At 54.6% G+C, this 141495-nt stretch overlaps 2 protein-coding genes across 2 annotated transcripts; one reads left to right on the top strand and one right to left on the bottom strand.

Annotated features, from left to right (window-relative positions):
• The first annotated feature begins 37019 nt into the window (after positions 1–37019).
• On the top strand, positions 37020–80813 carry LOC121497619 (phosphofructokinase, platelet). The gene is made up of 22 exons (XM_041767367.1): positions 37020–37222; positions 47234–47307; positions 55722–55799; positions 58725–58914; positions 59805–59970; positions 60992–61036; positions 61201–61309; positions 63923–64018; positions 64869–64961; positions 65362–65487; positions 65824–65888; positions 66308–66377; positions 66497–66643; positions 67968–68038; positions 68785–68872; positions 69370–69522; positions 74540–74704; positions 75008–75069; positions 75334–75445; positions 76277–76376; positions 80052–80154; positions 80427–80813. The coding sequence occupies exons 1-22, from the start codon at positions 37111–37113 to the stop codon at positions 80572–80574; spliced, it is 2373 nt and encodes a 790-aa protein (XP_041623301.1). The 5' UTR covers positions 37020–37110; the 3' UTR covers positions 80575–80813.
• A 707-nt stretch (positions 80814–81520) lies between these two features.
• PITRM1 (pitrilysin metallopeptidase 1) lies at positions 81521–125524 on the bottom strand. Its single transcript, XM_041768157.1, has 27 exons — positions 125394–125524; positions 121021–121120; positions 119385–119491; positions 118701–118852; positions 118002–118116; positions 117831–117927; positions 116491–116651; positions 109567–109693; positions 109197–109285; positions 108271–108399; positions 107520–107633; positions 107245–107341; positions 106358–106492; positions 94905–95043; positions 90754–90870; positions 89517–89649; positions 88304–88424; positions 88132–88208; positions 87759–87924; positions 87425–87525; positions 85852–85972; positions 85165–85236; positions 84581–84693; positions 83432–83557; positions 82566–82711; positions 82039–82141; positions 81521–81943 (listed from the first exon to the last, which is right to left on the bottom strand). Exons 1-27 carry the CDS (start codon positions 125444–125446, stop codon positions 81850–81852), a joined length of 3105 nt encoding a protein of 1034 aa, XP_041624091.1. The 5' UTR covers positions 125447–125524; the 3' UTR covers positions 81521–81849.
• Positions 125525–141495: the final 15971 nt, after the last annotated feature.

Raw genomic sequence — 141495 nt, 5'->3', positions numbered from 1 at the left:
GGAGGAAAAAAAACCCATCAAGTGTGCCTATATTTAAGGAGCACGCCACGGCCTTTGCAAACCTAATGAAAATACGAGACACCTGGGTTGTATCAGATGCAGAGAGAACTGGATCTGGCCCAGGCCCGCTCACCCGTCGAAAGTCTGCTTCTGAGGACAGATGTGCAGAGGCTCCCTCAGGGGCGCGTCTGGAGCCCGGGTACCAAGGACCCACGCGATGCACAAAGCAGTGCTTGGGGTTGTGCAATCCCTGCCTGCTCCCCGCTAGCCTCCCGGAGAAGAACCAAGCCACCGACCGCCCTCATCCCTGTAGGTGCTCCTTCCTGGGTGCTCACGGGCACCCCCGATGGCAGAGAACTGCAAACAATGTAATTCTTCCTCCCCCCCGAAATCCCAGTGGCGGTGAAGTGCCATCACCCTGACTTTGGGCGCGCCTGCAGCCCTTTGGGGGCAGCTCCTTATTTCCTGGCAAAGCCCCTGTGCAGTCGGAGGAGGTCAGGTGAATTTTTAAAAGTTAGTAGCTGAAAATTAAACAAACATTAAAATGCCAAGAATGTTTCTCGCTGGGGAAGTCCGCACGGATGTCCTCTGGCGCCCCCAGCTCTGTCCCTTCCTTAGAGCCACTCCATGCCCACTGCTTCCTGAACACATCAGAGATTCGGCGGCCTTTGCAGACTTTCGAGTGCGGAATCCACGGGATGGGTTTAGATTTCTCCAGCCTCTGTACCTGGGTCCCGCCCGCCTCCGCCAACAGCGTCCCTACGTCCCTCATCCCTCGGGTCTCCAGTGAGTGACTTGCCGAGCATTCCAGCGAAGTTTCCTAGGAAGAGTGCGCCGCGTCCAACCCTCTGATCTCCTGGTTCAGGAATTTATCCCACATTTAGTGAAACTGTGAAGTGGCCTCCTATTCAGTGAAACCACGAACTATCCAATATTTAAGCTCTGAAATGATAAATCATCTAATATTTAGTTAAACTCTGAAATTATGAATGGCCCTCGCACTTGGCTAAATTATAAAATTATATGAAATACAGAAGATGCTGACGTGGGAACAAACTGCCGTTCAGGAATAATTATGGCAAGAGGTCCAGGCCGACGTGGGGAGCCGCTCCCCCAGCATGGAGCTCCCTGGGCCTCGGGCGGGGCTCTGAGGGGTGCTCGCTGTGCCGGGCTCTGTCTCCCCATCACACGGGGCTTCTGGGGCATAACACAAACCTGGTTCTTGAGGCCATTTCACACCCTGGCTTCCATGACACAGTAAATGTCCAGGAAATAGTCATTTGAATAAATAAGTAATGCTAATAACCCTGCACACTCCCATTCGATGGGCTGCACACCCGCTAGAGGCTCTCTTTGCAAGGCTAGAAAGAGGTTGGAGACCGGTTTACTATTTGGTGTGCCTCATGTCCACTGAATTTCTGGGGATTCCAAAAAAATATGACACTTGGACTTCCACTTAAAAAAATAATAATAATTAGGGCAGCCCCAGTGGTGCAGCGGTTTAGCCCCTCTTTCAGCCCAGGACGTGATCCTGGAAACCTGGGATCGAGTCCTGCGTCAAGCTCCCTGCATGGAGCCTGCTTCTCCCTCTGCCTCTTTCTCTCTCTCTCTTTCTAATAAATAAATAAATAATAATAATAATAATAATAATAATAATAATTAGCCAATAGGTTTTCTGAATCACTGGGGGCATACATTTTAGAATAGCAGGTGTTGGCTGGCTCTGCACCCCCGATGCTCCCAGGCACGCGGTGATGCGAGTCCCCGGTCGCCATGAAGTTGTAACAGAGGCTTTACCTTCTGCTGAGGACACAGCATTTAGTTTAAGTGTCACCCTATGTCTACACGTTTTTATAATCGAGACGGTTTTCAAATATTTGAGAATTCAGTGGAAGAAATAAAAGACTCAGAGAGATGAAAAATGAACTTTAAGTTTTGCACAATCGTCATAGACATCATAAACCCACTATTTCTTAAATCAATGCCGGAAGAAGGAGGAGAGATTTTAATCCTAGGACTTTATCATTTGTTGCGGGATGGCCTCGGCGCCTCTCCTAATGTCAGGACACCAGCCCCGAGGTGGTGCTTGTATTATGGTACTTAGGGATGTAATGAGGGGGTTTATTTTAATTGTTTGCCCTTTCATCAGAAAGGTGCAGGTGGACCTGGGGACTGTCGGTGGACTTATGCACAGGCCCGGCCTCTGACCCAGCAGGGAGCAGGTTCCCACCATCCGTGGAGGGAGGGGGCGCAGGACTGTGGAAGCTGGGGGACTGTTCTCCCAATGATTCCCACGCCCCACTCCCTGCGTGGCTCCAGGTGCGGGGTCTCCCCACACACCATCCCCTCTGGCCTCTGCTCCTGGGTCTCTCCCCTGGAGCAGCAGGTGCTCAGCAAAGCCTCAGGATTCCAGGGCAGGCGTGGAGAGCAAACCCCGACAGAGACGGACCCAGCGACCGGACAGTCTGATTGTTCTTCAATAAGAGAGAAACTGTGCAGCGTCCGTCTACCCGTCCAGACAGACATTGAGGGTCGCCCCCAAGTCGCTCCGAGGAGCCCTCACCAGCTGTGGCCCGCAGCAAGGCCCCAGGGCTCCCGTGCTGCATGGCCACCTGGCTCCCTGCTGGGCCACGCGCCCAGGTGGGGTCAGCGGCTCCATCCCGGGCTCCTGCAGCTGCCGTCCAGCTTCACCAGGGCAGGCTACACCAGCGGCCATGGGGTAGGGAGGCCTGGGCTCAGCACAGACACAGGTGGAGCAGGACAGTCCTGTGTCTCGGACCCTCCCCCTCCCCCCCAAAGGCCCCCCACAGGCCCCCCACGGCCTGCCGCCTGCACCGCCCCAGCCTCCATGGCCATGGGGGGCGGGGCTCCATCTCTGTGTCCGTGGGGCGGTGGGACCCACCATCACCTGGCACCTGCCTGGGGCGAGGTGGCCCCACATCCCCAGGGAGCAGCACACCTGGACGCTCTCCTTTAAGGGCACCTGAGCTCCCTTCTCCCCATTTAGACAAGGCCCTGCTTCAGGCAGGTGCACAGGTTCGTGGGCTGGGCAGGCTTGCGCAGGGGGCCCTGGGTGGACCACCCGAGCCAACTGCCCCCACCGCTGGAAGTAGAAGCCAGCCAGGTCACCCAGTAGCACTGTGTGCCTCTGTCTCCCCGCATGTCAACCAGTACAAGAAGCGAGAGCAGCTTGCCCTCCCCCACAGGTGCAGTCAGCCGTGTATGTCACCTCGCCTGGGCCACCCGGCGTCCCGTGTCAGGTCAAACATGATTGGCAGGTGTGTCTCCCAAGACGGCTGGTCCTGGAGGACACCAGCATTGAGTCTGGGGACTCAGCAGATCAGAGTCAGAGGTGCCGTGTGGGTCCCTCCACTCAGTGGGGACTCGGGAGCACCAAGCGCACCCCCTGCCCACCCGCCCTGCAGGATATCACTCTTTGACCCGGTGCCCCTGGTTCTCAGGCTGCAGTTACACCCTCAGCTCCCAGGCCTCACCCATCGCCTGTGCTCCCCTCTCCAGCACGCCTGCAGACAGTGTGTGGGGGGGTGGTGTCCCAGCCTCCAGAATGAAAGAACCTCGACATGTGTCCATCTCCCCCTGGCTTCTCTGCACCCGAATCTCCATGACCCTCTCTCACCTGCACCCCTGCCCCTGCCCCGCCCTGGAACAGTACACAGACCCCTTGGGGCTGGAAAACTCAGCTGCTCTCCCCACATCGCCCTCTCCATCCTCTGGTTTCCTGCTTCCAGAACATGATCCAAGATGACGGGATGCAGGGCAAGCCATCCCCCTGCAGGGACCACAGTGCAGGCCGAGGGCCCCCCACTCCTTCGCTCAGCACATATTACCTCCAGCATCAAAAATGCAAATTATTCTGTGAAATTGGTGGCTGTTCGTCTCAGGCTCCACATTAGCTGGTAACCAAGCTCAGGAAAAGCAGCTCAGAGGGATGCTGGGTGCTGGGTCTTCCGTCTCTCCACCCCGGGGTTTGTGATAAACCCACTGGCTCCTGCGGGGTCCTTCCTGTGTGTTCCCAACACCCACACCTGCCCGGCAGGAACACACCGGTGGTCTGTGCCCCTGTTCCAGTTGATGGTCATATCTCACTCTCTGGACCCAGGGCGTGGCCCAGGAGGACAACTGACCAGCAAAACCGTCCCTGCCATGTGTGAGAGCAAAGGCACAGAGAAGCAGAAGCCGGACTCTAATCCAGCCAAGCCCCCACCAGGACCACCTGAGGCTGGAGCCGAGCACTGAGCTGAGCACTGAGCAACCCCAACCACAAAGCCGCATTGCTCTATCTCAAACTGTGTTTCTGTAACATCCTATGAGGAGCCCTTGCTAACAGAGGTGCAGAGCAGAGGCATCTCCACTGTCCGTGGCCTCCCAGGTGCGTTCCTGACGGAGACAGCCTGTGGCTTTACATAACCAGACACCAACTGCAGTTAGAGCCCAGGCCACGCATCAAATTCCCTATCGTGTTGCTCTAAAAATACAATACGAAGATCTCAAGCTATATGATGGAGGACAGCTGAAAAATATTCATTAAAATATTCTGAATATATATATATTACATATATAATTAGCTCGCACGCCCTAAATACTAAGTATACCAACCTAAGAAACAGTATGCATAAGAGTTTTTTTTTCAAAATTCCAAAAATTTTTTTTTCCAAAAATTTTTCAAATTTCAAAAGCTATGTGATTTCAAGACATTTTTTTTTGCATTTTTTTCAAGACATTTTTTTAAATGCCCGCACGTGTCATTAGCACTTATTTTTTCAGAGTACCTTTTTTTTAAATTCCACTACTAAATTGGCAAACTATAAATATGCCTTGAGATATGCAGATGCAGATATAGAGATAGAGCATAAGAAAAACACCTACTGCGGAGCACATACTGGGTATACATGAGAGAGAGGGAATGGCGCAGAGAAGCCAGGTTCTATAAAGAGGATATGTGACAATTCTCGTTATGATGAGCTTTCATTGTAAGGAAAACATGTACGCCAACAACAATATCAATCATAAACTAAGTGGACTCCAAATAGTTTTTTCATCAGCTCACCTACATAAAGTCAGCCCAAACCAGTCCCTGGTTGGAAGAAAATCTCCGCTTCATGTTCCTGGGACGGGGAAGAAGGCGGCTCGACCTCTCTCTCCACAGGCTCTCTGATTTCCCCAGACTCAAAAGCAATCCGTGGAAAGTAATCTCCTTCTAGAAATTACATTTAAGAAAACACAGAGGCTTATTTGGGACCCCAGCCTAGTGCTGGGCTGGGTAGCTGATTCCACATACACTAAGCTGTGGCTGTAGCCTGGGATTTGCAGTTGTGGCCCCGAGTGTGGTCAAGGGTCATCTCACAAGTCCAAAGGCACGCTTCAGAGACAGGAGCTGTGTCCCTCTGCAGGGGAGGCTTTGCAGGGCTTCACTGCTTCCCAAGGCACATGAGGGAGTCAGGGGTCCAGAGAGAAATGAGGGGAGTCAGGGGACCAGAGGGGCATGTGGGGTGTCAGGGGTCCAGAGGGCCTTGTGGGGTGTCAGGGTTCCCGTGCACAGTGCAGTTCTACCTCCGCCCTGCCACAGTCCCCCCTCCCAGGTCCCCCGACCCCCACGGGGAGCTCTCGGGGGTGTTTATCCTGATGGACTTTGGGGTTTACCAGTTGCCAGAGATGTTCCCTTGTCAGTGACGGATCCTGTACTTACCATCTCTCTGGGAGGTTTCAGGTGGAGGGTGGACCGACCCCACTGGGGCCGCCCTCACTGCAGGTCAGGTGTGCTCACAGCAAAGCCCCTGCCACCTCGCAGGCTCGGGGAGCGTCCAGGTCACAGCGCCTCCCAGACCCGAACAGCGCAAGGTCCCGGCGTCCCGAGTTCATCAAAATGAAGGAAACAACAAAAAACTGCCTGACATCCTGGTGCCGTTCCCGTGAAAACTAGTGTTTCTTAGCACAAACAGGGACATTTGGCTTTTAAGCCAAGTGAGGCCAAGTTTACGGTTAGAAGTCGGTAACATCCGGCCAGTGGCCGAAGCTACAAGGCTACCGGGAGGGTGTTTGGGGATAGCACCTGGAAAGCCAATTCCCAAACCGGGTGGGAGCGGACCGCCGCCGCGCGCCTTATCTCAGACCCCCGACACTGCACCGCTCTCTGTTTTGAGTGTCCGACCATGTGGTCTTTAGCATGCTCGTCAACACACGCCACAATCACAGCGGTCGATTTTGGAACATTTTATGTCACCCCAAAAAGCAATCGCATCCCCTTTAGCCACTCTCTGGTCCCTTCCCTGCCCTTCTCACAAGCTGAAGGCCACCATGGACCTCCTTGCTGTCCCTGTAGACTCTCTTCCTCGGGATATCTGCCATCAGTGGATTTGCATCTATGGTCCCTCGTGCTGGACTTCTCTCACCAAGCACCATGTGTGGGAGCCCATCCACGTGTGTCCTTTCTCTGCGCATCATTCCGTCTTATGGAAGAAGAATATTCTACTGCAGAAATACAGCACATATTGTTCTCCCGTTCACTGAATGTTAGACATCTGGGTTGTTTCTACATCCTGGGAATTACCAGGAGGGGCCTTCAGGGCCGCGTCCCTGTGCCGACACGTGCTCTTATGTCTCTTGGGTTGATACCTAGGAGCAGAATTGCTGGGGCGTACGTCAACGACATCCAATTGTTTGCAGAGCCACCGGATGGCTTTCCAGATGGCTTCACCAGTTTGCCTCTCTACCGTTAATGTGCGAGGGCTCCCATTCGGCCACAACCCCCCCAACATGTGTTTCTTACCTTTGGTTCAAGTCACTTGAGAGAGTCTGACGTCCTACGTCACCACGCTTCTGATTCACATTTTTGAGATGGCTAACAAGGTCGAGAACCTTTTCCTGTGTGTACTGGCCCTTTGTGTCTTTTCTCTTTTTTTTTTTCTTTTTTTTAAAGATTTTATTTATTTGTTAATGAGAGACACGCAGAGAGAGGCAGAGACACAGGCAGAGGGAGAAGCAGGCTCCGTGTAGGGAGCCCGAGGTGGGACTCGATCCCGGGTCTCCAGGATCACGCCCTGGGCCGCAGGTGGTGCTAAACCGCTGGGCTACCCAGGCTGCCCCCTTTGTGTCTTTTCTATGGAGAAATAAATCCTCAGGGATTTTGCCCATGTTTAACTTGGGTATTTGTCTTTTTATTACTGAATTGTGAGTGTTCTTTGTATATTCAACATACAAGTTCCTTGTCAGATATAGGGTTTGCAAATACTTTTCTCCCATTCTGAGAGCTGTCTTTTTATTTATTTATTTATTTATTTATTTATTTATTTATTTATTTATTTACTTACTTACTTACTTACTTACTTACTTACTTACTTTGGCAGCACGAAAGTTTTTAGTTTTGTTTTTTTATTGTCGTGTCTTTTTTTAAGGATTTTTTTTTTAATGGAGAGAGAGAGCATGCATACTTGAGGCAGGGGGCAGGGGCAGAGGGAAAAGAGACAGAGGCTCTGAAGCACTCTCTACACCCAGTGTAGAGCCTGATGTGGGGCTCAACCTTGGAGATCCTGACCTGAGCCAAAACCAAGAGTCAGACTCTAAACCAACAGAGCCCGCCCCCCACCCTCCAAGGTCCTGCTGTGTCTTGATGGCTGTTGCTTGTCAGTAAATTCTCAAATCAGGAAATAGGAATCCTCCCATTTTCTTCTGGGTCACACTTGCAGTGACACAGGAATTCTCGAGTCGGCCTATTTCCACAGCGAGGAGAGCTGGGATTCTGAATGCCCTGGTGCCGACTCCGTAGGGCATTTTGGGGAGCATCGGCATCTTCACAGTGTGAGGCCTTCCAACCATTAACATGGGATCTTTCCCTGCTTATGTTGATTTTATTGAACTTCTGTCCACAGTGTTTTGTGGTTTTCAACACATACATTTTGCACCGCTTTTTGTTAAGTTTACTCCCAAATATTCTATTCTTTTTGATGTTATTGTGTTTAAAATATCATTTCCAGGGACACCTGGATGGCTCAGTAGTTGAGCATATGCCTTCGGCTCAGAGCGTGACCCCAGGGTCCCAGGATCGAGTCCCCCATTGGGCTCCCTGCATGGAGCCTGCTTCTCTCTCTGCCTGTGTCTCTGCCTCTCTCATGAACAAATAAATAAAATATTTGAAAGTAAAATACCGTTTTGTATTGTATCATAAGTACAATTGATTTTAATTTATTGATCACAATGTATCCCGCAACCTTGCTCACCTCATTTATTACTTCTAATAATTATTCACTGGATTCCTCAGGATCTTCTGTATAAAAATCATTGATTCTTATTATTTTCTGTATCGAATAAACGTCCCTGTTGTGTAGACTGTTTGCCAGGCAGGGTGATAAGCTCTCTACAAGCATGAACTATTAATCCTGCCACAGACCCACGGGGCAGGGGTCATGTCTGTCCTCCTGCCCCAGCCGAGGAAGCTGTGTGCTGCCCATCTGAGGTCAGGGCAAGGACTGTGACATCCACTTGCAGCTCATGCCCTCCGTCCCCGTGCTTGCCCGATGGATCTTTACGCAGCCGCTCTGCATGCCCTTGTCCACCTTCCTGCCCCTGCTCTCCCATCCTGCAGGACTTATCCTGCCCCAGGATCACAAGCCCCCGCGCGGTGGGGAGCAGTCGGTTTCCTGGGGTTCCCCTGACGCAACAACCCTCCTCTCAGGGTCAGTGGTCAGCAGCTGACCTGCAGTCCATGCCGTAGTGCAACACACACAGTCCAAGCTTGGCCCGCGTGGCTGTGCCACCCGCCTGGGTCTGCGTCCCCGTGCGCCGTGACACCGCTGCGCTGTTGCAGGAAGGGCTCCCGTCTTTCCAGCGGAGGTGTGTAGAAGACCCTAAGTGAATAAAGAAAATTGAATCCTTCCGTCCACGTAGTGACTGCTGCCCTGAGCCAGCAGCCCCTCAGTCCGGGTGGAGGATGGAGGTAACAGGTCAGGGCCGGGCTGCTGCGTGGTCCCCAGAGCACCTGCCGTCTTGTCTGCAGCCTGCACCCCAGGCACCGGCAAGCCCGCGGCCATTGGCTGGCGAGGCTGCTGCTCCAGTTACCACTCACAGGGGTGCTCACGTTTGCTTTGGAAAAATGCGGGATGCCTGGTGGCTCATGGGGCACCTGGGGGCTCAGGGGCTGAGCACCTGCCTTCAACTCAGGGCGTGACCCCGGGGGTCCCGGAATCGAGTCCCACATCGGGCTCCCTGCAGGGAGCCTGCTTCTCCCTCTACCTATGTCCCTGCCTCTCTCTTTGTGTCTCTCATGAATAAATAAAATAAAATAAAATAAAATAAAATAAAATAAAATAAAATAAAAACAAGATTTAAACAGCGGTGTCAGTGCCTCTTGAGATCTAGCTCACCTGCCCAAGGACCATAACCCCTACTGTCTGTTCTTCCCAGCCTGATGTTTCACTACTTTCCCATAAGCAAGTACCCCTTCCAGGACTTTCTTCCCTTTACCCGCCGCTCCTGGAACAGACAGATTTGGACCCGCTGCCTGTCCTGGCCTCGGCTCCCAGCTCGTCGCCCACGTTGGGACCCCCATCTCCGGGCACCAGCGGAGCCGCGGCCAGATTGTCAGCGGGAAGTGCATCAGCAGCAGAAACTCCGAATCCTGGGGGCGCTCCCAAGGGATCACCGACTTGGGGTGCAGCGTGTAGGCAAACATCCGATGACCGATCGGATGCTTCACTTCTGAAGGCCTGTCGCGTCCGGGGCAGCAGCCCAACCTCCTTCTTACACACGTATGCATACAGGTGCTTGTATGTGCTCATAACTTACGCCGTGGGCTCCTCTGGTCGTGTCAAATCTGAGATCTGCTCGTTTCTCACATGGGAACCTTCTAGGCAGGGCCGGTGAGGTCACGTTGGCTCTTGTTTTTGCTGCAAGTAACAAAACGCCTGCTGAGTGGGAGTCATGGGTGAGGAGATGTAACCACCCCGTAACACAAGGTTCACAGGGAGGAGGTTCCGGAAGGGTCCGTCCTGGGTCAGCATCTCGGAGATGCTCTCGACCTCTGACTCACGGTCACAGAGGCAGCCATAGCTCCGGACATCACGTCCTCAAACCAAGAGGATGGAAGAAATCATTCCCCCCTGCACACTTCGCACGGGGACCTTTGGCCACGGTGGCATTGTGCACTCACCCCCAAGACAAGCGCTAGCAAAGGGAGGCCCAGTTGGCATGAGGCGCTCAGACTAATCACAGCCCAGTCCTGGGATGGTGCAGGTGGCGGGGGGGCACTGGTTATCTTCAGGTCGTCACCCCTCCTCCTACGTGAGCAAAACCAGGGCCGTAATGGGAGCGAGGAGCTGCGGGGAGACAGCGGGTGGGTGTGCAGCCTGCACGGTCCACGCGGGCAACGGCCGGGAGCCCCTCTTACCTCTGCCCAGAGCCCCTGCACCGCCAACGCCCCTGTGCATTTCCAAGCACAGCTCATATCCCACCGCCCACCAGGGACCAATCACCTGGGTCTCTGCCGTCCACACTGCCACAGCCCGAATGTGACCGTAGTGAATAAACGCCGGCTCCTGGGTGGGGATCATGAAATCTGAAGCTTCCAGGTCCCCGCAACGTTACAGGCACAACGTGGGGAGGTCGGGCTCTCAGGGGTCCCCTCCCGTAGAGCAAGCTGCCAGGACGCCTGCCCCCCGAGCCCTGAGCTACAGAGGAAGGGCACAAAGCCCCGGCTCGCATGAGCCCCCGTTGCAGTTCCATCCTCGGTGCCGCAGGCCGTGCCCTGCAAGGCCCAGGTCACGGCCCGGGTCACGGCTGCTGCCCCCCGGGAGGGGGTGCCTGGCCGCTCCACACAAACGTCAGCTTTCGTGGGGTGAGGCCCCAGCGCGCAGCGGGCACCCGACCTCACGCGGATTCAGTGAACCTTTGAAAGATCGAGTTTTAATATGTCTTCAGGAGTAACCCACCCTGAAGTGACCCGGAAGCTCCGTCATTCATTCAAACATCAGTTGTTCTCTTTCAAGGGCCAAGCACCCGGGATACAAGGCTGATGAGAGACGCCCTGCCTCTCGCCGTCTGGAAACACGTGGGGCCAACGCGGCCTGAAGCTGGCCGCTCAAATCCCCGAGGCCACGCCGTGCAAGGACCCTAAACTTCCACTTCCTGAGACGTTGATTGAGCAAGACCATGGTTTTCCAGCGACCGCACACTCTTATCTTTGATCTAGGATTTTTAGACTTCCTGGAAGGTGCCTCGATACGCTGTACCAGTAGCAGAGGTGACTAATGAATTGAGCGAGCAATTGTGCGATTTATGGGGAAATGGTACTTGCTTTTGGGAACCGAAAGCGTGATGTTGGCAAAACAAAAACAAAAACAAAAACCTTACAAAGCCCAGACAAGAAGGCTAAGATTGAAAGGAATGTGGCCAACATGGTTTTTTATTTAAGATTTTATTTATTTATTCATGAGAGACACAGAGAGAGAGCAGAGACACAGGCAGTGGGAGAAGCAGGCTCCATGCAGGGAGCCCGATGTGGGACTCGATCCCAGGACCCCGGGGTAACGCCCTGGGCCGAAGGCAGGCACCAAGCCACTGAGTCACCCAGGCTTCCCCATTTTTTAAATGTTATTTTATTTTATTTTATTTTATTTTATTTTATTTCATTTCATTTTATTTATTTTAAATTCAGTTTGCCAACATATAGTATAACCCCCAGCGTTCATCCCATCAAGTGCCCTCCTGTCACCCAGCCACCCCATTCCCCCAGCCCAGAAATGCTCTTCTTAGGTGATAGTGTCACAGCAGCAACACCATTGTCAGTCCTGATTCCTGATAAAGTGTATTTTTAAAGACAAAACCTGGCAGATTTCCTCCTAATTATCCTAACAGTGGTGCTCCTGTTCAGCCCTACTGCATCCCATAGAAAAGCAGGTGTGAGCCATTTCACATCCTCTGTTGTGAGTCTGGTCCCATGAGCCACCCACGCTCACCCAGCCAGTAAACAGCAGGGCGGACTCCAAGCCCCGGTCAGCTGCAAGGCAGGCCCCCGCCCATCCCACCACCCGACGGGGCTCTGTTCCATGCTGAGTCTTTCCATGGCACTCCTGCACCGCCTAAACCACTAAGTACCACCTCATCTAGGTTCCACAAAAATGTTATCAGTTTGAGAAAAGGCCATTCTATCAGCCAGGTTTCCCCTAGAGAAATAGGACTAACAGGATAAATACAGAGAACAATCAATGGAGTGATAGATAAAGAGATTTAAGTTAAGGAATTGACTTATAGGATTGTGGAGACTTGGTCAATCCAACCCCCCAAACTTCACATCTTGTAGTCCTGGGCTGGGGGGGGTGGGAGGTGCTGCTGGCAGGCTGAGACCCAGGGAAGACTTACAGCTGGAGCTCAAAGCCCGCCACCTGCTGCAAAACTCCCTCTTGATCAGGGGAGGTCAGTCTTTGTTCCACGCAGGCCTTCAACTAGTTGGGTGAGGCCCACCCACGGGGAAAAAAAATCTGCCTTCCTGAAGTCTACCAATTTAAATGTTAATCTCATACAAAGACGTCCTCACGGAAACATCGGGAATAACATCTGACCACATATGTGGCCACCATTTGCCCGGCCAGATTGACCTATGAAACCAACCATCACAGCTGGGGAGGAAAATGACGGCATAAAAAAAAGTCACAAGAAGAAGGGAAAATGGGCTGTGAAAGGACTACACTCGCAAGCGCGGATACAGCGAGCTGCTTTTCATTTATTCATTTAGTCCGTAGCCTCTGGTTTTCCCAGCCAGACCGGGCGACCGCAGGGAAGCAAGCAAAGTGCATTTGAAGGGAGAGGAAGACGTCGAGTTGGAAATCTCTGAAACGGCCATCCTTCGGTGTAGACCAGGGGGTTTCCCGGCCCATGAGTCTTCCTTCCCCTCTACTCTTCTAGCACAATTTTCCATGAATCAGGAAGGTGGGATCTACCGAGGGACAAATGTGGTGATGGTACCTCATTCCAGCCACGTGGGACCCACGAGGACACAGCCTCGCTCCGTTCCTGGCTGCTGGAGGTGTCATGTGGGGATGGGAGGAAGTGGGTGACCCCGGCTCCAGGGACCGGAGGATATTCCTGGAAACACCACATCGGGATGCTCATTTGACTTTGAACCTGTGACGTATTACTATCGGGTGTGGCGTTGGGGAAGTAGGGGCGAGGGGGGCAGGAGAAAACCAGGGAGAGCAGAGGAAAAGATGCCCCATGCCGTGATGCGTGCGGGAGCCATGAGAAACACCCAGGTCAACCTGGACTTGGCCTTTTGTAATGTCTGGAAATGGGAGAAAATAGTTTCCGGTCCCCAAAACAGGGAGGAGCTGGCCCGAGGCACCAGGCTGCAGGCGGGGGGACATGAAATAAGCACGTGCACCCCTGCACCTCAGGCAGACACACGCGGACGGATAAACAGCTTTCAGGTCTCACTTGAAAAAATATATAAAATATATATATTTTAATATATATTAAAATATACATATTACAATTATGTAATATAAAATATTATATTTTATATATAATATATATATATATGTATTTGGCAATATATAGCCAAATAAGCTTTTTCTTTTCCTTCTCCCATCAGCTGTCATAAACGGAGAGGGAAATGAAAAGGACAGACACAATTTAAAAAAAAGAAAACACAGAAATTTGGTCTGGCCCGACCTTCTACAGACCTGGAGATTCTGTAGACCTCAACTATCCAAAAACTCCACGGGTGACTGGAATGATGCACCCCTGCCCCGCGCCACCAAGATGTCTGAGACCTAGTCCTGGGAACCTGATGGGAACATGTGCCCTGAGGGCTTTATAGATGGGATTATATTTAAAATTTTTTTAATTAAGTATTTTAAAATGATAAGATTATTGCAGATGATCAAGATGGGCCCATTGGGATCCTGGGGTCTTGAGAGCGGAGAGATCAGGGATGAGACGAAGCGACCCGCCCAGCTCTGAAGATCCAAAAAGCAGGTGGCTTCTGGAAGCTGGAGGAGAGAAGGAAACACAATCCACACCCCCCGCCCGCACCGAAGGAAGGTACCAGCCTGCTGACACCTGAAGCTTATCGCAGTGAACCCCACTGTGATCTTCTGACCCCCCAGGACCACAGGGTACCAAGTTTGTGTGGGTTTTTTTTTGTGTGTGTGTGTGTGTGTGCACATATTTTGAATTGCGAGCTCATCTTCAGGGGCCTTGATAATGCCACGTAGTCCAAGGCGTGGGAACGTCCTTTCGGGGAGGTTTGAGCCCTGCTCCTGGCAGGCATCACGGACAGAGTTTCTCCGTTATAGGCTGCACGGGAAGTGTCAATGTCAAATCCAAGTCCGCCCAAGAGGCAAAGTCAATATTTATGAGATTTCCCAAGGGAGACTTTATTTCCATCGGGGACGGCAACCCGCGTGCCCCGCTCTGCCCCTCTGCTGGCTTACTTCTTATCACCCCACCTCTTGCCCTGAGGGACAGACGCTCGGAGGGCCCCAGGCCTCGCAGTCTCCTTGACTTCCGGAGGCCGCAGGCAGGTAAAAGCCCATCTGTACAGAAACCACAACCCTGACGTCATGGGCTCACCACAAGGCCTCGACAGCATCTGCTCATCCACTTTCCAGCCTGATTTTCACTCTCTCTGTCTCCTCTGCCCCCAGGGATTCTCCTTTCCTTCTTGAGAACTTAGCAGAGAAGTCACATCCCTCCCCTCCCCCACACCCTTTATACTGAATCCAACGTTTCCAAGTGTTTGTAGCAGAAGGGGTGTTTCAAGTGGCTTGGTTTACCAGGAATAGAACCTGCCAGAAATACAACTGCATATTCTCTTCTTTAAAAAAAAATTATTTATTTTAGAAAGAAAGTGCACACACGAAAGAGAGAGAGAGAGCCAGCATGTCAGTGGGGGGTGGAGGGGCAGAGGGAGAAGGAGAGAGAGAATCTTAAGGAGACTCCATGCTGAGCGCAGAGCCCCACCTGGGCCTTGATCTCCCACCCCTGAGATCGCGACCAGAGCCAAAACCAGGAGTCAGATGCTTAACCGACTCAGCCACCCAGCCACCCAGCCACCCCTATTTTTTTGTAGGCTGACCCCCCACTTAATGGGAAGCCCAGTGTGGAGCTGGAACTCATGACCCTGACATCATGACTTGAGCTGAGATCGAGAGTTGGACACCACACACAGAGCCACTCAGGTGCCCCTGAACCCCATATTATTTTCTTCATAAAACTTTATAGAGCCCTTTCTAGGTTCAAGTTTTGCTTACTTTTGTTGGTATTTTGTTGTGCCAAGAAACGGAATACTGTCTTTGCTGTGAGTTGCTGCCCTGTGGGAGGACGACTGATTTTTATATGATTTTAAACCATTATTACCAGACATAAGTCGCTTCAATAAACGATGAGGTGATTGCAGTTTGTGCTGCTTCGAATCACCACATTTGTGATCATTTGTCGCTGGGGCCATCGGCCGCTGATACACTGAGGGGCTGCATGGCTTCCCACGGTCGCCGGGTCACGGCTTAGTCCAGAGGAAGGACTCGACTGTGAGTGAGCCTGGGGAGAGCCTCCAACCAAGACCGCTGCGGAAGCAATGACGTGACGTACGAGGCTGAAGGTTGCCTCAGCTTCACACAGCTGGGGTATCGGGGTACCCGGAGTACCCGCGGTCACTCTGTGCAGCCTGCTTACCTCCAGGAGCCTCGTTCCTGCCTGAGCCCCAGGACCGCACCGTGGATGCCATCACCGACGCGGGGGCCAGGTGGGAGCTCCAGATGCACCTGCTACTTGGCCTCTCTGTGCCACAAGCTCTTCCTCTGCAAAATGAGGATATTGACGCGAGCTGCTCTAACAGGTTGTCGTGACCTTCGGCGTCCGAGAAGCTTTTGGTGCGGAACCCGCGTGTCTCGGAACCCGGTGGCAGCTGGCGCTCGTAACGGCCGGCGTCCTGCGAGTCACAACTATTTCCAGGAAAAGCAACGCTTTACTGATTTAGGACCTGCTATGAAAATCCATGAAAAACGAATAGAGACAGTTTTATCATTTTTGCAACCGAAGTGCACCCTTCCTCACGATTCCACCCCGTCGTTTGGCTTCATTGCTGATGAGTCGCACCGTTTCTAGGATACCCGGTTCGTAATGACTCCACCTCAGGGGCTTTAGATGTCCTCAGAAAGAAGCTCGTCTGCCGCCCACGCATCTCCACTCGCTATTCACACTCCCTGGGAGTAGAGGTAGTGACACCGAGAAAGCGGCTTCAGATTCCATCAGCACAGGGGCCTGGGCAGCCGGAAGGCGCGCGGGTCCTGGTCCTCGCAAAGCGACACACCTGCCACGCGGAATGTGTCCTCGGCCAGAGATCGTCTCCTTTGCTCACTCACAGGTGGAAAGAAGGGGTCTCAGAATTTTAAATATGTCCTTCGCGTGGCTTTCAACCCTTGAAGACTCTTCGGGATGACTGTCTGGCTACCTTCCCTTTTACTGTTATAATTCTACTGTTTGCGTAAATGTCCTCGATGGCTTTCAGGGAGCGTTGATGGGTCAATTCCTCCATTCTTATATAAAATTTCGTCTAAAATGTTTTAGATAAAAGCATTTTGGGGGGCTCTGTTGGAAGGGCACGCACCTCTGGAGCTTGGGGTTGTGGGTTAGAGTCCCACGTTGGGCGAAGAGATTACTTAAACTTTTTTAAAAAAAAGCTTCTGTTGGTTTAAAAGCTATCTTAATAACATAGGCCTTATGTGTGACAACTAGAGGGTGATATCTTCCCCCTATCTCATAAAGACACACGAGGTACATTGGTGTGAAAGGGAGTAACGCAAATAATTAAATTACGTTCTAGCCGGAAACGCAAGGCTGCTCGGGCGAGTCCCATTACACCGCATCCTGACGCCCCAAACCGACCAATCGGGCAGCGTCACCTGCTAATGCTAATATTAACTGTCGTATAGTGAAGAAGATTCACTTAAGGGCCTTGGTCCTGGGGCTGGCTCCGCGACTCCACGATAAACTGGGGATCTTACCTGAGTAGCTGCCTAAGGTGATGGCTTCTAACATGGGAAACTCTCGTGGAGTAAGAGGAAGACCGAGTGCCCGGCCGCAGGGTGGCCGGTAGATCAGGGACTGCGGCGCACAGCAGGCATGCCCAGGTGGGAGGAGAGGCCAGGTGAGAGAGCACTTGCGCAGAGGCACGGGCGCTGGGGCACGGGTGGGGTACAGGCAGGGAGTAGTGGGGTGCAGGGGGTGCAGTGGGGGTAGGTGGTGCACAGTGGGGCAGGTGGGGGGCAGGTGGAGTGCAGTGGGGGCAGGTGGGTGCAGGTGGGGCTCAGTAGGGGCAGGTAGGGTGCAAGTGGAGTGCAGGTAGAGGGCAGGTGGGGCACAGTGGAGGCAGGTGGAGCGCAGGTGGGCTACAAGTGGGGCACCGGTGGGGTGCAGATGGAGTGCAGGGGGGGGAGGTGGGTGCAGATGGAGCTCAGTAGGGGCAGGTGGAGTGCAGGTAGAGGGCAGTTGGGGCACAGTGGGGTGCAGGTAGGGTACACATGAGGTGCTGGTGGGGTGCAGGTGGGGAACAATGGGGGCAGGTGGGGTGCAGGTGGAGTGCAGGGGGGCAGGTGGGGCACAGTGGGGGCAGGTGGAGTGTAGGTGGAGTTCAGGGGGGCAGGTGGGGCACAGTTGGGTGCAGGTGGGGGGCAGGTGGGGAGCAGGTGGGCCACAGGTGTGGTGCGGGATGCATGTGGGGGCAGGTGGGGGGCAAGTCAAGCACAGTTGGGGTGCAGTGAGGGGAGCATGGGTGGGGTGCAGTGGGGTGCAGGTGGAGCACAGTTGGGGCACAGTTGGGGGCAGGTGGAGCATGGGTGGGGTGCAGTGGGGGGCAGGTGGGGCACAGGTCAGGCACAGGTGGGCCGCTCCCGTGTGGGAAATGCTGACGTCCCCAGCTCTCTGCTGCGTGGACGGCCCGGGGATGAGGTGCGGGAAGCACACACACGGTAGACCCTTGAGGCAGCTCCTGCCGCCTCCTGCCGGCCTCGCCCCCCGCTTCCACTCGCACCGGACCCACCAACCCACAGGTCAGGCCGTGAACACCTCTCCCCCTATGTCCCTCTCGGGCCCCTCACCCCGGGACCTTCCTCTCTCCACCTGCACCTCACGGGCACCTGTCGCGGCCCCAGGGCAGGCGGTGAAAGCAGGGACCACGCAGTCCCTCAGCATGTCCGTGACCAGACATCCCTGGTGCGCGGGACTCAGCCGCGAGATGCGCTTGTTGGAAAATGAGGGAGGCGTGAGCGAGGCCCAAGGTGATCAAATCGTATCCACGAGTAAAGCCGTGCTTCTGCTTGAGCATACACGCTGCACTTGCACACATGCTGCACACACACGCTGCACACGCACGCACGCCCGGCTCAGCCAGTTCCGGGAAAATGATCGTGTCCTGGCACCAATTTTATTTTATTTTAAAGGTTTTATTTATTTACTCATGAGAGACACAGAGAGAGAGAGAGGCAGAGACCCAGGCAGAGGGAGAAGCAGGCTCCACGCAGGAGCCCAATGCGGGACTCGATCCTAGGACCTGGGGTCACGCTCTGGGCCGAGGGCAGACGCTCCACCCCTGAGCCTTGAGAGGGCTTTAAAATCAGTGCCAGGGGGTGCCTGGGGGGCTCAGTGGTTGAGGGAGGTGACAGATTGTGTTGTTCGCTCTGGGACCCTTGAACCAGACTAAGAGTCATCAGGGTCAGGCAGTCGTTGCTCACAGTCCCAAGGCCACTGGCCGCGCCTGCGACTTCGGCTGGCTCTGGGGGAGCAGGGTGGCCGTGTAGGCCCTGCTCGCAGCACTGAGCTTTGCATCCGGATCAGCCCTGGTGCTGCTCCAGCTGTGGGTTGAAACGCGGGGGAAGCCGGTCTACTTGGGTCCACACGCATGGTGCAGTGTACACTGAATGAGCACGGCCGCCCGCGTGTCATCACCCCTCAGGAAAGGACAGAAGCCACCATGCCGGGGTGAGCACAACCCACGTCACTGCCCCGCGCCCTCCCTCCCGGAGGAGTCAGTGATCGCGGGGCATGGGCAGGAGCGAGTCTGTGGGCACGGGCCATGTCAGGGGCCACCAGGGCCGGGGGCGGGGGGTCCCGGGATGGGCAGCCGGGCACCCTCCTGACCGTGCTCCCCGAGCGGCCCGGGAGCCTGTGCGCCCTGCAAGGAGGGGGACGGGGTCCCTGTGGGAGGGGCCGGGACACAGGGTACGACGAGGCCCTGCCCTGGGGGTGCACGCCAGGTGCACTGCAGTAAACGGACTGGCCTCTGGGGGACCCGCATGGTCTACACCTCCCCGAGGGGACCCACACAGTTTACACAGTCCACACCTCCCCGAGAGGACTTGCACAGTCTATACCTCCCCTGGGGACCCACATGGTCTACACAGTCTACACCTCCCCAAGGGAACTGACACGGTCTATATCTCCCTGAAGGAACTGACATGGTCTACACTGTCCGCACCTCCCCAAGGGGACCTGCACAGTCTACACAGTCCACACCTCCCCAAGGGAACTGACATGGTCTATATCTCCCTGAGGGAAACTGCACAGTCTATACATCCCCAAGGGGACCCACATGGTCTATACAGTCCACACCTCCCCGAGGGGAGCTGCATGGTCTACACCTCTTGGAGGGAACCTGCACGGTCTACACAGTCTACACCTCCCCAAGGGGACTCACATGGTCTACAAATCCCTGAGGGGACCCGCAGGGTCTACACAGTCTACACCTCCCCCAGGGAACTGACACGGTCTATATCTCCCTGAGGGAAACAGCACAGTCTATACCTCCCTGAAGGAACTGACATGGTCTACATAGTCCACACACCCACCCCCCAGGGAGTCCTAAGGACTCATCTATACCTCCCTGAGGGAACCCACATGGTCTACACAGTCTACACCTCCCCCAGGGAACTGCCACGGTCTATATCTCCCTGAGGGAACCCGCACAGTCTAAGGAACTGACATGGTCTACACTGTCCGCACCTCCCCAAGGGGACCCACACAGTCTACACAGTCTACCCCTCCCTGAGAGAGCAGACACCGTGTACACCTTCTGATTCTATCAGCCTAGGATCTCCACAGTGTTCGCCGGATGTGATTTACAAACATAAGTGACACGGCAGGAAAAGAGGTGGCAAAGGAGAGTCAACTGGCGATTAGTTTTCCGTTCTGTAGTAAAGCCCCACGTCTCTGAGCACAGCCGTGATCCCCCGTGAAGAGGAATTTGAACGGTGTAAATTCTTTCTAGGACCAGATAAATACCACAGATTCTTAGGAAAGAATCTCAGTTATCTCAAGGTCAAATAAACCGGGATCCTTGTGCTACAGGGCGGAAGTTACGATGCGGTTAGGGGATCAAGCTGGAAGTTCCCCTTGGTTACCACATGACTTCAAAATAGTCTTTTTAATAAGAATATTGGGGAACCGCAAGGAGTGGAGGGAGTCAGAATGACCCGTTACCCTGAGCACCAGGGAACAACACAGTGCAGACGTCACCATCCGGCCCTTGTGGCTCATCGCTGGGTTCCATTTCCTCCCTGTGACTAAAATAGCTAAAACTTTCTTGGAGACCAGGAACATTCCATGCAGACATTTCTCATCTTCCCTTTAAAAGAGTAAGATGACCTGAAATGAGTAAACAGCAAGATGCCCGGTGTCCTCGCTGACCACTGGGGAACCCAAACGCCCCTCTGACCGTTATACTGACCCCTCCCAAGGCGTCGCACATTTTGTGTGTGTCTGTGTCCTTTTAAACCAAGTTATTCTTTTAAACGAACCTCTAGACATCTCTCCCCTCCCCCCATCTTGATGTTTAATGGGCCAAATCCTTCTATAAACATGGGAACCTCGTGTCCAGCGGGAACGCTCAGCGGGAAAGGCATTCATCATGAGTCAGCATCTCCTTAAAAAGTTTATCCAAAGGGCCCGGAGTAATAATTAATTCATATCCCGCAGTAATAATTAATTTAGATCCTGGAGTAATAATTAATTCATATCCCTCTAAAGCAGATACGGCCTTTGTTAGATCCAGAGAAACACTTAGGGCGGAGCCACGATGGTCTGAAAAATAAATGCACTGGAAACACTCAAACAGAAAGCATCTTCCTAAAGTCCCAATTCCTGCAGGAGGGGTTGTGACCTGATGTTTTATATCCTTTAGCACCAGAGTCTTCATCGGCAGGCGGCGTCAACCCCGCACATCTAAAGCCGTTTATTTAAGTGAGAACTTCGTGAAAATAGAGACCACAACGTCCTCATAGTACCAAGTAGGACACGGGCCGTAAAGATAGTAAATAGCCCTCGATTCCACGCACTCACTTCTTCTCAGTAAAGAATCGGTGATTCAGGGCACCTGGGTGGCTCTGTGGTTGAGCGTCTGCCTTAGGCTCAGGACGTGATCCTGGAGTCCCGGGATCGAGTCCCGCCTCGGGCTCCCTGCATGGAGCCTGCTTCTCTTCTCCCTCTGCCTGTGTCTCTCTGTGTGTCTCTCATGAAGAGATAAATAAAATCTTAAGAAAAAAAAATGAATCAGCGATTAGCTGCATGTACGGTCCCTCCAGGAACGTTCTCCACTGGTCAAGATTATGTTCCCTCGGTGTCCTACATGTGTCCCGGACCTCACACCACTGACACACCTACTTCTCCTTCCGAGATTCTCATCTTAAGTGTAGTCTTTGCCTTATAAACTCGTGCCAAGTGGAGTCTGTAGATCCCGTTGGTTTATGCTAAGCTGTGCTTCCCTTCCATATGTTCTAGAAGATTTCAGACATGATTTGCAAGCATTATGCATCTCCACCCCCAGTGTATTCCCTCTGTTCCCCTTCGGGGATCTGTTTCCTTCTTTCTGTTATGGCAACAAGGGTGGGGTTTTAGGCTTATTTTTACCAGGAAACCACTTCCTACCCAAGAGAGGAACCTCCAATGAGTCATTGGAATAGTGCTGTGACCTGTCCTATGTGACACAGTAGCCCCTCTCGGAATCTCCCTCGCACCCCACGCTACTGAGGAACATCACTGATCACGTAGAGCTCAATGTCATGCGGGTTAAGCATATTATAAAGCATCTCAGACTCAGTAAGTACGTCCCCATATGGGCTGCCAGATGCATAATGAGAACCGTTCACTCCAGGGCTCCAAGGAGCAGCAGGGCCTTGGCATTCCAAGCGAGACCTTCAACCTACACGTGGCAGGTATTCCTTTTTTTTTTTTTTTTTTTTTTTTTTTTTTTTAGCAGAACGAACACCATCTGCGCTGGGAAGCCATCCACTTCACAACCTGGGAGACTCTCCAGCAAATCCGAGACCCTGGAGAGAAATACCGTCGTTCTGCGCTGACAAGCGATGGACGCTATGTGTTTTTTAGGAGTTTATGATGGCGTAGGTTTTCTCCTGGAAAGCATCTCGTGTGGGTATATTGTTTTATCAACACGTAAGCAATAACGAGCCGCTTTTTCACGGCCGACGTGGCGGCGTGGGAGCATAAAAAGCAGGGCCGTGTAGTCTCAGCCTTGAAGATCGGAGTTTAATGGAAATGGAGCACCGGTCTCTTCACCTCATTCGGAAGGGACTGCACACATAGCTCCAGGCTAGTTGGCAAGTACTTCCTGTGTGAAGAAAAGAATCCTTCCTGGAAGTGCTTTTTTTTATTTTTTAAGATTTTATTTATTCATTCATGAGAGACACAGAAAGAGGCAAAGACACAGGCAGAGGGAGAAGCAGGCTCCATGCAGGGAGCCCGATATGGGACTGGATCCCAGGACCCCGGGGTCACAACCTGAGCCACAGGAAGACGCTCAGCCACGGAGCCACCCAGGTGCCCCTGGAAGTGTATTTTTAAGTGTAGGTGTTATCATTGTTCAGGATGGTGGGGTGAACCGATGGGGAGGACTGTTGTTGAAAAGATGGTTTACTGATGGCAGGGGTGGGGGGACCCTAAAGCCTCACAGGCCCAGCAGGAAGTATCAGGGTGGCCGGGAGGCAGTGAGAGCCATGGGGAATGTGGGCAGCAGCCCTTACCGTGCTTTCCACCAGAAGGAACCCAAGAGGCCTGCACAGGGTAGGGCTGGCTCGTTTGAGTAACATCCTCCTCAGTAGGTGGGTTTGGGGAGGAGCTGTGCCCAGCGGTGGTCGGGTACTGGCCCTGCAGAGCGGAGGGCTAGGGACAGTGGCCCAGGATGTAACAGGTAACAAAGGAGGGCCGGGGTCCCGGTGGGTTTGCTTCCAAAAGGTGAGCCCCCAGGCAAGTCCCTCGCCAGCTATGGGGCGGCCTAACTGCAGGGGCCAGCCCGTTGCCAGACCCCAAAAGTCAAAGCATCAGCATCAAACCACATGTTTACCCCACTAGGGCAGCGCACAGCAGCCAGGGCCTGGGAGGCTCCCGGCGTTTCAGAGCCTGCGGGGCGGGGGAGTCTTCAGGAAGAGACGAGAAAATGGGATTTCCGCAAAAGGCATAAAAGAAATGATAAGCCAGTCCCCAGCTCGGGAGGGATGTGAGGAGGAAAATACAGAAAACACAGCAATTCCAGGGAGGCTTGGGGTGACTCAGTAGTTGAGCACCTGCCTTTGGCTCAAGGCGTGACCCCGGGGTCCTGGGATTGCGTCCTGCAAGGAGCCTGCTGCTCCCTCTGCCTGTGTCTCTGCCTCTCTCTCTGCGTCTCTGGTGAATAAATAAATAAAATCTTAAAAAAAAAAAAAAAAGAAAGAAAGAAAGAAACAGCAATTCCAGATACTGGAAGCTTCCAGACGATGGGACAGTTGAGCGTAGTTTACACTCTAGAAGCTTCATCTGGATGCACCACCAAGGTCACCTAATGGAAGCCACAAATGTGTAATGAGGAATAAAAAATTAATATTATCCATGACTGCCTGATAAAAATAAAAGCAGCAAAGGTGCGCCATGAATAGAAAGTGGTGCCCAAATGCTTCGATTATAGGTAATCTGAAGTTAGGATTCATTTTTTATTATTTATTTATTTATTTATTTATTTATTTATTTATTTATTTATTTATTTTTTGGTGCACCTCCACCACTCCACAGGGTCTTGGGACACTGCGAGATGGGGGGAGGTACTGGTGTTTTTTTATTTTTTGTAGAGGTGGTCCCTGTCCTCCAGGAGCTTACAGTGGGAGGGTGCAAAGGGGTTTGGAAGGGATCTGGTATTGTCATCATTGTGGATGCTGCTTCTCCGGGGGCCTACCGGCCCCTCACTGACCTTGGCAAGTGCTCCTCTGGCGAGAGAGCACAGGGGACCCCCCATTCTTGTGCGGCACTGGCTCCCATGCTGGCTGAGAAGCACAGGAGCACCCGGTGACACAGCTGCCCAGGGCTCGGGGCTGGGGCCTCAGTCGGGGCCCCCTGCCAGCGCTCTCCCAACACATGCCGCCCGGTCCTCGACACCTCGTATGCCAGCCACTGCAGGGAGCACCTGGACACCTTGCTTCTGCAATGGGCTGTGTCCCTGGAGGATTTTGAAAAGCGAATCCTACCCAGTAAATGCAGCATTCCGGGAACACCTGCAGCAGCTCACGGGACGTGTACCAGCCGACGATGAGCGGCTCAGCGGAGGCTGCCGCCACGGCCGCCAAGGTTCCGGGAGCGGCGCGTGAGGGGCTGAGGGCGAGCGCGGTTCGCCGAGGTCCGCCGATCTCTCGGAGTCCACTGTTGGGCGCACTCTGAACTTAGTATTTATTTGTTTGTTTGTTTATTTATTTATTTTAAGATTTATTTATTTGTGATAGACACAGAGAGAGACAGAGAGAGAGAGAGGTAGAGACACAGGAGGAGGGAGAAGCAGGCTCCATGCCGGGATCCCGACGCGGGACTCGATCTCCGGACTCCAGGATCGCCCCCCAGGCCAAAGGCAGGCGCCAAACCGCTGAGCCACACGGGGATCCCCAGGATTTATTTTTAAAGCTTTCTTTATTTCATGGAGCGATGGACTGTCCTAGAACGGCCAGCTGGCCTCGGACCCCAGGACCGTGGACGGGGTCCCGGGGGTGAGCTCCTGGCTCTGGGTCCCACCGTCCCATCACTGCTGTGAGACCTGCAAAGTCTGTGACCTCCGTGCAGCTCCGCGTCCTCCGCCATAAAATGTGGGTCCTGCACGAGGGTCTAAGGGTTACGTGCCATGGCGTGTGCCAACTGCTCAGAGCCATGTTTCACATGCAGCATGTGTGCAGCCCGCCTGAGCTCCCTGGAGGTTGCAATGCTGTGATCCCGGCGTCTGTAGCGAGCTCCCCGTGTGTCCTCAACCATCCCAGGCCCAGATTCGCTCACATAGAAGCAGCCACGGTGACGGGCGACGGCCTCCCCCAAGGTCGCAGCACACAGGGCGTGAGATGTGATAGAGCGGCCCGCACGCCCACGTGCCAGACGTGTGGCGCGGTGAATCCGGGATGCCCGACACACGTCTACATGCCTCAGAGAAGCGAAACAAGAAACAAAAAAGACAGTGGAAGGGGGCCCGGGGCCGCCTGTGCCTCTGGTTGTCTACACGTCAAGATGCGTGTTCCGGGTTTGTGGGGAAGAGAAAGCCGTCACTTTCCGCGTAGGCACGCAATCGGGAGGATTTCTCACCTCTCTGGGGACTGGCGCCGTGACCACGCGGCCCTCCTCGCTCTAACTTCCCGACGACGACCATTTCTCGTGACCCTGCACAGCACGTTTTTAACTCTCCAAGTCGGGGGGCAGGTGACACGCAGGGCCTTGGTCTTCCTGTCTCCCTGGTGGGCACGGAGCAGAGCAGGGCGGCTCAGACCGGGGGGAGCTCAGGACTCGGTGAAGTGGGCCCCGCACCACCCCCGTCGTGGATGAAGCCGATTCGGAGAAACAAGCAGCACCGGAGTGCCAGCCGCGGTTCCTCAGGAAGCTTGTGTCTCGAAGGGTTCAAACGTGACCTGGTGGAGAGGACACACAGAGCAAGATTCACAGGACCTTGTTCAGAGCTTTCTAGAAGTCCTGACATGGGCGGCAGGAGGGGTGGATGGAAGGGAAGGGCACGTGGCTCCGCGGTGGAGCGTGGGGCACAGACTCGCCACATGGTCACTTCGTCATCGGCAAGGGGGAAGACTTGGGGGGCGGGGGGCTGTGTGGCCTGTTCACTGCCAACAGGAGGAATGCAGCAAGGGGGTGGGACGCATGGGCTCTCCCGCACGCGGCGTCCAGAAAGTCACTGTGAACCTCAACACTTCCCATCTTCCAGGTAAAAGCTGGGAGACAGGACGCCCGGGCGGGGGCGGGGGCAGGGCTCAGTGGTGGAGCGTCTGCCTTCGGCCTAGAGTGTGACCCCGGGCTCCCGGGATCGAGTCCTGCATGGAGCCTGCTTCCCCCTCTGCCTGTGTCTCCGCCTCTCTCTGTGTGTCTCTCATGAATGAATAAATAAATCTTTAAAAAATAATAATAAAGAAGCTAACGTGCAGTGATTGAAGTGCTTCTCGCATCTTACGGGGCATGAAGGCACCTGGAGAAGGGAGCGGCCGGGGAGCCCGGGGCCTGCATCCCCGGGGGTGGGGAGGCAGCTCCCAGGAGCACAGAGCACACTGCACACTTGCAGTAGGGAGGGTGCGGGAGGCGGTGGGGACACATGCAGACGCGCTCCCACGGTCGTTTTTTAAAAGTAGGATCTGCCTCCAGGGCCAAGCCCAACGCGGGGCTCGAACTCACCACCGTGTGAGACCTGAGCCGAGATCAAGAGCAACACGCTTAGCCGACCAAGCCACCCAGGAGCCCCACGGAGGGTCGTTTTTAATAACGGGATAGAAACCTGAAAAATTATACAATACCATGTGGCACGCAGCGCCTTTTCCTGACTGCCGTGAAGAACCGTGGCTTTGTGCAGCTCGGCGCATCCCAGGGTGCTCCGTGGGGAGACTCCTGGCTGGATCCGAGCCGCGCCCAGCAGCTGGCCAGTGGGCCAGAAACGAATGCAATCCCAGGTCAGCTCGATCACCATTTTGCTTTCTGGCTGTTCTAGTCGTCCTAATACTTGGATAGAGCTTCTTTATTTGAAATTGCTTTTTATGTATGTATGTATGTGCTTTCTACACCCCAGCTTCAGCTGGCTGGGGAAAGCGCCAAGAGGGTGAGTCTGGTTTCCCATGTGGGACCGCGCTCGCACCTCGGGTACCCATGGTGAGTCCCATGCTGGGCAGCGGGGGTACTGCGGACCCCGGTGCCAAAAACTCAGCCCGGTCCCCAGATGGCCCAGTGAGGCTGCCTCAGAGGGTGGCATCCTGTCCCGAGCGTGGAGACGTCCTGACCCTGGGCCCACGCGCCCCTGCGGCTTGCAGCCATCTGCCCCACCCGCGAGGGGGACAACGTGCGGGGTCCCAACTCAGGGCCCTGGGGACCTCTCACAGCGTCCCCGAGAGGAGGCTGCCCCATTTGTTGGAGACCATGAAACCCAGGAAAGGGCCCCCACCCACAGGTGTCACAGGCCACGCGTGCGCACCCACGGCCACCCACTCCATCGCCCTGACTTCCCGGCATCACCAGGGACACACCACCCACCACCCGTCTGGGCACCAGGACGCACCCCCCGCCCTCCTGCTGCTGAAGCCTGGGGACCCTGCTTTGTGAGGCGGGGATTGCACCCCAGCCCGAGCCGCTCCCCTGCTCCCCCCTCTCCACCTCTGGAACAGGCCTGATGTGGAGGGGACCCAGCCACCCTGCCACCCCCTGCCCCAGCCCTGCATCTTCCCCCCACAGCCCTGCTCCTCCCTTGCCACTGGCTCCCCCAACCCTGCTCCCTGCCCGCCGCTGCCGCTGCTGCCCTGCTCAGCCTCATAAGGAAGTCCCTGCCCAGGATGACGTCAGCCCCGGCCCAGGCGCTGTGGAGGGGGGGCCTGGCGGTCACACACGGGTTTCCTCCTTGCTGGAGGCCACCGCCCCCCACAGCCCCCCTCCTCCCTGGAAGAGCAGGGCGGAAGTCTGGGAGGGAGGGGCCTCACCCCTGCCCGCAGCCCTGGCGCTGGGAGTCCCCACCCCTGGCCACCCAGGGGCCCAGGGCGCAATGGGTCAAGGGGCAGCTCCCGCCCTTCACCTCTCAGCCCCTCCCCTCCCCTCCAACTCAGTGCCCCTGTAGACTGGGAAAAGGGCTCTCCTTCTGCCCCCCCACCCCCGCTATCCCTGCTCCCCCTGCTCCCCCCCTGCTCTCCCCGTCCTCCCCCCTGCTTCCCCTACTCTCCCAGCGCCCTCTCTCCACAGGGCCGCAGGCAGCCTCTCCTAGCGCCTGCAGACAACTCTCCCGGCCCCTCCCTGCACCCTGTGCCCACCCCCTGCACACATCCTCCTGCCCACATCATTCCCCCTGGGTCACATCACCAGGTCTGGAAGCCAGTGACACCCCCAGGACCAGCTGAGACCCTCAGACCTCCCTGCAAGGCTGCCCCCACTCCATGCTGGCCAGGTGGCCGCCAGAGGCTCAGCGGCCTGGAGACAGGACGGCGCAGAAGTGGGGACGCGGCCCGAGGCCCTGAAACGCTGGCAACCGGCTGCCCTGTGGCCGGGAGCCCGGTGTCCACTGCCAGGGGTGCCCCGAGTCCCGCTGCCCGGCCTCGGGGCAGCCGGGGGTACAAATCCGTTGTTCACCTCCCTCGTGTGTGCGCGGGGACACGCGCCTGCACACGCACCTGCACACACACTCACACACACACATGCACACGCGGTAACGAAGCCGCAGAAGGAGCCCGGGAAAGCGGCAACCTTGAGTGCCCTCAGGAGCTCCCACCCGACCCATCTGCTCCTGGGATCCCAGTCCCTTCTGGCACATCACCGAGCCACAGCCAGCGAGATGGGAAATAAGCTCCGATCCTAAGATCCTCGTTTTTAAAATAGAGAGTAAGAGCAGAAGCAGAGCGGCCTGAGCCTTGTCACAGCCCAGGAAAGCACAGCACACGAGCTGCTCCGGCTGCTCCCCAACATGCTTCGAAGGAAGGCTCGGACGGCCCGTGCCGGGTCCCTGGACCCCTGGGCGAGCCTGATCCTCTCTGCCTCTGTCTCTCTCTGCGTCTCTCTCCGTGTCCCCAGTTAGCCCTCTGGGGGAAACTCCTTCAAGACAACGCAGCATCCTTCCTACGCATCCCCGTGTTCCACACCGCCCCTGCTCTGGACATTGCTTTGCAGTTACTTTGCCCGCCTCGAAAGCCCGCGCTACTTGTTTGATCTCTGGGATTCCAAATCGCTAGAAGTCAAGAAAAATACCATCTGCACACACCTTATCCCCAACCCGAGACTTCATGGCCAGAGCACCTGCCTCCCCGGTCGGCCTGCCGGTGGCCAGCGTGCCCGCAGGGTTCATTTCAGTGCCTACACTTGCTGCTCACAGCCGATTCTTTTTATTTTGTCTATTGTTTTGTTTGTTTGTCTGCCTTAAAAAAAAAAACAAGAATGAGTTTTAAGAGGAAGTTTCTGAACCCTCTGCTGAGGTCAATCTTGGAGCTGAGAGCAAGCCCAGGGACCAGGCAGCCAGGGGCGGTGCCTCCTCGCCAAGGCCAGGCGGCCGGGCGGGGGGACAAAGGTCCCTGTGTGCGGTTCCCCCGGGCCCCGGGTGCCCCAGGCAGCATGCGCTGGCCAGCCAGGCGGAGGTCGAGTGAGGCAAGGACAGGACGGCCTCCCGGAGCGGCCGGGCCCGAATCCGAATCCCCGTGATTCTCCTCAGGGAGGATGGAGACTCCGCCCGCGGGGCCGGCCCGCCTTCCCCCTCGTTCCCGGGGCCCGGGCCACCGCAGGCCAGTGCTGGCGTCTGATGGCCCTGGACCAAGGGGCGCGGGCATCCCCCGCAGCGCCCCGACTGCCCGCCAGGGGGGACCAAGGAACCATCATCACATCTCTGGTGACCAACCACACCATCTCCAAAATACTGTTGTCTTCCTCGCCCAGACCGCGGTGCCTCGGCCTGTTCCTGCCCAGCCTCCCGGGTCCCCACGCGGGGACGTGGAGCAGGTGCCGACGCGGCCGCGCAAGCACAGAGCCAAGGAGGTCTGGAGCACAGACCCCTAGGCCTTTTTCCCCGGGACCTACCAGTCAGGCAGTTGCCTTCGGGGAGACGGTTTGCAGATTACAAATACGGGGGAGCAGTGGGCGTCCCGGGGGCCGGGGTCTCCCTCCCGCCTAGGCGCTGCACCGGGACCCGTACCCCCGTCCCTGGGCTGGTGTCTGCTGGACAGGTGCACCCGGTTGTGGGGAGAGCCTCCTCTCTCCCTGCCTGCAGCGGGGACATCTCCGTCTCCAAGGCTCTTTAAGCAAAAAAGATAATAAAATAAAGAATTAGGATAGTAGGTAATACATTAAGTAAAACTAGACTTTTTTTTTTTTTAAGAAAGGGCTCTGGAATTTCTTTTTTTTTGGGGGGGAATTTCTTTTATTGGCACTTAAAGCATATGGTAATGGGCCTATAGGACTCAGTTTAAGGGCGAATGTTGAGGAAACAGTGACAATGACTCTACCTAATAATAGCAGCGGGAGGGGGCCGTCTCGGTTGTCCTTCCCCGTATGATGCCCGCCCCCTGTTTGTTCAGTGACCCGATGCCCCTGTATCAGCAGCCGTGGCGGGCAGATCAGAGCTGGCCGGCGTGGCGAGTCCGGGGTGGCTGCGAGCCCCCGGGCCAGCAGCCCTGAGTCAGGATGGGGTTAGCCACGAAGGGCAGCTGCAGCATTGTGAGGGGCCGGGAGACGGCAGGGCGCTGGTGGCCAAAATGACCCGCGGGACCTCGCGGGAAGAACGGTGTTGATTCATGCAAGAGAGCCACCGGCCCCAGTGAAACCCCAGCGGGGAGAGGGTGTGGGGGGCGGGCAGGGCTGTGGGAGACAGCACCCCGGCCTCACCGCAGCTGAGAAACAAGGACCAGACTCACCACTTTCAAGAGCTTTCTTGTTGGTTGGTTGGTCCTTGAGGCAGGGAGGTGTTTGCAGACACAGGGGGCGGGAGGGAGTGTGGCTGCGAGTGTGCAAGGAAGGGGCCCCATACGCTACCAGGTCTGGTGGCCCCTGGAAGTGGGGGGCACCCGGCAGGAGGCAGGCGGGTGGCAGCCGGAGCCAGGTGCGCTTCTGCATCCTCCTACTGCAGGGGTGTGTCTCTCCCTCCCTCTCTCTCTGCACCCCTCCAGTCTCCTAAGCTAACTAAGCAAGCTGGCTGTCCACGGGATGACCCTTCACCTGCACCCTGTCTGCAGAGGCCAGGGGCCTGGGAGCCTGGGAGCCTGAGAGCGGGGGGTTGGGTGCCTGGGGGGCTGGGGGGCTGGCCAGCATGGCCCTCACCTGCACCCTGACCACAGAGGCCTGAGCGCTGGGAGCCTGGGTGCCTGGGGGGCTGGGAGTCTGGGGGGCTGGCCAGTACCTTGTACCCCTGGCACTGAGCCCCTGGTGACCTGGTGGGTGGAGTGCCAGGGAAAGCCAAGTGGGGCCCCTGGGCCCACCGCCTGTCGGGACCCAGGTGAGGAGGGAGGCCACTCCAGGAGGGACAAGCAGGTCCCCAGGACAAGGCCTGTGCAGAAGGCATCCCTGAGAGCACGTCCCATGGCTGCAACAGTCCCTTGCTCCACAATAGAAGTGCCTCGGATGAGAGGACAAACAGCCAACCCGATGGGCCAGGGCTGGAGGGAGACGCTCATCAAAGAGCAGTGTGCCCCGGGGTGTTCCCATGCCCCCCCTCAGTGGGAGAAACAGGAGCTCTCAGGTGCTCGGACAGGAGGGGGGTCTGAGCACCAATGGGCAACAGACTCCGGCCCAACACCTGCTTCCTTCCCAGGGCGTAGGACGCTCATTCCCATTACCCTGGACTTGCACCCCACCAGCTGGGCTTGGCCGCCTAGGAAAAGAGGGCTTGCAGGTGGGCAGCCAGGGACCATTCAGAGTTGGAGATGTGTGCCCCGGGGCCTGCGGCCGCCGCTCTGCCCTCCGCCATCAGCCCTGGGCCGCCCGGCCAGTTGCCAGGCGCGGAGTGCCCCGGACTGTGTGCAGCAGGTGCTAGTTACGTGTGCACATACGTACTCTTGGGCAGAGCAAGAGGTCCGTGGCTTGCATCAGAATCTCAGGCAGCGTACCCCCAAAATGTTAAAAATCACCTGCTGGATGCTGGCATGTGCCACTAAGACACATATGGCCCACGTGCCCGTTTGCAAACTGAAACAGGGTTATTGTCGATGGCTTTGCGTTCAGATGTTTCAGGCTGTTTGTCCCGGAACGCCTCAGCCGTGAATCATTTCAGCTGGACCCACGCGAACCGGGTATTATCGATCCAAACTTTCAGGCGCCCATGGAGGACGCAGGTCTGCGGAGACGCTTTGCAAACCAGCGCTCAGATTTTCGCATTTCTCAGCCGGAGCAGGACCTCACCTGGCCTTAGGGAGGGACTCGACTCCTCAGGGTTCTCTGGAGAAACAGAACCCGTGGGATATACTTATACACACACACGGGGAGGGTGATCACGCGGATCTGAGGCTCGCGCGGCTCTGGAGGCGCAGGCTAGGGATCCAGGAAGGCCGTGTGGGATCCTCGTGCAAACCCACAGGCCGAGGACCAGCGGTGCAGGAGGACAGGGCGTCCTGGGGTGCAGGAGGACAGGGCGTCCTGGCTCGGCAGCAAGACCAGATTCTCCTTCCCTCTGCCTTTTTATTATGTTCTCGGGCCTCAGGGTGCCGGCCGAGGTCCCCCACACTGGGGAGGGGAATCTGCTTCCCTGAGTCACTGGATTCAAATGAGAATCCCGTCCAGAGACACACCCAGAGTAATGTTTAACCGAACATCTGGGCGGCCTCTGCCCAGCCAGCCCGACACAGAAAGTCACCCGTCAGTCCTTCACGTGGCTCGAATCACAATTTCCTTTTCCAGCTGGGAGATGCCTCTGCAACTTCGTTTTCAAGACAGCTACCCCTCGTTCCCTCTGCTTTCTGGGGAAAGAGCCCCGGCAGCCACGGGAGTGCTCAGGCGATGCTCCTCTTCGGGGACAGCCCCTCCACCCCTCACCCCCACCCTCACCATTACTGGGGCCTCCGGCTAGGCCAGCCCTGCTGGAAGGAGGAGGCCTGGCCGCCGCCAACCTACCCCGTGAAGGAAATACCGTTGCCCCGTGAGAGGCTCCAGTCTCTGGATGGAGTTTGCCTCGAAGGTGGAAACTCGGAACAGCCACATACTTGGCAGAAATAGTGAGACTGGCTTCCGCTCCCTTGCCCCCGCTGCCTCCCAGTTTCTAGAGATTCTCATTGGCTCTGGAGGACGAGATTGTGCATCAAGGTCTTGGAAAGCATCCAAGTGTTCTATATATAATGCAAAGTTTAGCTATTAGGCACGGAGCACAATTATTTTTAAGTGTGGACAAGGACACTGAAAGACAACCGGCCCAGGGAGGTGGGGGCGGCGGCAATGCCTAGTTTAGCAGATGACTGGGCGTTGTGCGTGGACTTTCTAGGAAGGAGGAGAGGGAATGCGGGGCATGTGGTCAGGCTAGGCCAGGTGGTGTGTGTGCAGATTAGCTCGGAGCTAGCGGGACGGGACGGGACGGGACGGCTGGAAGGCTGGAAGCCGAGGCAACTGCCAGGATGAGGGGCAGAGTTCAAGCCTGCAGGCCCAGGACCGGGAGGGAGGACCGAGATGCTTCCTCCAGCAGCCCCGAGGAAAGCGGATCTGCCCGGACCCCAGGAGTGTGTGCAGAGGCCGACCCTTCCCCTGGGGGAGCCTTCAGTTGGGCCTTCAGACCTGGCCCACACTGGATATTAGCGATCACATATTTATTCCAGCACAATAATTGACAACTATTCCAGTGTAGACTTTTGCCATAATTTATTTAACCCACTGTCGTGTTTGGACCCCGTGTATAGCCACTGTTCTCTACGTTATGGAAAATTCAAAGACAAATGACCCATCTCTAACTTTACATTATAAAATACCAATTGTGTAAGAAGGTAAGGGCCTCGAGCTCAGATTAAAGCTCAGCGTGCACCCACTTTTGCAAGTGCAGGATGCTCTAGGAAGGAGCGATTCTAGAGCATGAGTCCTAGGTGGGAGGTGCGGGGGGGGGGGGTGCAGGACCTCTGGGCGCAGTCTGGCTCCGCTCCCCTGCCCTGGGAGAGTGAGGGGCACCCACCTGCCACCCCCAGAAGGCCCAGCGTTCCTTTCCAGCAGCCCCCGCCCTGCTCAGAGCAGTCACTCTCAGGCTTTGCAATCCTACGTAAGACACCGGGAGCTTGCTAAAAGCACATATTCTCGGGGAAGCACCCCAAAGCTGGACTTCAGCGGTTCTGGTGGGGCTGCGGAAATCAGGCCAGGGTGGTTCTGACGCCCGCGGGGTTACAGAGGCACCAATAATTCCGGCCGAGGAGAGGTCAGCCCTCCAGCCTGGTCTTTCTCTTTTACAATAAATGTTGTTTATCGCTCAGAGGGGCGAGCTCGAGGATGAGGGGTAGCTGGGAGGGCCGAGCACCCACTAAAGGTGCGTGCCCCCACTGTTCCCCTGGGGTGGCCCAAGTAGCTTGTTTGTGTTGCTATTACAGACTTTCCGGGTTAACTCAGCAAGTCTTTCCTCGAGCTCTTTTTCCCTCTCGTGCCCACCCGACAAACCTCTATTGCGCATCCACCTGCAGGCTGAGGCCTTCCAGAGGGAGAACTATGGGTGGGGGATTTCTGAGCCACGCTTTTTGGGGTCGCCTGTACTCCAAGCACAGAACTGTGTGCCGGGTGACAGGAGGCCCCGGAAAGGGCCCAGCTCCAAGTCCTAAGCAGGGGCCTGGCCCTGAGCTGAGCTCTGTGCAGAGTGGGCGTGGGGGTTCATGCATCGCCTGAGGGTACTGGATGGCCATGTTCTAGGTTTGGAGATTCCCAGCAGAGCTGGCACAGGTCTGGGTCCCCAGGTGAGAATTTAGGTCTAATCTCCCCGCTAATCTTTCCTGCCCCCCCCCACAGGCTTCTCCGCATCCCAATCCGGCTTAGGGTGGCGCCAGGGCCCCTCCAGTCACCTCCTGCTCCTCCTCCAGCGGGGAGCAGACCCGGGTCTCCTCCCCAGCCAGCGACGCCCACTTTTGCCCACCAGCTGGGGGACCCCTGCAGGTGCACCCAGCCCAGGGCTGCAGGCCAGGCCCGGAGTAGGCTACTCCGAGGAGAAGCTGGGGGCTCTGCGGTCGGGGTCCCGGCCCCCCAGCACCTCCCCGCGGGCCCCCCCCCCCCCCCCCCCCGCCCACCTCCGGTGCCCCGGGTGCCCCACCCGGGGGCTATTCCCGGGCGCCCCGGAAGCTCCCCGCTCCCTCCCCCACCAGCGCCTGCGACCCAGGCCCTTGGCGAGGCTCCTTCCGCGGATACGGCCCCCGGGGCTGTGCCCGCCCCTCTCAGGTGCTCCGCCCACCTGCCGGGCTTTCCTGGCCCCCGGGGCCCGCCGGCCCACCCGGTCCTCCTCCCAACAGCGGTGCACCCCCACCTGCTGCACACTGCCCTGCTCCCTCCGCCCCCCCACCTGCGGCGCTCCCCCTGACGGGTCCTCCTGCCCACCTCCCCTCGTACACACCCACCTGCTGCACACCCCCCTGCGACAGTGCGCCCCCCACCTGCTGCACACACCCCTGCGACACTGTGCCCCCCGCAGCACATCCCCCTGCGACGATGTGCGCCCCCACCTGCTGCACACCCCCCTGCGACAGTGAGCCCTCCCCTGCTGCACACTCCCTGCGGACAGTGAGCCCTCCCCTGCTGCACACCCCCCTGCGACAGTGAGCCCTCCCCTGCTGCACACTCCCTGCGGACAGTGAGCCCTCCCCTGCTGCACACCCCCCTGCGACAGTGAGCCCTCCCCTGCTGCACACTCCCTGCGGACAGTGAGCCCTCCCCTGCTGCACACCCCCCTGCGACAGTGAGCCCTCCCCTGCTGCACACTCCCTGCGGACAGTGAGCCCTCCCCTGCTGCACACCTTCCTGCGACAGTGTGCCCCCCACCTGCTGCACACCCCTGCGACAGTGAGCCCTCCCCTGCTGCACACCCCCTGCGACAGTGTGCCCCCCACCTGCTGCACACCCCCTGCGACAGTGAGTCCTCCCCTGCTGCACACCCCCTGCGACAGTGTGCCCCCCACCTGCTGCACACCCCCCTGCGACAGTGAGCCCTCCCCTGCTGCACACCCCCTGCGACAGTGAGCCCTCCCCTGCTGCACACCCCCCTGCGACAGTGTGCCCCCCACCTGCTGCACACCCCCTGCGACAGTGAGCCCTCCCCTGCTGCACACCCCTGCGACAGTGTGCCCCCCACCTGCTGCACACCCCTGCGACAGTGAGCCCTCCCCTGCTGCACACCCCCTGCGACAGTGTGCCCCCCACCTGCTGCACACCCCCTGCGACAGTGAGCCCTCCCCTGCTGCACACCCCCTGCGACAGTGTGCCCCCCACCTGCTGCACACCCCCTGCGACACTGCGCCCTCCCCTGCTGCACACCCCCCTGCGACCTCCCCTGCTGCACACCCCCCTGCGACAGTGTGCCCCCCACCTGCTGCACACCCCCTGCGACAGTGAGCCCTCCCCTGCTGCACACCCCCCTGCGACAGTGAGTCCTCCCCTGCTGCACACCCCCTGCGACAGTGTGCCCCCCACCTGCTGCACACCCCCTGCGACAGTGAGCCCTCCCCTGCTGCACACCCCCCTGCGACAGTGAGCCCTCCCCTGCTGCACACCCCCCTGCGACAGTGAGTCCTCCCCTGCTGCACACCCCCCTGCGACACTGTGCCCCCCACCTGCTGCACACTGCCCTGGTCCATCCGCCCCCCTCCCGCGGCGCTCCCCCTGCCTCCATCCCCCCACCTGCGGCGCTCCCCTCCGCCGGGAGCTGCCCCCCTCCCGCGGTGCCGCCCCGCCTCCACCCGCCCCCGCCTCCGAGCGCCCCACCCCGCCCTCCCGCGCCCCGGAGCCCGCCCCAGGCCGCCCATTGGCGCGCGCCGAGCGGACGGGGCGGAGGGTTCGGAGCGGCGGCGCGGGCGGGGCGGGGCCGGGCCCCCCTCCCTCCCTGCCTCCCTCCCTCCCTCCCTCCCTCCCTGCCTGCCTCCCTCCCTCCCTGCCTGCCTGCCTGCCTGCGTGCCGCGCTCCGCTCCCGCTCCCGCCCCGGCGCCGGTCCGCCTGCTCGCCATGGCGGGGGAAGAGGCCTCCGAGAGCAAGGTGTCCTTGCGGACGTTCCTGGAGCACCTGTCCGGGGCCGGCAAGGCCATCGGCGTGCTGACCAGCGGCGGGGATGCCCAAGGTGCGCGGCGCCCGACCCCGCCCGCGGGGATGGGGATGCGGGGGCCCGGGGGAGGGGCCGGGCCGGGCCGGGGGCGGCGGGGGCGGCGGGGGCGGCGGGGGCAGGCGCGGGGGCTTCCCGGAGGAGGCGAGGGGAGCGGGCCCGCGGGGCGGGCGGGGCGGCGGGGAAGCCCGGGGGCCGCGGGGACCTTGCGGGCGGGGGGGATGCGGCGGCTCCTCTAGCGGGAAGACCAGTTACTTTCCCCTCCACGTTTAGTTTTTAGACTGAGGCTGGCGGCGGGGCCTCCGGGCCAGCCCCGTCCGAGTCGGGGGGATGGGGGGTCCCCTCGGGGGCCCGAGCCGCGCGGCCCCCGCCCCCACCGCGCGGGAACAACGGCCGGGTGCCCGGCGCGCGGCTCGGGCGGGGTCCCCGCTGTGGCCTGGAGGGGCGCGGGGGCGCGGGGGGGGGCCGCAGGGGCGCGAGGGGGCGCAGAGGCGCGGGGGGGCACGGAGGGGCGCAAGGGCGCAGGGGGGGCGCGGGGGCGGGGCGCGGCGGGCGCGGGGTCCTGGCCGGGGATGCCCCGCGGGGCGCTGTCCGCCGCCCTCCCGACCCAACGGAACCCTGACATGGGTGCCTAGGCCCGCCCGCCGGCAGGAGGCGGGCACCCCGGGCGCGCCCCGCAGCGCCCCTGCTCGTCCCCGCCACGTGGGGCAGCCCGGGGGGGCGCCCAGCCCCGGCCCGCGGACACCCGCGGACACGCGCGGAGACCACCTCCACCGCCTAGAGGGGAGGGTGACGGGGCCACGCCCGGGCCGGCGCCGCGAGCACGTGGGGGCGCCCCGGATGCAGGTGCACCCCCGGAGGAGCCAGCCCCGCCAGCCAGCGGAGGGCCGCCGTGGGGCGGGGCGCGTCCCGGGAGCGCACAGACCGCTTGGGGACGCCTCCCCAGCCGGGTTCGGTCATTTCCTCCCCTTGCTTCCGCCCTGGTGCCCGGCTCTCCCAGGCTTCCAGGTCACGCCAGGTGCAGGGATGCAGGGATGCTCGGGCGCCGCGTCGCCCACCCCGCCCCCCGCGCGCGTGACCTTCCCGGCGCCCTTGAGCCGGGCGGGGCGGGCGCGGGGGCGGCAGGTCGGGGCGCGGTGGCCGCAGCCCCGCCCGCCGCGCGTCTACGTGATGCCCGGCCAGTCGCCGCCCTGCGCCCTGCGCCCCGCGCCCCGCGCCCTCGGCATGGGCGGCGCGCGCCCTGGCGTCCTAGTAACGGGCCCCGGTGTAGACATTGCCCTTCCCGGGGAAGGAAACCGTTGGAGAGCACAGGCCCCGACCAACGGGGAAGTCCGGGAAGCCCGGGAAGCCCGGAGCCGCACCTGAGAGCACCCCAGGGCGCGCCACGTGGGGCCTGGTGGGGTGCGGCGGCTTCCCTGTCACATGGCCTAGCAAGCACTTGCGTCCGGAGACCTGCCTGCCCCAGCACAAATTAGGAAGCATCTGCTTTTTTTTTTCTTCCAAGGTTCTATTTATTTATTCATGGCAGAGGCAGAGACACAGGCAGAGACAGAAGCAGGCTCCATGCAGGGGGAGCCCATGTGGGACTCCAGGTCACACCCTGAGCCGAAGGCAAATAGGTGCTCAACCACTGAGCCCCCCTGGGTGCCCCAAAGTAGGAAGCATTTTGAGTGAATCTTAACCTGAAAGAAATGCGTCTTTGGCAGAGGAAGAGAAGGAGGCTCTAAGCAGCAGGCTTTAAGGCCAGTTTCCAGGTGATTTTACAATTAAGGTGTTGTGTCTGTTTAAAAAAAAAATTTAAAAAAAATATATAGTGGGTCATTCTGAATTCCTGTCCTGGGCTTTGCTCAGCTACCTGGTAGTTGACGTGCAGGCCGCGGAGATGCTGGGGCAACACACAGAGTCAGCACTTTCCGCTGCTTAGCCTGGCTCAGCCACTTGGGAGTAGTTACGATACAGGCCAGTAAGGCTGCACGCCTTACGTGCAGTGGGACGGGATAGTCTGAGAAGCAAAATTACAGGAGAAGGCTGCGCTGTTGGTGTGAGGTCAGGGGAGGTGACAGATGCTCCCGACTTGGCACCTCTGGGCCGCCCCAGGGAGAGCCCAACGTGCCCCAGGGCCCCACTCCAAGGGTGGGCCGCTGGCTTGGGGTTTTTCTTGGACTGTATGCAAAGCGCCATCTCTTGCTTTTATCTAACTGTCTTAGACCTGCCGGAGCCTCTGGATGTGTTTCCTCTGGAGAAAGGTGATCCCGACGTGTGCTCAGAGGGTCTGGTCTTAGCAGCAACACGTTCACAGACTCTTAGATGAGGTTATTCCGACAGAGATAATGTGTCAGACGCTTGGTTCTTTTGCCATTTTGGGCTGAGTCCAGATTCTGTCAGCAGAATTTCCCTGAGATTGGAGAGTTCCGCCCCTCAATAAAGACGCGAGTCTTGATCTCAGGTTTTCCGATCAAATGTGAAATTATGGTAAGATTCCACGGGGGATGGAAGCTAGTAAACAGCAGCGACCGTCTATTGGGCACGCTTTGGGTTCCGGGAGCCTTATGGTTCTCCCCAGGCCTGCTCACATTGCTCCCAGATAGGTACGTCCTCACTGTGGAGGATTGGGAGAAAGACCCACAAGGACATACGCGACCTGGTCCGGGCTACACAGGTCCTCTGTGGCAGGCGACAGGCTTTAAACCGACTTCTGTGGGGTCTGGATCCCACCTCCTTCCCAGTAGGGCCACGCTCTTCAGGCGAGGTTGTAAAGTTAAAGTCCAGGTTTTAAAGGGTTTTTTTTTTTTTTTAATATATGTATGTATTTATGTATTGCAGGGCGGGAGGCGGGGAAGTCGAGAGAATCCCAAACAGACTCCTTGCTGACACAGACCCCACCTGGGGCTCCATCTTTAGGCCCTGAGATCCGGACCTGAGCCCGGCTTAACCCTCTGAGCCCCCTGGGGAACTTCCCACCCCGATGATTTTTAAACAGCTTTGGTATCAGAGCAGAAAACATCTTTTTTTTTTTTTTTTTTTTTTTTTACTGCAACATCCTTGCGCCCAATGAAGTGCTTTGTTTTCCAATCGAATTTAGTAATGACGAAAAAAAACCGAAGAGGATCCTGCCTCAGCCCCGCCCCCGAAGGCAGAGTCTTTCCAGGGCTAGTTATTTTTCTCAAGCTTCGGGTTTCTTCTGCTGTCGCAAGGAATGCCTGCAAGTTTAAACTGAACTTGCACCTTGCTGGGTGGAGGGGCGGAGGGACGGACAGCCTTTCCGTGACTAAGTAGCCGCCCTCGAGCAAGGTTGTGTCACTCACCGAACATGAATCACTGACTACAGACCATGGGTCCCGGTGCAAAGGAGCAGGAGGGGAAATGAGTGTCCTGGGGGGCAGCATGGCTGGGAAAGTCTGGCTGGGAAGGTCGAGCCCTCCCTCCCTCGCCTCGGGGCAAGCGGACGGAGCAGGGAGAGGTCCGACAGGACATCGGACCTCGACAGGACATCGGACCTCGGGAGCAGCGGGGGGCTGGTGGCGGGCTGCTAGCTTACGCCCGGTGCCTGCCGAGGCCAGTGAGCTTTGCCAGGACCCGGTGCCTTGCGTTCTCAGTGGCAGTGGGGTCGGGACCCAAGAGCCTCTTCCTGGAGGCCTCTGTGGCGGCCGGCCCGTGTGCCACCCCGGCAGGCTCTCCTGTCTGTTGTGCGGTCGGTCCCCTGAATCCCGCGAAGCCCTGTGGGCCGCTCCCCTTTCATAAAATGAGGGGCGACTGCCAGCTCTGGCCGCTTCCCTTTCCCATTAAGTCATTTCAGTGACCTGGGCCATTGCTCCTCAGAAGCTCCCTTCCACCTGCTCAGCGGTACCTGGGAAGAGCAGGTGCCCCGAGCTCTCCTGCCGCCGTCACAGATGCCAGGCGCCCGTCACAGATGCCAGGCGCCCGTCGCTGGCCGGGGCCCAGGTGCTCCTGCGGCTGACTACGCGCTCCTCGAACACCTCCAGGGGGCGCCTTCCCGTGCGCTCGCCCCGAGCCCGGCGGGCAGCTTCCCGTGGGCGTCTCATCTCCCCAGGGCCCCTTCCGGGCCTGGAACTCTGTACGCACGGTCTGTACTGGGATTTTTTTTCCCCCACGTAACATTTAATGGTTAATTTAGCAAGTATGGGTGCGTCTAGGAGGCAGCATGTTGGGGTTAGAGCATTAACCCCGTGAGTGCCGTGGGACTGCAGCCACTGCCCCGTTTCCCTGCGGGGCCGGTCCGGGCGACTCCTAGGAGCTGGACACCCTGAGGTCCGAAAACCCCAGACCTGCCTTACGGGGAACAAACGGCTTCGGTTCAGGACGGACACCTTTCGTCGGGGAGAACTGGGGCCTGCGGGACTCGGGAAGGAAGCCGTCCCCGTTAGAAAGGAGGCGGCGGCCGGCAACGCGGGGAAGGCAGGTGCCGGGACCCCAAACTGCACACCCCACGTGGTTGTGATGAGGTCGGGAGGGCCTCCTGTCAAGCGGGAGGCTGAGGTGCCGTCCGACTCCCTCTCCGCAGGCCTGGGCTGGCGCTCCGGTTCCACGCGCGGCCGAGCGCCTGCCAGGAAGCCCCCGTGTCCTTCGCCCCACGCGTCCCCGCCACCCTTGGCTTAGCTCCCTGGGAATTCCCGCAGTTGTGCTTGTCAGGGCAAGCCACAGCAGGCCCGTGGTGGAGCCGCCTGGGGGACCAGAAGACTGACTGATGGGCCCCTCCCTGGTTCTCCTCGGGGCGGCGGGCAGGCCTCTTTCTCGTTTGCAGAATGAAGGACTGTCCTCCTTCCTTCTCCCCAGTGAACGTCTTCCGTGGAAGGAGGAGGATAGAAGGGGGAAGGCAGCGCCCAGCCCAGGGCCCTGCAGGCCCGACGCCCCCAGGGGCTCACACGCTCCCTCCGGGTTGTATAGCGGCCGCCCCGGGGTCCTGGTGAGGTGCACATTCTGGTTTTGTGGGTCTTGCTGCGGCCTGAGAACCACAGCTGCTGCCTGTGTCCTGGGTCCCTGGGGCAGTTTCATGGGGTGGCTTTCTGACCTCGAGGAGGACCTCGACTGCAAGGTTCATGACTGTGGGACCCCTTGTGTACAAAGTTGCAAATATGTGACTAGGCTGGACGTCCCTTCTGGGCAGAAAATGGTGGGAAGGGTGCTGTAGGGCCACTGGCCGCAGCCCCTCCTCCTCGTTGGCTCAGCTCTGGCTTAGTATTCCTGGGGTTCGTTTCCCCTTTTTCTGCCCTCATCCCCCCCGGCGCCGAGGGCACAGCTAGTGCCCAGCAGCCTGGCGAGGGCGAGGGCGGGGGCGAGGTGGGTGCCTGGGGCCGGGAGGAGGACTCAGGGCCCGTTGGGTGAGGCTGTGGGTAGGGGCAGGCAGGGAGGACTTTGGATTTACCTTGTAGGGGCAGGGAAGCCACCTGGGCGGACCGGGTGCTTCTGATAAGGGCAGCAGAGCAGCCGGGAGGGGAAGGTGACATCATCACGTCTGGGAAGGAAAAGAAACCGGAGAAGTTCCTTGTGAATGTTCCTCTCGCGCAGCCTAGGGTTTCCGGGCCTCCCAGGATAAGCGTCATCAGCGAGATCATCAGCGAGATCCGTCAGGCCCGCACCGCGGCGGGGAGCACCCAGGGGCCCTGCTGCGTGCACGTGGCCAAGTCCGGGAGGCGTGCAGGGACGCTGGCAGGGCCTGCAGGAGCCGCCTGTGCAGATGTCCCCTCGGCTGGTCGTCCGGTTTTTGGGCGTCAGGGCTTCTCCAGGGCCCCGCGCCGGCTCCCCGCGTCCCCCGCTGTCCCGCCCCGAGTCCCCCAGCCCTGCTGTGCTTTGGATGCTTCTCCTCGGCACTTGCCAGGGCGGCGGCGCCGTGTGCCCGTCGGGCCCTGTTCGCTGCCCCCTGGAGCCGGGCAGGCCACGCTTGCCGATGTGTCAGTGACAGGGTGCCCCTTCCGCGGGCGTCGGGTGGGCTTGCGGTGAGCCAGCCTGCCCTCGAACACCCGTCGCAGGCTGCCCTCTGACCTTTCACGCCTTCGCCCCGGGGGGGGGGGGGGGGGGGGGGCAGCGCCTTGTGTGCAGCAGGATGCAGGTAGCCCTGCCTTGGCCGCTGATGGGGCGCGGGCGTCCTTGGGACTCCTCCGTTGTTAAAGGGGGAAGCTTTTATGAAGGACTCGAGGAGCAAGGGCTGGATGAGGGGCTCTAAGTTTGTTTCCTGACATCTCTGCCTCGGTCCGAAGCTGAGGTCTACAGGATTTCAGGGGGAAGCCAGTGCGGCTAAACAACCTCACTCGATTTCGAAAAGGACTTTAATTAGTGAGGGAGCGGTCACGAGGCGGTGGCCTTGGGGGAGGGGGGTACGTAACTCCAGAGGGTCGGAAGGGTGAAGTGAGGAGCCTCACAGGAAGTGAGGAGGATGGGGATGAGCCCCTGTTACTTTATCAGCATCAACAGACTCCTCGCTCCTTGCAGATTGGCCTCCCTTGGAGCAGACCTCTGGAGGCGTTTGGAAACGGGGCCACTGCACTCTGTGACCTCGGGAAGGAAGGATGTTTTTTTCTCTTTTTTAAATTATTTAAATTATTATTATTTAAAAAAAATATTTATTCATGAGAGAGAGAGAGAGAGGCAGAGGCACAGGCAGAGGGAGAAGCAGGCTCCCTGTGGGGAACCCAATGCGGGACTTGATCCCGGGACTCCGGGGTCACGCCCTGGGCTGAAGGCAGGCGCTAAACTGCTGAGCCACCCAGGGATCCCCTATTTAAATTATGTTTTTAAATGGTTTTTTAAAAAACATCATTTAAGTTATTTTTTTTTAATTATTTTTTTAACCGTCTTTACTTTCACTGCAGCGTAGTTACATTCGTGTTGGACATCCAGGACAGTGATTGGTTCCGCAATTCCTTTCTGTCATTCATTTTTTTTTTCCTAAGTTCTTATTTTAATTGAGGAAGGAATGGTCTTCATGGCCGCCGGCCCTCACCTGCAGGGGCTTCCCGGTCCCTGACATCCGGGGAGCTCTTGGGGCACCTGTTCCATCTGTTGGGTTGAAGGGAGGATCTCACGGCTCAGCTGCTAGTGTTTCCAAATTCTAAGATTCTGACTTGGTAGCAGGATGATGTTTGCCTGTGGGAATCGTTAGGAGAGTTGTTGTTGTTGATTTTTTTTTTTTTTAAGATTTTATTTATTTGAGCGAGCAAGTGAGAGCAAGAGAGCCCATACAGGGAGGGGCAGGGGGAGAGGGAGAAGCAGAAGCAGGACCCAATCCCAGGACCTCGGGGACCATGACCTGAGCCCCAGGCAGAGGCTTCCAGGACGGATCCACCCCAGGAGAGTCGTAAATTCCCAGATCTAGTGCTGAAACAAAAGTGAAAGCGCAAGGAATGGATGCGGCGTCCAAGCTGTGTGTGACCGAGGCCCCGGGGTCGAGGGGGGCGCGGGCGGTTCTGTAAGGCTAGATTTATGTCCTGGAGGGTCGGCTCCTCGCAGCCGTCCCCCACAGCTGTCCCCTGTCCTGGGTCCTCCTCCCCAGTCCCCCTGTCCCCGTCCCCCTCAGGGCCACGTCCCCACCTGGCCCCACCCCGTTCCCAGGACCAGCTGACCCAGCACAGGCCCCGCCCCAAACTGGGAAGCCCTCCCTTGGGGCCCGGCAGGCGGTTTCGTTCCTCGCTCCTCTGGGGCCATCCTACAGCAGGGCAGGTGCGCCCGCCCCAAGGGAATCTGCTCGCCTTTTAAGTGAAGATAAAATAGAGACTAAGCTTCTCCCTCCAGAGGGGCCGTTTGTTCATTTTGCTCCCCTGGCTCTCAGGTTGCCTGTGGGGACCAGACTTCCTCTTCCCCCCTGCCCCACCTGCTGCAGAGCTGGAGACGCGACCTACCTCCCAGGCCCCTAGCCGGGCAGGTGGGCCCCAGCTAGGGGAGGCCCCTTGGTTTAAGCAAAGTGCACTCACTTGCAAATGAAAAAAATCTGAGCAGGGCTGGGGGGTAGTTGTTTGCTAGAGGATGAGCAGCCCTTGCCCTCCCAGGAACCTCCTCTCCCCACCAGGGAAGCCCCCCCAGCCCCCGCACCCCAGGGACGCCCACAGCCGCAGGTGACCCGGCGAGCCCCCCTCTCAGGTGAGTGCAGGTTAACACCAAGAGGCCAGGCTGGGACTCAGGCGCAGGGCTGGCGTGAAGGTCTGCGGATCTCCGTGACCTGGGTCTCCGGGGGTCACTCGTCACAGTTTCCTCCTGCCGTGTCTTACGTTCTCTAGAAACTCCCCGTGAAGGGAGACCTTTACAAGAGGACCCCCCCCCACCTCCCCCTACCTCCGGAGCCAGCGTCCTCGTGAGGAAAGGGTGCTCAGGTGGGCTCAGGCCTGCAGGTGCCAGTCCCCCAGGGATGGTGTTCTCGTGGTGGAGCGTTTGGGGTTAATCTCCCTGGGATGGGGGCCGCGGAGCCAGGCCTAGAATCCTGGGGTCTGTCGGAACGGACGGTGAGCAGCTGTGCTCCTCCATCCGTAAGGCCTCGGGGTGAGGCCACAGGCCGCGTGCACACCTGGCCGGGCCATGGAGAGCGCACCTGTCCAGGTGCAGATGCATGAGTGCCCCACACGGTGTGCGCACGGGCACGGGGTGGCCCTTCCAGGGTAAGAGGGCGGAGTGGGGGGCTGCCTCCCCCCGCAGGTGTGGCTGCCTGCATGCAGGCCCCGTGGAGGCCACATTGGTGCCCGTGGGTTCCCACCCGGTAACCTCTGGAGAACCGGAGGGGCACGCTCGGGCTGGTGCCGGGACGGTGCAGCCGTGGGGCTCCGTGGCCGGCTGCGGGGGCAGCCCAGGGGAAAGGACGCAGGCCAGCGTTTCCTTCGAACTTATTTTTAAATGTTTTATTTGTAAGTCACTTCTACGCCCAGTGTGTGGGCCTTGAACGTGCAGCCCCGAGGTCTAGAATCACGGCCCCTCCGACCAAGCCCGCCAGGTGCCCCCAGTCCGTGCTCTAAAGACTTTATTTTCTGGAGCCGTTTTGGCCCGTTCATACCTGAATGGAAGGTACAAAGAGGACCCGTGCCCCTGCGTGCTCGGCTCCCCCACTGCACGGCCCACCTCGGGGACGCGGACGCGCCCTCCTACCCCGGAGCCACCGCCAGAGTTGCTGCTGCCGGGGGAGGGGGGGGGCGTCCCGTGGGTTTGGACAGATGTGGTCGGACCCCGGCCACCGTGCAGCGGCGGCAAGGACCGGTCGCTACGGCCCCTGCCCCCCCCCCCCCCCCCCGCAGCCCCGCATCTCATCGCCGTCTCCATAGTTTTGCCTTTTCCAGAATCTTTAAAAAAAAAAAAAACAAGAAGAATGTATTTGTAAGTCACTCTGGCCACAGCGTGAGTGACGTTAGAGGGACATGGTGGGATCCGGAGCTGGTGTGGGGGGAAATGTCCGTTTCAGGAGAGCGGGATGGGGCGGGCCTCCGCACAGGTGCACGCGCAGAGGGTGTGAGCGTGGCACAGTGGCCGCTCGCGCCTGGATGCAGGGAGTCTAGGGTCTGGAGGGCCGAGCACCCGTTAGTAGGTCGTTCAGATTCGAGAACGTGAGGTGACGAGGCCCCCGGACGTGCACCTGTCCGCGTCTGCGTCGACCTCTCGGGTGACGAGCCCGGACTGATGCTGAGCGCGCACAGCTTGTCCGGCTACGGGACTCGCAGCTTTTCACAGCCGTGGCCTGAGGAGTCGTTTACTGCAGTAGCTGCTCATGAAATCCCATGTTCTTCTCTCCCCCTCGTGTCACGGGAACTGTCATTTTCTGTATTTACGGGAGTTTGGCTTGCTGACAACCTTGCGTCCTCCCCCGGGACTCAAGGACGGGGCGCCCTGGCCTGTGGCCCCGCGGGGTGGCGCCTGGGTCTGCCTGCGGTGGCTCTGGGGCGCCTGGGCTCCTCACGGTGACGCTCCGCAGGCCCGAGACACGGACCCCCGAGGGACGCCCCAGGCCCGTCGTCCAGGTGGGGAGCCTTCGGGTGGGTCCGAGGGCAGCGCCAGAGTTGCCCCGGCTGGTCACTGACGACTGTCCCGTTTCCTCCGCAGGTATGAATGCTGCCGTCCGAGCTGTCGTGCGCATGGGCATATACGTGGGAGCCAAAGTGTACTTCATCTACGAGGTTGGTGCTGCGTCTCCCTGTGGCTTAGTCTGGCTTGGGGACCTGTGCCTTGCATGGGCCCGGGCTCTGCGACCTGGCATCAGGTGGCGGGAGATGGGATCCAGGTGGGGGGGCCTTTGGGGAGGGGGTGGCGCTCCCTGGTCCAGGTGCGGGGTGGGGGGACTCACAGGGATGTGGGGTGGGGGGGCTCCCTGGTCCAGGTGTAGGGAGTGGGGGTGGGGGGGCTTGCGGAGATGCAGGGTGGGGGGCTCCCTGGTCCAGATGCGGGGTGGGGGGGGCTTGCAGGGATGTGGGGTGGGGGGCTCCAGATGCTGGTCTATGAGATGGAGGGCCGGGGATGCAGCAGGAAGGGACAGCATACCGGGACAGCATAATGCCCTTTTGTCTGCACCTGGTGGTCTTGGGGGATGGATGTCTTCATCTGCAGCCCCCCTCCTCCCCTCCCCCCTCCTCTTCCCCCCCCCCACAGTCCCCAGGACCCTCTCTATCCCCCTGGTGACCCCCCATCCCCCCAGTGACCCTTCTGTCCCCAGGATCCTCTCCGTCCCCCTGGTGACCCCCCCCCCCGTCCCCCCAGTGCCCCTCCGTCCCCAGGCGGCTGCACGCTGTGGGTCACAGCCCACATTGCCCGTGTCCTGATGCAGGAGGCCTGCTCTGGATGTAGACCTCTGGGATGACCCTGATCCCAACCCTGGGCACTGGTGACTGTCCCTCATGCCGGGTTTGGTGCCGTGGGCCACAGCAGTTTCTGACGCTGGTTGCGGGTGCCTGTCCTGCGGCCCGGCCCCACCCGAGCCCGGGAGCTGGTGTGGAGCCGGTGCCTGCGGCGTGTGTTTCTGCCCCGGGAGGAGGCCATTAGTGGGCCGCCACTCCCTGGGCCGCGCACCGCGTGCGGGAGGGAGTTTGCTTTGCCTGCTGCCCTGGGTGGCCTCCCCGCGCGGCGCTTCTGACGCGGGGTTGCCGTTGCTCCCGTTTGGGCAACGGGAAGGCCACGGGCCCCGCGGAGCATTTGCAGGCCATCGCTCGGTCCCCCTGTGTCGGGCGCATCGGGGTCACAGCTGCCGCTGGCCGGCGCGGAGGAGCGCCCCGCTGCCCCGTCCCTGGTCCCCCATCATCCCCCGTCCTCCCCCCTCCCGTCCCCTCCATTCCATGTTCAGGGTCCCACGGGCGGGCACACGTGTGTGCATTCCCGCGGCGGCTGCTGGCCGTGTGCGCACAGAGCGCTCTGCCTCCTGATCTCGCTCCACAGCCTCCTGGGGAGGCTTGTGTTCGCCCGAGAGTCGCAGGGATGCCATACCCCAGGCCTGATGGCAGCTTCTGAGGCTCGGGCTTGGGGAAGGCTCTCTCGGAGGGCGGATGTGCCGGCGCCCTGGCTCCTGTGGCCCACGGGCCCGCAGTGCCTGTCGCCGTGGCCGGTGATGCTGCGGAGCTGCCGTTGGGTCCCCGCCCCACTGGGCTTCACGGGGCGCGGGGGTGGCGGTGGGGGGACAAGCAAGTCCTATCCGGTATTTCACAGTTAAAGGAATGGACCCGTGGCTCGTCGGTAAAAGGAAGTCTGCATTTTCCACGTCTTTGTCACTGGTGGGGCTGGGGCGACAGCTCACGTGCCCAGTGGAGCCCGTAGCAGGGCTGTGATCCACCCCCGGGGACGTGTCAGGAGATGTTTAATGATGGTCCCGTTATCGGGGTGGGAGTGGCGCTCCTGGCATCTCGGGCGTGGACACCGGGGCTGGTGCTCCCGGGCCGCTGAGCCCAGAGAAGCTCCCACATCGAGGAATTCGTGATTTTGCCCCAGTGTCCGCGGTGCCGAGGTCGGGAAGCCCCACGGTAGGGCTGGATGTGCCCTTGGCGTGCGTGTCGTGGAGTGCACGGGGTGGGCCTGGCGGCCGTGCACCTGCTGAGTGTTTGGGTGTGGAAACTGGAGACACAGCGACTTCCACACTAATCCTTCTCAGACTGGACTTTTTTTTTAAGATTTTATTTATTTATTCATGAGACACACACAGAGGCAGAGACACGGGCAGAGGGAGAAGCAGGCTCCACGCAGGGAGCCTAAGGCGGGACTCGATCCCGGGACCCCGGGTCACACCTGAGCTGATGGCAGCTGCTCCACCACGGAGCCACCCAGGGGCCCTTAGTTTTATCTTCTTAAACTTCATTCAGGCATCTGTTCCACACGTTTTGCTCGTTTATTGTCTTTTTTTTTTTTTTTTTGTGGCAAGGAAAGGGTTGATTCAAGAGGCAGCGAGACACAGAGACAAGGAGGTGGGAGGGAAAAAGCCTCAAGTCCACCTCCCAAAACAGGGGGAGGACCAGGAGCTGCGGTCACAGACATCCTGATGAAAAGGGTGGGGAAGCGTGACTCTTCATGTGTGAGGATGGAACGTGCGTCCGAGCAGATACATCCCTGACCCACGCCCCGTGCTCGGGGGAAACCTGGCCCCCCGCGGGGGGCGGCCATCCGAGGACCCGGGGGGCGACCATGGGCACGACCCAGGAGCCGGGGCTGCGGGCTGGGGTCGGCCCGCCTGGACGGCCGCGAGGGTCTCTGTGGAACGTGCCGACACCCCCGGACCATTGAACAGGGTGCTGCTCTGTAGACACAGGGTTCTTGGGTTTTTTCCTTCCAGAAAGTCTGTGGGAGGTGTGTTGAGCGGGAAACGCTGGCATCTCTGCTCGGGGCCTGGCAGCGGGTTTGTTTGTCTGGCTGCAGCCGGGCCTGCTGCAGATCTGGGCCAGGCCTGCGCGGGCTGGGCTGGCCCGGCCCTTGGGCACCATCGGGGGAGGACGGCCGCAGGATTAACCCGTTCCTTGCACCTGTTGATGCCCCCCCCTCCGGGCGAGGGTTTTCCCCGCAGAACCTACGGGTGTCTTCGGCCCCTTGGGGATGATGGTGGCACCTCTGTCCCTCAGCCTGGCAAGACTCTGGTCTGCAGACGCCCTGGCTTCTGGGGGACCGGGGAGGAGACCCACTGGTGTCTGTTTCTGTGGTCTCCCGGCGGGAATAGGAGGCCCGTCCTGCTTCATGCAATTAGCAGGCTCGAAGTCCTTGTAGCTGAAGGTTTTCCTACAGATTGACAACGGGTATAGCTGTTTATTTTTTTAAGATTTTATTTACTTATTCATGAGACACACAGAGAGGTAGAGACCCAGGCAGAGGGAGAATCAGGCTCCATGCAGGGAGCCCGACGTGGGACTCAATGCCGGTACCCCGGGGTGACAACCTGGGCTGAAGGCGGTGCTAAACCAGGTGCCCCCAGTTCTTGCCCTATCATTGGGACTAGCTTAAAAGTCTTTTCCTCTTTGAAATGACGCCTCCCAGTTGGGCCTGGGCATTGGTCCTGTGTCTCCATCTCCCTGTCTTCTGAACCCCGAGGAAAGGCTGGTGTCGTGCCCGGTGGGCAGCTGATGGGGCTAAGACAGGAGCCTGAGCACGTGGGGTCAGGCCTTCCCCCTGCAGGTGGACCACCTGCCCCTGCCGCCCTGAGTGGCTTCTCCTGGGATCCCGGCTCCCTGCCCCGGGGCTCCCTCCACCCAGGGGCTCCCTCCACCTGGGACCTCCCTCCACCCAGGGGCTCCCTCGGCCCAGACCTCCCTCCACCCAGGGCTCCCTCCACCCGGGGCCTCCCTCCACCCGGGGCCTCCCTCGGGCTCCTGTCTACACAGGACACCGGGGCTCCCCCGGAGGGGCACGGGGCCTAGCAGCCCGGGTCCTGTGCATCAGGCCCCACGTCATCCTCGGCGAACAAGCCTGAACGTGTCCGCCCGATTCCTACCTGCTTCCCCTTGTGGACAGAAGCCGTCTGTTGGCCGTGGACGTGTGGCTGGCGCTGCGGGCTGCCTGCTTTCACAATTTTTGAAGTAAGACCTGCCCTGCTCGCGGCAGAGAAACCCCGACAGCCCCACCCCCCCTTTCCCGGTGAGGCTGCGGGTCCTCACGCGATGGGGCTGGTTCCCGCCCGGCCTGACCTCCTGTCCTGGGGGGTCCCCGGGTCCCCCTGGGTGTTGGGTCGCGCCCGAGCCCAAGCTCCTGGTCCGCCGCCTGCGGGGGGGTGGGATGGGGGGCAGGCCAGGGAGACCCGGGACCCTGGGGGGCGTGTGGGCCCCTTCTCGGCCTCCCCCTGCCCCCGGTGCCCGCAGGCCCGGCAAGGTGACCAGAACCACGTTGCCCCGTGAACTGGACGTTTCACACGTCGCCACTTCTGCATTTCAACTTCCTGAAAGTTGGAGCCTCTTGACCACAAAACGTCTAAGAATAGTAACGGGATCGGACGTGTGGTTAAACGTCCCCCGTGCTGCTGGCAGGCGTGGAGGGTGGTCGCCGAGAGCGGCCCGGCCGCTGGGTCCCCGCGCGGATGCCCCAGGGCCGTGGCTGCTGTGCAAGGGGACGCCGAGCCCCTCCCTGGGCCCCTGCCCTGCGCGCCGCCGCCATGGCCTGGGCTTCGCCCCGGCTTGGCCACCTCAACCCTGGCGTTTGAGTTGCTAGGGGGTCCTCGTGTCACCCCGGGGGCTGGCTGAGCGGCCGGCGGGGGGCAGGCTCTCCCACCCGAGGATGCAGACCTGCCGTGTCCTGCCGTGGCCTCAGGATTCTCCATGTACCTGGAACTGGGTATCCCCAGCTTTGGCGTCCAAGCCACCTGACGACGCCGGGTGGCCCCCTAAATCCTGCCGGCCCGTTGTCAGGTTTCTGGGGCGCAGGGCTTTGCTGTGACCGCCCGGCTTCTAACCTGTTTTGGCGCCTCCGAGCCGGTCCACACGTCAGGGGGACCAAGCAGAGGCGACTGTGTAGACGGCGCCCCGCGGTCATGGACTCCGAGAGCAGAGGAGGCTGCCAGGCATCCGGAGCGCCCTGGAGGGGGGGTGCCCTGGGGTGGGGGGTGCCCGGCGGCGGGTGGGCGTGGGCAGGACCTGGACCTGAGGCTCTGCGGTCAACTCACGCAGCCATACAGTCGCGAGTCCCTGACTTGGAAGCCAGCGCCCACCCGGGGGCCCCTGCCGCCCCTTTCCCGCCTGCCTAGTCCGGCCTCGCCGTGTGCTCGCTCTCGGGTTCTGGCAGCGCCGTGTTGTAGCGTAGAAGGAGGGAAGCACAAGCAGTTATGTCCCCTGGGCAGCAAAGCCCTGGGGAGAGGTCTGGCATCCGTCACCGCGATACCCAGAGGCTGCTCCCCTGGCAGTCGGGATGCCCGCCTCTCTGCCTGTGGGCTGCTGACCCAGTAATCCAGGAAATCAGGTCTGGGAAAAAAACCATTATCAGGTGTGAGGTGACAGGTGTGTTCCTCAAACATGGCACAGGACTGGGTCCTTGATTTAGACCCTACGTGGTGGGAGGTCCCTTCTCCGAGGAGGCCACCCGCCGTGGACAGGCTCTGATGCAGGATGTGCTCACCAGGCGCCCCAAAACCCAGGCCACCGTGACCCCGAAGTGCAGCGCGGTCTCCAGAGGACGCCGTATCGGGGGACCTGGTGTACTTTGCTCAGGATGCTCTTCAAAGTCCTGTCCGAGCGTGTGGCGCGTGCTCAGGTGTCCCCGGAGGCCCCGGAGCAGGTTCCTGCAGGGCGATGTGGCCACTTGGGCCCACCATGTGTGCGGGGTGGGGACTGTTACTCCGGGTGAAAAACTACGTGTGGCTCTTCGGGGTGTTCTGTGGTTTTCTTCCTCCGTGAGTCACAGAACTGGCTCTGCAGGCAAATTCCAAGGAGAATCATAGAAAAATATTTCAGGCTCTGGTTGCGTTGGAGTAAGTGCTCGAACCTGCAAGGAGACGTCAGGGGAGAACTGCTCATCCGGATTTATAGTTCAGGGGACGCTCGCGTAGGCCAGTCCTCTCTTATTCAGTGACCTCTTCCCTGAAAGCGGAAGACCGCTGAGAATCGCAGTTGGGAGGGATTTTCAGATGTCCCCCCCCCCCAGCTCCAGGAGCCTGCGGAGGGGGTGTCGCTTCCTGCCCCCGCGCGGCCAGGAGCGCCCTCTCGGGTCCCTGGGTCACTGAGTGGCCCTTTATCACCAGTTGTTCGAGGCACCTCTAAACCCCAGGGCATAAAGTACCTCTGGAGAACATTCTACGATTGGAGGTACGTGGTGTGATCGCAGCGCGGTTCTCCACGTTCCTGCTCCCGCAGAAAGGGGTTTCTACGTGTTTTTATTAAGTCTGTGTTGACGTGCAGAGCAGTGACTGCGGGGGTGGACTTCTGGGTTCCCAGTGCGGCACCTGCCGAGCAGACTGTGGATGGTGCTTGTCGCCGGGGCACGGGCGGGCGCTGGCTCCGATGCGCTTGCTGGAATCGCTCTTGGGGCCTTGTGTGTCCTGTCGGCGCTGCGGGGTCCGGGGGAGCCTGCAGAAAGTCTTCCAGCAGCTGGGGCGCCTGCTTTTGCCAAAGCCTGTGGGTGTGCACCTGCCCCGCTCTGCCCCGACGGCCTGCGTGCACCTGCCCTCCTGGGCTCCCCAGGACTGGCTTCTCCCCTCCGCCCCCTGCGGCCGGGGTGCTAGGACCTCAGGCCTCTGCGTAGGGCTGCGTCTGTGTCCAGGGTCTGGAGGTCCACAGGCCTGCTCACGTGGGGTGTCCCCACCCAGGCCTCCGAGGAGGGAGCTGCAGGGGAGAGGGCGAGCTGCAGCGCGTGCACAGATGGCACAGATGGCGGGGAGCTGCTGATGGGAGCCTGCGGTGTGGGGTGTGCAGAGCGTGGGCCGGTCTCTGTCTGGGTCCCCCGCCTGTCCTGTCCGCTTACTGTCATCCAGGGCCCCGCTTGTTCCTGCTGACGATCCCTGGGACTCAGAGGGGGGACGGCTGGCTTTGGGTGCCCCGTCCCTGAGTGGCGTCTGTGCTTGGGCAGCTCACACACGGGCCCGGCGTGGATACAGCCTCTCTCACCAGCCGGCTTTCCAGGGCCGGGCCTGGATCCCACCACACTCCTGCATGTGACAGCCGCGGCAGCTCAGCACATTATCTGGAGCGGGTGGAAACTGCCCGGTGCATGGCCGGGCTGCTCTGGGGGCTGCGGGAGCCAGAGCCCCAGAGTCCGTCCTCCGTCCGGGGGCGCGGGAAGGCCTGCTGGCTCCACCACGAGCCCGCCCTCGGCCTCTCCGTGCTCCTTCGTCCTGTGCACCTGTCCCTTTGCTGCTTGGCACACGTGCTGCTTATGTGAGGAGGACACGCGCAGGCATGTGCGTATTTATCCATACATACTGTGTATAAAATACCACAGGGCTGCAAGGTCTAATGTATCCTCTACAACGTACGCTCCGTGTAACATATAAAATATTGTAATTGTATCGATAGGTTATAAGTAGGTGAACATCCAAGACACATTACATGTCACACAACGTGTATCTATGTGACCTGAGACACATGCATCCACAGACGCGGGTGCTGATGGAAGCCTCGTTTATGTGTGACACAGGAAGGGGGACGGAGGCTCTGACTGAACGTCGAGAGCAGGTTCATCCCGTGTAACTTCCAGAAGTCCAGGGAACGCGCTGTCTACGGTGTAGAGAGAATCCTGTAACCCCACGTTTCACGACGTAAAGCTACCGTGACGCGTTCTGTACACTGAACACCCTGTGGATGCGCGTTGCACATTAGACGACGCGGTCTGTGCTGGACTTCTGGTGGGGCGGGCATAGTAGGAGCGCGCATCCCTGGCCCCGAAAGGCAGCCGCGGTCCCCTGGCCCCGTGGGCCGCCTCGAAGACCCCTTCCCTCCCCTTCCTTCTTGACCTCCCCTGGTTAGGACATCCGAGTCCCCGCTGATGACCCGCTAGGTCCGTTCCTTTGTAAGGTTGAGTGTCCTGGGGAGAGTCACGCAGGTAAAGGCGCTCGTGGGTGTTCCCAGATTCCTCTGCCGTCGCGCGGCCTGCGGGGGAAGCCCAGGGAGAGCCCCTGTGCTTGGGGTCTGAAGGGCCCGGCCCTCGGGCTTCTGGGGAAAGTGGAGGCTGACGCCACCCCTGGGGAGCCTGCAGCCCAGACCTGGAAGGTAGGGAGGACCGCTGGCTGCGCTGCTTTCTCAGACGCACCATGGGGGAGCATGGATCACCAGGGGAAACTGAGGCCTCCACAGGCATGCGCTCTTGTGTGCAGTGTGATTGCACTGTTTGCACGGGAGTTTGTTAAACTACAGACGCTTTTTGGGTAAGTTTCCCCCCATTTGAGGCGCTCAGGCGCTGTGGGGTGACAGGCACACTGTCTCGTTCCCCCCGGTACCTGGGACGGGTCTGGCAAGAAGGTCCCACGTGTCGCACCCATTAGCCGGCTTTCGTGCACCTTCGATGTGTGGGGCCAGCACTGCTCTCGCACTGCTTCTAACCCCGGGGCCCTCGGGGCTCAGAGTTCTCGTCGTCCGCACCCACGGGGTTCGCAGGTCCACCTGACGGCTCAGCAGTCACCCCGTCTCACGAGGATTCCCGCTCTCGCCCACAGGGTTACCAGGGCATGGTCGACGGCGGCAGCAACATCGTGGAGGCCGACTGGGAAAGCGTCTCGAGCATCCTGCAAGTGGTACGTGCGGAGTCCGGTGCTCCGGGTCCCTAAAGCCCGCCCCGTCCCAGCTGCAAACCTTTCGTGCGGAGGCGGCGGCGGCACGTGACACGCGTGAGCCTGCTGCCCACGCTCCTCTCCCCTCCTCGCCCGGTGAGGAAACAGCCTTGCTTTGTCCTTCGGTTCAAGTCCTCAAGGAGCTTTGCTGCAGGATCACAGGGAGTCAGAGAATGAGCCCTGTGGACACACAGGGTGATGCAGAGGTTCAGGAGGTGCGGGTGGGGCCAATGGGTCCCGGGTCCCTAGCGGGTGGCCCCGGGGCTGTGAGGGGCCGTGAGCTCCTGTCTGGCTTTGCCCTTCGCCTTCTGGCCGCGCCCTGTCCCTGTGCCTCCACCTGCCAGGGGCATAGGGGCGCGGTTGGGGGAGTCGGGCTCCCCAGGCTCCTGGGGCAGGACCGGGTGGGCGAGCAGTGGCTGACTGTACACCGTGTGATGAGGGGGACGGGGACCCGCGGCGGGGAGGGGGCTGCGCCTGGATGAGGTTCCTGCTCAGCACGAAGCCCCGGGGCGGCCCCGAGGTCCCGGAGGATGGTCACACGCTGCCTGCCCCCAGGATCCGCCCGTGGGCAGCCAGCCACGCCGGGATTTGACCTGAAGCTACGGCTCTCGTGTGGGTTTCCCAGGTCAGCTTTTCCATCCTGCGGATGGAGCAGTGTTCCTGCCGCCAAGGGTCCTTAGCGGCCGCCAGCCTTCCCTGGGGTCCTCCTAGTGGTTTTGGGGTTTGCCTTTGTTTTAAGAGCGGATGAGCCCCAAGGAGGCTTGGGTGTGTTGGTGCCTCGTTCTCGGCCAATGCCCCCGCCCCCTGGATTCTCCATCACTTGGTGTCAGTGCAAGCAGGCCTGGGAACGGTCCCCCCGGGTGGCCTCCCAGGGCCTCCCAGGGCCTTAGAGGAACACAGCCTCCCTGTTCCAGCCTGAGCTGTCGGGGCTAATTGCTCTGATGTGCACAAGAATGAGGCAAGTACCAGCTGCAGGCAGAGCAATTGCTTACTTTGAACTTAAAAGAAATCTGCCTGGTTGTTTCCTGCCTGCAAATTCCCCAAACACTAGCTCAGGGAAGCCTCCAGGCCTGGTGGGAGGCGGATTACCAGGCGGATTACGTGGGAAGAACGGACTTGACAATAAGCTCTTCACTGGCGGTTGGACCTGTTGAGACGTACCCGTTAATATTTTAAGAGGAGGGAGCCACGAGCTGGCACAGCCGTGCCGTGGGCGCCTGCGCAACAGCGCGGATCCTGTTCCTGTGGTGTCCGGGTGTAAGTGGAACACGTTCCCCCGTAAGAGGCGGGGGGACCCGCGCGGCCAGGACGGCGTGCACACCTCCGGGGGGACCCGCTGGCTGACGTGGGTCGGCCGCCGAGAGATGGACATGCGTCACCCCCTACCTGGGGACCTAAGCTCAGCTCAGAAGCAGGACACGCCGGTGGCTGCCAGGGGCTGGGGTGGGGGGCGGGGTGCAGACAGGGACCCGCTGCTGGACGCCAGTCCCCAACTTCAGGCAGAAGGTGAACAGCTTCTGGAACGTACAGCGTGGTGGCTGCGGTTAAGGACCCTGCATTGTACCCTTGAAAGTTGCTGAGAATAAATCTTCGCTGTCGACACACACAGATAGGAGCCCGAGGTGACGGACGAGCTCGTGAGCTGGAGCATGGTGATCACCCTACGGGGCGAGTGTAAAATCGTCACGCCTCGCGCCTTCGGGACGTCCATGCTGCTGCACGATAACTATGACCTTGGACGTTGCTAAAAACATAGGCCTTAGACGTTCCCACGGCAGAAAGGCCGACGATGCGGCTGCTGAGAACACCCGTCATGGCACCCGGCACCTCGCACCCCCGGACCCGCAGCACGTTCTGGATCGGCTGGCGCCCGTCACCCCAAGGGGGGTGATGGCAGGTGTACCCTGTAAGCTGGTGGGGCCTGCGCTTGGACCCCTGTGCCCTGTTCTCCTGGGGAGGCGGACCGGCCGGTGAGGCCTCTGCGGGGAGCACTACTTGCCAGCATCAGGGCGGCGTCTTCCGAGGTCCCGACCCTAAACCCCATGCGGGGGGCACCTTGTGCTGGGCGCTGTCCCCACCCGGCGACACAGGACAGGCCGGCAATCTCTGCACCTTCCTCAGCCGCAGCTTCCCGCCAAGCCCCCAGCATGTGACCTCCTGGGTGTGCACCAGCTGCCCGGGCAGCTTCCAGTGGGGCGAAATCCCGTGACCCTCCGATGGCTCCCGGTCAGGTCTGATCCAGGGAACCGGCCTGCGCGCCAGGCCGTGACCCGGGTGACCTAGACCCACCGTCCCCACGGCCCTCCCGCCGCTCCCCGTGCTTACGACCTTGGCGTGTCCTTGGAGGAGGACGCACCGCCGAGGTTTGTGAGCACATCGCGGGGAATGTGAAGTGTCCTGCTCTTTTCTCCCAATGCCTGGGAATCTTTCGTGATCGAAAGACCAAGTGTGAGGAGTCCTGGTCTCTTGCTCGCGGCAGTTTGCATGATCCGACTTGAGTTTCCTGAGACTTGGCCTTGGAGAGGTGGGGCGGGGCGCCTGGGCAAACAGAAATCCTCTGGCTCCCAGGTCCCCGCTTTGCCTGCACGCACGGCGAGCTCTGGCGGACAGGGCTGTGCCATCTGGGCCCGAGGGAGGCCGGGCGGCGGGGTCTGGCCACCTCTACCCCAGGCCCCCCGGGAGGCTGGGGCGCCTCCGGACTCTCCTCCTCGGCATTTACCTGACGTCCTGGGCCCGGTGCTGAGCCCCTGTCCGCTGTACCCACACCTGAACACATGGGCCCAGGGGAGCCCAGATTTTGCGGGTCCCGCAGGTGGCACATGTGCCAGCTCAGCTGCTTCCTGTCCCGCGGGAGGAAGGTTGATAAACGCCACGTCCTTTGTCTTCCAGGGAGGGACCATTATCGGCAGTGCCCGTTGCAAAGCTTTCCGGACTCGGGAGGGTCGCCTGAAAGCCGCGTGTAACTTGGTTCAGCGGGGCATCACCAACCTGTGTGTGATCGGCGGGGACGGGAGCCTCACGGGAGCCAACATCTTCCGGAAGGAGTGGAGCGGGCTGCTGGAGGAACTGGCCCAACACGGTACAGCCCGGGCCTGCGCGTTGCGCCTCTGGGCTCTCCGTTGCCCCCAGAGAGCTCCGAGCTCTTGCATCCACCCAGCCAACTGCGCAGATGCACGTGCTGGGGATGGCGCGATCGCCCGGTTCCCCCTCTCCGGGCCCTGCACTCTGTGCCTTGGGAACAGCAGTTCCTGCGCAACTGCTCCCCACTGGGCACCGCCCATCTGACCTGGTTCTGGGTGGTGCTCACGGCGCCCTGAGATAGGCTTCCCGGGGGTCCCCATGCGGGGACGTGGGGGGTGAGGGGAGGGCGCGTGGGCTCCCGAGTGTCCGCTTGTTGCCAGGACGTGAGCGGAGATGCAGTCGCGCTCCACTGTTGGGTTCCCTGTCACCAGCCAGGCCACGAGGGCCAACCCCCGCCCCGGAACCCTCCGTGTTCAGGTGTGAACGAGGCAGAGGCAGTCGGTCGCCCCTAGCCCCGGGTCTGTCCGGGAGTGCAGGTGGCCATCGGCCGTTGTGGTGGTGGCTCGGGTGGCCCTGGTCCCCCCACCCCTGGCGCCCCGCTGACTGCCCCTCCCGATTGCACACCCACAACCGGACAGTCCTTGCCATGAGCCGGCGGGTACATCCCCGCCACCAGCAGCCCCAGCGTGGCCGGGAACACACGCCCCCAGGAGCCCCTCTGACGGGGCCGCGTCCTCCCCGGAGGGACATGTGCTGGGGCCGCTGCCCGATGCCGGCACAGACAGGCCTTCCTTCCTGTTAGTGTCAGGACCTCACGCGCCCGTCGCCCCACGTGTGCAGAACGAGGTGGTTCGAAATGGCAGGCCGGCGGCTGCCGCCCGGTGCTCAGCAGCCCGCTGCGGGGGCGTCGGGCGGCTCCTGGTCACGCGGGGCCCGTTTCCCACGCAGGTGAGATTGATAAGGAGCAGGTGCAGAAGCACGCATACCTCAACGTCGTGGGCATGGTGGGCTCCATCGACAATGACTTCTGCGGGACGGACATGACCATCGGCACCGACTCCGCCTTGCACAGGATCATCGAGGTCGTTGACGCCATCATGACCACCGCCCAGAGGTAACGCACGTGCAGGGCCCCGGGAAGGGCATGGGGCTGACACGTGCTGTGGTGTGGACGTCCGTGTCGGCCCTAGGAGGTTCCCCAGATGGATGTTCTGTGCTGCAGTGTAGACATCCATGTTGGCTCTGGAAGTTTCCCCAGATGGATGTTCTGTGCCGCGGTATAGATGTCCCTGGGCGTCCCCGGTGGGGTGATCGGATACAGCGTTGCTCCTGAAGGTCCAAAACCAGAGCTAGAAAACTGTTTCCTGTTGACTTTTATCTTCGACTTAAAAAGTTACTACTACCCCCAATTTTAGAAAAAACGACCCCAACGGGACCCCAGCAAGGTCCCCATGGGAACAGCAGGCCAGCCATGGCTCCGGGCCTGGCTCGGTGGGCACTCGAGGACACTGCGGGCACAGGAAAGTGCCACTTCCCGTCCGTGATCCAGTGGCTTTCGGCGCCTGGGGGCCACGGAGGCGGCCGGCTCACTGTCCTGCGTGTGCTGAGCAATGCGGCGGGTGCCTGGGGGTGTGAGCGTGTGTGGGCAACACGCTGGGCGGGTGTAACCCTGAGGCCCCTTTGCCCATACAACCTCGAGATGCTAGCACAGTGACACCTGCTTGCTTTAGCAGAGATCGGGCCCTCTGGATGCTCAGCTGTGTGCTGTCATCATGGGGCAGGTGCCTGCGGCCCACAGGGGCAGGTGCCATCATGGGGCAGGTGCTTGTGGCCCATATGGGGCAGGTGCCATCACCAGGCAGGTGCCCACGGCCATCACGGGACAGGTGCCATCACGGGGCAGGTGCCATCACGGGGCAGGTGGCCGCAGCCCCCAGGGTCCAGGTGCCATCACAGAGCAGGTGCCCGCGGCCCCCAGGGGCCAGGTGCCATCACGGGGCAGGTGCCCATGGCTCACAGGTACCCGCCGACATGAGGCAGGCTTTCTGCACAGCTGGCAAGGAAAGCACATGCCTCTTTGCCTGTCACGTGGGCTCCGTGGTGGTAAACGGACGTTTCCTTTGTCTCTCTTGCAGCCACCAGAGGACCTTTGTTCTCGAGGTTATGGGGAGACACTGCGGGTACGTACGCGTCGCTGCCTTGGCGTGGCCCCTGGAGAGCCCTGCGCCCCACAGCACCGATGCCGCCCGGTGGAGCCCACAGTCCCCGATGCGCGTCTGCCCCGGTGGCCTCTGCGCTGTGGTTCCTGGCGGCAGCCTGACATGGCCACTGCTGCTCCGGACAGGTACCTCGCCCTGGTGAGCGCCTTGGCCTGCGGCGCCGACTGGGTGTTCCTCCCGGAATCGCCGCCAGAAGAGGGTTGGCAGGAGAACATGTGCATCAAGCTCTCAGAGGTAACGTGCGTGTCCCTCGACGGCCGGGGCTGCTGGTCCCACCGCCCGACTGCGACGCGTGGCGGCCTGGGGGATTCCCTGTTGGCTCGGGGTCACACAGGTGGAGACTTTGCGGTTCGGACGTTCTGGAGCGAGTCCGAGCGGTGTTGTGGGATGTGCGTGACCTGGCTACCCGTGTGTCCCCAGCGGCGGGTGTGCGTCAGGCGGGGTGGGGTTCCCGTGGCTCTGACCAGGCCTCTCCGTGTGTGGCCCGTGGTAGCCTGTGTGCCCCGCTCTGTGTCCCCGGGGGACAGCTTCCCGGGGGACGGCTTCCCGGGGGACGGCTTCCCGGGGGACGGCTCCGTGGGGGGTGTGCGAGGTTCGCTCCCAGTGCAGAAGCCCCGGCGGGTGCTGCATTTCCCTCCCGTGTCATCACCATCAGCGGGTGGCCCAGGCGAGTCACGGACGTATTCAGCAAGCACACGCGCTCTGCGTGCTGGGAGACCCTGCCACCACCTTCCAGGTGACAGGGTCCAAGAGAGGCGTTTGGGGGACGTACCGAAAAGCTTTGCTGACCTTCAATGAGGTGGGGAACTGCTGGAAGGCCCCGTGCGCTTGGGGCCGAGGCTTGGCGGCTGTGGACGGGTCAGGGCACGCGCGCCCAGTCCCTGGGATCACCGACCACGTGCTCAAGCCGCTGTGCTGTCCTGGTTCTGGCTGGGGACGAGGGCAGCGCTCCCCGGCGGCCGCGGCGGGGCCATGGCTGCCTGACGGGGTGGCATTGGTCTTGGACGGTACCTTTGTGTGGCCTGAGGATATGTGCTGAGTCTGCAGTCGCAGGGACGCTCCTGTGGTCCCACTCCTCAGGGGCTGTGCCTGTGCCCGCCAGCTGTCCTCCCGCCCCCGTGATGCCCCCGGGCCTGGTCCAGGGCCCCTGGGGTCAGGCCAAGTCCTGCAGACAGCACCCGGAGACGAGGAAACAGGCCCGCTGCACAGATGTGCACGGGGGTGAAGGTGGGGGGGAGGGGGGAGGGGGTGCGTGATGATGGAGCTGGGGGGAGGGGGTGCACAGGGGTGGAGGCCGGGGGGTCAGGGGTCGGGGGTGCACGATGGTGGAGCTGGGGGGACAGGGGAGGGTGTGGGTTGGGGGAGGGCACACTCGGTGGCGGAGGTGGTGGGGGGAGGGTGCACACAGGGTGGAGGTCAGGGCCTGTGGCAGGGCTGACACCCTATTTGGGTTTAGGAGCTGAGCTTTAGGTGCCCGTTGTTGCCGTGACCGCATGGTCTCGTCTGCAGACTCCGTGGGTTTCAGATCCATGCGTTCCCGTCCGCGGGGACGGCGGGAGCGTGTTGCGCCCCTGCCCCACGCGGGGCCGAGCCGAGATCACCGCATCTGTAATGAATTCTCATTGCTCACTGCGAGTCTTCCTGAACATTTTGTCAGGCCCGGGCCCTCGCCCCACGTCCCAGGCATTTCCACCTGAGGGTAGGCACCCCGGGCCTAGGGCTGGTCTTGGCTTCACCCCCCAGAGGGGCTTTGGGCTCAGTGCCCTGCGTCCGAGTCCTGACTCCCCACGGGCTGTGGGTCCCGCTGCTGCCCAAGCGCTTCCCCAGCACTGCGGGGGGGCGGGGGGTGGTCCAGGTGCTGGGCACCTGTGGGGCCAGGGGCCTATCTTCCCGCACGGTGGAGAGGACGCTATTCCTCTGGGAGCCTCTGGAAAGTGTGGTGTGTGGACGCTGTGGCTCTGGGGCCCATCCCACGTTCACGGACACGTCACAGCCACTCTGGAAGCCACTGCTTTACACCTTTTAGAAAATACTTGTGACCAGCAAGTTCTTCGAAGTTGAGCATGTTTATGTCTATTCAAAGACAAACCAGCGAGCGCGTGATGCCCGAGGAGGCACCGGGTGGGCCTGCGTGGAACCACCCCCTGGGTGACGCGCCCCAGGTGCCACGGGCAGGGGCAGCTTCAGGCACTGGCCGCTCTGGGGCCCATGGCCTCCACGGGAGGGGCCGTGACGTGGGATGTGATGGAGAGCAGATGGGCCGAGGAGGATTTCCGGGCGCTGCTGGGTGATGGCCGCCGGGGCCTGTGAGGCGGCAGGTGCGGGTGTGGGTGCAGGTGCGGGTGTGGGTGCAGGTGTAGGCGCAGGTGCGGGCGCAGGTGCGGGCGCGGGTGCAGGTGTGGGTGCAGGTGCAGGTGCAGGTGTGCCCCTCTGCCGTCCCTCCCCACCCTCCTGACTCCTGCCTCCTGTGCACCCAGGCCCTGTGCTCTGGCCGTGGGGGCTGGGAAGTCCGGCTTTCCTGGATAGGTCTGCAGGGGCGTGGCGGGCCGCGCTGGCTGCTGGAGGAGCTTGGAGGCCTGGCCTGCGGTATAGACGCGCTGCGGGGGCCCAGGGCTGAGCTCACTGCCTCCTTGGGCCGGATGGCAAAGGAGCGCGGCCGCGCCTGGGGCCATGTGTCCCTCCTGCCGCCTCCACCTACCCGCCTAGGTAGTCGGAAACCCCGCTTGCGAAATCCGGTGAAGGTTTCCCCCTGGACAGAGGCCAGCTCGCCCAGGGCAAAGGGCCCTGGGCCTGTCTGTCGTGGAGACGGTTTGGGGGTTGAGGCGGCTCATTTTCTGCTTCCCCTAGAACCGTGCCCGGAAAAAGAGACTGAATATCATCATCGTGGCCGAGGGCGCCATAGACACCCAGAATAAGCCTATCACCTCCGAACAGATCAAGGAGGTGAGTGTGTCCGTCGGTTGCGGTTCTCCTTAGTGGCCAGCTGGGGACGCAGCCTCCCGTGGCGCGCGGGGTCCGCCCTTGGAGCGGGTGTGGTCATCATGAAAGCGCTTTCTGTCCTTCCTGGGGTTTGGAGATGCTTCTGTAATGACTCCAGACTCTAAGCTTGAGTCTTAGGGTCGCGAATAGTCCCAGAGGCCCGAGGGAGATGGAGGGGGCGGAGGGCGGGGTCCCAGGGGCGGGCCGTCCACTTGGGCAGGCGACGGCACACGTTCCTGACAGACAGACACACAGACACACAGACGGGAGGGCTGCGGCGGAAGCCGTCCCTCACGGCCGAGGACGCCGTGCGCCTGGGTTTGCAGCCTGGCGTCCGGGTGTGGCCAGTACCAAGTCCGGGGAAGGGGTCAGGGCAAAGGTTCTCCTTCCCCCCCGGGACGAAGCTGAGACGGACGGGGTCATGAAGGGCAGAGCAAGGGGCCCCCGGCTTCCACAACCCCGGCCTGCTGTCCTCCTCCTGCGAGGACGGTGGCCCAGCCGCTGGTGGCACCCCACCCGAGGGACGCCACGGTTGACCAGAGCGATGGTCAGGGAGATGTTTCCGTTTCTTTATTTTTGATCACCTTACTTATGTTCGTTTGCAAGGCAGGACAGGTCAGGATTTTATTTTTTGGTAATAAAGACATTCTTTAAAAAAAAAAAAAGCTCAACATTAAACCTTCTAGAAAGTGAAGATTGGAAAATAGGATTTGTTTCCACGTCAGTGGGAAGCAGGAAGGGGAGGGGAAGGATGACTGCCCCTCGCACCCTCTTGCGAGCCGAGCCCCTGTGTTAACGCTCTGTGTCTCCGCAGCTTGTGGTCACCCAGCTGGGATACGATACGCGGGTGACCATCCTTGGGCACGTGCAGAGAGGAGGGACTCCCTCGGCCTTCGACCGGATTCTGGTGAGGATGCAAATGGTCAGGTGCCCTCCCTGGGGGCGAGAGGGGACAGTCTGTGCCTGCGCTGGGGTGGCCCATCCAGGACGTGCAGACGCCGCCCGGCCCCCAGTCTCGCAGATGCAGGGAGACCCCAGACCTGGGGGCCGAGGGTGGCCGGGACCCCGGGAACAGAGCCCCCGTGTGGTTTGTGCACGCAGGCCCTGGGGTCAGCAGAGGCCCAGGCCAGGAGGACGGGAGGCAGGGAGGCAGCTGGAGTCTGGCTGAATAATGGGGGACAGGTCTCTGCCCACAGATCCACCTGCTGAGGGTGCAGTCGTGCATCTGTGGAATGGGGGCCAGGTGTGGGGGTGCTGCTGCCTTGGCCTTTGACCCGGTCTGTGACCTTCGTGATTGTCCTTTCCAGGCCAGTCGCATGGGGGTGGAGGCCGTGGTTGCCCTCCTCCAGGCCACCCCGGAGACGCCGGCCTGCGTGGTGTCGCTGAGCGGGAACCAGGCGGTGCGCCTGCCCCTGGTGGAGTGCGTGCAGATGGTGAGCTGCAGCGTCCACGCGCTCGCCGTCCTGTCTGTAGTCTGTGGCTGGTCGGTGCCACGTGGGTTTCCACAAGCTTCCCCAGGACCCGGGCGGCCCCCAACGTGGGGCGGGAGGTGGATCTGGGACCTCCCGCCCGGCGTTGCTGGCCGCGGCCTCACATCCCTCTTAGTGGCCTGAGCCGGGCGGGCCTGGCTTGTCCCTGGCAACCGCCGGGCGGTGGCAGGTGTCGGGCTGGCAGCCTTGGAGGGTCGGCGTGCGGGAGGCGGCCAGCACAGCGGCCCATTCACAGGCGTCTGAGCCTTGACACAGTCTCTCTTGCATGTTTGTTTGAAGACCCAGGACGTGCAGAAGGCCATGGACGAGAGGAGATTCAAGGATGCCGTGCGGCTCCGCGGCAGGTGACCTTCTGTAGGGCCCTGCGTCCCTGGGGCCTTTGCTGCTGCGGGGCTGCTGAGATGTGCTCCGGGGCTGCGCCCCTTCCGGCTGCCGGGACGCGATGGGTAGCCGGGGGCACGCGCTGGTTTGCTGTCTCTGTTCTGGCCGGTGGGGTGGAGGAGAGGTTAGCGCGGTGACATGGAAAGTTGCCCAAGGATGGCGTTTTGAGAGACACTTGGGTGTCCGAGAGACCAGGTTTCTCGGCCGCGTACACGGCACGCTCCTTATGTAACGGAATACCGGGGCCTTGGCGCGGGGTGACGCCAGGGCCTGCTGCTTGCCCCGAGCGCCGCGGGCAGGTGCCTGGACCGTCCACATCTGGCTCAGGTGACCTCCCAGGGGAGCCCTTCTAACTTTGGCCTGTGGCGCCCTGTCCTTCCAGGAGCTTCGAGACCAACCTGAACACCTACAAGCGGCTCGCCATTAAGTTGCCGGATGATCAGATTGTGAAGGTAGGGGACACCCCCCCACCGTGTTCTCCGCGGACCCTCCCCCACAGCCTCCGGGGCCGTGCGCCTAGCATGTGCCCGGGGCGTGGGGTGGGGACGCACCGTGCCCTCTCATCTTGCAGAGCAACTGTAATGTGGCCGTCATAAACGTGGGGGCGCCTGCCGCTGGGATGAACGCCGCCGTGCGCTCGGCCGTGCGGGTGGGCATCGCCGATGGCCACAAGATGCTCGCCATCTACGACGGCTTTGAGGGCTTCGCCAAAGGCCAGGTGAGGCCCCGGGGGATGTTGCGGGAAACAGGAGCTGCCTTCCCAGCCTCACACCAGGGCTCCGTCGGGTGGTGAACACAGCCGCTGCCCTCGGGGATGACTTGTCTGGGGCCTCGTCCTGGGCCCTGCCCTGACGCTCGGCATGGAGCGCACCACGCGGTTTTCTCCAGGAGCCGTAGGCAGTGGGGCTCGTGGGCTCCGGCCTTAGGTGGGGAGGGGACCTGGGACGCTGCAGGCCAAGTGCATGAGGCCGGCAAGCACTCGGACAGAAGCTTTGGTGGAAAAAACGAACAAACGCATGTTGAGCGCTTACTGCATACACTTCCTGCTCCTACGGGATGTGCACACGTTAACTCGTTGAAATCTCATGGTAAACCCGCAGTATTAGCCCCCTTCTCCTTACGTGGAAACTGAGGCACAGAGACACTGGTGAACGTGACCTGGGTCACGGGCCACAGCGTGCCCCGCGGGACGACATTGGTTGTCTTACCTCCCGGCAATGCAGAGTCCTTACGCCCGGGAAGCCGGCTCTGGGAGAAAGCACAGCGCCCTCTGCGGGCGGGGGTGCAGCCTCGGGAGGCGGAGCACAGGGTGTGGGCAGCGAGCAGGGCCAGCGCCCACGGGGCACAGAGCAGGGTCCGCCCTGGGACCCTCAGACGCACGCCCCTGGAAAGGGGGTCTCAGGCTGGGGACGGAGGCGCCGAGCTCGTGGCCACGAGGGTGTGCCGGCAGGGGAGGGGCAGCGCCAGGGCGCTGGGGTTGGGACGGTGGGCTCAGGGGGCGCAGCAGCGGGGGTTTGGGGGGCGCAGGGGAGAGGTGGAAGGGGCGGGGGCTTGTAGGTGACTGGGAGGACTTGGCTTTTGCTCGGGGAACACAGGGTTTAGGGCAGGATGGGGACAGGTGGAGGGGTCGCGGGACGGCCTGGGGGGAGGCGTCCGGGGAGCAGCGGGGCCGTAGGGAGCATGGGCCGAAGACGGAGCTGGGGGGAAATCGGCAGAGGGTACCCCCAGCGCGCCGGTTGGAGGATGAGACTTTCGCCCTGAGGAGCGAGGCGGGAGGGGCCCCAGGAGCGCGGGTGCACACCTGGCTGGCCGCCGCTGGGTCCCTCGCGTCTCCTCCAGCCTTATTGAAGGGGCAGTCTTTTACGTAGACCAAGATGCACCTGATTCCCATGGGTAGAGCGTGGCCACACCTGGGTCTGCTGTGCGCGGCGGGACGTGGGGGGCGGGCTTCACCCCGGGGCCGCCCGAGCTGCTCAGTCTCGTGATGGGGGCGGGTCCCTCGTTGGTTGCTTCCCATGAGACCGTGTGTGTGTGCTCCTCAGGTGAAGGAAATCGGCTGGGGGGATGTCGGAGGCTGGACCGGCCAAGGAGGCTCCATCCTCGGGACCAAACGGTAAATCCCCGGGTCCATCCTGCCCCATGCTCAGGAAGGGGGACCCCCGTCGTAGACCAGCAGCTGCCCCTGTTCGCTCCGGGAAGGCATCCCAAAGGGCAATGGCGTGGGCTCCCGGGCCAGCACCCCCCGCCAGAGCCCTGGGTTGTGCTTGGGGGGTCCCCGATGTGTGCCCTGGGGCAGAGATGAGGCCCACGACGTGGGGGCTGTCCTCCCGGGGTCCTTGACCGCTGGGGCTGTGCAGGCCCCGTGGTGGGTGCAGCAGGGCCTCGCAGAGCCCGGCCGGGGTGCTGTGTGGGCCGCAGGCTCCCTTGGGAGCAGGAGTGTGCATCGCGGGCCCCAGGCCCCCCACCACCTGCGCCCCCACACGCAGCTGCTGGTCCCTACGCGTGGGCCCTGCTAATGGTTCTAGGTGATAGAGCAGGAGAGGCGTGAGTGGGAGCGCGTGGGGCTTCAGGTGGGCGCAGCTCGCACCAGACTCCAAATAGGAAGTTTCTGTTCAAATAGTTACTGCGAATGTTCACACGCTGTTGTGGTGCAGTTTGTGTTCTTTCCCGATGAGGCAGTAGGATTCTTTTAGGTCCGGCTGCCGCGCGTTTCTTCCCATCTATTGATGGAGCGATTGATTTTTGAATACAGCGGAGCCTTGCTTCCCTGGCGCTGCTCCTGGGGACCGCGGGCCAGGGCGGGGGGGCGGGGGGCTCGGTGGGGCTGGCTGGCCTCACGTCCCCCCCAACTGCCTCTAGCACGTTGCCCGGGAAGTTTCTGGAGGACATCGCCCAGCAGATGCGCACCCACAGCATCAACGCACTGCTCATCATCGGCGGGTTCGAGGTACGTCCCCGTGGCTGCCCCTGCGGGCCCCTTAGGACCGGAGGGCTGGGGTGAGCTGTGCGCAGGCTTCCGGGTGGGGTGGGGGCACCCCTGGGCCCCGGGAAGCTGTGGTGGGGTGCTCCCCTGGTGGCAGCCACTGACCCGGGAGCCAGAGCGGGATCCCGGTCCAGTGCGTCCCGGCCCGGCATGTTCTGTGGTGTTTCCAGGGGCAGGAACGGGCGTCCCCCTGCAGCTGAGGCCCGGAGCCAGGACAGGGCGGGGCATCCCGTGCCCGTTGGACCCCATTCCTTAACGGGTCTATTTAACCAAGATCGGTCCCATAGTAACTTTCCCATTTGCTTTGAAGAAAACGTTAAGGATCTCCAATAACACGACCCTTGCGGACAGGAGACATGGTGTCACTTCCCTGTGACCCTAACGCCTTACTGTGTTTTTAACGGCCCCTTTGCACCCCTCCCACCTCCCCCCCGCCCCCACCCCTGCACACTGGCTGACAGGCCTACTTGGGCCTGCTGGAGCTGTCAGCCGCCCGCGACAAGTACGAGGAGTTCTGTGTCCCCATGGTAATGGTCCCAGCCACTGTCTCCAACAACGTGCCCGGCTCCGATTTCAGCATCGGCGCGGACACCGCCCTGAACACCATCACTGACGTAAGTGGGCGTGGCCAGCAAAGCAGGTGCCGCAGACACTAACCCAAGGGCGCCTGGCCCACTTTTATCTGCCAGCGCACTAGAGACCGGAGTGACAGCTGGGTCTGTTTCCAGAAAGGTCTTTTTTAAAAAAAAAAAAAAAAAAAAAAAACCTGATGATTTTAATCCAATGCCCAGAGCTGTGGCTTCTTGCCACCTCTTCTCCTGCCCCGTGGCCAGGATGCCGTGTGCCCGCTAAGGCCCATCGAGTGACAGGGAGCATCTATAGCTCAAGTACTTGTGTATTAGGGTTTTGTGATTTGAATACTCGTTAAAGTCAGTGTAGTTTTTTTTTTTTTTTTTTGTCGGGGCCAAGTTCACTTCACTCCTGTGACGTGATTTATTGTGATAAATCCTGGGTCTGATGGCCGTGCATGGATGTTTGAGGTCTTGTGACTTTGTTCACCGACCTGAGTCCCTGTGGCATCCATCCTGCGTCTTGCCACAGGGCAGTAGCAGGACAGACCCGGCCCGTGTTACCACGCGTGTAGGCCACGCTGTGGAGATGGCGCAGGAGCTTCAGGTACGTTTCTTCTTCTTTATAATCTGGCGTCTGAACTTTTGCCACAGATTCCCCAGTATTTTTCTTGTGAATGTTGCTCTCGGATTTTCCTCGACCCTGTGGGCTCAAACCTGTCTCTAGTGCCGGTACATAAAAGAAATGCTTTTTAAATAAAAATCGAATGGTAAGGAATGCCTCGCGCTTGCGTTTTTCTGTTTTGTCCTGTTTCGCTTTTCTGTGCTCCTTAAACTTTCTGTGGTTTCTTTACTAAAAAGCTCTGCCCCGTGTCTCCGGGGTCTCCGCCGCTGGAGCGGCCCTGTTGGCACCACTAACCCGTTGCTGGGCCACCGCGCGCCCCGTCCTGGTGACTGTTGCTCCTGCTCTGGCCACTGTGAGCCGATTCTGCTCCTGACCGGCTGCGCCTGCCGCGGGAGGGTCGATGTCCATCCCTCACTGTCCGTGACCTCACCAGTGCTTTACTGCCCTTTCCTCTGCCCTTGGCTGGAGTTTGCTTACGCACAGTAGAAGCAAGTGGAAGTTCGTGTTTCCTCGTTGTCATCTGATTGGAACCCCCGGGGTGGGTGGGGCCTCGGGGCTGTCTGGGGCCCTGGCCCCGGCTGGTGTTCGTCTCCCTGCCACATCCGACGCGCCCTCTCTGGCACCTGCCAGGCTCCTCCGCTACGAGACATGTTTTCCAGGTTATAAAGATCAGCTACATGGGTGTTGCTCAAAATTTGAAAACTGAAACATGTAGGGAAGCTCTAAGTGATCCTGGTGCCTTGCTCCCTGTGGAGGGATTTGGAAATTTGTCCTGTGATGTCTTGAATTTGGTTTCTCCTCTGAGTTGCTCAAAGCCAGTTACCCAGTTATAGTGGGCAGCTTTGTGTTGGTGCTGGTGCCAGGCCCACCCTCACTGGGCGAGTAGGTGTGCGCCAAAGCCCCAAGCCCATGGGTGACCTGCCCGGCACCGTGGTCCTGGTCCTGCCTGTGACCTGGGTGGGAGCCTGGGTGCCCGCTGCGGAGCGTGGGGAGACGGTCCTGGTGCTGTAGGGGCCCTGGTGTGGGCATGGCGTGTGCACATCCCTTGGTTTCCTGCAGGGTTGTGTTTTTATGAGCCGCAGTGAAGGCGTGTCTTCCTCAGGAGGTTCGGATCTGGGTTGGAACCCGGCAGGGCTGGCCCCAGGGGCCTGAGGTGATGGGTCACTGGGCGGTCCATGTCCCTCCCCATCTGCTCTGCAGGATCCAAGAGGCCCTCGGGGACCAGGGGCCAGAGTGAGTTCACCGTGGGTTTGTGCGCCTCCCTCAGGACCTCCTTCCCAGATGGGCCACCCGTGGGCCTGTGGCCTCGTGTCCAGATGTGGCTGTGCTGAGGGCCGAGCGCCGGTGGTGTTTGGGTTTGGCCCCCGGGGTGCGTTGGCGATGCCGAGCGATGATGCTGGCCCCCGACCTCAGCACGGCCCTGCCGCCCACAGTGCCGAGGCCCTGGGAGGTAGCCTTGCCGCAGGGACTGTCGCGTTCCTGGGCTCCTCCGTCACTGTCCTCACGGGTGGCTTCCTTCTGCCAGTGTGAATGCTCCACTTCCCGGTGTCCCTCAGAATGGACGGAGCTCTGTGCGTGTCGTGCGTCGTGGAGGCTGCAGGCCCGGCCCCTTGGAGCAGGGGTCCAGAGAGCCGTCCTCCCATGGCTGCGTTGGGGTCCCCAGAAGTGGCACGATGCGCCCCAGTCTGCACCGAGGCTGAGGTGCCGCGAATGCCAGAGGGTGGCTGCTGCCCTGCTGGCCCCCCCCAGGTCACGCGGGGAGTCGGAGCCAGGGTTGTTCTCCGCGGGGCCTGTCGCCTCCACGCGCTGTGCGCTCAGAGCTCCAAGCTGTGCGTCGCTGCCCCCGGGCCTTGGGCCACAGTCCTGGTGCCGGCCCGTCCTGGCAGGCTGTCCCATCCCCGCAGGAGGGCCTGGTGGCTTCCCGAAGATCTAAGGGAAGGAGGAGGAGCAACAGGAACCAGGACGGAGGGCGTTCCTGGGGTTCTAACCCGGGTTCGGAGGTGCCAGCCGCCGCCTGCCTGCCTGAGCTCCACGCGCGGCCGCAGACGGAGGGGCCGGGGGGTGCCCCCATGCGTGGTGCCAGCCACTCTGTGCGCTACCCGGACAGGTCCCCACGCCTGCCCCGGCCGCCGCCCCAGGAGCGGGGTGTTTGGGGAGCACGCGCCCCCCGAGGCCAGCTCCGCCTCCAGCTGTGCGTGGCCCCGCAGCGGGCCGGTGCTCAGGGCAGGGGTGGGGGGAGTCCCGAGCCAAGGGGCGCGCGTGGCCGTGGGGCGATGGTGGGGGGCGGACACTAACGAGCACTTCCACTAACCCTGGCCTGCACCTGGCCACAGCCCATGTCCTTGGCATCCCGGGCAGTGGGGGTCCCGGGGGCCTGAGGAGCGAAGAGGCTCGCGGCTCCTGGGCCCTCTGACGGCACCAGCCCACCTCCCAGGCGCCAAGGACCGGCCGCCGCCTCCGGCCCCTGCTTTGCTGCCCGCCTGCTCGCGCCGCCTTCCCCGGGGCCCCCCCCCGGACACCTCCCACATCCCGGGAGCCCCGGGGCGCCCCGCTGACTGGCCTCCCGCCGCTCCAGGCTTTCCAGAGCTCGCTCCTGCTGGCCGAGGCACGCGAGCAGCACCGGGAGTTTTGTGTGCCCGTGTGCGTCCTGCCCACCACCATGAGCAACAGCGTCCCGGGCACGGAGCTGAGCCTGGGCTGTGACACTAGCCTCAATGTCGTGATGGAGGTAAGCGGGCCCTCGCTGCCCCGTTTGCTCCGGGTCCTTCCCGCCCCGCGAGGACGGCCGGAGCTGGCCCGCCTGACGCCGCGCAAGGAGCGAGCCCCGGTCGTGGCTGAACAGGACTCGGGCGGCTGGAAGGCGGAGGGCCCCCAGCACCCTGGGGGGTCTCCTGCGGCCCGAGGCTCATGTGGGGGGGGGCAGCTAGCCCGCCCCGGGTGTCCGGAGGCCCGAGGGGGAAGCTCCCGGGAGGACAGGCGTGGCCGCGGCTGGGATGCACCCTCGGCTGTGCAGGTGGAGGCAGGCCCCGCTGGTGCCCCCGGTCGCTGGGGTCCGTGTTGTCTGGGGTGGAGGCTATCTGGGGCGCGGTCCCCCAACACACACAGGAGGGAAGGTGGCCAGGGGTGGGCCGGCTGCAGAGCCTGCAGCGCTCACCCTGGGGGCTGGAGAGGCCTGGAAGTGTGCAGCCAGGGTCCAGGTGGGGGTTCTGAGCTGGACCATGGGGAGGGGGCAGCTCTGTCCTGAGCGCCCAGTGCCCCAGCCATTACCCTGTGACGTGGCACCTGCACCTGGAGCCTTCTGCTCATTCTTGCACCAGATCCTCCCCAGGGTGGCGGCTCCCATGGGCCCCGCATGTGACCGTGGACTTGCCTGTGTGTGTGTGGCCAACGCAGCCACGGAGCACCGTGAGGTGCCAGGCGTCACCCCGCTCTGAGGCTCCCTGCGTCCGTTGCGCTTCTCCGGGGGCATCTCAGTGGCCAGATGGGACGCCCCGCCCCGCCCCCATGCTTAGCAGACCGCTTACTTGTTGGGAAGGCCCCTGTCATGGGGGCTAAGCATGGGCTCCCGGGCTCAGCACGACCCCGTCCTCACGTCCAGGTCCACGGGCTCTGCGTTAGCCCCACGCCAAGCTCCACCTAATCTCGTCGTGTGTGTCCTTAAAGCTCGAGTGTGATGATGTGTTAGTGCTGGAACCGTGACTCCACGCTTGGACCATTGTGCTCGGAGAGCCGTGGCCGCCGCCGTGGGGCGTCTACTTTGGGGGGCGGGGGCTGCCACCGTGGATGGGGCCGACTGGGCCAGGCCAGGGACACGAGCAGCCCTGGAGTCCTCCCCGTCCCCCAGAGGTCCCCCTGCCAGCACCACCGGCGGGTCGGGGCTGCGTCTGGTGCCGTGACTTTGGTCGGCGGTGGTCTTCGTAACCGAGGGCCGTGGCTGCACGTGCTGGCGGAGGACCGGGCAGTCTGGGGGCGCCGTCCCGCATGCTGAGAGCAAGGCTGCAGTTGGAGCTGGTGCCCGACGTGGGCTGCCCCGGGAGCACCCGCGGTGCTCTGCAGGGGTGTGGCGGTGGAGGGTGGTGCACGGCCGAGTCTGCTGCCCACCTCCGGCTTTTGTGGCGGGCGTTTCCTCAGAAGACCCCCGGGGGCCTGTGTGCAGGAGCCACATCCCGTTCCGGGACGTAGCGTTTAGGGTTAGGATGAGGGCGCCCAGAGCGCAGGTCACCGGGAGCTTTCAGAAGCCGACCCAAGGGACGTGCCCGTGAAATCCTGGGGTACTGCGAGGCCGCGAGGGCAGCTGGAGTGAGCCGGGCGCGGGCGCCCCATGGCAGGCGGTGTCAGGGCACGGGGACGGTGACCACACCAGCCGTGGGCAGGGCCCCCAGCCGCGGTACCTGGCCGCCCCCGCGGGGGCATGACCGTGTTCTTCTCTGTGGCCAGACGTGCGACCGCATCAAACAGTCGGCCAGCGGGACCAAGCGGCGCGTGTTCATCATCGAGACCATGGGGGGCTACTGTGGCTACCTGGCCAACATGGGGGCCCTCGCCGCGGGAGCCGATGCCGCCTACATCTTTGAGGAGCCGTTTGACATCCGAGATCTGCAGGTACGGCCATGCGTTGGGGCCCCTGGGTGAGGGTTCTCGGGGCCCCGATGGGGTTGGCTCTGAGGGGCGGGCAACGGGGGTGACGGTGCACCAAGTTTCACGCGCTTTCAATGACCCCGTCACCACGTGGAGGGGCACATGCTGATGCGGGTTGGACGGGTGTCTGTGTGGGAGGGTCCGTGGTGGCTGGAGAAGATCCCTGGAGTGCCACGGCCTGCCCGCCGGGGTGGCGGGACGCCAAGGACACAGCACGCAGGGTGGCACCTATGAGGCCGAGCCACCTGAATGCCTGCTCTTCCCCAGTCCAACGTGGAGCACCTAACGGAGAAAATGAAGACCACCATTCAGAGGGGACTCGTGCTCAGGTAGGGACACCCCGTCCCCACCCCTGCCCATGGAGCCCCTTCCCGGGCCCGGCTCAGGGCGGCCGTTGCACAGCGTGCTGCAGGCTGCGTACACGGGCGTACCCACAGGGTACAATGAGTCCAGGGTCGCTTCGTAGTTGCTGCTAAGGCTACACCAAGTCATTTCTCTGAGGCACTGGCATGTCCAAGGAAGGGCGGTGGAGTCGGGCGGGCGTGGGGCCGGCTGGGCGCTCCCCCGACGGCCCGCGCCCGCGCTCCCTGCAGGAACGAGAGCTGCAGCGAGAACTACACCACGGACTTCATCTACCAGCTGTACTCCGAGGAGGGCAAGGGCGTGTTCGACTGCAGGAAGAACGTGCTGGGCCACATGCAACAGGTGTGGCCCGTCCCGGGCGCTTGGTGGGAGGCCTTGTTAGCCCCGGGGAGCGTCGGCGCGGGAGACACGGTCGTCGTCACCTCAGCATCTACTTCGCTCCCTTACGGTTCCGTTTAACAGTCCCGCCCCACTCCGCAGCCCTACAAATCATGTGTGTGGGCGGGTGGGCAGTTTTCAGGCAAAGCATTGATGGGTAGAGTTGACGCCCACTGATTGGGGAAACCTGATCAAATTGGGTACGTCATTGGATAGCGGGCCTTAGTGACTGTGATGCGTGAGGTTTGCACACCATCAGAGTGCTCTGGGGGTGCTCGGCAGACCACAAAGCCGGCGGCGGGCAAGGGTGACAGGCCCGTCCCGGTGCAAGCACTGCCTCCCGGCCCCGCCGTCCTGGGTCGGCTCGTGTGCTCCCAGGGCCCCGGCTCTTGGTGCGTGCCGAGATGGTGGGCGTCTGTATTTCTGTGGGGGCTAGCCCCCAGGTGGGTCAGAACCTGATGGAAACTGGGACTGGCTCCCCCCCCAAAACAAGACAAAGTAACCCTGATGGACGATTGGAAGCTGTGAGCTGCCAGGGGTGCAGGCGGGGGTCCGGGGGGGTGGGGGACAAGCACAGGGATGCGGGCCTTGGGCCGAGCTCCAGCCACAGGCCCCAACGGCAGAAGGGCAGGGAAGACGAGCAACAACAAAAGTCCAGAACCCCCACGCTGCTGTCTAGAGTGGAGTCTCTTAAGCAAGCATGTGACCTGAATTGTGTTACGTGCCCGTACCTCCCAGAGCAATCTGCAAAAGGGGTGGGCGGGCGCGGCGCTGACCTCCCGTAACTGCCCACAGGGTGGAGCGCCCTCACCGTTCGATAGAAACTTCGGAACCAAAATCTCCGCCAGAGCCATGCAGTGGATCAGCATGAAACTGAAGGAGTCTCCGGGCAAAGGTGCGGGGCAGTGTGGGGCGGTGCGGGGGGGTGGAGGGGCTCCTCATGAGCACGCACCCAGCTCTGGGCTGCACATGGCACGCCACGGCCTGACTGCACTTGGTGGCGGGGGGCGGGGGGGCTCCTCATCTGCGTGCACCCAGCCCCGGGCTGCACGCGGCACACCGTGGACCCAGTGCACTTGGCGGTGGTTTGGGGTGGGGGGGGCTCCTCATGGGCACGCACCCAGGCCTGGGCCGCACGTGGCTCGCTGCCGCCCGACTGCACTTGCTGCGTGACCCTCTGTCCAGGCCGCCCCTAGGTGTGAGTGGCTGGGCTGAGGCCGTGCTGTGTTCCTGCTCCGTGGTGCCCAGGTAGCTGCACGTGGGGCTCCTTTCCGGGAGGATGCTGCCCCTACCCGGGTCTCCCCGGCGGCACCTTGGACAGACACAGGGACTCTTCTTTTCAGAGACACCCGGGAACTGGCAGATGTCTGTGCGGTACCCTCCACCCCCCCACCCCCTGCCGCCCCACGAGGCCTCCAAGTTGCCACCCTGTAGCCCTGCTGCCTGGGTGATGCCTCGGCAGCGGCAGGCTCCCACGCCTGAGCGGGTGTGTGTTTAGGCGTATGGAAGCCCGGGCGCGGTCCCTGTGCAGGGCATTGGGGGCCCGGCTGGTGTTGGGGCGCGGGGGCCAGCGCCCCAAGCCCTGCCCTGCATCCCCACGTCCCCATGCACAGGCCCACTGTAGGGAGTGCAGCCTCTCTCCTCCTGTCCAGGCACCACGTGACCTGTCCCTTTCGGGCTGTCGCTGTGACATGGCAGTTTCACCGTGGCCTTGAGGGGAACCTTCCAGAGCGAGGAGGGAAAGCCAGCCGCCCTCAGGCTGCCTTCAGGCTCTCACTGCTCCTGTGAGCTCTGCCGGCATTTTGCCTACCTTTCCTTTCCTGCGAACACATACCTTATTGACTTTTTCTTGCTTTTGAACCGTATTTTGATTGCGGAAGCTTGCCCTGTTTCATGTTCTGCTCCCGCCTTGGTGCAGACAGGCCTCGTGGGGCTGGTCGTGCTGTGCAGGACATCTCCTAGTGATGTCCTCTCAGTCTTTCTGTAGACAGTGAACATTTTTCTTTGTGGTTTGAGCTCTTTTTTGCCAAAAACACTTGGATGCGTTACTACTTTGATCCACTTGATGTGAAGTCTGAGGTCTGATTTCATGTGGATGATCCCTTACTTGGGAACCGTTTGTTGAGAAATCTAATCTCCACAGACCAGGTACCTGTGAACTTGGCGGGACGACCTGGGTTGCGGGGTTCATGGCTGGGCCATCAGTGTTGATCGTTGGTATCCCAGCCTTGTAGACGACTCCTGATAGCTGGTAAGGTGAGGCCCTTCCCCCGGGGCTGCTTCTGGTTTCAGTTTCTCTTGGCCTTTTGTGCCGACGCAGAAATGGAACCAGACTGTCACGGTCCTCCAAAAACTCTTTTGGATGTTTTGATTGAGGGAATTACATTTAATCAATAAATCATTTGCAGGAGGAACTGACATTTAAAAAAACATACTGTTTTTTAAAGATTTTATTTATTCGTGAGAGACCCAGAGAGAGGCAGAGACACAGGCAGAGGGAGAAGCAGGCTCCCTGCGGGGAGCCCGATGCGGGACTTGATCCCAGGACCCCGGGGTCACACCCTGAGCCGAAGGCAGACACTTAAACGCTGAGCCACCCAGGCATCCCTTAAAAATATTTTCTAATTCATGGACTCTCTCTCCATATATTCAGGCCTTTCTTTATCTCTTATGAAAGCGTATAGATCTTGCATGTCTTTTGCTAAGTTTATTCCTGACCTGAAGTCTTAAAAAATGTGTTGTAAGTGGCATTTTTCTTTTTTTTATTGTTGGTCTGTGGAAACATAATTTTTGTACACAGTTTGCAATCCACAACTTCCTACACACTGAATTCCAGCCCTTATTTGTGGACGTTTTGTTTCTCACAGCCATGGACGTATGCCCGTCCCGTATACAACCTTTTACTTCTTCCTTGCTACTTGTGGGCAGGTGCGTGTTGCTCCAGAGAAATCCCGAAGAGGTGCAGTGAGAGCAGAGCTCCCGTCCAGGCCTCAGCCCTGGTGGCACCGGGAATGCTTCCAGGGTTGTTATTTAACGGAGGTCTTTATGTTAGTCACACCCGTAGGTCTGTGAGAAACTGGGGATCGTAATGCTGGTGTTTGTTACGTAGTCTTTTGATCACAAAAGGATATTTTGGGTTTCCTTCGCTATGTCATGAGAACATTTCATGAGCCAGAATGGCATGACGAAGCAATTAATTCACACAGACTCCTGAGCATCCCCAAGGCCCCAGAATCCCTCAGGACGCATGCATTGCTCACGGATGCAGGAGGCTTATCTCAAGGTTGAGCCGGGCGCTCACAGGCACAGCCCAGGCAGCTGCATGTGCAGACGCCGCCTGCAGTTCCCAGGGAAGGCGCGGGGTGGCACCACTCCCGCTGCCCCCAGGACCTCGCTGTTTTTTTTTTTTTTTTTTTTTTTTTTTTTTTTTGTAAAACTGAAAATCCTCTCTGGATTCCTTTCAGTTGGCGCAAACAGGTACCAGTGCAGGTCTTCCGTGAAAGCGGGGGATACCCGTACACCCTTTAGCGTTGACCGAGGTGGGCACTTCCTTTAACTGATGAGCTGCTGTCGAGCCCAACCTTGCTTCCCGGGGTGCACCGCCTCCCGGGGTGGGGGTGGGGGGGTCTGTGTGCGGCTCCTGCACCGTCTCCCGTGACGGCCTCCTGCTCCAGAGACTTGCCCTCTTGTCCTGTCCCTGTCAGAAGAGTCTGTGAGACGGCAGTTGTACTTTGCTTTCTGGACGCCTGACAACTCCCCTGGGACAGCGTCGGGCCTCCTGCTTCCCTTGGGAGAGTGGACTTCGGAGTTTCCAGTGTTTCCAGAAACAACAAAGCAGCTCTGTAATCAGTTTCAGTCTGCTTTCTAGGAAATGTCCTGGCTCCCGTGGCACACTTAGCCCCCTTTACTGCAGACGCATCCTGACCTCACTGCTCACCAGTCTGTGTGTTTAGTTTTACATCCAACCCTTGACTTAAAAAGCAGCGAGGCAAACGATCCAGCCTCATTTTAGTCTTCAGAGAGCTGACTCTGCCTCAAGGTTTGGGTGTTCTCACTTGGCCTGAGGATGCTCCTCCCCTGCCCTTGCAGCCTCCCCCATGTCCCTCAGGAGCACAGGCTTCCTGTGCTAGGTCACTGGAGCTGGCGCTTTGTGTGGAGGAAGCGGGTGCTCCCACGGCGTGTGCAGCGAGACACCTGCTCACCGCCTGGAAGCACGTTCCGGCCTGAGCTCTGGGGGCGCTGCCAAGGGCAGGTCACCGGCCCCTCTGGGTGTGAGTATGCAGCGAGAGGGGCCACACTGGCCCGGGCGCCTCCTCTCTGCCCTCTGTCTGTAGTCCCAGGGCTTCAGCGGTACCGGAGGGTGCCCACGGCCCCCGAGGAAGCGCAGTCGTGCTGCGATTCCCTGGGCCTCGCCCCCACCTCGTCTGAGGGTCCCGGGCAGTGCGGGGCCTGGCTTCCCGCCGCAGCTCTTCTCTGCCCCCTGCCGCCAGCAAGCCTCCGTGTCTCCCTCACCTCTCCTGTGCCTAGCAGGCCCGATTATTTGTTCTGACATTTTTTCCATCTTTTACAGGAAAAAGATTTGTGACCGATGATTCCATCTGCGTGCTGGGAATAAGCAAAAGAAATCTTTTCTTCCAACCGGTGACAGAGCTAAAGAAGGAAACCGACTTCGAGTAAGTAAACAAGCCGTCTCCGGGGGACCCCACGTGGCTGGAGTTGGGGTCCTAACTGCTGAGCCCAGCAACTCCAGGAAGTAGCTCTAGGAAAGCAACTTAGACAAGCCTTTTAGGAGCGGGGGAGGGTGGGAATTTCTGGGAAGATACGGAGTGGGCTCACATAGCTTAGGAAAGCCGCCCTGTCGTCCAGCGCCGCGTCCGCCCCCGACGCCAGAGCCGTGCTCCGGGCCATGGCCGGCCGTCCTGACCGCCGCTCCTCCTGTCCGCAGGCACAGGATCCCCAAAGAGCAGTGGTGGCTGAAGCTGCGGCCGCTCATGAAGATCCTGGCCAAGTATGAGGCCAGCTACGAGGTCTCCGACTCCGGCCAGCTGGAGCATGTGCACCACCGAGGCCACGAGGAACCCGCTGCCATCTAGACACCATCCGCCCCGTGCTGCAGTGGACTTCCATTTGCTGCCTGGTTTTCTAGCACTTAAGTTATTTATCGGCACTTTTCTGCGAGTATTGTCGACGTGAATACCCAGTCACAGAGCCCCTGTCCTGTCTCCTCCACCCCCTCGGGCCCTGAGACTCCAGCACGAGCTGTGTTCCGTGTTCCGTACTGTGTCCTGCTTTACCACGTGCGTGGCCAGTAGAATTAAACATTGAGCTACAATCCCAATCGTGGTACTCTATTTTTTTACACAGGGATTTAGAGCCTCTCCATTGAGGCTTTCCCGGCAGTTTTATGGGCAGGGATGAGTGAGCTAGGCCCTCTGCACGAACAAAGTTGTCACAGTGTGCAGAGGGCCCTGCACTGGACACCAGCCAGGTGGGGCAACCCAACTCGAGTGAGGCCAGGGGTAGAATTAAAAACAGGAACTGGGGATGTGTTTTGAGAACAAGGTGAGTTTGGAGCCTCACTGCACACGGAGGCAGGCCGAGGCCCTCCTGCCGAGGAAGCTCATGGCTGTATAGGGGAGGACCCAGGGGAGGGCCCCATAGGGCTGTGGGCCATCCCAGCCAGGGGGACACGGAGAGCCTGGCTTCCCTGGGCACAGGGAGCTGGCGAACTAGGCATCTGTTTCTGCCTCTCCTGTCGCCTGAGACGCACAGGGAGCTGCAGAGTCGAGTTCCATCAGGGACCTGAGGGTGGCGTGGCCATGAGAGCCAGCGGACGCTCCCTCCCCCAAAGACAGTGGGAGAAGCTTAATGTGCTTATTAATCCTTCAGGCCACCCATCTGTTACAGACTTCCCCAGCGTCTGTGGTGTGACCACACCGGTTTCACAAATCAACAGTCGGTTTACTTGTTTTTCAGTAAAGGCCCCAAGAACTTCTCTAGCAAAACGTCACTTAAAATAATGACTAAATCACAGGTAGGTCAGGTCAGAGTTGTCTTTTATTTTTACGTTTTAAAAATAAGTTAAGTGTTCCAGGTAAAATAAACATATCCATTTCTTAGAATAATTTGTGCATCTCTAGCATTTAATACATGATGATTTCAATTCATTTCTTCATGATTTTTCCTTCGAGGACAGAAGAGCTTGGTCTAACCGGGCCACACAAAATTTTAAGAATGATGTGAGCAAAATGTGCAGGGAACCAGTATCTTCTCTCACCTTTCCAACTAAATGAGCTCAGGCTTCATTTTCAGGAGCCTCACATGCCCGCCGGTGCCACTCAACCCCTGCGTACAGTCAGAACTGCTCACTATCTTACTATCCAAGACGGGTCCTTAGCAATCTCTGTGTTCTCTGGTCCAAGCAGAGCCAACCCATGTGTGCTCTTCCCAACGCCAAGGTACCTGGAAGGCAGGCGGGGACACGTCAGGGTGTTTCCCACATTAGGAGCCTTGGAGGCCACAGGGGAGCCCTGAACACTGGGCCACGCAGTACGTACTTGGTGCTCACGTTGATGAGACCCTCGCGGCTGACGGCGAAGAGCTGCTCCCGGTGCGCCTGCTTCATCTCATCCGAGAGGCCACACAGAAAGTGGTCCAGCCCTGACCATGGACACGGAAATTCAGAGCAGCTGGCAGGGGCAGCTGAGCCCATTCTAAGGGCACCCGAGGGACACACACCCAGAGGTCACGATGGTGACCTTCACATTCGCACCCAGCCTCTCCCCTCGGGTGTGGAAGCCAAGTCAGAGTGGCTTCCTCCCCCAGACTCGGGCCACCCGCCCTGGGGTGCTCCTGGGGCCCCTGGGCCTCTCATCACTCAAGCTCTGAGAGGACAGGATTCCACACTCCATGAGTGGCCAACATGAGATGTCCCAGCCTGGGTGCTGAGAAGCTCAAGGGGGATGTCTACGCATCCTAAAGGAGGGTCGGAGGGGTTTGAGGACAGGCACACAGCTCAGGGGAGCTCAGGGCAGGTGCTTGGGCAACACCACTTCTCAGGTGGTTTGTTGCTTATTCCAAATACCTCTGTCTGAAGGAGCCACGGGGGCGTCCACGACGGAGAAAACAGAAAGCTTTGCTTCGTCAATGTCCTGCTGCGTGAACCTCCCTGCCTTGGCCCACTCCACAGCCTCAGAGAAAGATTGCAGCGTCTCTGTTGAACGTGGATCCCTAGGAGGGCAGAGACACCCATGACCTACTTCACCACAGATTAAATGCACCTGATTTCACAGACATGGGAAGTCAAGTAGACAGGGAAGGAAACTCACGTGCAGAAGCTAAGAGTAAAACCCCTCACTTCCTTCAGACGCACCCAGAATAGACACATAACCCCCCACATGGGCCGGCGAGCCCGGACACCCTTCCTTCCTGCTCTGCTCACGGCAGCACGTGCCCCCTGCAGGTGCCGCGGAGGTACGGGTCAAAGCCGTGCTCTTGTCCTCCTGTAGGCGCAGACGCGTCCTCTAAGGGTCCCAGGACGTGACCAGGGGGAAGCAGGGAGACTGCGTCAGGGGCAGCAGCCTCATCCCGCCCCTGGGGTATTCTAAGGCATATGCTCAGAAGCCTTCTAGAAAAGGGGCGAGAAGAGTCAGGGGCCGTGACAACAAAGCGCCCAGCACCCACACTGGGCCCGACAGGAGCCCGTGAAGCTCTCGGCTTGTCTGTAACTAAATCTCGGTGTTTGGTAACAGGTAAACATCGAGGCCAAAGTTCCTGTTACGTACCACTGCTCGTAGACACGACAACGAGACGATGTTGCTGGGTGTGGGGATGCGCCCAAGAAGCGAGACAAGGGGAAACGCTTCTTCACAGGCTCACCCCAACACGTAAGACGGGGGGACTTGCGGATGCCTGGGGGAGCCAGAGTCGGGAGGGGCGGCGCCGACTCACCGGTACGAGTAAAGTGTGAACACCCCATCACGGCTGAGTCTGGCACCTCCACCGTAAGCACCACCCTTTTCTCGGATTTCTGTATGCAAGAATTTGGCAGTCATCAAACGTGCAAGGATCTTAAGACTGAAATGAATGATTAAAAAAAAAAGCACACGTTAAAAGCTGCAGGCCTGCCAGGGAAGTACCATACTTAACAAAGTAGTTACGCACTTGATGTCTTTCTGGCTTAGGATAAAACCAAGATGCACTATGGTCTCCCCTTTTCTAATGAACAAGAGAGAACAATCACGAGAACAACGTGAGGTGAATTTTCAAGGCAGGGTTGCGGGAAGAGGTGGTGAGAGGGACGTGGACGCCCCTTGACACTTCCGGGCTCCTCTGGCTATAGCACACAGGGACACCGAGACTCTGAGCAAGGGAAGAGGTGACTAAATTTTATCGCTCGGGCAAATGTATAAACCATCCTTTCTTTAGATCCCCCAGTGGTGTGGCCGTGTGTCTCCATTGAAACACGGAAAGCTCCTAAGGAGATTTCCGCAGGTGTACACACTCCGAGAGTGCACTTCTGAGTCCTACATTCAGATCAAGTGCAGCTATGGCCGATGCGCTGGGAGAGACGGATGGTTCCAGCAAGGACCTTCCAGGACTGAGCGGGGCCCTGCTCGCTCCCCACTGACTGGTCTCAGTCCAGCCACCAACTGCAGGAGCCAACAGGTGTCCCCCGGAGATGGCGGGAGGTGGGGAGCCGCTCATATCGTGGGTTCACGGTGCCAGACCTGTGCAGACGGGCGCCCCCCTCTCCAGCGGGGACTGGTGGCTGACCTCCCACTTATTTTTAAAGAAAGAAAACGAGTTCACTGCTGGAAAACTAATAAAAACAAAGAAAGGGGAAAAAATACGGGTACTGCTACTGCCAGGGTCCTCCTTAGGACATGTCCGTGCTCTCAGCCTGTTCAACAAGGGAGCACATACCCCTGGTGCGAGGGCTCAGCACTCAGGACACACATTCACCTCCTGGGAGCATGGAAACAAACTGGCCAAACAGCTGAGCGCCACCTGTGATTCTATCCTCACGGAAACCCCCAGAGCAGCCGTGGGGGCCGGGCCTGCATGCCCACCCCGGCCATCCCGCCCCTGGCCCCGCACCTGGCATGGTCCGGGTCTGTGAAAGGGGCCGTCCTAATGCATTCGCCCACGTAATTCACCGGGAAGGGCAGCAGGAAGTGCGTCTTCGTCTGGCACGGTTTGAAGGTGGGGTCCTGAGGAGGATAGGCAGGCCATGTGGGTTCCTCCCGCAGGCCCCCCGGCCTTGCCCTCGCGGCAAAGGGCACGGTGACCGCGTCCTTCCACACAAGCTCTCTGGACAACGAAGCACTCAACCCTGACCCAGGGCTTTAGTGCGTAGTTTCTCGGTTTGAAACATTTCCTCCTACATGGTTTCCACCCGTAAGTGACTTGGTGACCTCATCTTTGCGTTTTTCTCCAGAAACATGTTACACTGCCATCTTCTGAGGAACCAAACGGGAGCCCTCATGCACCGCAGCGGTGCAGGTAGAGGGTGTAGGGTGCCCAGCTGACAGCGAGGCGGGGAGCCCAAGGGCCCCAACAGGTGCAGGACGGGCTACAGCCCTGCCCGCAGGGGAGAGACCCTGGGGGGTGAGGCGCTTGATGGCAGGGCAGACAAGCCCGGACCTGCTCTCTCCAAGGTGACGGGGACCGTGTTAACTTACTGTGATCAGCTTCCTTAGGACTCGGGGGCCGCTCACGTGGGAGCTTACACTGGATCCACCGGGTGCAGGTTTCTGAAAGTAAAATGTTTCCAAGAGAGATGAGAAAAATTCCCAACTCCCCTTAAACGGATAAGATACAGTCTCGAAAACTCATAGCCAGTGACAAGTGTCGGGGCACATGTGCTTACGTGTTTTAAAGTAACCCCGCTTTAAGCACATGACATTTCTGTACGGATTTCCAGATGGTCAGGGAGAGGCAGGAGCATGCCCCCTTCTTGGGGGCTCCAGCACTGGAAAGACAGGCCTGGTGGCCTTGCCACAGTCACAGGAGCAGGAATGCTCTGTAACACCCCTGCACTGTCCACCTCCCCCAGGAGAAGCTCCTTGACAGTTCTGCTGAGCCAGACTAAACCTGCTCGGCGGGGAACGGGACACTGAGTCAGTCCTGGGCCGTTCACGCCAATGGTGCGGGTCTCAAACCCACTGTTCTTCCCCAGCAGGAAGTGTTTGCTCCAAGGCTCGAGTGACAAGGGCACACGGGGCCGAAGGCCAGCCTACCCGGTTTGAGTTCACTTCTTACCTCGCCCTGCCATGCCGTGGGGACACCACAGACATCGTACTCCCTACATGGGACCCTTGTGGGAATGAAAGGGGCCGACGGCCCTGTGGCCAGGGAGCAGGTCTTACCTCGACCACATACGGGCACACAGGCTCCTGTTCTTTTTTACTCCAACTGAGGCTTCTAATGAACTTTTCTACTGCTTTTTCTGCCAGAGACATCTGTTGAGGTGTAGCATTCATGGAGCACCTGTGCAAAAAAAAAAAAATCACAAATATGTCAGAAACCATTACCATAAAACATTAAACACTGTTTCACTCAGTATTTCGTAGAAGTAACACAAGGAAGTGACTACTACATCCATTTTGTATCAAATAATGTTCAAGGGGCCCCCAGGTGACTCAGCGGTGGAGCATCTGCCTTTGGCTCAGGGCATGACCCTGGGGTCCAGGGATTGAGTCCCAAATTGGGCTCCCTGCATGGAGCCTGCTTCTCCCTCTCACAGAGCCTGTGTCTCTGTCTCTCTGTGTCTCAGGAATAGATAAAATCTTAAAAAAAAAAAATAGCGTTCAAAAATATTAGAAGGAAAGAGTAGCCCAATGCAGACGTAACAGAGCCGTCTCCACAGTGCTTTCCCATGAGGTCAGGGCCAGAGCCGGGGGACGGCCACGCGGACGCCACAAGCACACTGTCGACGCTCGGCTCCATGGACAGCCCAGGACCCAGGCAGGTCTGCCCACAGTGCCTTCGGACTCACACTCTGTCTGCAGGCAGAAAACCTACATTACCGTCTAGGAGAGAAATCAACACCCTGAAATGTGAACTGGTCCTTAAAATGGGGAAGTGGCAGTTGCCAAAGACGTCCCAGGCTCCCAGAAATGTACTATTGGAAATTCCACAAAATCACAAATACTGTTCTCACGTACAAGTTACTGGACGGTACAGACACCGACGGCATCTGTCTCTCCCTTCAGGCCGTAGCTCCTGAATTTATTGTAATTATTATTTTGTTTTGTTTTTTTCTTTTTTTTGAATTTATTGTAATTAATAGCAGGTGCCATCATATTACTGCTGACTACACGTGGGAGCCATCAACCACTTCTTGCACAAATCTGCCAAGTCGTGTCTTACAGAGGAGACAGAAGGTCTGAGTGCCCATGGGTGCAGGGGGGCCATGGCCCAGAAGTGGCAGCCAGGTGCCATGCCAGGAAGCCCTGGGGGACCCTCTACGAGGAACTACAAGCTAATCCACATCTGTACCCCTGCTAGTGAGACACTCAAAGTACACTGTCAACCCCGTTACCATGTCATTCGTGCTCACCGGCCTGAGGGCGACTGTGTGTGACTCGTGTCATCAGGTAACTGCTCTCACGAGAAACTCTGCATCTTTACTCTGCTCTAAAGCAAGCTAACCTTTCCCGTCTCATGCTTATAGAACACTAGCAAGGTAATACCTACTTTGCAGTTCTAGGATTGCAATAGCTTGCCTTCCCACCTTCCACATTTACTAAACTTAAAATATTTTTTTCTCATAAAAAAAAGGTTTCTTGATGATGGGGAACATCTGAAATCCAGAACAAATTCCATGACTGACCCCAAGCCCCAGACTCTCTCTCTGATTGAAGGTGAGTGTATGTAACTACAACTTCAAGTGAGAAGAATCTGAACACCGCACTCAGGGAACGGCGGGGGAGGCGCTACCTCATGTTGTCCCGGTGTAACACGTGTTTCTGGATGTGCGGCAGCTTCCTCAGCACCGGCCCGAGGTCTGTCATCTCTGCGATCCTCTTCATCAACTTCACCTGAGCCGGAGAAGCCAACACCTAGAGATGGACCCCCGGGTGGGGCGGCCACCACAGGCGCTCCTCCCTCCCGGTTGGGAATGTGACTGTGCCGGGATGGGATGCACCTGCCCGGCTCAGCTTGGGGACGGGTGGGCCGACGAGGGGGAATTAAAAGAACCTTTCCTATGAAATTTGGTTTTCTGGGGGTGTAAACAGTTTGTCACCCAACTCTGGAAGACCTGGCTCCTCACCTGCTCCATCCCGCTGAAGGTCTCCTGCAGGTCCCCTGTGGGTGTCAGGGTCCTGCTCGCCCTGACGGACGCGTACAGGTGCCCTGAATCCGGGATCCCGTTGGACAGCTCTTGAGCGCACATCTTAACCAACACTCTGAAGTGTTCTTCTTCTTCAAAGCACGGGCTTTGTAAAAAGAAAAATGTGTTAAGTTCCTCGACACCCGCCCATAACCCCTTTCAATATCATGGAAAATTATAGTTTCCAAATGATTTAAGTACCCTCAGGAATTACAACTAAAATTAACCTCAGAAACTAACTACCACAGAGAAATGAGTAGAAACTGCTTTGACAACCCTTGAGCCCCAGAATTAGGTCTTTACTAACGGTTACCTGTTGAATATTTCACTCCATAGGTGCATCATGTCCGGAAGGTTCCTATCGAGGCAGAAAGATGAGAAAAGCATACCCTGAATCATGAAAGAAAGAAAAGTTATTTAAGAGGGGAAAAAAGGTGCTGGAGAACCCCCATGGAGCGCCCTGGGATACAGAAGCACCACGCTACCTGCTCGTACATGTCCAGATGCGCGTCGTCAGGCAGCACATGGGGCGACACGGTCATCCCCCCCGTTTTCAGCTCGATCTGCTGCGCTTGCTCCCTGTAGTCCAGAAGGCCACAGCCCAGCCTGTCGACAGCAAAGCATGGTTCCCCCAGCTGCCAGCACGGTCTTGGCCGCGTCCCCATCAGCCACGAGCCGCCTACGGGTCGGCTGGGCCGCACCCTCTGCAGCCCCACCCTCACACCCGAGCAACACTAGAGCACAGCTGTGTGTCCCACCGTCCGCCCCGTTCCAGGCGGACACAGCAGCTGCCCAGCGCTAACGGGACACTAAGCTCCACTGTGGCAGCACCAAGCTTTCTGGGGCTTCTGGTGGTCGCTACGTTTTCCTTTCTCTATGACATCCTGGCACAGACTTCCCCTGTCCAAATGCTCAGGTCAGAAAGGACATCCGGAGAGCAAGCCTTCCTGAGTTTCAGGAATAGCAGAAGTCCTCTCAGGTGGATGATGCTTTTTGGAGCAACATCCTATTCCCTGGGTAATAACTCAGGCCACAGCGCCACTCATGAGGTCCCCCTGGAACGGCCGTGCCGCCAAAGGATGAGCAGCACGAGGCCTGGGGGAGGAGAACGTGGAAATGGCTGGAGGGGTCTTCACACAGAACCCACATCCTCGGGCTCCCTCTCGGAGAAGGCTGCGCACATGGGGGGCTCGGGGAGGCTGGTCCACTCGCTAGAGTCCCCCTGCCGTGCTGTCCTGGCACCTGGGTCCCCCGTGTTCCCACACGGATGCAGACAATGGCTTCCTAGAGTAGCAGCAGCTAGTTGGCTCCACAGAGGAGGGCACATGCCTCGACCCCGTGCCTACGTGGCACACTTGTTGACTTACATATGCTGATGATGCAACAATCATTCTTCTCACCATTTTAAAAGGAACTAAATAGTTGACATAGATATGTCTAAGTATCACCATGTACTCTGGGCTTATAAACACTTTAAGTCCTTACATTTTAGTAAGAAAATACAGCTTTTGTAGAACGACCTCTCAACAAATATATCACATTTTACTCACACTTTAATAACACTATGGGTTTTCAAAATTGACATATGCTGAAAAGTGACTGCTGATGCACCAAAGCAAAATAAATACCTATACAGAAAAATTCAGTAACAAAATACATGAAGATGTGCTGACTGCACCAATATGTGTGTCCCATTACTTGGTGAGGACGCTGCAGAAGAGTGGCACGTAGGGCCGGAGCTCATTGGGGAGGGTGTGCAGGCTGGCAAACGCTCTGAAGTACACCACACCGTTGGTGGGCTGGGCACAGTACTGCACGGGGGTCTCGCCAGCTGCAGAGGCAAAAGGCAGACTTTTGAATTGCATGATCATTGTTTAGTATTTTTAAAATGCTGGTGCTTTTCAAGGGTATTTAAAATTTCCATCAGCAAAGACTACTGCCCATTCCTGGTGACCACTAAACAACTCACGCCTCTGGGAGGGCTGGGCAAGGAACGCTCTTCAGGCTCCGGAGCTGCCCTGGTGCTCGGGCAGGCCGGACCCTGCCTGTGCCCACCTGCAGCCCTCCATGCTGTCACAGTGGGCTGACAGCTCCCACTCTCCAACCCCTCCCAAATGCCACCCCCAAACCCGGGGTCTGAGGACCCACCGTGGCGGCCCCCATGGCCTCCAGAGTCCCAAGGCCCTCGGGGGCAGGTGCTGTGGGCTCAATTATTTACAGCAGCGGTGGGTGCAGGGCATTTATGGACAACCCGTGGTCTACCTTCACTAATTCTTTTAATGAACACTTAATGAACCTCACTGATAAACCAGCTAGGGGAAACTCAAACACGTTAGTAACCCCACTTTGCAGAGGCCTCACCCAGAAACAAAGATCTCATTCGTGCATGCACACTCATGCATCAGCGTGGTGAACGGAGGAGCCCTGTGAACCAGTGGGATGGCCCTGGTGGGAGTGCAGCAGGGCGTCAGGACTCCTCGGGCACAGCATGCCCAAGACGGACACCGGCACTCAACAGTGTGCTGCTGCCCCGCAGCATGTCTCGCACGCCTCCCCATGAGCAGCGATGCAGGGTGGGCCGGAAGGAGCTGGCAGGAGACCACACCGTGGTCCTGCTGTGTGCTCGGGCTCCCTGCGTGGCTTGCCGCCTCTCCTGATGGGGTGAGGCTGGACCAGGGGCACGGAGGGTGCCGGCGGCCCTCGGGCTGCGCTCAGTACAGCCACCGGGTGATCAGGAGCCTCGTGGGACTGTGAAAGCAGCGCCCCGTGAGCCCACTGCGAGGAACATCCCTGAGTAGGGAAATCCACTGTCACGGCGCAGGAAATCCCACCTACACGAACCGTGAAGAGCAAGCCTATCAAGAGGGTGGTTGGATGTCTCATGGGAATCATTCACATGTGGCACCTCCTGCAGACACCGTGCCCAGGGACTGACCTGCCAGGGCCACCTCCAACTCCGTGAACGACATGGTGGGCTCGATGTCGGACACCTTCAGTGCTGGCAGACACGAGGCGTCCTGAGGTCTACTCTGCTGATCCTGTAGTTCTAAGCCTAGAACAAAGCAAGGTGATGAACACTCAGGATGGCCACTGGGAGGTCTGACACTGTCCGTCTGTCCCTGCTGCAGCCTTTCATCCTGACAGTCAGCCTGGCTGCACCACCAGCCCTGTGGTTTTACAGTTCCCGTGTTTGCCAGCAAGCCCTTTCCAAGGCCCAGTAACATGCTCAGGAGACCGCCCTTTCTGAACTCTCCTCTCAATCACTTAAGGGAACCACTTCACGGGGAGGAGGGTGGTGGTGGGCCAGAGTTTAACCCATTTCTCACTGGTGTGAAGCTCCAACTTTTGAACTTGTCTATTCTTATTTCATCTACACTAATTTCAGCACCATGCTTATAATCACATAAATTTCACAAATTACGAATTCAAGCACACCTCCTTCTGGGGCTGAGCCCTCACAGATCTGGGGAGAGGGGGAGACCCATCCTTCCTGGAGACACAACTGCCCAGCCCATCAGGGAGAGAACCCAGGCTCAGCGCATGCGCTGACAACAGCGCTGGATGGTACACGAGCAAAGACTCCAGTGAAGTTCTGTCAAACAAACGTGGCAGCTTCATTTCCCACGACAGTGTGAAGAGCTGGGCTGAGCTGCCTCTATGTCTGGCCCCCTGCGGTCCCCAGCACCTATCACCTCCAGGGGCCTTCAGGGTGGCCGGACACAGGGACCTGGCCTCTTGGGGCTGGCACACAGCACTCGCTGAGGGAGGCACTAAGGCGCAGGCTTCCTGCAAATTCCCACAGAATTCCCAGGCCCGCCCTCACCAGGCTGTTCCGTCGACCAACTAGGCTGACCCTGCCCCTCCTGCCCCTTGCACCCCTGGGCCTGTGTGCTGGACCTGAAAGCCTGCTTCCTGCCTCTCCCCTCACCTAGTCTGGGGAGTAGCTGGAGGGCCCACCCCTCATCCTGTCGGCAGCCACACCCTGACACCTGCTGCTCCTTTCCCAAAGCACCTGCAGGCACACAGCGATCTCTACCGGTGGCTTCTCCTCGGCCAGCAACATGCTCCCCATGGCAGAGGCTACAGCCCTTCACAACAGCATGTGACCCATTATACAGAGATGCCCCAAACTGGAGGACGGTTTAAAGTTAATTAACTTCCCATCCTCACTATGTTCATTGGTGGTCAGCTACAGATTAAACTTTGATTCACAGATTGCTCACACTAAAGTCCTCATTTAAGACTTACTGACCTGCAATACCCCCTTACATGCACTAGCACTATCTCCTACTTAATGGAACTCTGTGGTGATCTGTGAAGTAACATGCTTTTGTAAAATGAGCCTCCATCCACTCACATGTTGGGTGTGGACAAGAGCATAACTCTGTGGCCATGCCAACAATCTGACAACCCAGAGAATGTACGTTCTGTTGCTTAGACCTGGAATTATGTCCTGTGCTACAAAGGGCTTTCATCAAAAATGGAAAATGGGTGGGACTTCATCAAACTAAAGTTTCTGCACAGCAAAGGGAACCATCAACAAAATGACAGGTGATCTATGGAATGGAAGAAAATACGGCCAGCCTCATCTGTAAAGGGCTAATACCCAAAGATGTAACAGAACTTACACAGTTCAACACTAAAACTTTACAAATGGGCAGAGGACTTGAACACTTTCCTACAGAAGACATACAGATGGCCAACAAGAATATGAAGCGCTCCATAACAATCAACATAGGGAAATGCAAATCAAAACCATGATGAGGTCTCACCTCACACCCATCTGAATGGTTAAAGTCAAAAAGACAAGAAATAAGTGTTGGCAAGGATGCAGAGAAAGGGGGAGCCCTTGTGCACTGTTGGTGGGAATGCAAACTGTAGCCACTGTGGAGAACAGTATGGAAGCTGTTCAATCAAACACAGAACCACTACATTATCCAGCAATTCTGCTTCTGGGCATTTACCCAAAGAAAACAAAAACTCTAACTTGAAAAGGTATCTGTACCCCCATGTTCATTCCAGTGTTGTTCACAAAAGCCAAAACATGAGTACAACCCTAAGTGTCCACCGATGGATACAGATGTGGTATATACGCAATGGATTATTATCCAGCTATAGAAAAGCAATGAAATCTTGTCATTTATGGCAATACAGAGGTCATTACACTAAGTAAAAGAAGTCAGAGAAAAACAAATACTCTATGAGCCCACTCACAAATGGCACCCGAAAAACCAAACATCAAGCTCACAGACATGGACAACAGATTGGTGGGTGCCAGAGGTTGGGGGCTGGGGTGGGAGGAATGGATGAAGGGGGTCAAAAGGTACAAACTTACAGATATAAGTCATGGGATGCAATGCACAGCATTGGTGACTCTGGGTAATAGTGCCGTGTTGCATATTTGAAAGTTGCTAAGAGTAGATCTCATGAATTCCCAACACAAGAAAAATAAATTCCCACTGTGTGGTGACAGATGTCAACGAGGTGCATTGTGATCACTGAGCAATCTGCACAAATAGCCATTCATGGTGCTACACTCTTGAAACTCGTAACGTACCACTTACATCTCTACTTACTTAAATCCACCTAATAGATTGTGCCCGAATAGAAATGCATCATCATGTGTTAAATGTATCAGAACAGTACTACAGTTGATCTTAACAAAAGGCCAAGAAGCAATCAATATCTCAATTTAAAAAAGCAAGTCGGCATTTGTCAACTGGCACACATGCAACAAAAGTGATGGTTATATTACTCACAATTAGCTATTAAATGTATGAATAGCTGTATGTCAAAACAAGAACTCTGAGACAGAGGGGGAGGTTACATGCTGAAATTAGCTCTGCCTTGATGAGATTAAACATGAAATCTAGCATTACTCACTTCCTATCTAAAGCCAACAATACCATCCCTCACATAATCCCAGCCAACTACCACTCTGGAGAGGTAGGCAGTGTCTGTACGTTCTGTATACCTATTTTGGTAGACTCTGTTAATATAGAATTTACGTATGACAAAATCCACAGTTGTACAGATAATTCAATGAATTCTGACAAATGCATAAAGTAATGTAATCATCACGTGAAGACAGAACATTTCTATTCCCCAGAAAGTTCCCTCCTGGCTCCCTGCAAGTGACCCCCTGTCCTCACTTGCTTCTGTTAGGATGGTTTTACCACTTCTACAATTTCATGTAAATGGACTGAGTAGGTACTTTTGTGCCTGCTAACTCCCCAGCACAATGCTCTAGAGATTCCTCACTGTTGAGTGTACCAGGATTTTGCTCCTCTTTGTGTGGCTGAGCCATATTTCCCAGTACAGATATACCATGTTGATGGAAATACGGCTCCCCTGAAGTTTGTGTGGACATACACTTTCATTTCTTTTGGGCAAATACTCTGGAGCAGACCACTGGGCCTAACAGTTAAGTGTGTGTTTAGACAGTAAGAAATCATGTAGCTGACTCTGTCTTCACCCACACCTGCACCACACAGACACAGGCAGGACCTCATGACAAGGCCTTTATCCCTCACCGGGATTCACTTCTTCTTTTTATTTTTTCTGTTACTTTTTTTAAATAATAAATTTTTTATTGGTGTTCAATTTGCCAACATACAGAATAACAGCCAGTGCTCATCCCGTCAAGTGCCCCCCTCAGTGCCCGTCACCCATTCATACCCACCTCCCGCCTTCCTCCCCTTCCACCACCCCTAGTGAGATTCACTTCTTCCGACCTCAAAATCATACAGTCTGCAGTGCTCACTTGGTGATTAACTATAACTACAGATTGCAACATAACAGATTTTAGTGGTATATTACAGTCCCTGGCAAGTACCAAGTACTTATAAAATCTGTAAAATGTAAGGCCTCCTTCCTACAACTTCTGCCTTTCCTGCTGAACTAGAGGATGAATCTCCTGAGAATAAAGGCAAACCCTGGCACTGAAGCCATCACACCCAGCACTGACCTTTGTCAGTACCCAATAAATGTCTGTTAGTGGAAATGATACTTGCATCCAACTGTACATTCCCTTTACAAAGTTCACTGGGTTTGGCTGAAGGCTAGGAGTTAGGATGAAACATCTACCTTTCTCATAGATCTGCTGCTTGTCTTTCGGGGAAAGAGAGTTGACCTTCTGCTTTAGTTTTTCTGTCTCCATCTGTGCTTGTTTCTCCGGATACTTGTCATCAGGTGTCATTGACAAAGTCAGCTTGTGCGGATTATTCTGCAACAGACACAGCAACAAAGGCCAAACTGAAACAAGATCTCACTGGAGCCCAACATGCTGACCAGTTTCCAGCGCCACATGCTGGGGCAGGATGTGCCCACCTGTTTTGAATAGTGAAGACAACAGAGCATCCGTCCCTCAAAAGCCGTCCTGCAGAAATCTCACGAGGTATGGGACACTCCAGCCACCACGCTCATCACAAAGTAATTATGTCAGTCACACATGCTGGGGTTCTCACTATTGGGATGCTTACTCTTATGGGTACTATGTCTAAACCCCAAAAGTATCAACATTCAACATTTTCTTTACACCTCACTTGTTCACATTTTAAATTATAAATCTTTCACTCTAAATTGAAAATAACAGAATAAAATAATGTAATCTTTATTGAATCTTCTTTAGTTTTAACCTCTCAAAAAGTTAGAACTAAATTCTTTATTCAGCATTTTGTAAATCAAGAGGATGAACTAGACATCCATTTAATGTAAAAGTATTAGGTGATTTAATGTGCTTCTTTCTTCAACACATACACAGAGCTCATCTATTTGCAATATTACAGGGAGGAAAGAGAACCAGACTACAGCATAAACTTAATGCCAAGTAACTTTGAGGAACAGACAGATGGCAGGTCAAGTGCCAAACCTAAGCCAAAATGGCACACAGCACAACAGAGCTGCCATTCATACAGAACCAGTCTAATCTCTGTGGTAAAGCCTTGGAGGTGCTACTACATTCATGACAATCTACCAAGGCATACACACCAAGTACAAACGCCCCGAAGCAAATGCAAATAAATGAGCAAATCCTAAAAGAATTCATCAAGAAAACAGCCCAACAACCCAAATATCCACACATTTAGGTGACTATTCTTGTATTCTCAAACAAACAAAAGTCAAAGTACTGATGGCTTCTTAGGTGAATTCTGCCAAACATTTAAAGAGTTAATACCCAAGTTCCTCAAACTATTCTAATAAAACAGAAAGGAAGGAAAGCTTCCAAATATATTCTATGAGGTCGGCATTACCCTGGTACCAAAACTGAAGACACTACAAAAAAAGAAAATGACAGGCTGGTATTTCTGATAAACCAAGATGCAAAAATCCTCAACACATTATCAGCAAACCACATTCAACAATAACATTAAAGCGATCATTTGCTGGGGCTCTGGGTGGCTCAGTGGCTGGGCATCTGCCTTCGGCTCTGGTTGTGATCCCGGGGTCCTGGGATAGTCTTGCAATGGGCTCTCTGCAAGAAGCCTGCTTCTTCCTCTACCTATGTCTCTGCCTCTCTCTGTCTCTCATGAATAAATCAAATCTTTAAAAAAATAAAAATAAATAAAAACGATCATTTGCCAATAGGTACAGAAAAGCATTTGATAAAGTTTAACATCGTTTGTGATAAAAACTCTCAACAAAATGGGATTAAAGGGAATATACCTGAACAGAATAAGGGCCACATCTGGCAAACCAATAGCTGACATCATACTGAATGTGAAACTCTGAGCGCTTTTGCTCTAAAATCAAGAATGAGACAGGGAGTCCATTTTCACCATTTTTATTCAACACAGTTCTGGAAATTGTAGCTGTAGCCATCAGACAAGAAATAAAAAGACATCTAAATCAGTAAGGAAGAAGTGAAACTTCTCTAGGTAGAGAAGAGGCCACGTAAGAGAAGGTCAGAAGGGCAAAGATGCAGTTTGTGAGAGAAACAAACCATGGTTGTCCACAGCAGGGAGGAGGCAGGTGATGCAGAGAATGGTGAAAAACAGACTCTCACACTGGGGAGCTCACCAATAGGGAGAATGAATCCCTGTAACATATGCTTTTGGAAATGAGAGAGGCCGAATGTCATGAGTTCTTACACCCAATGGGACACAGAATCTGGAATCTAAAACATCGGCATCAGAGGGTGTTAGGAAGCAGAATTCCACCCTTAAAGAGACAGCACACCAAACAGCCTTGCAGATCTAGCATGGAACCAGCAGTTTCAGAAACGTCAGGGGCAGGCAGGAAGGAGAGTGATTTGCTCATCTCAAGAGTGTGGCCCAGAGACAGGGATCAAGGGGAGAGCCCCGCAGGAACAAGGGAGCTGGTAGGCATCATCACTTTCCTCTCCTACCCCCAGCATTAAACAATGGTCATCTGTGGGATCCAGAACTACACTGACACTCCTCACTTAACTGGCACCAAGCCACACCTCCTCTATGCTTCAGCGGATCTGTCACTACCAGTAGCACTCAGTCAGTGGCACTGTGGGCCCCTCCCCGTGAAGACTGCTACAAACCCTGCCAATACCACATCTCTCTGACCCATGCGTTTTGAGGGAAACTCAGTTCTGACGGCAGTGGGGGCAAGATCACTTCACAAGCAGACCACTGGATACTTTGTTAAAATGTGCCCCACTCCTGCTGGGAAACAAATACTGTCCACAACAAACAAAGAGAGCCTGGAGAGAAAACTGAAGGAAAAAGAAGCCAGGACACAACAGCAAGGCATACGCAGCACCCATAGGAGACACTCCCTGAAGTTCCAGGCCCTGGGGAACAGGAGACAGTACACTGCAGGGCACTTCAAGATCTCTTCTTCCTAAGGCCACTACCGTTAAGAGCAAGAGAGATAGCTGACTTCCCTAACACATGGACACAGACACAGAGTTGACAAAATGAGGAGATGGATGAATTAAGTCCCAAATGAAAGGAAAAGACCAAACCACAGTGAGAGACTAAGTAATAAGGTTTAAGTAGTATGCCTGGTTGAGAATTTAAAGTAATGATCACAAAAGTACTCACTGGACTTGAAAAAGAGTAGAGGACCTCAGTGAGACCCTTAACAGAGAGATGAAAAGAACCAGAGATGAAGAACACAATAAATTAAAAAAAATACAACTGATGGAATGAATAGGCTAGAAGTAGTACAGGAACAAATTAGTGACCTGGAAGACAAAATAATGAAAAGGAACCAAGATGAACACATGAGAAGAAAAGAAAAACTATGCAAATTTGAGAACTCCCATCAAGCAGAATAACATTTGTGTTACAAAATGAGAGACAGAAAAGGAGACAGAATATTTATTTGAAAAATTCATAACTGAAAACTCCCTTAACCTGGGGAAAGAAGCAGATGATAGATCCAGGAGCCACAGAGGTGGCCCCAAATATTCAACCTAAGGAGGTCCACACCAAGACAAACAGTAATTAAAATGGTAGTACTGATAAGAAAAAAAAAAAATCTCAAAAGCAGGAAGAGAAAAGAAGACATTACATAGGGAACAAACACTAAGGCTACGAGTGAATTTTTTAGCAGGACCAAGCCCAAGGGGAGCAGCATGACATATTCAAAGTGCTGAAAGGGGAAAATGTGCAGCCAGGAATACACTATCCAGCATGGCTATCATTCAGAATAGAAGACATCACGAGTTTCTCAGGCAAACAAAAACTGTAAGAGTTCATTCATGACCACTAAACTCATCCTATAAGAAATATTAAAGAGGACCCTGAGTGGAAAAGAAAGACCATAAGTGAGATTAAAAACACAAAAGCAGTAAAAATAAGTATTTCTGCAAAAATCGGTCCAGGGATTCATAAAATAAAAGGATGTAAAATATGACACTGCATACTTAAAATGTGAGGGAGAGAGAGGTAAAGAATGCTACAGTAAGTAGCTGGTAAACTTAATATAGACTCCTAGATGGAGATGTTATATACAAACAATGGTAACCACAAATCCAAAACTAGTAATAGATTTGAAAAAATAAAAAGAAAGGAATCCACTAAAGAAAAGTAAACTATGACAGCATGAGAAGACAGAGGCCATCTAAAGAAACAACCACAAAACAAACAAACTAGCAAGAAGTACATATCTATCAATAATTACTTTGAATAAATGGACTCCAATCAAAAGACATGGGGTGATAGAATGGATAAAGAAACAAGACCCACTTATATGCTGCCTACAAGAAACTTCTTTCAGACTTAAAGACACCTGCAGATTGAAAGTGAAGGGATAGAAAAACATTTATTATGTAAATGGCAGTGAAAACAAACCCCGGGTAAGCAGTACTTCCATTGGATAAAACAGATTTTAAAACAAAGCCTGTAATAAGAGACAAAGAAGGGCACTACATCATAATGAAGGGGATAATCCAACAAGAAGATATAACAGTTGTAAATATTTTTGCGCCAATATGGGAGCACTCAAATACATAATACAGTTAATAACAAATATAAATAGACAGTAATACAATAATAATAGGGGATGTTTAACATTCCACATACATCAATGAAAACATCATCAAAACAGGAAATCAACAAGGAAACAGTGGCTTTGAATGACTCACTGGACCAGATGGGTTGAACATACTCAGAACACTTCATCCTAAAACAGAAGTACATACATTCTTTTCAAGTGCGCAAGGAACATTCTCCAGGATAGATCAGATATTAGGCCACAAAACAAGTCTTAACAAGCTCAAAAAAAAAAAAAAAAAAAATTCCTATACCACAATCAAGTGGGATTTACTCCAGGAATGCACGGGAGGCTCGATATTTGCGAAGCAATCAGTGTGATACATCGCATCAGTAACAGAAAGGACAAAAACTGTATGATCAATTTAATAGATGTAGAAAAAGCATTTGACATGCATCTTTTCTGATGACAACACTATGAAACTAGAAATCAATCACAAGAAAAAATCTGGAAAGAGCACAAACACACAGAGATGAAGTAACATGCAACTACACAATAAATCAGTTGACCAGGAAAGATAAAAAATGCATGGAAACAAATGAAAATGAAAACACAATAGTACAAAATCTTTGGAATGCAGCAAAAGCAGTTCTAAGAGGGCAGTTTCTAGCAATACAGGCCTCCCTCAAACAAGAAAACCTCAAACTCAACCTTATACCTATAGGAGTCAGAAAAACAACAGAACCCAAAATCAGCAGAAGGGAGGAAATAATAAAGATTAGACCAGAAATAAATGAGATAGAAACTAAAAAAGATCAATGAAACTAGGAACTAGTTCTTTGAAAAGATCAACAACATTGATAAACCACTAGCCAGGCTCATATTAACAAAGAAAAAAAAAAAAAAAGACCCAAATAAACAAAATCACTAATGAAAGAGAACAACTAACACCACAAAAATACAAACTGTAACAGAATACTATTAACACCTACATGCCAACAATTCCAAAACTTAAGGTATATTAATATACATTAATATTCTGAGAGGCATATAACCTCCCAAAACTAAAGCAGGAAGAAACAGAAAGTTTAACAGACTAATTACTAGCAATGAAATGGAATCAGTAATCAAAAATCTCCCAATAAGCCAAAGTCCCGGACCAGATGGCTTCACAGGCAATTCTACCAAAGATTTAGAAAACAGTTAATTCCTGTTCTTCTCAAACTATTTCAAAACACAGATGAGGAACAAAAACTTCCAAATTTATTCCATAAAGCCAGGATCACCCTGATACCCAAATCAGATAAAGATACCACATAAAAAGAACTACAGGCCAATATCTCTGATGAATGAAGATGCACAAATTCTCAACAAATTATTAGCAAACCAAATTCAACAACACATTAAAAACATCATACAACACAATCAAGTGGAATTTATCCCCAGGTTGCGAGGGTGGTTCAATATTTGTAAAACAATCAACATGATGTCACATAAAAAAAAAAAAAAGGATAAAAACCACATTATCATTTCAATTGATGTAAAAAAAAGCACTTGACAAAACACAGCATCCATTCATAATAAAATCCTCTGCAAAGTAGATATAGAAGGAATATACCTCAACATAATAAAGTACTTATATGAAAAACTTAGCCTGGGACGCCTGGGTGGCTCAATGGTTGGGCATCTGCCTTTGACTCAGATTGTGATCCCAGGGTCCTAGGATAGAGTCCTGCATCGGGCTCCCTGCAGGGAACCTACTTTTCCCTCTGCCTGTGTCTCTCATGAATGGATAAATAAAATCTTAAAAAAAAAAAAAAAGAAAGAACTTACAGCCAACATCATACTCACTAGTGAAAAATTGCAAGCTCTGCCCCTAAGGTGAGAGGCAAGACCAAGATGTCTGCAACTGCTACTTTTATTTAACAAAGCACTGGAAGTCTTAGCCATGTCAATTAGACAAAATAAATAAATAAATAAATAAAAGGCATCCAAATTGGTATGGAAGAAGTAAAATTCTCACTCTTTGCAGATGACATGATACCACGTACAGGGAACGTTAAAGACACCAAAAAACAACTAGAACTGATAAACAAATTCAGCAAAGTTGCAGGATATAAAAATCAATGTTCAGAAATCTGCTGCATTCCTATTCGTTTATAATGAAGCAATAGAAACTGAACCATCCCATTTACAAAAAAAAAACAGTAAAATATCTAGGAATAAACTTAAGACTTGAAAGATCTATATTTTGAAAACTATAAACACTGATAAAAGAAATTCAAGACAATGCAAGAAATGGAAAGACATTCCATGGTCATGGATTACAAGAACAAATATTGTTGAAAAGTCTATAACACTCAAAGCAATCTACAAACTTAAATCCCTATCAAAATACCAAAAGCATTAAAGCATTTTTCAGAGAATTAGAATGAATACTAAAATTTGTATGGAACCCCAAGAAGACTCCAAATAGCCAATCTTGAAAAACAAAAGGAGAGGCATCACAACTCGAGACTTCAAGCTATATTACAAAGCCACAATAATTAAAACATTACAATACTGGACAGCTACATGCAAAGGAATGAAACTGGACCATATGTTACACTTACAAAAATAATAAATTCAAATGGACTAAAGACCTCAAGTGAGACCTAAAACTATAAAACTTCCAGAAGAAAATACAGGCAGTAAGTAATCTCTTGGGCAAAGCCTTAGCAACATATTTATGGGTATGTCTCCTTAGGTAATAGAAACAAAAGCAAAAAATAAGCTATTGGGACTGCACCAAAATAGAAAGCTTCTGCCCAGCCAAGGAAACAGTCAACAAAATGAAAAGGCAACCGACAGAACGGAGGAGGATACTGGCAAATAAATATTTCTGGGAAGGGTCAATATCCAAAATATATAAAGAATTCATACAACTAAACACCAACCCCTTCCCCCCAAATAATCCAATTAAAAAGCAGAAACAAACCCATAAATAGAACTGATGACTCCCATGGGTGAGGGGTGGGGGTTGGGGGGTGAACGAAAAGGGAGCCAGTGACTGGGGGGTGCAGGCTTCAGTTCTGGAATAAGCAAGTCACAAGGATGCAAAGGATCCAGCGTTAAGGAAGAGAGTCAGTAGTACTTGACAGCATCATAGGGGGACGGACGGTTAGTTGACGGGAAAAAAAGAAGCCTTCACAAAAATAGCCAGAATATCCACTAATTTAGGTGACTACTCGTGTGTTCTACACAGGCATACCTCACTTTACTGTGCTTTTGCAAACAATGCATCTGTTCACAAACTGAAGGCCTGTGGCAACCCTGCACCGAGCAAGCCTAGCAGCACCATTTTTCAGGAGCATTTGCTCCTTTGTGTCTGTGTCATATCCTGGTAATTCTACCAACATGTGAGACATCTTCATGTATTTACTATGGCCATCTGTGCCCAGTGATCAGGCTACGATCGTGATTGTTGTGGGGAGACGTGAACCACACACCCGCGTAAGTCAGCAAACTTGTGCGTTCTGAGCGCCCCACCCACCAGCCATGCCCAGGCACTGTCCCCTCCTCAGGCCTCTCTCTTCCCTGAGACACGACGACACTGAAATCAGGCCAATCAATAACCCTACCATGGCTTCCTGAAAGGAAGGTTGTACAACTCTCACTTAAATCAAAAACTAGAAAGGATTAAGCTTAGTGAGGAAGGCATACCATAAGTTGAGAGAGGCCAAAAACTATGCCTGTTGCACCATACTGTGCGCCAAGCTGTAAATTCAAAGGGGAAGTTCTTGAAGGAAGTTGCAAGTGGTACTCTAGTGAATGCATGAATGCTAAGTAAGCAAGGGACTTACTGATGATATGGAGAAAGTTTTAAGGGTCTGAATAGAAGAGCAAACCAGCCATAACATTCCCATAAGCCAAAGACTCACCCCTGAGCCAAAGCCTCACTCTGATTCTCTTCAATTCCCTGAAGGCTGAGAGAGGTGAGGATGCTGCAGAAGAAATGCTTGAAGCCAGCAGAGGTTGCTTTCTGAGCTTCAAGGAAAGACACCGTCTCCATAATAGGAGAGTGCAAAGGGAAGCAGCCAGGCGTCCAGAAGATCTAGCTAAGGTGGTTAATGAACGTGGCCACACTAAACAACAGGTTCTCAACATAGACAAACAGCTTAAGAGGGGAAGAGGAGGCCATCTAGGACTTTCATAGCCAGAGAGGGGAAGTCAGTGCGTAGCTTCGAAGCTTCGAAGACAGACTGACTTTTAGGAGCTAAGGCAGCTGGAACTTAAGGTTGAAGCCAGTGCTCACTGACCATTCCAAAACTCCCAGGAACCTTAAGATTTATGCTAAATCTACTGTGCCTGTGCTCTATGAACGGAACAACAAAGCCTGAATGACAGCACATCTGCTTACAGCATGGTTAGCTGAATATTTTAAGCCCACTGTTGAGACCTACTGCTCAGGAAATGTCCTTTCAAAATATGATTGCTCATTGACAAAGCACCTGGTCAGCCAAGAACTCTGGTCAAGATGAACAGTGAAATTAATATTGTTTTCATGCCTGCTAAAAAAATATCCATTCTGCAAATCAAGGAATCATTTCAACTTTCAGGTCTTATTAAGAAATGCATTCCATATGACTATGGCTGCCATAGATAGTGATTCCTCTGATGGATCTGAGCAAAGTAAATTAAAACCCTTCTGGAGAGGATACATCATCCTAGACACCATTAAGAACATCCACGATTCACAGGAAGAGGTCCCAAAACACACATTCGCAGAGTTTTGGTAGAAGTTGATTCCAGCCCCCATGGATGACTTTGAGAGGCTCAAGACTTCAGTGGAGGAAGTCACTGCAGATGAGGTGGAAACAGCCAGTGAACCAGGCTTAGAAGTGGAGCCTAAAGACAGGACTCAATGGATATAATCTCATGATCAAACTTGGAACAGATAAGGAGTTGCTTCTCATGAATGAAAGTGGGTTCTTGGGATGGAACCTACTCCTGGTGAAGATGCTGTGAAGACTGTTGAAATTACAACAAAGGATTTAGAATATTACATGAACAGGGCACCTGCGTGGTGTGGGACCCAGGAAATTTAACAAAAATCCTGTACCCCTGGACAAGCAGAGCAGGACTGATTCCATTTTGTGCTACACCTGCCACCTCCTGTATGACCCCCACATAACCTGCTTATTGCTTAAGGTGCTGCCCCACCCTAGTCAAGCCGCTGGGCACACCCTAATTGGAAATCGGCTCCTAACAATGTAACCCTGCTTTGTGCCCCCCAAAACTGCGCGCCAATTCTGACCAAAGTAATAGGCCAGCTCAAATGGATACTATAGGGTAAGAAGTAATTCAATCAGCCACCTGCATGTGGACCGACATGACTGTGCAACTTTCTGTGTATCCCATTGGCCACTGGCCCCTATAAAGCTGCTATGCCTCTTAGTCTCGGGGTCCAAGTCCCTGCTCCACTGTGTCGGGTACACTTGGACCCAAGCTCGAGCTTGTAAATAAACCCTCGTGTGTTTGCATCGGTGTTGGCTCCTTGGTGGTTTCTTGGATTTGCAATCTTGGGCACAACACGTGGCTCAGCTGGTTAAGGCTCTGACTCCTGATTTTGGCTTGGGTCTTGGGATCGAGCCCAACATGTTAGGCTCCATGCTCAGTGTGGAGTGTGCTTGGGATCTTCTCTCTCCCTTTCCCTCTGCCCCTCCCTCCTGCTCACTGTCTTGTGCGCATGGCTCTCTCTTTAAAATAAATAAATAAAAATCTTTGAGATATTACATGAACTCAGTCGATAAAGCAGTGGCAGGGTTTGAGAGGACTGACTCTAATTCTTAAAGAAGTTGTACCATGGGTAGAATGCTGCTTTCAAACAGCACCACCTGCTACAGAAAAATTTTTTTATGAAAGGAAGGGTCCGTCATTATGACAAACTTCATCAGTGTTTTATTTTATGGAATGCCAGTCTCCCCCACCTTCAGCAGCCATCACCATTCCCCACCAGCAAAGATTACGACTTACTGAAAGTTCAGATAACTGGCATTTTGTTAGCAGTATTTTTTACCTAAGATGTGAATGTAGTTATTTTTAAACATAATGCTATTGCACGCTTAGCAGACTGCAGGGTAGTGTAAACCTAACTTTTACGCACACTGGTAAACCAAAGCATTCATTCAACTCTATTTGCTTTACTGCGATGGTGTGAACCACACATGTGCTCTCTCCAAGGAATGCCTGTACAAAGAAAACCGGAAAATCCACAAGTATATGGAATTTACACAACACATCCCTAAACAACCAGTAGATTAAAAAGTCAATAAGGGACCTTGGTAAATACCTTGAGACAAATGAAACCATAAGCATAACACAGAGAACTACAGGACCCCACAGAATCAGTGTTAAGAGGGACACGTACCCAGTTCACACATACGTTAAAAACAAAGACCAATGAGTTTTTAAACTATCTCCGTATCCTCAGTAAATAGAAAAGTGAGATCCAGCCAGACCTATGGTAGCAGAACACAGGAAACAATGAAACTCCTATCACAGAGAAGATTTTTTTCAGACATTTGACAAAAGTGCCAACCCTTCAGATACACTAAGAAAACAGGCCCGGCAGCATCAGCAGTACAGCAATCTACAGGCATGAACCAGACGCCTAGATGAACAGACCCTGAAATCCACATCACCTTTCAAGACTTAAGTGTGAAGAGAGAAAACTCTGAATAGATCAGTAACTCACGAGGGCACTGAAACAGTAATGAAAACACACACACACACACACACACACACACACACACACACAACTACTCCTGATGAAGAAATCCCAGAATTGTATTTCTTCACAGGTGAAGTCCACCAAACTTTTAATGACAATTGAACAACTCTTATCAAAACCTACCCCAAAACTGAGGAGTAATACAATCTTTCTTTCAACAAAGCAGAACAGAAATGCCTACAGATGTTTTTGTTTATACACATGTATACATATACTCACATACAAAAAAATCACTCATGTGTTCATATAAAAAGCCAACTTGCGTCAGAATCAAAACTAAACTTGTTAATAGGAGCATTAATTAATAATTAAGAAATTATATCATGTATTCACATAAATTCTCCAATTTCCTTACCTTAAAATACTGTTTTACTTTTTCTTGCAAAAACTGTGGATTTTCCTTGAGGCACTGCCTGAATCGAGCCACCAGACTCCCCAGCTTCAGGAGCTGCACAGGGTCCCCGTCGTGATTCCAGCAGGAGGCAATGTACTGCAACCAAGAACATCCAATCCACATGCACATTACACGACGAACTCTAGTCAGCTCACTCAATACCAAACGTGACATTTTATTATCATCTTGGTTTCTGTACTCAAAATTTGATTATAACCAAAATTAAGTCATTTCTTGGCTAGGAAATTTTTAAATCTGTCTTTTCTCTAGTAAAGTAAAGCACAGGTATTAAAATTATTTTTAGGAAATATAATTACCAACAGACCTACAGTTATGAATCTCTACCTGTATATAGTCCATGTGAATCTGTCCTATATAAAAATAGAAGATATAAGGGGAGCTTAGGTGTCTCAGTCGAGTGTCCGACCTTGGTTTCTACTCAGGTCATGATCTTGGGGTCTTGAGGTTGAGCCCTGTGGTGGGCTCCACACTCAGTGTGGAACCTGCTCAGGATTCTTTCTTTTTCTGACCCTCCACCCCAAGCATGCTCTTTCTCTCTCTAAAACAAATGATTCTTAAAAAGAAAAATAAGATATCAGAAAGCCAATTAGGCTGGTAAAAAGACATGTTTATAAAACTAAATTAAGTTTATTTATTTATTTATTTATTTATTTATTTTCCTAAATTAAGTTTATATCAGACCCCAAATAGCACAACTTTCAAGGTTCCAATGAAAGGCACTGTGAGTAGCTGCTATCTGTGTTTTCAGTGCCGTCAAGTACCCACTGGTCACTACAGTATAAACAAAGAAAGCACAAATGGAAGGAGGTAAAAGAGAAATTACGCACAGACGTCAGGGTGAGGCCAAAGCTGACAGACTGATGCTTCATTTGTATTTCAATTTTATGAAGGAGAGCCTCAATTTGGTCCTCTTTGAATCCTTTCCTACAGAAACAGAGAATGGGGATGTTAAAAAGGAACCAATACACCAAAGCAGCAGAGATCATCTTTAAACACCTTGGAGTGAATGAACACGTTTTAGGAGGTAAAGAGAGTAAAACATGGAGGGAGGTGAGCTCCCTCACTGGACAGTGTCAGGAATGTGAGCACCAGCCACACGTACTCGATGACTTCCTCGATCGTCCTGTCGATGATGTCCCGCACAGACTGGGTGTCCTGCTCCGAGATCCCCTGCAAGCCCACACTGAAGTAGGCCTCCCGCGTGTAGCCGTTGTACCTGCAACATACAAGTCAGTCACACAGCAGAATTCCGATGGCTTCGATCATCACAACACGCTTCACTTAAAGATCCAACACTCTAGAGAAGAGAGCTATGGACACTTAAACCTCCCAAGTTTTCCACGAAAAAGCCAATTGAAGCAGGGTCCTCAGATACCTGCTCCTCAGATATAACTGGTCATACGTGCATTCGTGTCCACATTTATATTTCTAAAATTCACTGCAATTTAACCTTCAGAGTTATGCTAAGTTAAATCTGGAAATAAAACTGCTGAGCTTTACAAAATCTTAAGATTTGAAAGAATATTTAACAACCTGGCTTTTAAAGAAGGCCGCAGTACACCACTCTGAGATCTTGGACAAGCTATCACCTCCCCCCCGCCCCCCAAATGTCCCCTTCAGGGGACAGAGGACAGCTGTACTGGATCTGTCATCTCAGGCACTGTTCGGTGCTGGGGAGCAGGGAACCACTCTGTGACTGTGGGACGTTGTGCATACTCTGTTCCTAACCCCACTCACCTGATGTTAATAACCCTCCCCAGCTGTGACAACCAAAAACTTGTCCAGACACTGTCAAATATCCAAACTGGCCCCAAGTGCAAATACCACTGACCTGATCTGATAATGAAACTTACCCAACATCAGGAGAAAAGTCTGTACCAAGTCCAGATTCAATCAATGCTTTATAGAAAGGGGAGTTGGGTCCACTGATCAAGAGCGAAGACAGGAGGTTTAACGTGAAGGCTTCAAATGTATCAGTGATGCTTCATTTAAAAGCGGGGGCAGGAGAGAAAAAGGGAAACTGTTGCTCCTCGTAAATTTTTTCCAATCACTAAAGTCACCACTAAATCAACACTTTTACTTCCAAAGAAGTGGATGTTCCACAAACGCTTGTATTTTAACCTTTACTTTAAATTATATGGATAAAAGAGAGTAATTGTTTTTTGGTTTGCAAAGCTCTCATAAACCAGATTACTTTGGGGTCCCAAACCATGAAGTTGACTTAGCTGTATATCGAATGCCATCACATTAGTGTGCCAAGCACTCTGACCCACACTATCTCAATTAGAAGCGCACTGTGCACACCTAGACAAGAACAGAGAGGAAACGGGGGACCGTGTCCAGCAGTGTGGCCACTCACGGCAGCCAGCCCCGATGCGGGATGGCAGAGGATGGCGGCCTGCCTACGTGCCCCGCGGGTGCCAGATCTCCACAACTACACAGTGTAACATGCCGTGCAGGTTTTTGAAGCCTGTGTTCACTGTGCTCTTCCCACGTGCAAGGGCCCTTGTGGTCCCACCCCAACAAATATTAACTGCCATCCAAGCCAGTTTTCTCCACAGAAATAAGCTTTAAAATGCACTAAGAAAATAAGTTTTTTTTTTTTTTGGATAGCTACTATAGTGGCAATTTCCTCAGAACCATCCCAGATGCTAAAATCTTCCCTGCCACCCAACAGCTGCTCGACTCCTAAATCCTAACCATCAACGAACTTATACCTGGAGCATTTGCCTCCAGCCCTGCTAAGGTGCACTTTTCCTACTTCACAGCAGACACTTACTCTGGTAAGAGGAAGCTGACCCCGACGGTTGTTTGTTTAGAGGAATCTGCAGCCAGTGAGTCCGGGCCACATGTTATCTGGAATTCCCTCTGTAAAAGGAGGTGATGCTTTAAGTAGGTGCAGAGTATGAACGACTGCCTTTAAACTAGTAGAAGTTACCCGTTATACATATAAAGTGGCCCAAGAGATGCTTTCCACTAAGTTAACCTTCTTTTCAAACAAATAACCATTCCTTTGAGTTAAGAAGCTCTTACATTCAAGTCAGAGGCCACAATATTTGAAAATCCTATTACTAATACACAGTTTGACGCTCCATCTCAGTGTATTTAGTAGGTAAAAACACTGCTTATTCTCTGGATGGGGCACTTACTGGCTTATCCCACGGCTTCTGAGCTGGCACTGCAGTGTTTGTCTCAATTTTCTCAAATTTACTTAGTGCTTCTTTGTGAATTTGTTTCAGATGCTGTTCTAGTGGAAAATTGCCATAAGTGAAGAACCTGAAATGTTCAAAGAATATATTAAGTCTACCTTAGTTTAAAAGATTAGAAATTAACACAGATGGATTTTTATATAAAATAGAAGGTATGCAGAGTAGGAAAACCCTAAACTCACCTCATCCCAGATACAACTAGGGCAGTTACGTCAGGGTAAAATAACCCAGACACCAGCAGAACAAATGCCACAATGGAATGCGGAGAAGAGACCACACTGGAGAGGGTGGGGAGGGAGGAGTCACTGTGGGGGGCTAAAGGGACCTGGGGTTGGTCTGCTGGAGGGAAGGACCTGGGGGTGGGGAGAGCACCGAGGGTCACACTGGTGAGCCGACACAGGAACATGAATCCCCATGACATCCGGTTTGAAAGCCAGAGGGGCCAAGTTTTAGGAGTTCTGACAGTCAATGGGACTTAGAGCTGGAACTTTCAACATGAGCAGGCTATGTTCTGAGAGAACCTGGAAGGTGATGGGAAACTGAGTCCCTGCTCTGAAAGCGCACCACCAAAGCAGCAGTGTGAAAAGGCAAGAGCATCCAGGGGAGAGAGCTGTTTATTACCATTGAGGAGGCCAGAGAGTCCAACCCCCATTGGGAAAAAATAATAAACCCAATGATGTCCATATCAAGCCACATAGTAATTAAAATGGCAAAAAGCAGTGATAAAGAGAATTATAAAAGCAACAAAAGAAAGTTATGTAAAAGGAAAACCCCAAAAGGCTACTAGTAGTGGGTTTTTCAACAGAAACTTTGCAGGCCTGAAGAAAGTGGCATGATACATTCAAAATGCTGAGAAAAATCTGTAGCCAAGAACACTGAATCCAGCAAGGCTGTCATTCATAATAGGAGGAGATATAAAGCAGTGTCTTAGGCAAACAAAAGTTAAAGGAGTTCCTGGCCACTAAACAGGCACTACAAGAAATGTTAATGGGGGCTCTGAGTGGAAAAAGAACATTAGTTAAGAATTTTAAAAAAGCAGGAAACACAAAAATGGTAAATATAAGCATATCTGTAAAAATCAAGGGACTCATACAACATAAAAGAATGTAAAGTATGATACCATATATGGTGGTGGGGAGTAGAGATTGGGTACAAACAAGCAACCATCAGCTACATACAGACTGCTATGTGCAAAAGTTACATACAAACCTAATGGTGACCATATATCAAAACCCAGTCATATGAAAAAAATATACAGAAAAGATTCTAAGCATATCACTAAAAAAAACTAACTTATGGTGAGAGAATGAGGAAAAAGAAAAACCAAAAAAAACTATAAAACAAGTAACAAAACGGCAGTAAATATATACATATCCATAACTACTTTGAATATAAGTTGACTAAATGCTCCAATCAAAAGACAGAGGGTGACTGTTAAAAAAAACAAGATCCATTGATATGCTGCCTATAAGGGACTCATTTCAGACCTAAAGACACCTGCAGATTGAAAGAATGGAAAACATTTCTCATGCAAACAAAGTGAAAAGAAAGCTGGGGTAGCAATATTTACATTAGATGAAATAAACTTTAAAACAAAGACTGCAACAAAAGACAAAGGACGCAGGCAGCCCTGGTGGCTCAGCGGTTTAGCGCCACCTTCAGCCCGGGGTGTGATCCTGGAGACCCAGGATGGAGTCCCATGTCAGGCTCCCTGCGTGGGGCCTGCTTCTCCCTCTGCCTGTGTCTCTGCCTCTCTCTCTCTGTGTCTCTCGTGAATAAATAAATAAAATCTTAAAAAAAAAAAAAAAAGACAAAGGACGCTATATAATCATAAAAGGAACAATCCAAAAATTACTAACACTAATACTTATGTATCTGGGCCGCCCGGGTGGCTCAGTGGTTTAGTGCCACCTTCAGCCCAGGGCCTGATCTTGGAGACCTGGGATCGAGTCCCACATGGGGTTCTGTGCATGGAGCCTGCTTCTCCCTCTGCCTGTGTCTCTGCCTCTCTCTCTGTCTCTCATGAATAAATAAATAAAATCTTAAAAAAAAAAAAAACTTATGCACCCAACATAGGAGCAGCCAAATACATAAAACAGTTAATAACCATTATAAAGGAACTTACAATAAGACGACAATAACAGTAAAGGATTTTAACACCCCACTTACATCAATGAACAGATCCTCTAAACAAGAAACCAACAAAGAAACAATGGCACTGAACGACACATTGCACCAGATGGACTTAAGGGATATGTTCAGAACACTCCATCCTAAAACAGAATACACATTCAAGTGCACACAGAACATTCTTCAGAGTAGGTCACATGTTAGGCCACAAATTCAAAAAGATCAAAGTCATACCATGCATCTTTTCTGACCACAACACTATGAAATTAGAAATCAACAGTAAGAAAAATGTCTGAAAGACCACAAATACACGGAGGTTAAACAACATTCTACTATACAATGAGTGAGTCAATCAAAAAATCAAAGAGGAAATTAAAAAAAAAAACCACATGGAAACAAATGAAAATGAAAACACAATAGTCCAAAATCTTTGGGATTCAGTAAAAGTGTTTGTTAAGAGAGAAGTTTATAGCAATACAGGCCTAACTCAAGAAGCAAGAAAAATCTCAACCTAAATTTACACCTACAGGACATAGAAAAATAACATGGAAAACCTCAAGCCAGCAGAAGGAAGGAAATAATAAAGATGAAAGCAGAAATATAGGATATAGAAACTAAAAAAATACAACAGATGAAACCAGGAGCTGGTTCTTTGAAAAGAGCAACAAAATTGATTAACCTCTAGCCAGGATCATTTAAAAAAAAAAAAAAAAAGGAAAGAGGACCTTAATAAACAAAAACACTAATAATAAAAGAGGAGAAACAACCACCAACACCACAGACATACAAACATTTATAAAAATATGTCATGAAAACTATATGCCAATAAATTGGACAACCTAGAAGAAATAGATAAATTCCTAGAAACATACAAAACTACCCAAACTGAATCAGGAAGAAATAGAAAATTTCAACAGACCTACAACCAGGAAAGAAATTGAATTAGTAATAAACTCCAAATAAATAAAAGTCCAGGACCAGTTTGGCTTCATAGGCGAATTCTACCAAACATTTAAAAGTGGAGTTAATAGCTATTCTTCTCAAGCTTTTCAAAAAAACACAGGAGGAAGAAAAACTTCCAAATTCATTCCATGAGGCCAATATTACCCTGATTTGAAGGGATATGTGCAGATACTCCTGTGTTTATAGCAACATTATATACAATAGCTGACATATGGAAGCAGCCCAAGTGTCTGCCGACAGACGACTGGACAAAGATGTGGTATATATAATGGAGCTGTACTCAGCCATAAGAGAATGAAATCTTGCCATCTGCAAGAACACTGATGGAGCTAGAGAACAGAATGCTAAGTGAAATTAAGTCAGAGAAAGACAATTACTGTATGATTTCAATCATGTGGAATTTAGGATAACAAATGAGCAAAGGGAAAGAAAAACTGAAAAAAACCGGTCTTAACTCTAGAGAACACTCTCATGGTTATTAGGGGGAAGGTGGTGGGTTGATGGGGGACATAGAGGTGATGTGGGATCTTGACGAACATTGAATAACATATGCCAAGTGTTGAATTATGTTATTTTACACCTGAAACAAATATAACACTGTACGTTAATTACAGCAGAATTAAAAAAAAACAAACTTAAAAATGGAAGGTACATTGGTGTGCCAGGGTGGCTCAGTCGGTTAAGTGTCCGACTTTGTCTCAGGTCAAGATCTCGGGGTCTCAGGATCCAGTCCCATGTTGGACTCCCTGCTCAAGGGGAAGTCAGCTTGTCCCTCCGCCCTTCCCCCGGCTAGTGCTAAGTGAACAAAATCTTTAAAAAACCAGAAGGTACACATATATATAGTACTTCATAGCAAAATAGTTCCCATGTTGAAAGTTTGTATAGAATTACATTGTTGAAGTTTGTATAGAAATACATTGCATTCACTGGTTTTTGTTTTGTTTTTTAAGATTTGAGAGGGTGTGCATGCTGCGTGCACCTGGGTAGGGGGGAGTGGGGGAGGAGGAGAGAGAATCCTGAAGACTTCCTGCTGAGCAGGGAGCCCAATGTGGAGCTGGATTCCAGGACCCTGAAATCATGATCTCAACCTAAGACACTTCACCAACGAAGCCACCCAGGGGCCCCTGTTTACTTACCTAAACTAGAAAGACCAAATATTGGCTTTGATTTTTTTTTTAAATAAGAAACACAACACAAATCATGTAAAAGTGATTAATTAAATGTAAATCTGCTGGAAATTGCTCCTTATTTTAAATGTACTATATAAAGGGGTTTCAAAAATGAAGTAACTCATATGTTAAAATATTTGATGGTTCTTAGCTACAGGAGTACAGTAACCCATCTATTACTGTCAAAGTAAGGAATTTCACAAAGTTCAATTTCAGGCTATAAATCTCAGATTACGTGTTTATAGGACAACATATTTATCCATCTAGGGAAAAAGAGTACAATGACACTGTTTTTTTTTTTTGTTTTTTGTTTTTTTTTTTTTTTTTAAATAAGCTGTTTTCTGGGCTAAGACTCAGATACAGAAAACAGACTGGTGACTGCCAGAGGCAGGGGGTGGACAAAATGGGTAGGAGGGGTCCAAGCTTCCAGCTTCCAGTTACATCATGGGCACATAACATACAGTATGGTGACTGTGCTGAATAGTGTAGTGTATATTTAAAAGCTGCTAACAGATCGTTACAGTTCTCATCAGAAAAAAATATTTACAACTATATGCAGTGATAGATGTTAACTGGACTTATTGTGGTGATCACTTCATGGCATATGCATGACCCAAATTGTTCTGTTGCACACCTACAACTACTGCAATGCTATATGTTGGTTATATCCCCAAAAAATAAACACATCTGATTTGGGGAACAAGTATCTTAAAGATCCTTCAAAATTTTCCACTCCGTGGCTCAGAGAGTGGCACTGCAATAACAAGTAGCACCCCTGGCATCCATGGAGACTCTGATCTCTAAATGCCGGGCTCCACTTAGTCTCAGGACTCCTTAGAGAAAGAAGTAGCTACAGATCAGGAGCAGGATGAACCAGGATTTGGGGCAGGATACAGAAACTAGTTATTGAAAACTAAAGACACCATTAGATAAGATGAGCTTTAAGGAATTCCCTTGAATGACGGCTGAAACAATTTTGAGCATTAAAAAAAATGAAGATCCTATTCAATTATATAATTTGAAGTATACACATATACAAAAAATATTTCTGTGAGATAACAATGGTATTAAAAATAAAGCATACGAAAGTGAAAGAAAAAAAGCTTCCTCTGTCGCCATTGGAGGAGCTACTGCCACCATCTCCCTTTAAAATTGGACAGCCAAAGAAAAGAAGCCTGTCTCCGCCCTTCCCATTAGAGCTATACTTCAGGCTAACCCATCAGCCCCTACTGATGGGAGAAGCTCATGTCCACCCAAGTCCAGCTAATAAACATACAAGAAATTGAATTTTTTTGAGTGTGCGCATGCACATGCACACACACAGGGAGCAGGGATGGGGGAAGAGAGAGAGAATCTCAAGCAGACTCCCCGCTGAGTGCACAGCTGAACACACGACTTTATCTTAAGACCCTGAGATCATGACCTGAGCCAAAACCAAGAGCTGGAACGCTGAACCAAGTGAGCCACCAAGGTGTCCCCCAAAATTAAAGAATTCTTTAGAACACTCTGCAAACTCTATTGGAATTGTTCCAGGCAGTAAACACACCAAACAATGAATAAGTGAATAAATCAAAGAACATTAACAGCTTGGTAAGAAACAGAATATTCACAGAATGCCAGGATACCAACCCTGTAGATGGCCTGTGTCTCCAGGGAGAAAAACAGAGCTTTACAAAATATATGCGTCTCATTTGGACTGAACATGTTATTTTGGGTACTACCGGGAAATCCAGATTTGGAATAATTAGTGGGTGCTTTCAAGCAAGTATTTGAATATGGTATGATGTCATAAAATGTTTCAGGGTCCCGAATTTAAGTATTAGAGGTAGACCATCATGAGGACTGTCATCTCCCTTATATGTGGTATGTTTACGAAGTTCATCATTCTATGCTCTATGGTTTTTTGTATGCTTCAAAGTTTTTGTTATCAAAATTCAAATTTTTTTACATTTTATTTTATTTTATTTTTTAATTTTTTATTTTTTTATTTATTTATGATAGTCACAGAGAGATAGAGAGAGGCAGAGACACAGGCAGAGGGAGAAGCAGGCTCCATGCACTGGGAGCCCGATGTGGGATTCGATCCCGGGTCTCCAGGATCGCGCCCTGGGCCAAAGGCAGGCGCCAAACCGCTGCGCCACCCAGGGATCCCTTTTTTTACATTTTAAATAATCTTGAAAATTTGATTTTCCATCAGCATTTTATTTATAAATACATATTGGTGTTTTGTTATTAGTAACAGCTGAAACCAGCAAGTTCCCCAGTTTAGCCAGGGTAACTGCCATTTCCCGAGCACCTCAGGAGGGGGACGGTCGCCAGTACACCCACGTCCTACATCGTAAAGCTGAGGTGCAGGGGGCTGACGGTGGCAGCATCTGGATCCTCCTTTAGGAGGTGCTGTCACTATCATGCTGGGCACAGAAAAGTTGCTGCTGTAGACATGCAGAATGAACGTCAATCCATTAAGGGAAGAATCCTCTAAATCTACGTAGCTCTTCACAATCGTTTGCCAAATGTGAGAGAAGCTGTATCACTTAGTGTATGCACACCAGTATACTCTTCATCACCCACCATTAATTAAACGTCAAACGTGAAATATTACCTAGCATTACTGGGGTGATAATGGGTTGCATGGAACTGTTTAAGCTGCTCCCATGTGAGGTCTGGGATGCACAAGGGATCGCCCCCAGAGATCACGGAGTACGTGTGGTCAGGCAGGAGTCGGTTCTGAACGTGCTGCGAGAATATCCTCTCGTTGTCAGTCTTCAAATAAAAGAAAAGATATATGTGTGTGAAAAATAACACCCACTGTTACAACACAGCAGATGAACTACGCAGATGAACCACATTTTGGGAGTAACTCCCTGAAATTTACACTGTCACAGCAGTATACCAGGCACTCCCAGGATCCTAACAAAGCACACAACTCACTCACAATCCCCACACAGGATCCAGGGATCAGGGCTCTCGCCAGAGGGAAAACACTTTGCACTGTGCACGGGCCACCAATAGCTACACAGCCGAGGGCCAGGGGAGGGACGTGTGGAACAAGGAAAGATGCGCAAGGACCCCTGCCCATGAGCTGTGGGGAGGGGTCCCAAGGGCTTCCAGAGCAAAAGCAGCCACTCTAACAGGAGTTTTCAGGAGCTGCTGGAAGAAATGAAACCCTAATTGATTATTCAAGGGTAAGGAAGCCCTATGGTGCAGCAAAGCAGCCCCACATGTCAAGGCAGGACTCCACAGTCAGAGGCGCTGGGAGGACGGGCCCCAGCACAGAGGTCCTCAAACTGCCTGGTCTCAGATCCTTCATGCGCCCCAGAATCAATGAGGCCCCCAAAGGGCTTTTGATGATGCGGGTTTCTTGACTGCACAGGAGTGTGTGTGCACACACATAATGTTTCTGTATTAGAAATTAAAAATTGAGACCTTTAAAAAAGTTACTTAGTCACTCATTATCTTAACCCATCACTACATGTTAACAATAGTTTCTGGAAACTATTTCTGAGACAAAGCAGAAATATTAAAGAACAGCTGTTTTGCACATTTTGCAAATCTCCTTAATGTCTGGCCTAATTAGAGACAGCTGGACTCTGATATACTTGTTTCTGTGTCTGATCAACTATCACAAAACTCTTAACACAGGCCCGGGGAAACTCCACATGGGCCAGCATGAGAAAAGATGACAAGGTTTACCTCACAGACCTCCCGCAGACCCCAGGCCAGGCCCCCACCGCAGCTGAAGAGCTGTAGCTGCAACACTGGGAGCTTGGCCCTCTACCGTCCAGCTGCTGGTTCAATAAGCCCAGCAAACAACGTTGAGATAACATCAACGGTCTTCCAGACCCAGGAACATTCCAATATCTCACACAGAAGGATCAGTGTTACACAGTTTTAAAAAGGAAACAACAAAACAAAACAAAACAAAAAAACCCCACAACTCACGAATACTCCCTTCATTTCATTAAAGACGATGCCTTTAAAGGTCAAGGGTGTCTGGGGGTCCCTCGGATTCTCATGTTCCAGTCGCCATCCTTCTTGCCTAAATAATAATAAGTAATTACACAGTGACAGGGACTCCAATACTAAAGTCTAAATCAATCAATCATTACGTACCAGAAATCCAGTTCCCGCAAGCATGGGAAAAAGACCGCATCCAAATACACAGACAGCAGATTCTGGAAGTCCTTGGGATTTTGTGTGGAAAATGGGTATAGAGTATAATCGCTAGCTGGGTGTAAATGAAAACATTTTTAAAATTCGACAGATTCCCACAAGAATTATTCACGTCCACCACCTCCTACCCCCCTACGGTGAGCCCTTACTGCCCCTGGCACAGAGGGAGCACCCTGCTGCTACAGGCTGGCCGGGGCGGGCGGAACAGGCACAGCCAGCCATGACCTCACACGCCTGCAAAGACGGCCTCACCCAGATTGCTGATTTAACGCACTTGGGAACTGTGGGCCCCAGGGCACTTCTCTCACACCATCAGCCTACGCGCTTCCCCAGTTCCTAAAACTAAGCTCAAACACCACCCCTGCCACATTAACTTAATGCCACAGAGATCAACTTTTATAGCAATGTTTCCAAAAGAGTATTATTTTGACATTTTCCAGAAAAAAGTCAGGTGCCTCTTCCCTAAAACTATAGTTTTTATAATCTGACCACGATGCGGCTTTCCCGAAGGATTAAAGTTCTAGCAGTTTTCAACCAGACCAGAGAGTGGTGCGCGTGTTGCCGCCTACATATCCTGCTGCCAGGCACCCCCACACCTAGTGGCCCCCGGCACAGCCCCAGCGCAGGAGGCCAGCTTACCTGTGAAGGCATTCATGAAAGTGGACAGCGACCGATTGAGCATCTTGAAGAAAGGATCTCTGCACGGGTATCTGTGAGAGCCGCACAGGACGGTGTGCTCTAGGATGTGCGGGACGCCAGAGCTGTCCATGGGAGTGGTGCGGAACTGCACGCTGCGGGGAAACAAGAGGAGCCAGCAGGCGGGCTCAGGCGCACAGCTCAGCATCCAGGACTCCGCTCACCCCGGTTACCAGCCTTAACCCCTCCAGCCACGTACCCTCGCACAAAAACGGTCTCTTACGACAACACAGAAGATCACTAACTCAGACCCCGAACTTTAACTATGTCGCTGAGGACATAAATTCAAGTAAACTTTCCCTTCTGTTTTCAAGATATGGCCAATAAAAATAAAAGATGAGGGGATCCCTGGGTGGCTCAGCGGTTTAGCTCCTGCCTTTGGCCCAGGGCGTGGTCCTGGAGTCCCAGGATCGAGTCCTGCATCGGGCTCCCTGCACAGAGCCTGCTTCTCCCTCTGCCTGTGTCTTTGCCTCTCCCTCCCTCTCTCTCTCTCTCTCATAAATAAAATAAAATCTTAAAAAAAATAAAATAAAAGATGAGTGAACAAAGCCTTTAAACTAGTTGTGGTGTGGCAGGTGCCATCAGTGGAAAAAAGTCAAGAGTGTGTGTGCACAACGCCCCCCACACCTGAACAAGTTGTTGGTGTCTTCTCTGGCCAAGTGCAAGTATTTCGCGCCTGTGCGGTCATGGCTGAGCTTCACTGCGGTCAGGGACAGTTCAGGAATGGCCGTCACCTGAATGAACGAGAAACATGTGAACAGCTAGTCAGATGGAAAGACGCTTGGACAGGCACAGGCACTGCACCGCGGGACCTGGTCTGTGTCACCAGGCAGCACCAGCACATCAGCAACACCTTGCTCAAACCCTAATCTTACAAACGAGCGAAGGCAGGCCTTGCGCTGACCATCCTACGCACCCTCTTTCTGAAGGCTTACTGTCTGCTAGACACTTTCTGAACAGTTCACGGGTAACTGTGGCGGGGGGTCCTCAGCCCCATCGGCAGAGGAAACCGTTGAGGCTCTGAGGAGCAGTCAGATGGGGAAGCAGACCCCACTCCTTATACCAGGCTGCCCGGGAGGGGTCCTGCTCTCACCCACCAAGCCTGCTGTGTGGCTTCCTTTTATACACGTCATTCCAGGACTGCCCAGAATGGCCCCGCTGGGAGGGGAAAATGGGGTGGGCCACAGCCCGGGACTGCAAGGTGCTTCGCCTGGTCTCTGCAGTTCTGAGGCGTCCCGAGGGGGTTGCTGGGGCTACCACCAGTTACCCGCTCCCAGTGGGAGGGTCCAAATCACCTCCAATAAGAACCAGCGCATCCTCACCCTGAGGACGGTCATCTCCTACCTACATAAGCCTCATAAAGGTTCCGTGGCCGTTGGCACCACATCGTTTTAAGGGGCCTCTGCTTGGTTTACAAGCCGTTAAATTATCTAACACTTTACCTTGCAAGAGATGATCAATGTATTTAAAATCAGTTGACACACAGAACTGTCTGCCTCCCCTACTCCTCAAACAAGGACCATGTTTTATGACAAGTTTCTACAACACTTGAAAAACGCAGTGAGGTCCTCCCTAACAGTCACTGTCGTACGTCCCAACCCCCCACGTGGCCTTCAGGGACTTCTTCAGGGACACGTGCTCTCACCCACTGTCCTGAGCCCCCAGCCCCCAATGTCTGGAACTGCTGCCACGGGCGCGTGCAGCTCTCCTCCTTCCACTTACACACCCCCTAGTTCTGCGTGAACCTGGCCTAGGCACCCCTCCCCTCCCATCGTCCTCTTGGTCTCTGCACTTCCGCCGTGCTGCGGCTACACTGGCACCCTCCTGAACTGAGAGCTGCCCGCCTCTTGAAGCTGTAGGAGTGTTACCCATCGCATGAAGCCAACTAGCCAGTCCATGGTGTACACTACCTTTTGATTACATTAAAGAGAAAACATCACGAAGGTCCAGGAACACAATCTCTGTACCCAGATGGCTCCAAAATAAAGTTTTTGTGTGTGGAGCACACTTCCTAGCATGTGCTAGGAAGACGTGACCTGCACAGATGTGGAGCAGTCTACTCAGCACAGTGACCAGTCAAGTGTGTGGACACACAAACATCAATGCGTGTGACTTCATTCTACAATCCAGAGACATGGGGCCTCAGGGGGTTAGGTTCAGGGCAGGGACCAGGGATCTGTACGTATCCAAGAATCAGGAAATCTCTTCACTTGCACACTCTGCTCAGTTGAGCCCAAGGTGGAACAGGGTGAGCCCCACACACCTGGCTGACGGTGAAGCCGTGGATCTGCTCTCCCACCTTGTGCTGCTGGGCCCTCTCACAGGCGCTGCTGCCCCTCCTCCTCCATGCTCCGGGGCTGGCCCTGCTCCACGGGAGGAGAGGAACCCAGGTTAGATGCTCCTGCAGGACAACTGTGTGGCTAAGTCAGCAACATCACAAAAACAGTTTCAAATGTTCAAATGATCAAGACATTTAAACTGTACAACTTCCAAATAGACTCCAGAAAATTCATTTCCTGAATCTTTAGTAAAGTTCTTTCAATTTTTTTTTTTTTTTTAAAGACTTCATTCCTGAGAAACAGAGAGGCAGAGACATAGGCAGAGGGAGAAGCAGGCTCCAAGCAGGGAGCCTGATGCGGAACTTGATCCCAGGACCCTGGGGTCATGGCCTGAGCTGAAGGCAGACGCTCAACAGCTGAGCCACTCAGGTGCCCAAGTCCTTTCAATTCTATGATCATTTACACTACTCAGCTAAAGCTTCATATCAACTAATAACCGCATGTTGCAATTACATGCAAATGTTCATTAACTATAATTGTGATACCAACTTTCCTTACCCATATGAAAAACAACTCTCACATCAAAAGGACTTCTTCCATCTCAGTACACAGCATCTCGATAAACTACCATTATGCAACTACCAAATTGGTAAAAAGTAAGAAATCTAGCATTGCCAGGAACTCCTGCAGTGTAACTGAGGTGTGCAAATAAGAACGATTCTGGAATAACATTTGGCATCATCTAAATGAGTAAGGATTCACCTCCACGTGTCCTGGAGAACTTGCCCTCATCACGTGGCAGCACACAGGCCTTGCGTTGGTACCATTCCTAGGAGTCCCAAACTCTACCAACCAGGACGTCCGTCCTCAGAATGGGTAGATTGTGGACTATTCAATAGATAAGCTTAGCCATAAGAATGGACGGAACAACCACTTGTAACAAAAACGTGGGTCGCATAATGCTAAGCCAAGACAAATACAAAGGACGGACCCAGTATCATCCCAAGTAGGTAACCTGTGTGGTAGGAATACACAGACGGTGAAAATATAAAGGAATGCCGACACTACGGGTGGTGCTGGACAGGGTGACGCTAAGACCATAGGACGTCGCTCATGTGGAATGAGAAATGAGCAAAGGGAAAAGAGGCAGATGAAGAAACCAACTCTTAACCACAGAGAACTACTGATGTCCCCAGCGGGGAGGAGGGGGAGAGGGTCTGTGGAGCCAGGGACTCTGGAGCTCCATCTCCCGTACACAGATCTACGGGGAAAAGCAAGGGATGAACCGGGAGTGAGGGCCCATCTGAGGGGCAAGCAGGGAGGCTCCCCATCCATCAGGGCTCACCTTACTCTGGGTGACAGGGACGCTATCTTTAAGTATTTTTCTCTCAACTGTATTTTTTTTTTAATTTTTTTTTAATTTTTATTTATTTATGATAGTCACAGAGAGAGAGAGAGAGAGAGGCAGAGACACAGGCAGAGGGAGAAGCAGGCTCCATGCACCGGGAGCCCGATGTGGGATTCGATCCCGGGTCTCCAGGATCGCGCCCTGGGCCAAAGGCAGGCGCCAAACCGCTGCGCCACCCAGGGATCCCTCTCAACTGTATTATATGCTTTACAGAATTTTCTACGTTACTATAGGTCACAAAAATACTTCTTTTGAAGGAAACACAGAAAAGGAAAGAAAACCACTGAGCCAGTCGCTGTCAGACCACGGGAGCAACACGGTCCTAATTCTAAAGCTGGCCACGTCCGGAAAGAAAGAGGATGTTCAGACGTGTTTACGCTCAAGAACACAAGCCCCCGAAGTACGTGCTCAGGCTGAAAATGCAGAAACGCCTGAGGCACGGGGGCTTCCCCAGGTACTCAGCCCCGTCAGGGCACCCGCTGCCCTGCCAGGGCAGGCGCACAGCAGTAAACAGGCTCCTGTGAACCAGCCTGAGACAAAACCGACCTGCGGACGCGGGAGCGCCACCGTCGTTGAAGGTTGGACTCCATCGCTCTTTACAAGAACCTAGTTGTTTTGACAAACTTCAATTTCCAGGAGCTCCGACGCATCGAGCGAGCATCAGGTGTCCAGAGGACTCCCTGCTCCCCACAAACAGGGCGATTATGTTCATGAGAACCACAGGCCCGCAGCTGCTGTAATCACGCAGGAAGATCCACATCTAGGCCCACCCACACCTGCGCCCCCCAGGCTGGGTTCGCCTGACCTCCCAGGGGCCCGGGGAGCCTCGCCTGGCCGGCTTCACCCACGCGCTGTTCTGGCTGCCGCTCCCAACGCCGACCAGCCACAGGATCCCCCTTCCTCTGGCAGGGCAGTCCCTGGGAGGGGGACCGCTGCGCCTCCATCACCCAGGCTCTGCAAGGCTCCCCGGGCGAGGGAGCCTGGGGTCTGGGCTCCCCCAGGAGACGGGTGTCTGGGTCTCAGGGTCCCCCAGGAGAGGGCCATCAGGGTCTCAGGGTCCCCGGCCGAGGGCTGTCAGGGTCTCCAGGTCCAGGCTCCCACAGGAGAGGGCTGTTGGGGTCCTGGGATCCCCGGGTGAGGTGTGCTGGGGTCCAGGCTCCTCCAGGGCAGAAATGTCAGGGTTCTGGGTCCCTGGGTCCATGGCTCCCCAGGAGAGGGCCATGAGGGTCTCAGGGTCCCTGGCCGAGGGCTGTCAGGGTCTCCAGGTCTAGGCTCCCACAGGAGAGGGCTGTCAGGGTCCTGGGATCCCCGGGTGAGGTGTGCTGGGGCCTGGGCTCCTCCAGGCAAAGACCGTTTGGGCCTGGGGTCCCTAAGCTCCCTTAGGAGAGGGGTGTCAGGGTCCAGGCTCACCGGGTCCGGCCTCCCCCAGGCGAGGACTGTCGGGGTCTCGGACTCCCTGGGTCAGGGCTGTCGGGGTCCGGGGTCCCAGGGCTCCCTTAGGAGAGGGCTGTCCGGGTCTGGGCTCCCCCAGGTCAGGGCTCCCCCAGGTCAGGGCTCCCCTGGTCAGGGCTGTCGGGGTCCAGGGTCCCAGGGCTCCCTTAGGAGAGGGCTGTCAGGGTCTGGGTTCCACGGGTCCAGGCTCCCCAGGTGAGGGCTCCCCGGGTCCGGGGTGTCGGGGTCTTAGGCTCCCCAGGCCCGGGCTGTTGGGGTCTGGGGTCCCAGGGCTCCCTTAGGCGAGGGCTGTTGGGGTCTGGGCTCCCTGGGTGAGGGCTCCCCGAGCCCAGGCTGTTGGGTCCGGGGTCCGGCCTTCCCCAGGCGAGGGTTGTCAGGGTCTGGGGTCCCAGGGCTCCCCAGGTGAGGACTGTCAGGGTCTGGCCTCCCCCAGGTCAGGGCTGTCGGGGTCCCAGGGCTCCCCGGGCCCAGCCTCCTCCAGGCCTGGGCTATCGGGGTCCCCAGGTCAGGGCTCCCCGGGTCCGGGCTGTCGGGTTCCAGGCTCCCCCGGCCCGGGCTGTCGGGGTCCCCAGCTGAGGGCTTCCCAGGTGAGGACTGTCAGGGTCTCGGGTTCCCCGGGTCCGGGCTGTCGGGGTCCAGGCTCCCCGGGCCCGGGCTGTCGGGGTCCCCAGGTGAGGGCTCCCCAGGTGAGGACTGTCAGGGTCTCGGGTTCCCCGGGTCCGGGCTGTCGGGGTCTCGGGTTCCCCGGTCCGGGCTGTCGGGGTCCCCAGGTGAGGGCTGTCGGGGTCTCGGGCTCCCCGGGTCCGCGCTGTTGGGGTCCTCAGGTGAGGGCTCCCCAGGTGAGGGCTCCTCGGTCCGGGCTGTCGGGGTCCAGGCCCCCCGGGCCCGGGCTGTCGGGGTCCCCAGGTGAGGGCTCCCCAGGTGAGGACTGTCAGGGTCTCGGGTTCCCCGGGTCCGGGCTGTCGGGGTCCAGGCTCCCCGGGCCCGGGCTGTCGGGGTCCCCAGGTGAGGGCTCCCCAGGTGAGGACTGTCAGGGTCTCGGGTTCCCCGGGTCCGGGCTGTCGGGGTCTCGGGTTCCCCGGTCCGGGCTGTCGGGGTCCCCAGGTGAGGGCTGTCGGGGTCTCGGGCTCCCCGGGTCCGCGCTGTTGGGGTCCTCAGGTGAGGGCTCCCCAGGTGAGGGCTCCTCGGTCCGGGCTGTCGGGGTCCAGGCCCCCCGGGCCCGGGCTGTCGGGGTCCCCAGGTGAGGGCTCCCCGGGTCCGGGCTGTCGGGGTCCAGGCTCCCCCGGCCCGGGCTGTCGGGGTCCCCAGGTGAGGGCTCCCCAGGTGAGGACTGTCAGGGTCTCGGGTTCCCCGGGTCCGGGCTGTCGGGGTCCGGGGGCCCCAGGGCACGGAGCTGCGGCGCGGCACCGCGGGGCCGGGACGAGACCGCGGAGCCGCCCGGGTGCCCCCGCGGCCGGGGCCGCCGCCTCCCGCCCTCCCTCCGGGGCCGCGCCTCACCCGCCGCTCCGCCGCCTCAGGAAGCCCGGCGCCCTCCCGCCGCAGCGCCACATGGTCGGTGACCCGCGTCAGGGCCGCGGCCGCGGCTCCGCTTATCCGGACGCACGGCGCGGGGGTGTGACGCACCGGCCGCCACTCCCATTGGCCAGCGCGCACGGCGACGCCGTCCCCAATAGGCTGGCGAGGAAGGGGGCGGGACTCGCCCAGGTGGGCGGGGCGATGGGGGCGGAGCGTCGCGGCCTCCGAGCGTCGGCGCCCGGCGGGGGCGGGGCTCTCGAGCGGAGCCCGGGGCAGGCGCGGAGTCCGGGGCGTGCGTGGGGAGGGACGTGCGCTGGGGGCGGGGCCTGGGCGGGGAAGGGCGGGGCCTGTGAGGGCGAGCGGCGGGGCCTGTGAAGGCGAGAGGCGGGGCGTGCGCAGGGAGGGGCGGGGCCCCGCAGGTGGAGCGTGTGGCACAGGTGTGGGGCTGACTCAGGCCGGCCAGGTGAGCTGCCTGTCCTGCTCGTGGGGGCATTGGTCTCCTGGGGGAGGTCGTGCACCTGCACCCGTGGGTGCTCACAGCTCTGTCTGCAGGTAGTTAAGTGACAGTAAAGGATGTCCAGCGGGGGCCCACCTGGTGCCTCAACCCCTGACTATAGGGCTTTGTAGAAATGGTCCGAGGACCGCACGGTATAGTCTCGAGGGTCAGCACAGCATGATGTCACGCTCTTTATGAATGGTCCACTCAGTGTGTCCCCAGGGAACCGCGGGACAGCTAAAAGCACCTGCACAGGTGCTCACCGCCTTCCCCACCTGCATCTCACGTTTGGGAAGACTCTGCACTTCTGCGTTGTCTGAAGTACCCACGTGCCCTTCTGGAGCAGCAGAGCCAGGCTTCAGGGGGGCAGGTTGTGCGTGTGGGCCTGCGCACCTGGGGTCAGTTAGCCTCACCTGTGCGCTGCAGCGGCGGGGAGAAGTCCTGCCCCACCTCTGTCTGCAGATCCTCAGGGCCAGGGCCTCCTTGCTTCTCTCTCTCCCTCATTTCTTTCCCCCCTGGCCCCTCTCAAATATCCCTGCCATCACTTCTGGGTTCTAAAGAAAAACTTCTAAGTCGCAATGGAGACTGTCACCAAACACACCAAAGCCTCCAAAACACTCTCCAGGTTGCCATGGATTCTGCTAGTAAACCGAGTAGCTCTTTATCCAGAGGAGAAAACAGGTGAACCAGAACAAACAGAGGTGATTATAGGAAGCCACTAATACAAACACACTCCGTGTGTAAACCTTTCTTCCTTGGAGAATCTGGGTGGTAAATGTTACTGAGTCACCACAGCATCTCTGTGATCCTGTGGGACAGTTGGGTATCATTAACACTATAACACTACTGACAGTGTTTAGGGAAATGAGTGCTGGGAAGTTAGAGTATTTTGATCTCTCTGAAGAATGGATGCTATATAAATCCAGTAATTGCCACTTACTGATATCTTCCCACAGCATACAGCCCCGTTGATGGCTACCTACCTGCCCACACACACACACACACAGTAATTTATAATTATTTTGAATAGCACCCAATATAATTTTAACACTCATATGTCATCTCGACTTATATTAAAAATCATTGCAATTCTTTAAAGAATTGTCTATACAATATCCTATGTTTCAAAAACACATCCAATGTCATAATGAAACTGTTTTAGTAAGATGAGCATTGATCAGAAGAGGGGCTGTCTGGGATGTAGAAGAGCAACGGAATGAATATTTGAGGCTTATGGATGGGATTATATCTCCCCAAAAAGATATGTTGTGACCTCATTTAAAAGGATCTCTGTAGAGGGTATCAAATTGGAAGGTAGGCATTAGGATAGGCATCTAATCCAAGATGAGCAGTTTCCTCATAGAAAGGGGATATTTGGGCCCCCTGGCATGAAGAGGAGGCCGTGTGAAGATGAAGGCAAAGATCAAGGTGATACTTCTATACACCAAAGTGCACCAAGGGTTGTTGGCATGCCAGAAGCTCCGAGAGAAGCATGGAGCAGATTCCCCCACATAGCCTCAGAAGGAACCGATCTGCTGACACCTTGATCTCCAACTTGCAGCCTCCAGGACTACGAGACAGTGAATTTTTGTTGTTCTAAATCATCTGGTTTGTGGTATTTTGCGATGGCCGCTCCAGCCATCTGACTAAGGCAGAAAAGTCAAGGTCCTTTCACCTCCCAAAGAAAAGTACAAAGTGTTCAACTGCATGTGTTGTTTCCCGGGACTGCATGTCATTGGCATAAATGCATACTTTTTGGAAATCCTTTATTCCTGAGTCTATCATAAACCACAAGTGATGGTTGTTAGAACTGCAAGATAAGGGATTAGCTCAGTGCTTCCACATTTAAAATGATAAATTGTAGAAATATGTAAAATGTCAACAAACACTGCTAATAACATGGAATAAGGCGAAAGATCCCCCTACTGAAACCTAGGATCCAATCCTAGTGCTCATTCACTGCTTTTCATTCAATAAACATTTATTGTATGTCACTTATTTGCCAACTTGAACTCTGCCACCTTGAGTTTGAACAAAAGCCTTTCATCTCTCTGTAGAATTCATAAAAATAAACCTGTGATTTTCTACATGTTGACTTTCAACCCTGAGATTCCAAGTTGTGTGATCTTGGGTCTTAACTGTGATGTTGGTACAGTATTGACTCCATCCTTGAGCTTTATTTCTTCTGTGTCTTTAAAGACCAATTAAGAAATTCACATTAATTTGACAGATTTTGGTTTCATTTCTGCTTCTAGGCATGTTCTCTGATATTCACCTTTGGTGGAGATAAGCTGTTCCTTTGAATACAGTTTGACTTCAGATGTTTTGAAAAGTTGTTTCAGAAAATACAAGATGTTGTTCAGATTCCTCTTGGTTAAGCCAATAATAATAATAATAATAATAATTTTTAAAAGATCTTACAAATTTATATATACATATATGAAAAAAATCCAGGATTAATCATAATTACAGAAAAAGTACACTAAAATAACAATGGATATTACTTTATCTATTAGATGTGATGATTTGATAAAATTTAAGGCCAGTGAGGCTAATGAAGTTACGGGGATCAGGTGCTTTTATGCTCCAAGTACTAATGTGCTACTCTCTCTATGTATTACCTTTTGGAAAGCACTTTGGCGCTACTTATACAAACTTTAAGTGAGCGTACTCTTTCAGAAGAAATTTCACTTCTTATGAAAAATTACCCTATAGCTCCATTCTCACAAGGGCACAATGCTGGGTGAGATGTTCTCTGCAGCATTTTCAAATACAGCAAATATTGAACAGCATTAACGTCTACCAAGAAGACTTTTCTTTAATAAAATATAAGATACTCATATAACTAAATACTACACAGATACTAAAATAGTGATATGCATTATTTTTCATATATATATATAACACAAATTAATAAGGAAGAAAGCTAAATGGGGGCTGAAACTCTCGTTGAATAGGATAAGTCGAAAGGAAATGTTAGTTATGGACCTAACATATCATTTTTTAAAAAAGATTTTATTCATTAGACACAGAGAGAGGCAGTGACATAGGCAGAGGGAGAGGCAGGCTCCATGCAGGACCCTGGGGTCACGCCCTGAGCCAAAGCCAGATGCTCAACCACTGAGCCACCCAGGTGTCCCCGCTAACATAATATTCTAATCAAAGAAATTTATGAAGACTAAATAGATGGCAAGACAGTCTTTATGCATAAATAGGAAACACAGAATGATAAAGATGTCATTGCAGAAAAAAATGCAATGCAATTCCAAAACAAACCAAAAAAAAAAAAAAAAAAACGCATTTCCAACAGATTAGAACACAAAATGATCCTAAAATACAGATGAAGTAGAAAAGATTCAAGAACAAGCAAAGAGGGACGCCTGGGTGGCTCAGCAGTTGAGCGTCCACCTTCAGCTCAGGGCATGATCCCAGGGTCCCAGGATCGAGTCCCGCATCGGGCCCCCCGCAGGGAGCCTGCTTCTCCCTCTGCCTGTGTCTCTGCCTCTCTCTGTGTGTCTCTCATGGATAAATAAATAAAATCTTAAAATAAAAAAAAGAACAGGCAAAGCAATTTTGAAGAAGGACAATGTGTGAAACTTATTTTAGCAGATATTAAGACAAGTCTTAATGTTCAGGACTTTTAGGTTTCCAAGTCTATAAAAGCTATAACAAAAAAGACAGTGTGTTAATATTAGCACCGAGAGAGTCAAGGAGTCTAAGGGAATATAAAGAAAGCCAGGAATATACCCCTAGAAGAAGGTCACTGGAGAACAGATTCAATAAATCTTGTAATTTATATGGGAAAAATTGAATTGCTGGTTTAAATCAGTCTGCACCTGCCCCAAAGCCAGAGTAACATTATATCTCTTAAAGGGCTCAAAGGTTTTACTCTTCTCACTTATACTTTTAGTACCCATGATTTGAATTTTGTTTCTGCTTCCTGTAACAGAGAAATCCTCAAGATTAAAATGCCTGCAGACTAAATCGTTAGACTGGACACCACCCCCGCCCCCGCCCCCATCCCTATGTGCAAATTTAGAGTGAGAGCCCAGGCAGGGAAAGGACCTCCACCTGCATCTCGTCCTTAGCATGGACTTACTGGTGCCTGAAATACTTTAGCAGGAGACAGACGAGCGCTCCAAAGTGAGCAGAGTGCTTCCAATGCAAGTACTCATTCCCCAAAATTTGCACTGAGACTGACTTTTATTGAGCAGTGGGGTGGAAGGCTATGAGGACAGTGTTATCACCAGGTAGAAACAATAAAATGGAGAGGGGAAAACAAAACCCTGGGGACTTCGAAAGTCTAAGTTTATTTTCTTCGAATGTTTCCTTTCCAAGGTTAATAGCCATTATTCACATTCCAATGGTTTTGTAGGCTTCCGGTGTTTTATCTGCAACCCAAATACTGCTGTTTGCTTGTGAATGACTTGGGAGCTGGTGTAACCAACCCACAGCTTGGTCGGTTGGTTATGACACAGAATTATCCATCCAGTCCAGGCTCTGCGTGTGACCTTTTATCTGCTCTGTGACATGGGTTACATCTTTCATATGACAAATCGTCTTATAAAACTGATAATGTGTTTGTGACTGGTTTCCAGGGAGGAGTGCAATGGGTTCATCATCACTCTGGTTGGATAAATATTTATTGAACTCCTAGCATAGGCTACTGAGTTGCTGCTGAAATTTGGATAAAGATTTAGAAACCAGCTGTTCAGGCAGAGATTAAAGATGCAGTCCCCACTTTTTAGGGAACTGTTGGTCTAGCGTAGGTTGTAGAAAAATAAGTTGAAAATTACCGTGTTGTCTAATGCAGTGCCCCCGGGAGGGCAAAGGCAAAGATAGTACCAGCAAAGGGTGGCTCAGAGAAGCCTTCCTGGGGAAGGGGACACATTGGACTTTCCCCAAATAGTGCATGAATAAATAATGTCATATGTTTTGTATTTATTTCCTACCACAGATTACCGCACATTTTCTGACCTCAAGCAACATGAGTTAATTATCTCACCGTTCTGCAGGTCAGAGGTGTGGCACAAGTCTCCCTGGGCTAAAAGAAGTCTAAAGGGCTGCAATTTTCTGGAGACGCCGGGAAGAATATGTTTTCTTGCCTTTTCCAGCTTTGGGAGGCCGCCCACATTCCTTGGCTTGTGGCCCCTTCTTCCATCTTCAAACCAGCAATGCTGGTCCAGCCTTTCTCCTGATGCCATTTCTCTAGATCGATGCTTCTGCCTTCTGCTGCCTTATGTAGAGACCCTTGTAATTATGCTGGGCCATCCAGATAATCCAACATAATCTCTTTATTTTAAAATCATCTGATTGGTAGGGAATCCCTGGGTGGCTCAGTGGTTTAGCACCTGCCTTCAGCCCAGGGTGTGACCCTGGAGACCTGGGATGGAGTCCTGCGTTGGGCTCCCTGCATTGAGCCTGCTTCTCTCTCTGCCTGTGTCTGCCTCTCTCTCTCCCTCTGTGTCTTTCATGAATCAATAAATAAAAATCATCTGATTGGCAACTTTAATTCCATCTGCTACCTACATCCTCATTGACGTGCATCCTAACATATTCACAGGTTCCAAGGATTAGGATGTGGACATTCTCAGGGCCCATTATGTTGCCTACCACTGCATTAAAATAAGCCAACTTTCTGTGTTATGAAATGCTAGAAGAATCTTTAAAAACGAAACGTTTAGGGAATCCTTGGGTGGCTCAGCGGTTTAGCGCCTGCCTTCGGCCCAGGGCGTGATTCTGGAGTCCTGGGATCGAGTCCCATGTCAGGCTCCCTGCATGGAGCCTGCTTCTCCCTCTGCCTGTGTCTCTGCCTCTCTCTCTCTCTCTGTGTCTCTCATGAGTAAATAAATTTTAAAAAATCTTAAAAAAAGAAACATTTATGTTTATGCCATATTGTTAAAATTAGTATTTTACTAATCTGTTATGGGTACTTTAGAATACAACTGTCAGGTTCCTATCCTAAAAAGAGGAAGTGTGTGTATATACATTTCCTTCCCCACCCTCACTCCCTGGGTTTTTCCCCTGAGCTTCTTCCCTGAGTCCCACTCACTGATCGAAATCATTATTTCACACAACAAATGTGACGTTCTATTGCAAATTGTTGGTCTTTTCAGCAAAACATTCTACGATATTCTGGCTTATTTGTTTGAAGGAGGAATTTGACACTCCAGGAATAGAAGGAGATGAATATTATAATTGAATTTCCAGACATCACTTTTTGGAGCTTTGAAACAAATACCTGTCAGTTAGAGAGAGAACAAATGGGTACATATCAGAGGAGAGAGGAAGGGAGAGAATGCCCAAGATGGCATTTATTTAGCATTTTTATGCATTATTATCCGTGGCAGTGAAATAAATATTCATTAGTGAAATGTCTTTTTAGTGGAAACAAGCCAGAGGCAAGAGCATATTTATATAGCTTAAAGCTCAATGGGAGAAAAGCTGTTTTTGTTACTTCTGAATTGGTTCTTTGTTAAATTCAGAGAACACATCATTGCTAAAGTGGGTTCATTTCAACACATTTTTTTGACATATCAATCATCAAAATGACTCTTTTACTGATAACATTGATAACAAAGGAGTCATTTCCTTGTTGAAATACACTTCTTGGGGGAACAATGAGGGCCTTTTGGGTCAGGGGCCAGATAAATTTGTGCCAGGAGTGGATCAGGATGGGTGAGGGCTGGCCCTGGTTTCCGCACAGCTAGCGTGCCATGGGAAGAGGAGGACTGGTCCAGAGTCTAATGCAAGTGTCCTTGGGGAGCTGAGTCTGAAAATACAAAGTTGGTAAGAAAACTCAACTTGTATATTAAATCTAAATGCAAGGGGAGACAGCACTAAGAATCGGGACTGGATGAGAGAAAGGCACGCGCTCCTGAGGGGCCTCTGCACACCACCTGTCAGTCCTTGGTTGGTACTCACGTCTATCTTACCCCCCACCTGCCCCCCAACCCAGGCACATGTGCTACGTGTGCATAGAGCAGATATCTGGAATTCTGCACCTTCTGACTCACAGATTCCTTCCTGAATTTGTGTTCTTGTCTGATATGCTTCCAGAGACATTAGAGGTTGGGACGTCCATCCGTGATCATCAGCAAGGCTTTGAAGGCAGACGGTGGGTAACCTGAGTCATCGTGGTTTAAACAGACAGGCATTTATCTTCCGACTGATTTTATCTTTCCACCGAAACCATCCTTTATCTGTGGTTATAAGATGGTGTTATGAGCTGTTTCTCAGCCAAACTCCCTAACTGTGTTGAAGCCCTAACTCCCCGTAATACCCAGGACTTTAAAATGTGACTGTATTTGGTGATGGGGTTTTTATGGAGTCGATTAGGGTAAATTGAGGTCATGAGAATGGGTCCTGATCCAATCTGACTGGTGTCTCTGTAAGAAGAGGAGATGAGGACACGGACTCACCCAGAGGGAAGAGCATGTGAGGACACGGGGCGGGGGGCGGGCGGCGTGGGCAAGCCAGGGAAAGAGGCCTCGGGGGACGCCAGCCCTGCCCACGCCCGCAATCCGGGCTCCAGCCTCCAGGACGGGGACACAAAGGAGTCTGTTGTGAGAGCTCCTGGTCTGTGCTGCTGGTTGTGGGGGTCCCAGGAAGGCAGTACAGACAGGGGACCCCAGGTACAGTGTCCAGAAACAGCAGATCATAGGGAACTTTCATCCGGGATGAAGGAAGCATATTAAATCACCGAGAAAGTGATGGTCATTTAAGAAATGACGCTGCAATAAATCAGTTCGATATAGACCCGTTCTTTACACCAAAAGAGAGTCCTTATAGGTCAATGGGTTTAATATAAAAGGAGTCCATAAAAACGTGAAAGATGGATACATTTATTTATTTATTTATTAAGATATTTATTTATTTATTTATGATAAACAGAGAGAGAGAGAGAGAGAGAGAGAGAGAGAGAGAGGCAGAGACACAGGAGGAGGGAGAAGCAGGCTCCATGCAGGGAGCTCGATGTGGGACTCGATCCCGGGACTCCAGGATCACGCCCTGGGCCAAAGGCAGGCGCTAAACCGCTGAGCCACCCAGGGATCCCCAAGATGGATACATTTAAAACACAATTTGGGAATTATTTATAAGGATGATATAAAAATCCAGAATCCATTTTTTAAAAACTGGTTTGGGGCACCTGGGGGGCTTGGTTGGTTGGGCATCCAACTCCTGATTTCAGCTCAGGTGAAAAATTGAATTGCTATGAGGTCCTGGGATAGAGCCCCAGGTCGGGCTTTGTGTTCAGCCTGAAGTCTGCTTGCCCTTCCTCCCCTGGATGTGCATGCTCTCTCTTAAATAAATAAATAATCTGGTTCATTGGTCAGTATAAAATATACAAATATGTGTGGAACAAAAGTATTGTTAAAAAGTCCAAAGACCTGGGCAGCCCAGGTGGCTCAGCAGTTTATTTATTTTTTTTTTATTTTATTTTTTTTTATCTTTTTTTTTTTTTTTTTTATTTATGATAGTCACAGAGAGAGAGAGAGAGAGAGGCAGAGACACAGGCAGAGGGAGAAGCAGGCTCCATGCACCGGGAGCCCGATGTGGGATTCGATCCCGGGTCTCCAGAATCGCGCCCTGGGCCAAAGGCAGGCGCCAAACCGCTGCGCCACCCAGGGATCCCGGCTCAGCAGTTTAGAGCCGCCTTCAGCCCAGGGCCTGATCCTGGAGACCCGGGATCGAGTCCCACATCGGGATCCCTGCATGGAGCCTGCTTCTCCCTCTGCCTGTGTCTCTGCCCCTCTCTCTCTGTGTCTCTCATGAATAAATAAATAAAACCTTTAAAAAAAAAGTCCAAAGACCAATAACCCCCTCCCCCCAAAGAAAAGCAAATCACATGGTAGAAAAAGGCTATAGCATATAAATCATTTTTGCGAATCTCTAAGAAAACCACAAAGAAAAATTTAAAAAAGGCAAAGTTGTTTCACACATAGGATTACAAATGATCAATTAAAAAAAAGGAAGGCCCTCCAACTCACAACAAAGGCAACAGAAATTAAAATGAAAATGTGGAACCGTTTTTAGCCAATCCGGTTGGCAGAGGTTTAAGCGCTTGACAACTGCCGGCGTCTGGGGTAACCCCGCACGGGCTCGTGGTGGGAGCACTGACTCCTGCAGGGATCGTAGGGTGCACCTGTCTGGGTGGAGAAGGGGTGCAATAGTGCATGTTCCTGAGAGAGGCCAATTGCCCTCTCGCCGCTCAGCAGAGGCGTATATACCCCAAAGGACTGAGGAACTGATCGAGCAGGGTCGTAGTAAATGCAGACATGCCCAAGTGTCATCTAGCAGCCTATTAAACGTCCCTCTCGTGGAATGTGCTGGAAGCGCCTGCCATCCTGGAGAGCATGCCCCGAGGATCAAACAGCCGGAGCCCGGGCAGCAGGTGCTGTTTCTCTGTCTTGCTACCTGTGCGATCACCCCATCGCACCCAGAGGCCGTCCTCCTGTCTCCTGCAGCCGCTGCAGTGGCACATTCAGACCCCACCTCGCCTGGGATAGTGACCTAGATCACCGGCCTTCCCGCCACAGGTCCAGGCCTGCTCAGCTGTGCTCGCCCAGCTCCCAGGGTCAGGAGCCTGCGGCCTCCCGGATCTCTACCGACATAGGGCTCTCAACCCCCTGCTATGGGATGCACACCCGGGTGTCCTGGGCCCTGGGCCTGACCCTGCTCTGAGTAGGTGCTTGAAATATGGGGAGAATCCATTCAGTCTTCTCATATAATAACAAGGAGCGGGGCTACATGCACCCACATGACAGGACAGCCCATGAATAGCATTGTCGAAAAACAGCAAATCATTGTTTAAAAACATGACTCTTGATTTGGGTAAAATGCAGATAATAGAAAGTTGACCATTTTGCCCGTTTATGTGGACAGCTCCATGGCACTAAGCACGTTCACTGCTGGGTCCCGGTGTCCACCGTCCATTCCCAAGCACTCATCGTCTGGGACTGAGACGGGGCACCCCCCAAAGATAGTTCTCCCTGCTTCCCCAGCCCTGCAGCCGCCTTCAGCTCTGTCTCTATGGATTCAACTACTCCAAGCGTCTCAGGTGAACGGGACCACACAATGTTGGATTTTTGCATCCAGCAGATTGCACTCCGCCTCACGTCCTGAAGGCTCATCCGTGTTGTAGCCTGCATCGGCATGTCCTTCCCTTCAATGACTGGAAAAACATCCCATTGTCCGTATTTACCGCATTTTGTTGTCCGCGAATCTGTCAACAGGCGCTGGGCTACTTTCCAGCTGCTGTGAGTAATGCTGCTGTGAACTCGAGTGTGCAAACACCTCCTCAAGATCCTGCTCTCAGTTCCATTGGGTGAAGACCTCAACGTGCAACTGCTGAGTCATGTAGTAGTCCTATTTTTAATTTTTTGAAGAACCATCAGTATGATCCTTTTTTTAAAATAAATTTTTTTGAATTGTCTTTTTTTATCTAAATTTATTTTTTATTGGTGTTCAATTTGCCAACAAAATAAAAATTTTTTAAAAATGAAAATGCAGCTACAGATATTGATGTCACAGCAATTAAAAAATGCCTGGAAGCATGGAGATCCATGATGAATGGTTGTGGAGGGTAGAAACGGATGTGGGCGATTGAGGACATTTATCCTTCCCTTTGCAGCTTTCTAAAACTTTTTTTCACCTGTAGCTATGACTTCAATAGATACCCAGAGTGGGAAAGTGTACCATTTCTGTAGATACGCTCACCAGCAGGTATATCGAGACCATTACATGGAAAAGCCTCAGGCTTCCAGGCGGCTCCTTTCCTGGGTGAATTTAGAGTGTGCTGCTCATTGCTTTTGCTTTTCTGCATTCATTTTCCTGGGAAAGAGGTATATTCCTCTGCTTGTCTGGGGGCCCCTTGAAGGCAGGGACTGGGTGCAATTTATATTTGTGCCCCCCACTGCCATTCCCAGGGCCATTTCTAGCAGGTAGAGAGCGCTTAGCGGTTTCTGTTGTTGTCGACTGGTTTTGCCAATCCCTGGAAAAAAACAGAGTAGGCTGAGAGCAATCCCCCTTCGCCATGCCCTTTGCTTCTCAGACTAGATGATGCCTTCTTCCTGTCTCTCTCTCTTCTTCCTCCCCGTCCCCTGCAGCCTCTGTTGTTTCCTCTGACAAAGAGAAGAGGCTTAGTTAGACTCCCAGTGTCTTCTTCTTTCTTTTTTTTTTTTTAAAGATTTTATTTATTTATTCATGAGACAGAGAGAGGCAGAGACACAGGCAGAGGGAGAAGCAGGCTCCCTGTGGGGAGCCCGATGCGGGACTCGATCCCGGGACTCCAGGATCACGCCCTGAGACGAGGGCAGACACTCAAACGCTGAGCCACCCGGGGATCCCAACACCTGGTGTCTTCCTGCCCGAATGCTTCACTGCCTTTATTCCTATAACACGTCTTCACTCAACTCTACTGTTTTTTATTAGAATGCATAAACTTCTTAGGATTCCCATCAAACTTCTTAGGATTATCCTTTGCATCAAGAGGAAACCGTTGTAGGGAATACAGTTCTGCGGTCAGAGAAGCTCCACCACTTATGAACCATCTGACCTTCAGTGCATCGCCTAAATTCTAAAAATTTCAGTTTCCAGTGCAATAGAGACAATGTTAGCTATCTTATAGAAAATATAAAGTATTTAGCAGAGTTTCTTTCACATAGAAGGAGAGATGGTACTTTAAAAGCTTTAGAGCTATTATCAATTATGGCTGCTGTAGTGGTAACTGGCTCTCTAATAATCTAAATTATCCCAAACGGATTTCTTATGGGATCTACTCCTTGGGTAAGAAATGTCACTTTAAAATACCTATCCACAGAACACAACTGCTTACGATTTTTAAACAAGATTTTATTTATTTATTCATGAAAGACAGAGAGAGAGGCAGAGACACAGGCAGAGGGAGAAGCAAGCTCCACGCAGGGAGCCCGACGTGGGACTCCATCCCAGGACCCCGGGATCACGCCCTGAGCTGAAGGCGGCGCTAAACCGCTGAGCCACCCGGGCTGCCCTGTTTACAATTTTTTATGCCTTTGCAATTTTGATAAATGCGGAAAATTTTCCCTCTCTTGAAAAGATTTAAATTTGACATTGATATTTTAGAGAGAGTTGCAGTTCACCCAAAAGGAACAGATCATCGTAGACTTTCCCAGACATGTGCTTCATCGCAGAAAACTACCCTCCTCTGTCAAACAAAGTGGGTCTGGTCATAATAGAACTCATCTCATAGGATTTTGCTAAAATTTAAGGAGACACTATCTGAAGTGACAATCATGTCGTCCCACAAATCGCTCTTGCAGTAGTACCCTATTTGCTCCCTAACAGGAGGCGGGGGGCTGTCTGGAGTTGGCCGTACTCACCTGTCTTCCAGATCTTCAGCAGCTCCGGAGGGCGTCCACTTAGCAAGTGCATTTCAAGGGTTCTGAATCATTTCCTGACACTTTAGCTCTGATGTTAACATGAACTGTATGCTACAGAAGCATGTAGTTAGAGCATCATCCTGATTTAATGAATTTTTTCCCCAGTACCATTGCAACACCCTCCACTGATTTCCATCAAATGGAGCCTCACGCTTACTCTTCTGCATTTACTCACCGCATTTGTATTAGATAATCTAGCCATCACATCAACGTGTCTCATGTAGGGCTTTATCTTTTCAATATAAGTTATGTATAACCATTTCAAGACAGATTCTGGCTTTTAGGAGACCTTCTGAATTTTCATTTTCTTAGAATATTGTAAGAGGAGCACAGAGCTAAAAGTCAGAGAAAATCTGTTTGTAATGGGTGAGTCTGTTGAGCTGTCCTGGTTGTCATTATAAATGATTTGTATCAACTAATTGGGGATCTTATGATTATCTCAATGAATTCCAATAGACTTAATTCATTGCATTATAAAGACTTAGCCTCCAGATCAGTATACAGTGGGTTTATAGACAAATTTACTTAATTGGAACAACCTGGTTAGGGTTCAATGGCTTGTCCATGATCAATTATTACATGAAATAAAACTGAGTTTCAAAATTGTGATTTATTCTCACTCACGAGGCCTGGTGCCTAACAATGGAAAATAGGAATGTATAACCTTCATGACTGGGAGCATAGTAACATTAACAGGTGAACGCTCACCTGCTCTGGCAGTGATCAGATCGTTGTCTGTGCTGCTCGGTGTGGCCCACAAACAGTGTCTTCCTGGCCTCAGGAAGTTAAGCCTACAGGAGCATTTGGAGGGCAAAGTACTGAAGTTAGGAGGAGGTTAGAAATGGAAAAACTTGAGTGTAGAAATTGAGTTTAGAAAGTTTAAAGACTTTTATAACATTCTAACAGAAATATTATTTCTTTAAATCTCATATTAAAAATGTAGAGTTCCTATTTTTTCTTCTTTCTAAGGACTCCTTTTTTTTTTTTTGTATTTTAGAGAAGAATCAATCCATCAGAATTGGAAATTAAAGAAATACAGAACCGGTCCTGCACCAAGGGAAGTACTGACGAAGAGGGACACTTTCACTGCAACGAAAGACACTTATTCAGGGGTTGCTCAGCCCCTGGATGCGACTCGTCCACTGAAAAGACAGGACCTACAGACCCCCTTCCATACAGTGTGATCTATGAGATGTGGCTTGGAGCACAAACATACAAACAGCCAGTGTGCTGGGCAGAGGTTGGGATTCTAGTCTAGATGGCAGTTGTAGCTGATGGTTTATACCTGGTGGTTAAATGCAGCGGACGGATGTAGAAATGAATTGTTAAAGGCTCGTGTTTTGCAGGTAAATGTTGAACTGCCTTGAGGGGCAGGGGAGGGAAAGCCTAATCTGTAGCTTCTACAGATGCCCTCATTGTAAACACACCCATCATGACTCCAAGGGACCAACATGGGGATCCGAGGGGCAGAGGTGCTAATGACTGCGTTTTGCCACCAGCCAAGCCAGCTCCAGCACATCTCCGAGACCCACGCCAAATATCCGGGCAACTGCAGACAGATGCATATGAGAAAGTAACAATATATAACATAACACAGAACAACACGGGCCCGGGTCAGAGAAAAGGACTTCCAATGAGCCGGAACAAGGACACTGAGAGAAGTTGGCAAGGCCAAGGATGTTTCTCCTAGCCCTTGACCAACACCTGATGAAAGCATTTCCCCCTGCGAGGCTGAATGTTAACTCCCGAGATGCACCTGTCGTGGCTTATTTTTGTACATGTGTTTACGTTTGTCCTTTTTCTAAATTGAACATGCATTTTACTTGAAGTTCTTTTGGCTAGTCATTTAAATCATAGAAGTTCAACAAAGAATAATCATACTTTGCAGACTTAGGAAGGTCCCAAGACAAGCTCAGATTTGATAATGTGCTAGAAGGATGCACAGAATCATGGAAAGCTGGTACACTCACGGTTGTGGTTTGTTACAGCAGAGGGATAGAGAGGAAAGTCAGCCAAGGGAAGGGGGCCTGGGGGCAGTGACCAGGACACGCCCAGGCACGGAGTTTCCAGTTGTCCTGTCCCAGCAACTGTGGGCAGCACTGACTTCTCCTGGCAATCATGTGTGACGATGATTCATGGAGTTTGCCAACCAGGGAAGCTTCCCAAGCCTTGGTCTTCAGAGTATTTTTTAGGATACTGTCCACCCATCCAACATTTAGTCACCAGACCCTCGACCTTGAGCTGATACCATGTGTCCCACCATAAATGACACTGTAGATGATCAGATCTGTGTGGCCCATGGCCCCAGGTAAACAGATATTCCCATCAGGCAGGACATTGTAGAGATGAACCTCCAGGATTGGGCATGGTGGGTGGGGGGGGAGCAAACGCCAACGCTCTGTGGGTATGGTTAGTTCTCGACTACACATACTTTGACATATTACTATGGAAGTACTTTTGAACTTAAGAGATACTGGTTGAACAACACAGGTAGCCAACGGGCGCTCAGCCAATGGACCAGGTAAGCCAAGCCCTCTACGAAATACCGTTCAACAAGGCTTATTCTTGCGTTTGCAGAAAGAATGTGTGGTGGATTTCCTTAAATTAACACACATCTGAGACAAATCAGTCACAGCCTGATGTATCCACAGCCTCTCAGGACAACAGCCACCATTTGTGGGGCATCTGGTGTTTGTCAGGGACAGTGTGAGCCCCAAGACCACATCCTTCTGCCCAGATTGATTTAGAAACCTGCTCCTCCACCAGTGATGGTGGGTTCACAGGCTGGCCTTGGGTCTGTGGCCAAAGGGTCCACTTAGATGTGATTGATTGATTGATTGATTGATGCTATCAGCTGAGCCGACCGGAAGGCTTCTCCTAATGATTATATTGGAAGTCAAGGAAAGGCCAGGCCAGTAGGAAGTGAGGGGATTGTGTAGAATACAGAGTAGTTGAATTGTGCTGATGGGGAGTGGGGTCCCAGGGCCCCTCCTTGTGGGATCTTGGAGAGGCTTTGAAGGACCATGCAATTGACTCCCCCACATCGGGCCCTCTTAGGATTTTTAGACATTTCCTCTGAGATTCAATCGCTTTATTGCCTTTCGTGCATACTCACAAACAAGCCCTCTTACGACCAATGTTGGCAAGTTGAACTGATTATCGAGGG

Source organism: Vulpes lagopus, chromosome 8 (genome assembly GCF_018345385.1).
Source record: "Vulpes lagopus strain Blue_001 chromosome 8, ASM1834538v1, whole genome shotgun sequence".
Lineage (NCBI taxonomy): Eukaryota > Metazoa > Chordata > Mammalia > Carnivora > Canidae > Vulpes > Vulpes lagopus.
This window is presented reverse-complemented; position numbering and strand designations above follow the sequence as displayed.

Bases quoted from the DNA above. Each gene is read 5' to 3' on its own strand.
- LOC121497619 (XM_041767367.1), top strand. From the start codon at position 37,111: ATGGCGGGGGAAGAGGCCTCCGAGAGCAAGGTGTCCTTGCGGACGTTC. The intron at 61,037-61,200 runs GTACGTACGCGT...TGCTCCGGACAG, and splicing joins GTTATGGGGAGACACTGCGG to GTACCTCGCCCTGGTGAGCG. The intron at 74,705-75,007 runs GTACGGCCATGC...GCTCTTCCCCAG, and splicing joins TTGACATCCGAGATCTGCAG to TCCAACGTGGAGCACCTAAC.
- PITRM1 (XM_041768157.1), bottom strand. From the start codon at position 125,446: ATGTGGCGCTGCGGCGGGAGGGCGCCGGGCTTCCTGAGGCGGCGGAGC. The intron at 109,694-116,490 runs GTAATATTTCAC...TGAACATTTCAG, and splicing joins TATCACCCCAGTAATGCTAG to GTTCTTCACTTATGGCAATT. The intron at 107,342-107,519 runs GTACGTGTGGCT...CTGTTTCTGTAG, and splicing joins ACGATCGAGGAAGTCATCGA to GAAAGGATTCAAAGAGGACC.